Source organism: Camellia sinensis, chromosome 6, assembly GCF_055761805.1.
Source record: "Camellia sinensis isolate YWXY chromosome 6, ASM5576180v1, whole genome shotgun sequence".
In the NCBI taxonomy this organism is placed as follows: Eukaryota; Viridiplantae; Streptophyta; class Magnoliopsida; order Ericales; family Theaceae; genus Camellia; species Camellia sinensis.
The window spans coordinates 76,772,994-76,917,172 of NC_138966.1; the positions used below are offsets into that span (position 1 = coordinate 76,772,994).

The 144,179-nt window shown below is 35.2% G+C and overlaps 4 protein-coding genes and 1 long non-coding RNA gene across 14 annotated transcripts; all 5 read right to left on the reverse strand.

Annotated features, from left to right (window-relative positions):
• Window positions 1-37,936: 37,936 nt before the first annotated feature.
• Window positions 37,937-41,196, reverse strand: LOC114310128 (protein MEI2-like 3). Its single transcript, XM_082874007.1, has 5 exons — window positions 41,138-41,196; window positions 39,722-39,813; window positions 39,479-39,571; window positions 38,586-38,637; window positions 37,937-38,180 (listed from the first exon to the last, which is right to left on the reverse strand). The coding sequence occupies exons 2-5, from the start codon at window positions 39,807-39,809 to the stop codon at window positions 38,165-38,167; spliced, it is 249 nt and encodes an 82-aa protein (XP_082730133.1). The 5' UTR covers window positions 39,810-39,813; window positions 41,138-41,196; the 3' UTR covers window positions 37,937-38,164.
• A 21-nt stretch (window positions 41,197-41,217) lies between these two features.
• LOC114286104 (uncharacterized) lies at window positions 41,218-45,080 on the reverse strand. Of its 7 annotated transcripts, none has more exons than XR_014332475.1 (6): window positions 44,835-45,080; window positions 44,469-44,728; window positions 43,121-43,243; window positions 42,105-42,135; window positions 41,565-41,675; window positions 41,218-41,409 (listed from the first exon to the last, which is right to left on the reverse strand). XR_014332475.1 is itself a non-coding variant. In XM_082874008.1 (5 exons), the coding sequence occupies exons 2-5, from the start codon at window positions 44,676-44,678 to the stop codon at window positions 41,620-41,622; spliced, it is 420 nt and encodes a 139-aa protein (XP_082730134.1). In that variant the 5' UTR covers window positions 44,679-44,728; window positions 44,835-45,080; the 3' UTR covers window positions 41,218-41,619. The 7 variants fall into 7 exon arrangements, 3 of the variants coding, with proteins under 3 accessions (XP_082730134.1, XP_082730135.1, XP_082730136.1); XR_014332476.1 differs by having other exon boundaries at window positions 42,068-42,135; window positions 44,835-45,079; XR_014332478.1 differs by having other exon boundaries at window positions 41,218-41,675; window positions 42,068-42,135; window positions 44,469-44,754.
• Window positions 45,081-48,980: 3,900 nt separating this feature from the next.
• Window positions 48,981-93,655, reverse strand: LOC114263366 (serine carboxypeptidase-like 17). Of its 2 annotated transcripts, none has more exons than XM_082874027.1 (14): window positions 93,385-93,655; window positions 93,121-93,266; window positions 76,256-76,332; window positions 75,562-75,684; window positions 75,293-75,395; window positions 73,832-73,869; window positions 72,304-72,402; window positions 70,891-70,977; window positions 70,638-70,790; window positions 69,769-69,840; window positions 67,964-68,079; window positions 50,913-51,026; window positions 50,781-50,826; window positions 48,981-49,307 (listed from the first exon to the last, which is right to left on the reverse strand). In XM_082874027.1, the coding sequence occupies exons 1-14, from the start codon at window positions 93,516-93,518 to the stop codon at window positions 49,224-49,226; spliced, it is 1,392 nt and encodes a 463-aa protein (XP_082730153.1). In that variant the 5' UTR covers window positions 93,519-93,655; the 3' UTR covers window positions 48,981-49,223. The 2 variants fall into 2 exon arrangements, with proteins under 2 accessions (XP_082730153.1, XP_082730152.1); XM_082874026.1 differs by having other exon boundaries at window positions 50,913-51,029.
• Window positions 93,656-96,798: 3,143 nt separating this feature from the next.
• Window positions 96,799-99,723, reverse strand: LOC145792709 (uncharacterized). Of its 2 annotated transcripts, XR_014332483.1 has the most exons (3): window positions 99,585-99,723; window positions 97,362-97,458; window positions 96,799-97,156 (listed from the first exon to the last, which is right to left on the reverse strand). It is a non-coding gene; the product is annotated as an uncharacterized LOC145792709 (long non-coding RNA). The 2 variants fall into 2 exon arrangements; XR_014332482.1 differs by lacking the exon at window positions 99,585-99,723 and having other exon boundaries at window positions 97,362-97,496.
• A 1,217-nt stretch (window positions 99,724-100,940) lies between these two features.
• Window positions 100,941-103,149, reverse strand: LOC145792708 (uncharacterized). 2 transcript variants are annotated; one of them, XM_082874028.1, is made up of 4 exons: window positions 102,923-103,149; window positions 102,756-102,818; window positions 101,892-101,977; window positions 100,941-101,270 (listed from the first exon to the last, which is right to left on the reverse strand). In XM_082874028.1, exons 1-4 carry the CDS (start codon window positions 103,125-103,127, stop codon window positions 101,076-101,078), a joined length of 549 nt encoding a protein of 182 aa, XP_082730154.1. In that variant the 5' UTR covers window positions 103,128-103,149; the 3' UTR covers window positions 100,941-101,075. The 2 variants fall into 2 exon arrangements, 1 of the variants encoding a protein (XP_082730154.1); XR_014332481.1 differs by having other exon boundaries at window positions 101,144-101,270; window positions 101,892-101,966; window positions 102,923-103,063.
• Window positions 103,150-144,179: the final 41,030 nt, after the last annotated feature.

Sequence of the window (144,179 nt, forward strand, 5' to 3'; positions counted from 1 at the left end):
CAAACCCACAAGTTCTCACTCACAAGGGTTGAAATTTGGAGTCAATAATATCAGCAAGGAGAGCTCCAATATTGGTTTAGGAAGTGTTTGGGTAAGGTGTGTGTGTGTTCCACGATAGAAATAAAGAGAGAATTTCAAGTTTTGGGGCTTTTGGAATTTTTTGTAACCTAAAAACATGAGGGAAGGTCAAGTATATATAGAAACACAGCCCTCTCAGGTTGGAAATATCTGTATAGGAATAGCTGGAGCTTGTGGGGGATAACTGGTAAAAAATATCCGCGTTTTACACAAGTGGCTGGCAGGTCACTATTAGTGGGTGGGCGGCTGACCGAAAAAATCTGCTTCCAGGTCCGACTTCAAACGGGCATATCTATCTTATTTGGATTTGGGTTTAGGTCATTCTTGAGTCTAAATTGAACCACCGGAAGTATAATTTCCAATGGTGGTAGCCTCACATCTAAATTCTAATTGTGCAAAGAGATATGCCTATTTTAGTGAAGGCTGCTCATTTTTATCTTAACCGGATTGATGCCTAACTTTAAACGATCATATCTCCCTCATCTGGACTCGGCTTTAGGAGATTCTTGAATGTAAATTGAATCCCTGGAAGTCCACTTTCCCATGGTGTGGCCTCACAACTAAATTCTAAGTGTACGAAAAGATATGCCTATTTTAGTGAAGGCTGCTCAGTTCTCTCTTAACGGTTTCATGCTCAACCATTTCCCCAACTAGTTTCCTTCCATCCCCTCATATTTCCTTCAACTCCAAATCTCTAAATAAGATGATTTAAAATATTTTTCATACAGTTCACCTCTCTTCCATTTATTTTCACTTTGTCCTTACTCAGTTTATCGAAAAGTGCGATATTTTAAATGAAATGCGAGCCTCAAAACATTGTAGAAACATTTAAAAAAATGTTTTGAAAAAGAGGGTTTTAAGGTCTAAAATAGTTTTGGTCTAAAATGGGGTGCAAGGTTGGGATTTAGAAGCTCTTCTTGCTGAAGAAATCAAACGTTTGTACAGCATAACTTTTCATCATCGAGTGATCAACCTGAGGCGCTCAAGTCTTAAGGGCAGTCAAAAATGGGATGTCTATAGTTGCCCCTCTTTGACAGAGCTCAAAGTCGTGAAATGACGTGAGTGAATGTCAAAGCCTGAAGACGACCCATTTTGATAAGGCTGTAAGACTTGGACAAATAAACAAAATGCAGATGCAATTGGTTGAACCCGAGAGTTGCCTATGTATCCCGCTGCAAGGAATCAAACCAGCGTAGTTTAGGGACAGGATGCAAATGATACACAGTGCAATGCAATAATATAATCAAACCACAAGCAGTGCTTACCGCACAGATATCATAAAGGGATGGAGATAGAAAATCAAACTGCGTTTTATATAGAAAAGAAGTGTGCACAGTCAAACGACACCTAACACAGGCTAAATGCCTACATTCTCAATACTGGCCTCAGCGCAGCATGGATGCTTACACACAATAGAACCATGTTTCAATGTGAAAGGGGTGCGGGCACATGCAAAACTATGTTTTTCGTAGAAAGAGTACAAGTAATTGGGTAGTATGATATAAGTGAGGAATGATATGCTAGGGAAAGATAATAATCTTAAATGCTGAATGCAACGAGACAAAGTATAATGTAATGAATGCAATGGATGAAGTGAAAAAAGGCACAGGCCGAACCACATTTTACCTAGAAAAGGCATGGACACAAAACAGACCATGTCTAACGCAGAAAAGGTATTGACACCCTCAATACTGGCCTCAGCGCAGTATAGGTACTTACACATGACAGAACCATGTTTCAACGAAGGAAAGGTACATGTCAAACTAAGCTTAACATGGAATGGATGTAGGTGATAAAATGGTATGATGTAATGAATGTAATGGGTAATGCAGTAGATGCATGCAATAGATGCTATATACAATGTAATAGAAGTACTAGATGAGATGTAATAGATAATAACTCTGATGTAGCAACTTGGAACCGATGCCTTAGAAAGTACCTTACAGGAGCAATCGATGATGACTCACCTTATGCTGCTGGGGATCTTCCACTTCTTCTCGATTTTATTTTCTTCCTTTATCTTGCGCGTCCAAACCACAGATACTACTTTTCTCCCTAGCTATGTTTGCAACTTTCCCTATTCTCTAATAGGGTGACAGACTAGGTTGGTTTAGTATCTAGAATTAAGACGCATACAAGCTACCTCAACCTATGGGGCTGCCATACAAATTTCAAGCCAAGGATACACCCTAAGGTATTTAAACTAGACTTTAGTCTCAAAAATCCCAAACCTTTGCGTTCTAGGCCACGGCCATTCGAACTCTAGTTTCCACCATCTCAGTTGGTCTCCTAGGAACTCACTATAAACACAAGCAGGTAGCTATACTAGACCGCTTGAAGCCGTTCGGGCATGACAAACACCAAAGGAGTTGCACCTTTAGAGGATTTAAGGTCTCCTAAACCCAGTGAGTGCACAAGACAGTGTGGGTGAGGTGAATGCACAAAACAGTGCAATGCATGTAGAATGCACAAAACAGTGCGATACAAGTTGCAGAAGACAGTGCGATATGGGTGTACAAGACAGTGCGATACAAGGTGAATGCACAATACAGTGCGATGCGGTTGCACAAAATAGTGCGATGCATGGTGGATGCACAAAACAATACTATATGGGTGCACTAGACAGTGCGATGTAAGTGCACAAGATAGTGCGATACAAGGTGCACATGATAGTGAGATAAATAATGTAGTAGATGAATAAGCTAACATACTCCAACCACGTTGGAATTGTGAAAGAAAGAAGAACAAATCACAAACATGCTGAAATTGTGTGAGGAAGGGAACACTTTAACCTCGTTGAAATCGTGAGAAGAGGAAAAATAAATCCCAAACACATTGAAATCATGTGAGGAAAGGAGCACTCTAACCACGCTGACATTGCGAGAAAATAAAAAATAAATCACAAACATGCTAAAATCATGTGAGGAAACGAACACTTTAACCATGCTGAAATCGTGAGAAAAGGGAGAATAAATTCTAAACACGCTGAAATCCTGTAAGGAAAGGAACACTCAAACCACGCTGAAATCGTGAGAAGAGGTCCTAAGAAAACCACTCAGGGTCGCGTTCCACGCGCCCTGAGATGAATTCCAAACACGCTGAAATCGTGTGAAGAAAGGAACACTCAAACCACACTAAAATCATGAGAAGAGGTCCAGAGAAAACCACTCAAGGTCGTGTTCCACGTGTCCTGAAATAAATTCCAAACACGCTGAAATCGTATGAGGAAAAGAATACTCAAACCACGCTGAAATCGTGAGAAGAGGTCCCGAGAAAATCGCTCTGAGTCGCGTTGCACGCGTCCTGAGATACTCTAATCACACTGAAATCGTGAGAAGAGAAAAACTGCTCAGGGTCATGCTTCGCACACCCTGAGATAATAATAAAAAAAAAAACCCACACAGGAACATGTTTGACGCATCCTGAGAAAAATCCCGAGGGACAATGATCCTAAACATTGCTCAACGTAAAAGGATAAATGATATGAGATAACACAAGATGCAAAAAAATGCAATAAGTGCGATGATATGATACATGTTACAAGCAATGTAGTGCATGATGTTTAGAGAATGCAATAAACAAACGAAGTGGTGCTTTAGAAAGCACCGCATGGGGTGAGTGGCGATGAACCGCTCTACTCTGACAGGGATCTCCCTCTTGTGTTCTTCGAACTCTTACCTTCAACTCACAGTTCAAAAGTCCTCAGATACTGACAAGGGGTAACATCTTGTAGACGTCCCCGAACGTCCCGGGAGGGAATCCCATTTTGTTCATATGGGCTCACTACAGTTCAGGACTCAATGTCACGGTCCTGTATCTAATCTCGTAGAGTGCAATGCAAGACCGATGAATCATCAAAGAGTCCAAATCCGACAAATTGTTTTGAAAAATCGATTTTGTAGAAAGATGTGCCAAACATGGACTGCTTTGCCAGATACAGAGTCGCCACCTAAATATTTATTTTGGGAGAATTTAGGAAACCCTGACTCGTTTCCTAAGGCCACGTGTCCATCATCATCAAAAGTTGCCTCGGCTCGGGAACTTGGGTATGATTGGGGAAGGTCAGCTATGAGCACCCCCGCTCGCCCGATCAAAGATCGACCTCTACTAACCATGATATCGATTTTTGAAAACATTATGTGCTCTTATTCCGATTTATCAGCCTAGAATTACTACGTGATGCGCACAGCAAAACAAGTATAGACTGGATTGCCTAAGTTGGAACAAAGCATCGTATATCCGTTTGTTTCGAAAAATGGATTCAAGTTTGCTACTCGCAAGTAGGCTAAAACACGGGTTTCGACGAATTATTCCAACTCAAGCAACCCAACCTTCACCCACAGGCATTCAGGCAGTTATATCACATAAGCATATAGCCTCATGGTAAGCATGCTATCATGGCAATCACTCACACGCATGCAAGGATGCTAAAGCATAAACACTTACCGAGTACTCCGAGCCAAAACAAAAACTAGTTAGTAATCAATGCATGATCCTAGTTCATGTTAAGATGGCTAATGCAACACATGCAAAATGCAACTAAGATAGGCTCGGCTATTCTAAGATGGCATGTGAGATGCTACAACTAACAAGTATTCAACTTGGAATTGAAATACAATGTAGTTAGTATGATGCGCCGAGCCCGGTGCATGCAAGACATATGAATGATGTAAACATGCATAGCATAAGGATGCTAATTGAAATATGCCCTAAATCTAACGATCATAAGCGGTTAAATAAAATGGAGAAAGAAATGGGGGTTGGAAGACATGCATCACACATACGCACACTTATTACAACATTGCCCTCTCTCGGAGAGTCCAAAAGAATAATACAAATTAACTAACTAACAAGCTAATTAATTATTTACAACACTTAACTAATTAAATGAAGTAATTAAGCTAAGAAAGTAGTAAAGAGGCCTCGGGAAGAGGGATGAATGCATGCATGTTCGATTTCGCTCGGAAATCCATCGCCATACTCATGCTGCCTCTGTTTACACTGCTCTGCACTTCTGAAGATTGCACAAGTCCTAAGGCTGCTTCTGGACCACCTTCTGAGCACTGTGGAAGGTCACCGGCCATGGAAAAGTGGTCATCGACCAGTTGTATAGCTCTCGGCTAGAAATGAATAACCGGTCGGCACTGAATATGGTCGGTCAGCTAACTCTTCCTGCAGAATCTTGTTTTGCAACAGCAGAGGGCAAACAGAGCATGGCAATGCATTTTCAAATCAATGTGTGCATGACCACCCTCCTTATCATGTTATGAACTCAAGGGAGGATAGTCCTCGACCCTCGAGCCACCAATCACGCATTTCCATGCATGATGGCCAAAGAGTCAAGTGTGCAACTCAATATGGAATGAAATGCACAAAACACATAAAGGGCCCCATCCTCTATCGTGATTGATCAAGAGACAAGAGATGCACACACAATGCAATGCAACCTAGGCAAGCAAGCAAGCATGCAAATAACTCAAGTGTGCAACAAATCTAATGCAACATGAGCATGTTAACATGCAATATGCAATAGGCATACAACCTAAACATGTGGATATGTATAGCATGCAACAACATGGTGAGATGGACTTACACTAACATGGGTAACTCTCAAGCATGCCAAAATCAGTGGCCAAATGAGATGAGAACAAGGCCCAAGATTCATGCAAACATGCACAATCCAAGGGCTCCAAGCCTAAGGTACAAAATGCAACTCTCCAAGAGCAATGCAAGGATGAAACATGGCATACAATCACATATTTTCCAGCTCTGAAATGACATGCAAGATGGTCCCGAATCATGCAAACACCTCACACAATGCATGCTAGATGGCCCAAATACCGAAACTAATGAAGTGGATTACACTATAGGCATGCAAAGCAATACTCAAATGGCCAAACCAGCCCTAAGCAGTCCCTATGTAGGCCAAAACAGTAGCAAATATGGACTAAAATGATAGCTCACAAAGCATGGAAATGAAGCTCATGCAATGGTCCAAAAATGAGGTATTCATGCATAACTCTCAAACACATTTAAGGCATGATAAACATGAGAATATGGCACACATATAAGCTTTGAAATATCATATTCAATGATGCCAAAACACTAAAATGCCTCAAGCAATGCATGCAAGGGACCTCAAAACTCAAAGGTAAGCAAGGCTATTACACTACAACCATGCATGGCAAGCACCAATCGACCAAGAGGCCTAAAAATAGAACTAAAGCAGCCCAAAATATGAACAAAACATGTTTGAAGCATGGCCAAAATGTGCTAGAATGAAGGGCCAAAACAACATGCAATGTAAGCTAGTATGCATGGTTTACACTACAAGCATATGGAGCATATGAGGGACCACCAAACTAGCCAAAAACAGATTCATAACATGTCAAAATATGACCAAATACCCACTGAAATGTATCCAATACATGCAAGAATGAGGTGCTACTTTGAAAGGCTATAAAGAGGGTTGTTCTACACATGCAAGAGGCAAGCCTTAAATGACAAAAACAGCTCTGGAAAGAGTTCAAGCAGGCCCTAGAACTCACTGAAAAATACCTGAACCAAACTCAAGAAGTGTGCAAATAAGGGCTCCTTTGTAAGGCCAAAGATACTAGTAAACAAGGCAACAAGGGAGAGGGTCACCCCTCTCCTTCTTAGGACCTCAAAACACCATCCTCACCAGGGATTTCAGTGGTGAGAAGGCCAATACAAGGTGGTCCTGAAGCTCAACAAAGAAGGCTCAAAGAGAGGCCAAACAAGGCCTAAGAGGGGGTGGACGACCCCCAACACCAAAATGACCTTAAACAAACTTCAAAAGCATGCAAATACAAATTTTTTTTAAGTTTATAGCTAAGCTTAAATCAGTGATCAAGATAGGCTAAAAGTGTGTACAAAAACGGGGAATAAAAGAGGGAAAAGGAGTTACCCTTGAAGACCACTTCCAAGAACACCAAACTAGCAGCCTCTTTGGATCAAAACTAGCTCAAAAACCCTTCAAACAACTCCTTAGCACCTTGGTAACCAAAGAGTAGTGTACTCCTAGGTGTTCTAGTGCAAAAACAAGAACAAAAACTCACTTTGGAACACTCTAACCCACACAAATGTAGAGAGAGGGGGAGATATAGAGAGAGAGTGATATATATATCTTATATATCAGATTTTTCCAACCCTTGAAATGGAAGGAGAGACCCTCTTTTATAGAGGAACAAAGGTCCAAGCTTCTCTTAGAAGCTAAAGCAAAAAGGGTCAAGCTTCTTGAGGAAGCTAGAGCAAAGGGGTCAAGCTTCCTCAAGAAGCTAAGAAAGGTTTAAGCTTCTCTTGGAAGCTTGGAGCAAAAGGGTCAAGCTTCTTGGAGAAGCTAAAAAAGGTTTAAGCTTCCTTAAGAAGCTAAAACAAAGGTTCAAAAGGGTCAAGGTCCCTCAAGAAAAGGTCTCGGCCAAGAAAAGTGGCCGATTGATCGAAACAATGGCCGGCTGACGAAAAACATTACCGACCGGCCAACACTTTTGGCCGGTAGCAAGAAAACAGGGCCGGTGGCCTCAGGCCATGGCCGGTGAGGTGTGGGGATGGCCAAAAAGCTATTTCCCACCCTCAGAAGCAAAACAACAAGTGTTTGGTGCAAAACCAAACACAAAACAAACAAGTCGAGAGGTCTTGAGGTAAGGCGCATAGCCAAAACCTCCGAGAACTCAAGACGAACACAAACATGGGTGATCATCGAGTGTTCAAACGATGACATCCAAGTCTTGAGGACGGTCAAAAATGGGGTGTCTACACATCTACATGTAGAAGCCATGGATGGTCCTTTGATCGCCATTCAGACTTGAAACAGGCTTGAATTTGGGGTCGAGGTACACTCATACTCCAGAGAAATGGCGAGGCCTGAAAAGGTTCACCTGGAACTCAATCTCAGAATTTGCTGAAGTTGAAACACACTATGATGCTCCAACTTTTCCCTCTTTTCTTTTGCTTTGCAGTCCGGAACCTATGTAGCTTCAGATAGGTCCATGTTCTATTGCTCTCTCTTTTGACCTGGGTTGGACCCTGCAGTTTTATGAAAGAATGAATCCTGTTTTGCCCACCATGTTTGGAATGGCATAATACTCTGAGCACAAAATGATTTATTTTCTTGAAATTAGAATCAAGAATGAATTCTTAACCGGGTATTAAGCCTTCGACTGACCACAATACACCACTACTCAACAAAGGAAAAACAACCTAAACACATCTATTTACACTCAAAATGACTCAAAACAAGAATACAGATAAACAAAAACAATAAAAACAACACTTGGATGTTTGCCACTAGTGGGAGACCTCTCAATTCACGAAGAGCCCACTGCTGCTCCAAGTATTATTTCCCATCCTTTCTCATTTGTGATTCTCAGATAACTTTGGCACTCAATCTCTATGTTCTCTTAAAAGACCTTTCCTTACTTTTTCTTTCAACGTACATCTCTCTATTCTTTAATCTCTTTTATTTTTTATCCTTTCCTAGGGTGGTTGATGGATAAGCTGGAAGTTGTGGACCTTATTAGAAGGGTTTAATATCTTGTTCCATTTTTAATTCGTGCTTCACACTTAGCTTGATACCTCACTGTTTGGAGGATGAGAGAGCTTTTGGCCCTTGCTACTAGCCTTAGCTGTGCCCTTTCTAGCGAGTCCGCTGACAACGGGAAAAAGACAGAAAACCTGACTCGACTGTGCCCCTAGTTCATCATTTTGACTTTTTTTTTTTAGCTTCTGCTAAAACAATTTTGACCAACATGAGAGTTAGATTAGCATGCTTGTTTGACTTTTTGCTTTGAAATCACGTAAGTTAGGCTATGAGTACTGAAAATTTTCCTTTTTTGGGTCCAAGAAATGGTCTAGTTTTGGAAAAATGGAATAATTTTTAAGAAAATTAGTCAACTTCACTAAAAATCTTCAAAACTATTTTTACAAATGGCCATTACCCGACCAATGAGAAATTAACTCTTGAGATGCACAACCTTAGATTTGAACTTGATTTGTCTTGCAGCTGAATCTTCTAACGGAATAGGACAACCGATTTTGAACGAAGATTAGCACGAAGATGAGCCAATTTGCACATAGATAGGATAGCCAATTTTGAATAAGGATAAGCCAATCAACATGGATGAGACAAACATGATGAAAATGGTTGGGGCCAAACTTTAGGATGAAGTTGCCTACATATCCCAAAGATGGGAATCAGGCCTTACGTAGTTCCTAGGTAAGGTGAACTCGAGTATTAACACTCTCTTTCTGCGCTCTAACTTTTACTAAAGCCGCCCTTCCGGGTTTTCAACCTTGCAAGCTCTATTTTTTTTTTCCTTTTTTTTTTCTTTTCTTTTCTTTTCTTTGTTTTCATTCTTTGCAATTTTGTTCTTTTTCTTTGTCATGCTCTAACTTTTGTTTGGGTTCCCCTTTTGGGTTTTCGGCCCACCGAGCCTCTCAAGGATAGAAAAGTTTAACTTGTTCATGTTAATCCGTCGTAGGATCTCTAAGCCATCTGAATCCAGGAGAATGGTTGTTGTTTGTTGATGAGGTAGGCTTGATGATGTAAGGGCCCATCCAATTAGGTCTGAATTTGCCCCCTAGTGTCATGGATAGAAACTTGATTGTCCTTCAGCAAAAATTTTCTTCTCTCAGATTCTGGGATTTGGCTTTCTTGTCGATCTCTATTGGTTTGAGAAATGACCCACTTTTGAATCTTCGAGCATATCTGACCTTTTTGCCCCTAGTTCAAGGGATGTTTCTTATCCAGCCATGCAAGCTTCCTTTGATCACATCCGACCTTGTTGCCCCTAGTTCAAGGTTGCTTCCAATTTGGCCATGTAAGCCTTATATTTTGGTTGATCGTTGAACATTCTAAAAGGTTCAAGGTTTGAAAGCAAATGGGTCGAGTCTCGAGGCTGAGAGTGATCCTATGTTGTACAATCTCAAGATCAATTCCAAGCATGTCTTCATAGGACCACGCAAAACATGTTTTGAAATATTTTAATAAAGCGACTAGTCACTCGTGCTCTTCTGAAGACAATGTAGAACTAATCTGGATTAAGCCAGGACCCTCCTCAGTACTCACATTAATAGATATTATTTCATTCATTATGGGCTTAGTATGCCTCTTTTCCTCTCAGTTGATCAAATTTTTGCAAATCTTGAGGAATTCAACCCTCTTTGTTTTCACCATAGTTTTCGAAATAGTTTTGAAAAACTTTGGTCAATGCAATGATTTAAAGGCACAGAGAAGTAGGTGAAAAGTCCTACCATTTCATTCAAATCTTCTGGCTCAACTGGCTCAATGATAGAGACAGACGCAAAAGAAAGAGTACAAAAAGCAAACAAAACAAAACAAAACAGTGATGTGATGTCCGAGTTAACACGCCCGAAATCACCTGACTCTAACACAACAAGACAGACTTAACACAACAAAGCTGACTCAATACCCAAGTTTGAAAGTAAAATAAACAACATTTTCAAAGTGCTAAAAAGTGCATGCCATCTACCACATTTGAAATAAAATAAGCGCCATCAGCAGGTGGTTCATCCTCGATCACATAGTCACATTATCCTCCAAGTTTATCGACCCAGTGCCAATACACTTTGTAGGACCTGGTGGAGTGATGATCTTTTTGTCAATTAGATCTTGAACTTCATGGTGAAAACAAAAACAATCATCAATGTCATGGCCGGTTTGTTAATGGAAGGTGCAATACTTTGTAGCATTATACTTGGTTGGAAGGGAATCAGGGAGAGGGCGAGGGTCGAGGTTCGAGGGGTTTGAGTGGGCCTTGTCCTATGAGGATTTGGAGAGCTTTGGATAAGGTCATGAAAAGGAGATTGCAGATGCGGTTACCAATCCTAACAGGATTGACGGAGGGCTTGGCAGGTGTGTAGACACCCCATTTTTGACCGTCCTCAAGACTTGGGCGTCACCGTTTGAACAATCGGTGATCATCCTTGTTTGTGTTCGTCTTGAGTTCCCGGAGGTCTCGGCTACGCGCCTTGCCTCAGGATCTTTCGATTCGACTGTTTTGTGTTTGGTTTTGCACCAAACACTTGTGTTTTGCCTTTGAGAGGCAGGGAGTGGCTTGATGACCATCCCCACACATCACCGGCCATGTCTTGAGGCCACCTGCTGTGTTTTGTTGCCATCGGCCAAATGTTTGGTCGGTCGGCACTCTGTTTGGTCGGCCGGCCACTGATTTTGGTCAATCGGCCACTTTTTCTGGCCGAGCCCTTTTCTTGAGAGGGTTTGAACCTTTTGAACCCCTATTTTAGCTTCTTGAGGAAGCTTGAACCTTTTGAACCCTTGGTTCTAGCTTCTTGAGGAAGCTTCAACCTTTTGAACCTTTGTTCTAGCTTCTCCAAGAAGCTTGAACCCTTTGCTCCAAGCTTCTCCACCCTTCTAAGCTTCCAAGAGAAGCTTGCACCTTTTGCACCTTTTCTTCAAGCTTCTAAGAGAAGCTTGACCCCTTTGCCTAGCTTTTCCAAGAAGCTTGGCCCTTTTGCTCCAAGCTTCTAAGGGAAGCTTGACCCCCTTGACCCTTTTGCTTAGCTTCCCTTAGAAGCTTCAAGCCTTCATCTTCTCTATAAATAGAGGGCCTCTCCTCCCATTTCAAGGGTTAGAAAATCTGATATATATCATATACATATCATTATCTCTCTATATCTCCCTCTCTCTCTACATTTGTGTGGGTTAGAGGGTGCAAAAGGGTCTAGTTCTTGGCCATTTGAACTACACCTCCTAGCAAAACACCTCCATCATCAACCTAAGGAGCTTGGAGGCCATTTCCAGAGGCTAAGGGACCGTTTTTTTGGACCAAGAGGCTGCTGTCCCCTTTTGGCTACAAAGGTAACTCCTTTTCCCTCTTTATTCTCCGTTTTTGCACACACTTTTAGCCTATCTTTCTTGCTGATTTGAGCTTTGTGTATAACATAATTTTTTTTTTTTGTGTGTGTTTAAGTTACTTCATTGAGGTCACTTTTGTGTTTGAGGTTGTTTACTCCCTCTTAGGCCTCGTTTGGCCCCATTTTTGTGTGTTTTTGGTGAGCTCCGACACCACCTTGTTTGGGCCTCCTCACCACTGAAATCTTGAGGGATTTCAGTGGTGTGGATGGTGGTTTAAGGTCCTAAGAAGGAGAGGGCCACCCCCCTCTCCTTGTTGTCTTCAAAAAGTGCCATTTTAGCCTCATGTGTGAGCACCATTTTTAAGTTCATGTTGGCCATGTCTTAAGTGCTATTTGTGCTTATTTTGTCATGATATAGCACTATTTTTACTTGGTTTAGACACACCATGCTTAGCTTGTATACATGTCTTGTAATGCCATGATTTGCCTTAACATGTGTCTAGCATTTAGACTACCATGCTCATGTGTTTTGGCCTAGCTTTGTGAAGCTTTTATGCTTGTTTTAGTATGCTAAGGGACTATTTTTGGTCATTTGAGTCATCCATGCTTTGTTTTGTATAGCTACCATGCAAACTCTCTTGTATGCCTTGAGCATTGACCCCTCTAGCATGCCATCCTTGCATCATTTTAGTGGTTTGGAACCACTTGTCATGTTATTTCAGTCCTTGTGGCATGCCTATATGCTTGCATTTGATATCCCTTTAATGTGTTAAAAGGTTGTTGTCTTATGCTCCTTGTTTGGGCCCTTGTGCATGCTTCCATACTTAAGCCATTTAGATGCCATTTAGGTGGGTTTTGAGACTCATTTTAGCATGTCACATCTCTATTTTCAGTCACTTAATTCTTGCCATGTGTGGTTGCACTAAGTGTAGTTCAATGCTTCTTTGGTGAGCCTTAGGCTTTAGATCATTTGTTGTATGCTATGCTTGTCTTGTTTGCTTGTTTTGGCACCATCATTAACATGATTTTCAGAGCTTACTTTGCATGCCATATGCCCATGTTTTTCCTCTTTTAAGTGTGCTTAAAAGTTGTCTCTATGTGCCTAAGTGTTGGACCTTGCATGCATGCCTATTTGTATGTGTTTTGACTTCCATTCTTGAGCATGTTGGCCACTGTTTTGGACCTAATAGAGGGCTGTCCAAATTAGTTTAAGACCATCCCTTTGGCATGTTCTTGCATGCTATACATGTTTGTATTTTTAGGTACTTAGCCTATTAACATGTTGCATGTTTAAGTGTCATTGCATTTGGCATGCTTCTTGTGTTAAGTCGCTTTGCATATTTACATGTGTTATGCCTTTCATGTTGTTGCATGTGTGTCATTAACATTGATGTTATATGCCTTGCATGCTTACTTGTTTAGTTCATGTGCCTATTGCACATGGTTTTGTTGTTTGCATGATCATGTTGCACACTTAGCTCACATGCCTAGGTTGCATTACATTGGCATGCATGCTTTGCCTCTTGAATTGAGTATGATAGAGGTTGAGTTCATTGTGTGTTTGTGTGCATTATATTTGACATTAAAATGCACAACTTGGTTTCTTGGGCCATCACGCATTGAAATGCGCGATTGGTGGTCCGAGAATCGAGTACCATACCCCTTTGAGTCATAAACATGATAAGGGATGTGTTGGTGCACACATTTGCTTGAAATGCATTGCCATGCCTTGTTTTTCCCTCTGCTGCTATCAAAACAGGTTCTGCAGAAAGAATTGGCCGGTCAACTACATACAGTGCCGACCGACCATGTGTTGCTGGCCGAGAGTCACACTAGTGGCCGATGACCACATCCCCTTAGCCGATGATCATTTACCTTGGCCGGTGGCACTCCACAGTGTGCAGGGAGCATACCTTGGGACTTGTGTAGTCTTCAGAGGTGCCAAATAGTGAAAACAGAGGCAACATGTGTCATGGCAATGGATTTTCGAGCGAAGCCAATCCGAGCATGCATTCATCCCTCTTCCCGAGGTTGTTTTACTGGTTTAGTAGCTTAGTTAATTTGTTTAATTAATTAAGGGTTTGTAATATTTAATTAGCTAGAGTAGTTAATTACTTATTCGGTTTGTATTATTCTTTTGGTCCCTCCGAGCGAGGGCGAATTTGTAATAAGTGTGGGTGCGTGTGTGCATGTTTTCCAACCCCCACTTCTTTATCCCTTTTACTTACCTGCTTTTGGTGGTTAGTATTAGGTCATATTTAAATTAGCATACCTTATGCTATGCATGCGTGCATCCATACATTTGTCTGGCATGCACCGGGCTCGGCGCATCATACTAACTGCATTGTATTTCAATTCCAAGTTGAATACGTGTTAGTTGTAGCATCATCATATGCCATCCATAGATTAGCCGAGCCTATTGTAGCTGCATCTTGCATGTGTTGCATTAGCCATCTTAACATGAACTAGGATCATGCATATGATTACTAACTAGTTTCCGTTTTGGCTTGGAGTACTCGGTAAGCATTTATGTTTTAGCATCCTTACATGCGTGTGAGTGTTGCCATGACATCATGCTTACCATGAGGCTACTTGCTTATGTGATATAACTGCTTGAATGCCTGTGGGTGGAGGTTGAATTATCTAAATTGAAATAATGCATTAAAACTGTGAGTTTTAAGCCCACTAGATAGTGGCAAAACCATCTTTTCTAAAGCCCACTTAAGGGTGGCAAAACCTGCATTTTAGCCTACTTGCGAGTGACAAACCATTTTCAAAACAAACATGCAATGTTTTGTTCCAATTTAGGCGATTTGGTCTATATTTGTTTGCTGTGCGCATAACATAGTAATTCTAGGCTAATAACCAGAATAAGAACACATAACGTTTTCAAAATTGGATATCATGGTTAGTAGAGGCCGATCTTCGGAACGGACGAGCGGGGGTGCTCATAGCTGACCTTCCCCAATCGTACCCAAGTTCCCGAGCCGAGGCAACTTTGGTGACGACGGACACGTGGCCTTTGGCATCGAGTCAGGGTTTCCTAAATTTCCCAAAATAAAATATTTAGGTGGCGACTCTGTATCTGGCAAAGCAGCCCATGTTTGGCACTTCTTTTCTAAAAATCTGTTTTTCTCAAAACGATTTGCCGGATTTGGACTCTTTGGCTCAGACTAAGAACCGTGAAAATTTGAGAGTCCTGAACTATAGTGAACCCAATATGAACAGAATGGGACTCATCCTCTCCGGGTGTTCGGGGACGTCTACAAGGTGTTGACTGGGTTTGGAGACCCCTTACGAGTGTAGGATTGGAGCTGAAATGGGTATTTCTAGTACAGAAACCCTTTTCCTAGATTGCCCCTTGATTCAGAATGCTCCGAACCTGAGCGACAAAAGTGTCATCCACAGTTTTTGTAACAACTGCAAGCACTTGCTGCTTGTTCATCCCTTTGACCTTCAAAGCCTCAATAGCCCACTGAAGATGTTCATAGGGATCAATGCTTGCCCCGACCTTGTTCTTGCCACTTGCTTCAGCTTTGCCAAGGGATTTGGTGACTATATCGGAGCAAGGCCCATTTGTTGTTGTCATGTGATCACCCAGACCCAAGATAGCTTTAGGTTAGCCGTTTTCAATTACAGCTTGCCCCAAGATTAGGAAGCCTTTTGGTGTGAAATTTCTGGCATGTGATGTGGATGATGAGGGAACCAAAATCCCAAAGGCTAAATCTGCCACTGTTCTCTACAAATCTTCAATCATGCTCATCAGCTGAGAAGTAGTGCGTTCATAGGTTTGAAATGATTAGGGTTCAAGTGCATCCATCATACACAAGTCGGTGCTTTATGGAATGAACACCTCAGGCTTGGATAAATGGGCTAGGGTGATGTATTTGCTAGGGTTGTAGGTGGATGGCAGTGTATGGATTAGGTTGAGGTGTGGAGGTAATGGGTTAGTGTTATTCTGAGGTCTTTTTAGTAGAGCTATGATCCCTTCGTCAATAAGATCCTGAATCTTATGACGGAGGTGGATGTAGTGGTTTGTATCATGACCGCGCTGTTGATGATAGGCACAATATTTAGCAGGGTCATATCTTGGTGGAAGAGGATTTGGAAGGGGTCGGGGTTCTAGGAGCTCTAAATGTCCTTTTTCTAGTAGCGTTTTCAAGGCTTGAGAGAGACTCATGTAAAGAGGATGAAAATTTCGGGCTTGGGGCCGAGTTGAAGTGGTAGGTTTTTGGCTATTGATAGGAATGGTGACAATGTTTACTTTTGAGCATTTCGTAGCTGTGCTACCACTAGTAGTAGCATTGGAACTACGAACAATATTTTTCTTCAAAGGCACATTATCTTCCACAATGATCACTTTTCTGATGGCATCCTCAATTTGAACACCCATTTCATGAAGCTCTGTAAAGGTAAATAGAGGTAGAACAATCATCTTCTGCATCAACTTGCCATGCAGATTCTGAATAACCATTCTTATTTGATCCTTCTCCGAAGGTCTCGTGGTCATCATCGAGGCTTTGGCCCTCCATCTAGTTACAAAGTTAGGGAAACCCTCCTTCAGCTCTTGACAGGTTGCCTCGAGATCACGAGTTGTGACCTCAATCTGTGTATTGTAAGAGTACTGAGCAATGAAGCCTTCGGCTATCTCCTCCCAATTCTGTTTGACGAAATCTTCCAACTTAGCATACCAAATGGTCGCTATACCTAACATGTTGCGACCAAATAGAGATAGCTTCTGTGGTCTAGTTAAGCCCATCGGTCGTAAGATATCATAAATTAATTGCATGTGGACCATCAGATCCCCGAAGCCGTCAAAACGATCAATGTACGACATCTTAAACCGGTCCAGCAATGTAACTGCAAAATTAGTGTATTCATCCTCTATCTCCGGGATGGAGTTAACTCCTTGTGCTCTCTTGAACAACTTCTCTAATTTGTTGACTTTAAACACAGTTGGATTGACCTCGAATTCAAATGGTGCCTCGGTCTGATAAACCAGTGCTTTGGAAGCTTGTGCTGGGATTGGCTCTGTTGGATTGCCCTAGTTTTCTTGGACATTAGCAGCATTAGCAGTGGCACCGGGCACAGGGATAGCTGCGGTGGATACATGTGATGCAGAGGCCATTGCTGGCTGCGGTTACTGTTGCTGTAGCCTAGTTATAACCTCGGCCTGACGGGCCGTAACCTTGGCTTGACGGACTGTGTCATGTTGTAGTGTCTCGACAATCAATTGCATATGATGTATTAGTTCATCCATATTGGTCGGGGGATACTGTGCCATTGGAATAGGTGACTGGTTTTGTGCTGGACTAGAAGTAGATGACTGTTCCTGAACCGGACTAAATACATGTGAGCTGAGGGGTGACTGCTATAGGAATTGGACTGGTGAATTTTGTCTAATCCTCATTCACCTTGTAACTGGTGGTAGTGAGGCAAACACTAGTTGCCCCTGACAAAGTCTATCGACACGAGTCTAGAGTACTTAGGGGATATCAGAGCCCTCTAAAGCTATGGTTCCAAGACTACCTTGCAAAAGAGAAAACAGATAGCACCTCAGCCCCATTTCACTCGAACAGATATGATCACAGCTGAATAACTGTACTCCCTGTTGAATTCTACTCCACAAACTAATTCCAACTATACCACTGATATGAAGCACCCCTGTACAGTTTCACTATAAAGCATATACCAAGTAAAGAGAGAGCCAAAACAACCCTATGAGGGGGGAGGGTTACCCTATCCTAGTTTTTGTCATGAACTAGGATTCACTATTTAAAACAAGCAATTTCACACAATCCTGCACAGGGGTGAGCATCATGTCCTAGCTTGGAACAATCACTAGGGCTTTACTATATGTAACTAGGCCGAATGGTCAAAGTGGGTACCTCAGCAAGACTACCTAATATACCTTTCATACCTAACATTAAGAAGTGAAAGGAGGATCTAACGGTACAACAGTAGTCTAGATTCAAGGGTTGTGTTCCCATCATGGCAGAGCCCATGACCGGTCTGCCTTTTGGCAAGCATTTAGGCAAGCCTCCGGCAAACTGTCCAGGAATAGCAGATAGCAAACGCAGTGACTTAAGCCCACCAATGCAAATCCAATGCAAGCATATATATGTAGATAAAAATTCACATCATAAATTTCAAGTCAAGTTCTCTAAATCTCCAGCAGAGTCACCAAAAACTATAGCTCGATTATTCGTGCTCCTTTCGGATACGACTAGCCTTACAGTTCGGACTTCTTGTGGTTCTGAATCTGATTCCACAAGTGCAATGTGAAATAGATAAACACAAATGAGTCTAAATTCGGCAATTCTTTTAGAAAATCAATTTTGACTCAAAATGCCAAAAATGGACCGCTTTGCTAGATACAGAGTCGCCACCTAAATGTTTTTGGAAAATTTAGGAAACCTGTGACTCTTGCCAAAGGCCACGTGTTCGTCGTCACCAAGATTGTCTCGACTCGAGAACTTAGGTACGAGAGGGGAAGGTCATGAATTGAGCACCCCACTCGCTCGATCAAAGATCGGCCTCTACTAATCATGATGTGATTCTTATTTATATTATATGCTCTTGTTCCAATTATTAGGCTAATTTTACTATGTGTCGCACGGGAGTATAGACTAATTTGCATAAATTGGAACACTTTGATTTCGTGTTTGTTTTTGAAAATTATTTTGAATATGTACCACTTGAAAAAGTGATCTCATATGCACATTTGATCAAATTATTCCAATTTAAGCAATTAGCCTTCATCCACAGGCATTCAAGAGTTATATCAATTAAGCACTTACCCTCATGGTAATCATACTCGACATGGCAACAATGACACTTATGTGATATGCTAAAGCAATAAAGCTTACCCCAATTCCGGAGGCGAGCCAAAAAAGTGAAAATAGTTAGAAAAATGCATGATCCTAACTAATGCAATATGCCTAATGCAACACATGCAAGATGCAATTAATAGGCTCGGCTACTAGTATAACATGTGAATCAATTTGATAGCATGCAGTTTAAACACGTATTCAATGAAGTAATAAACAATAATGCTTGTTAGAATGGTGAACCGAGCCTCAATGCATGTAAGACAAGTGAATGCAAACATGAAAAATGCTAAAAGAAACATGATGTGCTACACTATCCATCATAAGCAGATAAATAAAAGGGAGAAAGACGTGAGGTTGGAAGACATACATACTTACTATAATTTACCCTCATGCGGGAGGGTTCGAATAAATGGACTAGCTAATTAATTACCTAATCAACTAACTATTACAATACCCACTTAGTAATTAACTAATTTACTAATTATTACAACACTACAAATTAACTAACTATTCTAGCTAATTAATTAAATACAACACATAACTAGCTATTCTAGCTAATTATTACAATACCAAAATTAGGGAATCAAAACTAACTAATTAATTACAAATCCACCATTCAGCGGGTCCCAAGGATCAATGAAAGGACTTATGTATGCAAGTGGATTTTCCACCCGATAATACTCTCCGTTTTACTACCGGAATGCCTCTGTTGCACAGTTAGAAAATTGCACCATTTTTTTTCACCTCAGCCTTTGCTCTGCTCTGCTCGAAAAGGGATACTGCCTGGCTGAAAAAAGTGGTCAGCAACCCAGAAGTATTGGTCTGTCGGCCACTAATGTTGGCTCTTTCCTGCTGTAACAGAGAACAAACAGAGCACAAACAGAGCATTCTCAAGGGATTTTTGTCCATTCTACCCCTCCTTATCATCAAATAGCTTAAAGGAGTGGTAGGCTTGATTCGCAAGCCATCAATCGGTGCAATTTATTGCACGACAACTTATGAACCAAGGGATACAATTTCAATAAATGCACAACAAAAGACTCTCAAAACCTCTTCCTTTATCATGGATTGATCAAGAGAAATGGTTGACATTGATTCTTGAACCATTTTCATCACTAGCAAATATGAGATGACTCAAGACTCAATGGGTTCAATTAACGTCCTATTAAACCCAAACCATTTTGTTATCTTGTTCCATTTTTAAACCATTGATTACCCCTTTTTAAATTACCTTCTATTCATTAGTCAATTAAGTCCAATAATGAGCTTTAAGTCCACTAAAGGAGAGAAATGTCAAACAAAGGGTTAAACCATTAAGCACAACGACCTCAATCTCAAGCTTAAACAATCCATCGGTTGAAACAACTCTCAAAGAGAATGAAAAATCAAGAAATGGGGGAGGTTCCAGAGATGCTTAGAGGTGAACACAAGTATAGAAAGTAAGAAATAAATGCTATTAATTCAAATAGGTTGGTGGCTACGGCCTAAACCACCAAACCTATGAGGACCATTACACTACAAACATGCTATACAAAGAATAAATGAAACTAACACATAAAAGCAGTCCTAAATTAAGCTAAAGCAGTGCTGGAATTGAGGTAAAAATAGCTAAATGAGTAAGCCAAAATAATGGAGAATTTAAGCTAGTAAACAAGCCAAAGGAGGGGTGGCTAACCCCTCTATTTTGGCGATTTCAAAACCAAATTTTTAGCCTCTGGAAAACTCTGAAAACCAGTGGTAAAAAGCTCAAAAAAAAATTGAGAAAAGAATGGGAAACACAAGGGCAAAAGCTTACAGAACAAGGTTCAAAGAAGGGTGGTTAACCCCTCCACCTTTGATAGTTTTAAACCACAAGTTTCAGCCCATAAAAACAGTGCAAAAAAAGTTCAAAATCAGCAAGAAAAGATAGAAAATAAGTAGTGTAAAGATGCTCAAAATTATACCTCTTGAAGCAAGGCAACTCTTTTGTTAACAAACCCACAAGTTCTCACTCTCAAGGCTTAAATTTGCAGTCAATAATATCAGTAAGGAGAGCTCCCATATTGGTTTAGGAAGTGTTTGGGTAAGGTGTGTGTGTTGCAAGATAGAGATAGAGAGAGAATTTCAAGTTTTGGAGCTTTTGGAATTTTTTGTAACCTAAAAACATGAGGGAAGGTCAAGTATATATATAGAAGCATAGCCCTCTCAGGTCAAAAATATATGTATATGAATAGTTGGAGCTTGTGGGGGAAAGCTGGCAAAAAAATCTGCGTTTTACACAAGTGGTTGGCAGGCCACTAATAGTGGGCGGTCGGCCGAAAAAATCTGTTTCCATGCCCAACTTTAAACGGGCATATATCTCTCTTATCTAGACTCGGGTTTAGGTCATTCTTGAGTCTAAATTGAGCACCAGAAGTTTAATTTCCAATGGTGGTGGCCTCACATCTAAATTTTAAGTGTGCAAATAGATATGCCTATTTTAGTGAAGGCTACTCATTTCTATCTTAACTGGATTGATGCCTAACTTCAAACGACCATATCTCTCTCATCCGAACTCGGCTTTAGGAGATTCTTGAGTCTAAATTGAAGCCCCTGAAGTCCACTTTCCCATGGTGGTGGCTTCACAACTAAAGTCTAATTGTACAAAAAGATATGTCTATTTTAGTGAAGGCTGCTCAGCTATCTCTTAACAGTTTCATGCTTAACCATTTCCCCAACTAGTTTTCTTCCATCCCCTCCTATTTTTGTCAACTCCAAACCTCTAAATAAGATGTTTAAAAATATTTTTCAAAGAGTTCACCTCTCTTCCATTTATTTCCATTTTGTCCTTACTCGGTTTACCGAAAAGTGCGATATTTTAAATAAAATGTGAGCCTCGGAACATCGTAGAACAACATAACTTTTCATCATTGAGTAATCAACCTGAGGCGCCCAAGTCTTAAGGGCGATCAAAAATGGTTGTCTACACTAATGTATCATCAAGCAATTGAAAGATACAAAAAATCCTTACTACAAGTTCACTCTCAAAAATAAAACTCTCTTACAAAATAAACTCTCTCAAAAGTATATTTCTCTAAAATATAAACTCTCTATGGATTTTGCACTATTAAGCTCTAGAGATGTTTTAGAGAGATAGAAAATGCTCTAGGAGAGATACAAAATGATCTTGGAGATGTGCCTCAACAAATGAGCCAAGGGTCCTTTAAAAAGACCCAAGGCAAGGCAAGTTCGCAAGCGCAAATCTGTTCATCGCAGGCGCGGTCAGCCTTGGTCATAAGTGTGAGCACCCTTCACGGGTTGCAAAGCAAAGATACTGGGAGCATGAACTTTTGAACCTTCCCAATTGCGTGCGCTATTAAAACGATCACGGGCACCAAGGTTAAGGTCGTGGGCATGACCACGCATGCTAAGCAGCCTTTGCTAACATTTTTCACCATACTTTTGAGGCTTGTTTTTCCTCCATGATTTAAGGCACGTTTTCATTAGATAACCAGCCTTCATGTGCCCATACTTGCCCATGATTTTGACAATCCATACATGCTTTTACACATGCAAGCCCACAAAACTTTTGACTAAATTAAGCAAAACATCAGCACATTATCACCTTTAGCTTCTTCAATTGCCCATTCACTTTACTTTGTCTACCATGTGCCATGAACAAAATCAAAGCATGTTGTTGCTTTGATTTGCTTTGATTCACCGAGAAATCAAAAAAAAAAAATTATTTTTCAAATCAAATTATAAGACCAAGAAGATAATGAAAGATCATCAAATAAACAAAGTAACGAAATAATGAAAAACAAAAATACTTTGAATCAATAATCAAGATATTAAGTTTTGTCAAGAGAGGTATTGCCAAAACACAAACCATTAAATCCCTTAGGATAAAAATCTTAACAATTTCCCTATTTTCTTCTTCTTTCTTCCTCTTTCTTTCTTCTATTTTTTTGCCTAACATTCACTCTCTCTTTGTCTTTCTGTTTCTCCCTCTCATTTCTTTTTCCACCATTAATTTACATCTTAAAACTTCAATTTGAAGCACTTAGAGTGAGAAATAGAAAATTTATCGAAGATGAATGTTGTAGATTGTGTTGAGGGCTACGCAACTATAGTCTCCGATTTTCATTTTGACAAGTTTGGAATTTTTGGATTTCTTCTTTTCTTGCTTTGAGGTATGGATTTTCTTACTTATATTATGGTAACATATTATTTGTATTGTAGATGTATGGTATTATCTCTATAAGTATATATATACTAGTGTGTGCCCATGCTTGAAGGCACGGTGCAATTAATAATGAGATTAAAATTTAAATCAAAATTGGAGAGGGATGTATTCAGTGTTTTTTTTGTGTGTGTGAGTGTGTGTGTGTGTGTGTGTGTGTGTGTGTGTGTCATTTTCAAAGAGTAGGGAGTGAATTCACAAGAAGGAAAAAAATTCCTAAATGAAGACATGAAACTCAAATGAAACATCAATTTATTAGTAACCCAAATAAACTCCAAATTCAGAAAATTTATTAACTGATAGAAAAAGTTGTTTATAGAAACAGAGCATTAAGACAAAAGCTTTACCAGCACTTCAACTAAACCCTCAATTTTGCCAACAGCCCCACCCAAAAACTTCATAATAAAACAATCCAATTCCAACCCCTAAATAGAACATTTCACAGCACCAACACTTCAAACATTTCCAAAAAATAATAATAAAAAAAATCATGAATTTGAACAAAGAAAATCATACACATACAAATAAAATATACCTGAAAGAAGTCAGTGAACTTCATATCAAACTCAACAATTGAACATCAACATGCAAACATTTTTCTAAACATAGCTATTGCAGAAAATGTAAACATGCGAACTTCATACTCAATTACTCAATTACTCTTTTTTTTTTTACTCAGTTAGTCAATTACTCTTCAAACTCTTCTTCTTTTATTTTATTTTATTTTTTGCAGAAAATGTGAACATAGCTATTCCAGAAAAGAGAGCCAAAAAGAAATAAAGATAGAGAGAAAGGGAGAGAAATAGAAATCAAATTACCTAGTGGCCGTGTTGATTGAACCGTGGTGGCCACTTCCAGCGGTACAATGATGATGTGGTTATGGCTGGAACACACAAGTAGGCTTTAGAAAAGGAGAAAGGGAAATAGAGATAGAGAGTAAGGGAGAGAAAGAGAAATCAAATTACCTGGTTAACAGGGGTTAACAGTATGGATTCCAAAATATTAAAACAAAGAACTGAAGAAAAGAATCATCCTAGCTAACCCAAAAAAAAAAAAAAAATAATAACATGACACAGCCAACCAATGACACACCGGTAGAAACAATGTAACCCAATGTTTCTAATGTGGATCAATGACTTGCAACAAAATCACTCATTTAAATTCGCTTCAAAAAACCAATAGCTATGAAAAATCACATGACAATGCAGAATTGAATATAACTATTATGGTCAATTGAATTATGTCATTGAATGGCAAAGTGAGAATAGACATATGCATGCATTACTAAAGTAAACAAATGAATAGAAAAGTAAATAATAGTATAGATAGACCAATTGAGAATGCCGATAAATTATACAAACCTCCAAATAGAATTAAACTCAAAGGAAAATCAATAGCTATGAAAAATCATTTCTATGAACATATGAAGAAGCAAACCAAGTTGAAGGTAGTAAATAGCAATTAAGCATAATCACTGTTTCCACCTTCTATACTGAGTGACAATTTTTGAACATGAAAAAAATTGAAGGGTTATATTCCAAACCAATATCAAGGACTCATCTAGACATTCTGTCAGACAACTAAACTACAAAACCGAAAATTACTCCTTCAAGATGGAGAATTGGACAACAGAATTCAAACAACAAACAACGAGTTCGAAGAGCAGAGAAAGGGAAAAACACAATAGTGATCAAGAGCAGTGAGTTCGAAGTCTTACCTTGCGATAAATTTTATAATTTTGATGCTCATGTCTCCAAATTTCTTGAAATTTCAAACCAATATCAAGGACTCATCTAGATATACTGTCAGACACCTAAACTACAGAACCAAAAGTTACTCGTTTAAGCTGGAGAATTGGACAACAAAATTCAAACAACAAACGGCGAGTTCAAAGAGCCAAAAAAAAAAAAGAAGGAAAAACACAACAGCGATCAAGAGTAGCGAGTTCAAAATCTTACCTTTTGATAAATTTTATAATTTTGATGTTCATGTCTCCTAATTTTCTAAAATTCCAAACCAATATCAAGGACTTATCTAGACATTCTGTCAGACACCTAAACTACATAACCAAAAATTACTCCTTCAAGCTGGAGAATTGGACAACAAAATTTAAACAACAAACATAATTCAAACAACAAACAGCGAGTTCGAAGAGCGGAGAAAAGGAAAAACACAACAGTGATCAAGAGCAGCAAGTTCGAAGTCTTACCTTGTGAGTGCGAGTTCGAAGGGAGCCGAAGGAGGAACAACGTCGTGTTCAACCTAAAAATGCTAACCCAACCTAACCAAAAACAAAAAACAAACACAACCATGAGCAAAAAACAAAAATAGCCATCAATCGAGTTCAAAGGAGCGACCGAAAAAAATATTAAAATTATCGAAGAGAGCCGAACGAGGAGCAATGTCGTATTCAACCTAAAAATGCTAACCCAACACAGCCAAAAACAAAAATAGACATAACCATGAGCACAAAAAAAATAAAATAAATAGCCATCAGCCGAGTTTGAATGAAGGGAGAGAAACAACATAATCAACGATAGCGACTCGAAATTACCTTGCAAGTTTAAAAGGAGCAACGTTGGTACAATAGCGACCGAATACAAATCTTACCCCTTGCGAGTTGTAAATTGAAATCCAAAGGGTTGTAAGGGATATACGGGAAGGAGGAGGAGTGTGGGTGAGAAGAACAGAAAGTGGGTTTTGTTGGGTAGCTTTTTTTTGGTTCTGTTCAAGAAGAACAGAGAGTGAGAGAGAGAGATAGAGATGGAAGGTGGACGGGGCAAACATGGATAGGTCGACTCTATGAGAGAAATGTTTGGAGAGATAAAAAGAGATTTTTTGGTTCTGTTCAAGAAGAACAGAGAGTAAGAGAGAGATAGAGAGGGAAGGTGGTAGGGGGAGACGTGGGTAGAGGGCAGACGTGGGGGGGAAAGAGAGAGAGAGAGAGAGAGATGAGCACTTGGGCGGGAATGAAAGCATCATCTGAACCATTGATGTTTATTAGAATTGATCTGAGCCTTTGAAATCAAATCTACCTCTAATACAATTTACATATTTCGAAAACCCTTCTGTCTTATTATATAGATATATAATTTGCATATCTTGTTTGAAATGCTAGGGTTTGTTCAAATTTTAGAAATTATTTGAAATATACTTTGTAAATTGAATTTTATCAAATAATATGTTGATTATATGGATAAAAATAGGAAAAGCCCCAAATTTTTGAAAGCCCTAATTTATGAAATCTTGTTTAGTTGAAATTTTAAAGTACACTTACCATGTGTTGAAGTTGGAAAGTATTATTTCTCTTGTATCATTTCAAAAGGGAAATTTCATAAAAATTATAAGACTTTGAGAATTTTACTATGCATGTGGAAACTTATGATTTTATTAACAACTTGGAATAATTTGGAAAATAGTAAAGATTTATAATTGTGGTAATTGGTGGAGGATTACGTTGTTGTGGCAATTATAATTTGGAGAAATCAAAATTTACCTTTGGAGTATGAGAAATTGAATTGTTTTTGGAACTTAGGCCTCGGTTGGAAACTACATGTTTTAGCCAAAAAGTAAAAAAATTAATAAAAATTGTCACATCACTCTCTCTACTTTTCTGCACATCTTTTTGTAATAAGCCAAAAAGTTACTAAAATAACTTGTTCTCAAACAATGCCTTAATGTTGGTGATTGGTTTAGGTGAGTGAATTCAGCTAGTATATTTTGGTTAATTAAGCTAGTGAGAGTGTCCTCGATAAAAGACCAGAAACCCACTTGAGAGAAAATACCACATTCCTGCCGGTTAATACCCGATAAAGTGACGGTGTTATTTGGTGGTCCCTATCTTTTTAGATCATTGGCATATACTAACCATGTGATTACCACATTTGTAACATGGTATGATTTTGGAATTGAGAAATGTACTCTATGCATAAAATATTGACTTGGATTTTGGAAATTTTAAACTAACCCTTTATATCTTAAATTTGAAAATGTGATGATTTAATTAGAACATGGGCAATGATGAAATTTTCGAATCTATATTTATGTATCACACTCGCATCATGGTCATAGGAATATTTCATAGGTTTAAGAATTTCTCTACTAGATTTTGGTTCATCCCATTGTGGAAACAATTTTTCAAGTGTTGATGTTGGACTATGATTTTGAGTAGGCATGGATATGGCTGTGGGCAAAGGCTCTTGGTTGATAGGTTTTTGAGCCTTACTTGTTTGGCTGTGTGCCTTATTTGTAAAAGGGTTAAACCCTATTTAATTGATTCTAGCCCAAGGGGCATTTAAATATTTTGACTTATAATTGTTATATCTCATGTCATGCTTATAAAATCATATAATTGTCGAAGAATTAGTTTGCATGAGATAGATGTAATATTATTGAATGTTGCATTTCAAAGAGCGGATTTATAGGTTTTCTAATCTTTAATTATTTTGTTGTTCCATGATTAAACAATTACTCGCACGAGACTTCTAGCCATTTTCTTTATACTTCTTCACCTATTATTATGGTTTTGCTTTCATCCTCTTTGGGTTTTCGGATCTTGTAAATTCGGGGTGTGACATTGAATAAACCAAATATCACTGAATTTGGATTTTAAGAATACAATCATATATTTTCCATAAAATCAATCTTTGAAATCATATGGTTATAAACACAACCCAAATCAAGCAATATTCATGAAAAACATCCAAAATACTCGATTGATCACCCAAAAACACCTAACTTGCATTATTTAAAAGCAATGCACCGAACAATGAAAGAAGAGAAACTTACCCGAATTCTGCCACAAAGCAACAAGATGCAAATAGGAATAAAATAATGTACATATGATCAAAAAGAATTCAACTAAAATCCTAACCATATGGCCTATTATTTGCAACTATACATTCAACTAAAACATGCAAAATAAAGCGAAAACATGCAAATAAGCTAACCTACATGATGCTGCATGATTATAGCACCGTAACCATTACCAAACACTGAAAACATGCTTAAAAGGTATTAAAATTAACCAAAATTAGAGGACTTACTTGCAGGTTTGAATATCAAACCGAAGAGCAACAAAAAAAAAGGCGAGAAATCTTGCTTAAAAGCTTTCCTTAAGCTTTGGTTATGCTTTGGATGTTCCTTATTCAAACCCTAGGTCTACTTTAGGTTGTAGAGCTGCAATTAGGGTTTAGTATTTTAGGAATTGAGGCTAAGGTTTTGAGTTTCACTCTTCTAGCTCACTAAAAATTTCTTCTTTTTTTTTTTTTTTCACTCTAACTCTTAGTATCATCAAAGGAGAGAATGGAGTATATTTATGTGCATGGCGTGACTTGGGGGCTAAGAAAGGTCACCCTAGATGAAAAGGGAGAATGGAGAAAAGAGAGAGAAGTGAAGGCTGAGGAGAGAGAGAAAAGCTAAATAAATTGTTCGTCGAACTAGTGATCGATCGCCCTTGAAAAGCAATCCATTGCTCTCCATATGCGATCGATCTATCATCGGTTGCTACATTCTACTTTTTACACTAGATAAAATTCAAGTATGGAGATCAATAGGAGTGTAAAACTGGCCCACAGCCCGTAGGTGGCCTAAAGCCCACCTACGGCCCGGGGTGGGCCCGACCAGATTAGACCCAGTTAGGCCCAAGCTCGAGCCTAGCCTGAGGCCCTAGGCCTGGGCCTGGGCCATCATTTGGAAGCCCGGTCCTCCTAGGCCAGCTCATCGGTCCACGCAAGGCCTACTCAAGGCCCGGTCCGAGGCCCAGCTCTACCTGCCCAAGGCCTAGTGTCGTTTTTGGTACGAAAAAATAAAATTTTGGTGAAAAAAATAGAAAAAAATTTTAAAACAATGTTCAAGCCTTGCCCAAGCTTAGGCCTAGGCCCACCGGCCCAGCTCGAGGCCTGAATACCCCCTAGGCTTGGGCGTGGGCCTAATTTTTCTAACCCATGGGTCGACCCGGCCTGGTCCAAATTTTGGCAGGAGCCCGCGAGGCTCGACATGGGCCAGCCCAAGCCTGGGCCCGGGTGGGTCGGGTCAGGCCAAATGTACACCTCCTAGCGATCAATCACTCCCTATATGGCAATTGATCGCTCTGCCCAACAATCAACAATCTTTTCTGCACCAATCTGCACGAGCAGATAAGCTCGCCGCACGTGTTGTCATACCATCCCAAGTGTAACGCCCCCAAGTTGCTAACATCTTATAACTCTGATTAACACCTCAGTAATCCTCAATCCTCATTAATTATGAATCCTTAACAATTTAATAATCATATATGCATATTCAAGATCCTTATTTTTTAGATGTAAAGGTTCCATGACTTTTTTTTTTTTTATATTCTAAAAAAAACAATTTAGAGAATTGACCCATTTTTCAAATTATTTGGGAAACTAACACACTTTTTCAAATCACATTTTAAATATGCAATTTCAACTTGAAATCACATGTTCAAAATGCAATTTCAAGCCAACATAGATTACGACGCGCAGATGTAGCAAGTTGAAATCGCAGTTTGAAAATGTAATTTCAAGTTAACATGGCTTCTGTTGCATTGATGTGGCAAGTTGAAATTCCATTTTCAACATACAATTTCAACATAAACTCACATTTTGAAAATGTGATTTTAAGTTGTGCAATTACAAAACTCATTCTAAAAATGACATTTGAAATTGAAATTCAACAATTGACAAATTGAAAGTCCTTTCATTTCAACATTTTTTAACATACACAACCAAACTATTCATATTATTTTAATACATATAAATTTTTATTCAAGTCAAATCATCACTCCTTCTACGTTTCTTTTTTCTTTTTTCTTTTCCTTCCTATATGTTGAAGTGAATTTTGAGAAAAGATAAGGACTCCCTTAACATAATATAGTGAACGCTATAATTTTAATACAATTACATTGAGTGGTATCATACTTAATTTTCATCAATGATTTTTTTAGTTATATGGATGAAAAAAATAATATTGTCATACTTTTAAACAAAATTGTCTATTTTACGTTATTTATTTTGTGCTTACATAATATTTGTATTAGTTTTGATCCATTTAATTTTACTAAAAAGGAGATTAGCATAATTATATGAAAAATGTGAGACTTAATGTATTTATTTTTGAATTTCACATCGTTGGTGACAATTATGTCAATTGACAACTCTCTAAATCAGCTATCTATATAAAACTACAACTATGTCAATTGTAATGTTTATCATTTACTTCATTTTACTCATAAACATATAAGCGTTATAACAGATTTTTGCATTAAGAAATATGATACAATATACAACTTAACATAAGATTGATAACATTACATTGGAATCACTGTAGCAAGTCATAGGGGTAGCTAACAATTGAAATCACATGTTGAAAATGCAATTTCAAGTGAAGTTCCATTTTAAACCTGCGATTCCAATAAAATCATATTTACAATTGACAATTTCAATTTGCCAGGATAGTAGTCCATGTCATCATAAAATTACATTTTGAACATGCGATTTCAAGTTGAAATTGCATGTTGAAAATGCGATTTCAAAAAGTGGATTAGTTCTCCAAACAGTTTGAAAAGTGGGTCAATTCCCTAAATTATTATTTTTTTAAAATATTCAAAAAAAAAATCTTAAGGTTCCACGTGCCTTTATACTTTCAAAGCTTCTAAGACAATCATTTACAACATGTAACGAGTATTCAACGGAAATTAAAATACAAAATATTGCCCTTATGGGCTACACGTTCCGAGACATAAACCCGGTTACAGACAAATGATTTTCTAACCCATACAAAAATAGCCCTTGGCTTATCAAAATAAAACAACAATAGATAAGAGTTTCATGCTCCCAAAACAATTCTTCAGACCTCTACTTTAGCAAGATCACAACATCTTTTCCTGCAACAAATCCACTAGAGGTGAGCACAAAACCCAGTAGAGAATTCATAACAAAGTATATACATTTTATACAGTCTTATGAGATGGATGCACATGCCATGTCATGCTCAAAATAGTTTTTCTCTTTTGAAAATCTTATGCATAATGCTTATTCAAAAGTAGAGTCAATCCAATGATTCCCATATGTCAACAAGGGGTGGTAAATACGACTCGGGCAAATTTCCAAGGCTAATGTCTGGAAGTAGGCTTATCAGGCACTACCAAATCCTATCTTACCAGCTTCTAACAAGAGGGCTTAGGCATCCGCACACACATGTTTCTGGTCTTACTCCAAAGACACTTGTGCCAACTTAATTTTCAAACTACACCCCCTAACAGGATTTCCCACCATATGTACCTCAAAACGGTTCATTAGCAATATTTGTTCCACAACATTACCATTTCAAAAATGATCCTAACAATGCCAGTTCAAAAGAAAAACAATGAACATGAAATGAAATGCCAATGCAATAAATGTCTATATTAATGCCTTAGACTTTCTCAAATTTTCTTAATATTCTCTTATTTCATCCACACAATCTTCCATTGTGATCAAGTTCCACATCTCTACTCAATATATATATATATATATATACACACAATATATATTCCAAGAGGTAGATAAAAACACATTATCAAATATATTTCATTTCTCTTTAAATCAAAGAAATCTCAACATGAAAATCATCATTTCCAACCTTCATCTATTCAAGATAAGTATAACAACTTATTATTTACTATTTTGTCAATATCAATTTCTCTTTAACAAGGGATTTTAACAATACAGATAAATATAATAATTTTCTCATCATTTTTCCAAAATGGATCTCAATAATTCATGATTTCACAAAATCCCAACTTTTTCCCAAATTTCCAAATCTAGGTTTTCACAAAAGAAAAAAAAAATAGGGTTTCTCTTTTTGAAAGATTTTATGCAATTAAGAACCCCAACTATCACACAACTCATATTTTACATCGATACCACTTTTTCCTCAACCTTCTCAGGCCTAGGGTTTTCATAAAATTAGGATTTCCTCATTTAAAAAAAAATTTAAAAAAAATAATTGCTCATGAACTTCCAAAACACTCTTATAGTTCAAAGATTTTAAGAAAGATTTGAGAAAACTCTTCTTTAAGCAAAACACAACCCCATAAAAATCAAACCCTAACTCAACACACTCCAAACAACATCAAAATAACCATAGGCTTACAAAAAAGTATATATAACTCTAAGAAAAATCCTATAGTGATTCTGGTTTTAACCCAACCCTTGTTGTATTTCAGGCTCGAGTTTCATGATTCTATAATGTTGTTGTCGTCTCTTTTTCCTTATTCCTCATTGAAATTGAGTTTTGGAGTGTCATGGTTGTGTTTGGAATAGGTTGGTTGCTAGTTGGTTCAAATTGTTGTTGTCCAGATTTTGGCCTCTTCGCTCGAGCAAGGCTTCTTGCACTCGAGAAAGCTTTGTGAGCTCTCAGTACTTTTGTAGGCCTGCAAATATACTGGGAGGGTAGTGTTCTTCACTCGAGCAAGGACTCTTGTGCTCGAGCGACGGTCTTCTGTCTGTAAAACTTCTGGGAGTGTGTATTATGCGCTCGAGTGAAGTTTTTTGCACTTGAACGAGGTGACTTATTTGTGTCTCGGCACTCAAGCGACAACTCTTGCGCTCGAGCCAGCTGTGCTTCTATCAGTTTGCAAAAACACCTTTTTACATCACTTTTTGATATATCTTTTCTCAAAAACCCTAGACTGACCCTCTCTCTCTCTACAACACCACTTCTCTCTACAAATACACCTAGATTATGGATCTTTCTACCCTACTCTCTTTGATAAAAAGATAGAGCATTGCTAGAGCTCCATTTTGATCCAAATAAAGCTAGGTTTCGGCATTCTTGAAGTTTCTCCTTTGCTTCCTTGGTCTTCTAAGTTTGAGGTAGGGATCTTCTACACTTTTCTATGAGTTTTAACTCAAATATTTGTTGATATGTAAGAAACATTGGGATTTGAAGTGATTTTTGAAATAACCAAGGGTTTGGATTAAAATCAAAAGAGGGGTTTTGAATGTATATATTGGAAATGGATATGGGAGTAGATATGAGCTTTTGTTGTGTTAAAATGGTTGATTTTTGTGTTTGGGATGAGATTGGGAAAAAGGGGATTTTTGCCCTAAATTACCTTGAATAAGTATTTTGTATAAATAATGAAATTGGTATTGAGAATATGAAATTGGATGAATGTTTATGTAAATGGTGGAATTAGACGTGTATTATCTCGTACTTATGGAAAATTTGGATAATTTATCTATTGTAAAGATTGTATATATGTTTAGAAATATCTTTTGGGGGCTATCGGTGGATGATAGCCATGATTGTTGTAGCAATTGCATGAGGATTAGGTGAATTGAAACTAATATCTTGATTATTATCATTGAATATGATTATGATGTTTATACATTGCATATGTATGATATTTGGGAGGAGAAAATGGATGTACTCGATGTTTGGGAGGAGAAAGGGGATGGACTCCATAAATTAAGTTGGCCTGTGTATCTAGGGTGAAAGTCCCGAAAATCGCGCGTACACATGGGTGACGATTCCCGCGGACGAAATTTTCATAAAATGGCAAGTGGATGTATTGTATGATAATTATGTTGGTTGGAGACTTGTGAGGTGTATCCTCTGTTTGATCAATTAAATGAAGTAGGTATATCTAATGAACCAGGATAGAATGAATTGAGACGTAAGTTTGGTATAACATGGTTCAGAATAAGAGTTGTAAAATATTTTGTCATTGGACCTTGAACATGTGCATATTTCTTATATCTTTGTTAAGATTTATATATTATACTAGATTGTCTCAACTGGGCTTTGGCTCACCCTACTTGGGAAATCATTTTCAAGTGTTGATAGCATACCTCCGCTAAGGACCTAGCTTGGGAGGATTGTGGAGCTGAGAGCTCACTTTTGTTTATTTTGTATTTACTTTTGTACAAGCCTAGGGCTTTATTTGTATTGAGCTTCTGATTTGTTTTGTTGTAACCAAACATTGTCTTGGAAAGTTGTAAGCCCGTAGGGCATTTATTTCGTTGATCATCTAGTTTGGTGTCACATGCTATAGATTCAGGGTAGAGCGTATAAATGTGTAATGCATATGCCCCTTTTGTAAATTGACTCTGATTAATGAAAGCTTAATACTTTGTTTATGTCACGTTCTATTTGTCTTTACTGTTGGATTATTGTATTATTTTCGGGGCGTTACAAATCCCTACCTCAAGATTCGGAGAATGGAATGAGAAAAACCCCCAAAAGCAATGGTGTCAAAACCCGATCTCCACCGCACAAAAATTTAGCCCTTGGTGAGCTATCCAACTTTGATGAGGAACGTGGGTCAAAATTCCAATATATTTGGAGAAATCAAGGATTTACGGTGGTGGATGGGTGTTTGTAGAGAGAATTGAGAGGAAAATATGTTTTTGGAGAGAGAGAGAGAGAAAGAGAGACATAAGAGGAAATAAGATACACTCAACCCAAGGAGAAGAAAAATAAATAAAATTCAAACTCAACCTTTCCCACACGTGTACACCTTTCGTCGCATGTGCGGAGCGTGCCCTGCTGCACGTGCGACCTCCTACACATGTGGCTCTAGCCCCCGTACATGCAGTTTTGCTCCAGCAGCAAATTTTGCAAGATCAAGAAGGTGCTACCAACCGCGACTTCGATTATGCCACCGAAATAAGAAACCCAACTCCGGAAACAAAAATTGAGACACAATTTTGAGGAAGACTTTAAAAGTGATGAACTAAATGGCCGACGAGGCCTCGAAATAGTTTTCTAATATCCCACACAAGAAAATAAACATGATTAGAGGAGAATAAAACAATCCACGTACTCGGACATTATACCAAGCCTGATTTCTATAGAAAGGCTTCTACATTTATACTTTTGATCCTTATGCCCTATACTAGAATATTAAAGACGTTATACGCTAAATAGGAATTTACACTAATTTGATCACAATCGTCAAAACGCAACCTGTCATACCAGGGGTCTGAAATTGTATGGACGCATCCATACATGTGGGTTAAAATATTCGATGTCAACTCAAGGTTGTGGCACGTCCTCAACACCTAAAATTTATCAACAACGTAGGGTGAACATATAGTCTAGTAAAGAATTCTTTATGCCTACTAACATGTATCCACACAAGAATATGATCATGATGCTATATATAGATATAGGATGCTCAAATTCGTTTAATAAGAATGTTTACTTTCCAAATATCAAAAATTCTCAAAGTGTTTAGTCAGAAACCTCAAATCTCAATTCATTACATTGCATTTCAGTGAATCCTCTGAAGGGACATATATATGTCAGCGGCCATCACTAAGTACCATCTACACACCCATAGGACAAATAGGCACCTAATCCACGTTGGTTTTCAGTCTATCATCGTGGATTCTCTTGCCAACTTAATCTCATGCCTCTATACATTATTTGGATTCACCATAACCATTCAATTTAAAATAATGATTTTCAAACCCCAATGCAATACATGCAATTCTCATTTCCATCTAAGTGTGTTCAACAACACCTCTGTTCATCAACGGATTTTCATCTCATGAATTCAAGAATTCAATATACATCACATAAGTTTCAATTCATCCTATGATGATGATTTTTACAACGATGCCATTCTCTACTAATGGCTAACAATCAATCTTTACGATATCCAATAATTCCACAATTTAAAGGTATTCAACTTCAATTTCAAGTAAAGACAACATTTCCAATATTTGAACAATTTCACAAATTAAGGTTTCAAGAAAATTAAGAATTTTTTTCAATTAAAGCATCCTCATGCTATTCAACATTTGAAAAATAGGTTTTTATAGGAAGAATGTAGAGAAATACCCAATAAATTCCAAACCCTAATTCTATACAATGCATATTTCCAAAATATCTACCAAAGCAAAGAGTAAATGAGAAGACAAAGCAAAGAAAGTTGTAGAAGTAGATCCAATCAGACTAGCGGTCGATCACCATGAAAGAGAGATTGATCATTCTCAAATTTCAAAAGTTGCAATTGTTCTTTTGTCCATCACTAGTCTCTGCTTAAGGAGTGATTGTTTGAGCGATCGATCACTCGTCGATCGCAATCTACTACTGAACAAGCTTGAAAATGACCAGTCGAAACAATCGCTAGGCAGTCAATCGCATATCAATCGCTAGCTCTCGAAAATCAATCAAAACAAATGTAAGTATGGCGATCGATCGCTCCAATTGTAATCGATCGCTTTGCCCAAAAAAATTGGTTTCAAATCTCCTATTCAATGCCCTTTTTTTTTTTTCTTGTTATGCAGGGCATCCTGGGTCAGCTTTCATGTACCAGACCAAGTCTCCTATTCAATGCCACTAACACTAATATCAACTTTTCAACTCTCAAACATGATTTATTGTATCAATAACATCAAGCATGTATGATAACGATACATATGAGTGAATCAACATACAAGAATAAAGGGGTTGTGACACATCAAACAAATATGTGTAATTGGTTTTGAGGCAGGTCCCAAAGTGTTCCAAATATGAAGGAAGATACGTGGATAAATAGGTGGATAGATAAATGACACTTAGACCGATAAGTGACATGAACAAATAGACAAATAGGTAGGGGTAATATGGTCTTTTCAAATTATTTAATTGTTTTTTCCTTACAAAAATACTAGATCTTGGATCTATTGTCCCAAAAAAATTTAAATTAGACTTTGCGGGAAAAAAAAAAAAAAATCAACTTTTGCTAGAGAAAACCAAAAAATACCAAAATTTTCGTCATCAGCTAAAAAAATTAAATGTCACATCAATTTTTTTTTTATTCACGGAAAATAACTTTTTTAGTAACTTTTCAAACACATTTAAGTTCTTTTACTTCTAAAAAACCTAAAAATGTATGGGAAAAAAAAACAACTTAAACAGAGAAAAGTGGATATGGTAATTTGGAGAAAATGAATAGGGCTGAGGGGTCATGCTATGATAGCAAGTTATGACATTTGTGGAATTGATTGTCACAAATATCATAATTAGATCTCTTTATTCATAATTTAAACATATAAAAAATGAGTTATAACAAAAAAATCACATAAAATATAATTAAAGGCCTTTTCAATCTGAACTAAAATAATGCCATAATCATTATGTCAATGAGTCATAATTAACTCAATAACACAATAAATTATAATCAAATATCACAAAAGTAGTAACTAAGACATATACTACATATCCAAAAAGGAATATGTATCATAGAATTTTCCTAACTTTTAATTTTTAATCATGATAGCAATTAGCAGCAACACGAGGGTCACGTGGAAATTATAATATCACCTACACCATAAAGAGACAGAATCAAGGGGGCCATGAGGGAAAAAGTATAAAGATAATTCTTTACAAGAAACTCTCTTCTTTGAATTATTATCTATGTCGTTACATTTTACTTCTAATTTAAGAAATGTTTTATATTGCTGGCTTTTTGTCCATATTTTGTTTTACAGCCTATAATGAATATTAATGGTTGATTATCATAACGAATTAATTAATATAATTACACTGCTGGAAATGAGGGTTTTAGCGGCGTTTAGAAAACGCCGCTATAGGTCCAAAAAACGCCATAAAATCCTTTCGTGACGTTTAGCACCAAACGCCGAAGATGCGGCCGTCGCTATAACTTTGTGGCGCTTCAAAAACGTCGCTGTATGACTATAGGCGGCGTTTTTCTAAAAACGCCGCTAAAAGTTCTACTAAGAGTTCCGTGACGTCATCATGCTATTTAGCGACGTTTTTAAAACGCCGTCGTATCTCTTTTTTAAAAATCCTTTAGCTACGTTTTTAGAAACGCCGTAACAGCCTTTTTTATTTTTATTTTTAAATTGTGCTAATTTTATATGATTGAACCAAAAAATACTTATAAATAAAACTAAAAAATAGCACTAGTATGAAATAATAATTCCCATTCAAAATGCAACATTAATTCACTTTTCCATTCAATTTAATATCTAATCACCATAAAGCACAAAATAACATATCCAAAAATCATGTTTTAGCAAAGACATTAGTAGAGAAAAGTGTTGAGCTATAATGATGGATCCAACTATACAAGAGATGGCAAATTACTACCAAGAAAATTATCCCCAACTCAAAAATATATTCCTGCTTATAACATAAATTTCAAGCTTGGATGAGTTAAATTCAAATTGATGAGAGAGTTCATTGTTAATCTTCACTGGTCTACACGCCTGCATCAGAACATATACTGAAATCAGATTTACCAAAACAAAACAATAACAAGGTTATCTTATTTAAATGCTTCAATCCTTTATTAAATAGCCAATGCTGTAAAATAACTAGCATGTCCCTGCCATTGAGTATATTCAAGGGCTAGATCCCCATCAGCCACAATTTAATTTATTTGTCCCTCAATAAAAGTGGCATGTGCATGATTGAGTGTCTAGTCCACTATTTGTACTGAGACTTCAAAAGAAAGGGCATGAAATAAGAAGTTGAGTTTGAAACTCAAGAAAACCAGTACGATATTCTAAATTTACATAAATAATAAATTCATCTTTTGGTCATTTAAACTTCACTAATCTAATTTCATTTAATAGAGAACATGAGAAAGAAAAAAATAAGTTTGCCCTTACCAGCACCCCACCCAGTCTTGATGCCAATGGTTTCTTGATAATTCCCAATGAACTGCAAGAAATGCACTTAAGTGAGCAAAATACCATATATAGCTCAATATAATTACAGCTATGTTGTTGAGAAATTAAACCATATATTGCTTATAATGTAGGACTTTGGCAAGCTAAGAGACCAAGACACATAAGCAGCTGATAATGCAAAGACAATCAATGAAGTATGTAATATGAAAAATCTTTCATTATTGGCAGAATCTTACATTAATGTCTCATATCCATCACATGCCTCACCAACTCATCTACTTTATGCCATTTGATTGGTGAGCAGCAAGAATTCTTCCATGGACCAGTATAATAGTTAGTCCTAATGGGGAGGCTCTGGACCACTTTGCAATCTGCATATTGAAGCATCAAAGTGATCACAGAGCTTGTGCAATCTGCACTCAGAAATAGAGTGATCACAGGCTCTGGACCAGTACTTCACATCTCTCTTTTCTACATGTTATCTATTCTTTTATTTGTTGAATTGACTCACTATTAAACATTAAGCAAACATCATGTCTTAATAGATCTAAAACCTAAACTCTAAACCAAACAGAGTCAGCAGTACTATAAACCTAACCGCATAGGATAACAACTCACGTCCAATACCATGATCCTTCTCCGCCTATGTTTCTCTCTATATCGCTCTCTCTCCCAACTGTGAACTTCCCCTGCTCTCTCTCTCTCTCTCTCTCTCTCACACAAATGTAGTATATACATGTGCTATCAAATACCACCTATAATGACATATACCACCTTTATTGGGCCTAGCTTCTCTCTGATTCTTAATTGGCTTAGAAAGGTACTGTTGGGTATATTGGATCAATTTTTGGACTATGTTTGATAATTATTACCAATTGTAGGGCTCATAGAACTGAAACCAGGGGAATGGCTAAGAGTTTGCAGAGGATTATGCTCTATAGGGCTGCCAAACTGAGGCCAGCTACCTGCCAGGAATGTGGGTAGCAACTCAGTTTTTAAGTCAAAAAGCAGATAAATAAACTAGAAAAAGGATCAAGAAATTATAACTCAAACGAGAAGACACTAACACTCTCACAAACTGAAAAATAAGGGAAATTAATCCCAGAAGGCATTACCTGGAGGGGAGTTGGTTATTGATGAACTCAATTGATGCCTGAAACTTCGAGATTCATCTTGTTCAAGGTCTTGGTTCAGATGCAACATAAGGCTAAAGGTAAAATATGTAACAAGGCAACATTTGTATCAGTTAAACTATTTGACAGACAGACAGAGATCCACTTAACAGATTCTACAAATCAAACACAAAAATGGCTCAAGTTTGACAATAAATAACAAAAAGTAAAACAAAACATGATGTTTGGCAGGGAACAACACAGATACACATAATTAATACTTCTATGACTATAGGGGATTTCTAAAAGGCATATGTATATAGAGAGCCAATGGTAGAGTAATTAAAAACCGGGAAAGCATGGAAGATGGGGCATTAAATTTTGTTATTCTGTCATTAAATGGATCTCATCAACTGAGCACGATGCAAACATATAACAGTAGCAAATAACTTCGCCACTAATATCATGTTATCTGGAGCTTTGGGAGAAATATTAAATCATAAAAGAAGATGAAACATCTCCTAATACAAGCATTAGAATTTGTTAGTCAAAGTAAGAAAGTTATTATCATAGACAACTCAACAACAATTTCCAGCCCTGTACTGAATGAGCTGAAATACTTTTTACTCTAACCAAACATTATCCTTTGAGTCAGCCCCTCATTATCTAGAACCCTGCAACCCTCCCACTTTATCGTTGGTCTTTTCTAACATAATCAACCCATCTAATCAGGCACATAAGAATGGAGAAGGGAAGGGGAAGGAGAAGGGAAAAAGAGAGACATAGAGCTCAATCACTGTTTTATAGTGCAAGTACACATCCGAAGTATATAAGCCAAAAGGGTGGCAGACATGGGTGGGTTTTGACCTGATGGTGTTGGGAACCTCATTAACCAAATTCTGCACTAGGATTGGCCTACATATTTCATACTGGTAATACAAGAAGTTTGCACTGCCTACTCTTTTAGCCTCGAAATTCGCTTGGTCACTGTTTAACCTGTACTTGGGCATATAATGTTTTTAAGCCAAACATGATCTTGCTTTGGGGTGTAACCTGGACAAATTGAACCCGAGCAACCCGAAAACTGGGCAACATTTTTTTGATTTCGAAATAATACTACTTACATCAGGGTAAAGAGCCGGTCCTTCAAAGTGGCTATCAATATATTTTAGCAAATCAAGACTCTCTCCTCGAATTTCATTATTGTGCTCCAGTGATGGCACCTACTAATTTTGAAAAGGAAAAAAGAAAAGAACCTGCAAATATCATAATCCATGAAACAAGAGGGCTCTCAACAGATTTTGTGATTTTTTCCTCTTTTGATAGATATAAATTTCTACAATTTTAAGAAGAGAGTGAGGAACACAGAAATTACCAAACAGTATTTTCCGAACAATTAATTATGGTTGAGAATGTAACCTTATTTGGTGGGTAGACTTTTTCCTTGTACCAATCTGGCCTATTTTGAAGATCAATAAGAACTATTATTTGGTGAGTATGAATCCAGCCAACAACCTTAAAAAACAATTTAGTTTTCTTTATCCATGCTATCTCTAAGTTCTAGTATTAAAAAATTAAAAATTTTAAAAATAAATTAAAAAAATAGGAGGAATAAACATGATGGTACTAGGATTCTAGGGCATTTAACATTAAATAAACCAATGCTAACTCATTTGTTGCTTAGAGTCAACCTGTGAAATACAAGCAAAAAACACAATTAAACACCTGTTTTAACAAGATTTTAGCTTCCAAAAAGTAAATTTTATTTCTTCTCTCCCACACACCTGGAGAGGGGTTTTGGGGAAGGAAGAAAGATAAGGAAAGAAAAGGACAGTAGAATAATTACCTAGATAGATAGAATAGACACTAGAATAATTGATTAGTGTGTGTACACCTAGCATTCATATTGCTTTTCTATTTTGTGCACGAGACTTCAAGCAGTTATATTGTCCAGCCCCTGAAACCACCCAAACATAAAGTTTAATAAAAATAAATTTATCATATAGTATTGATTAGTGTGTGTTTATCAAGTGTATGCAAATTTAAAATATGGTCTTACAAAGTCTATGTTAACTGCGCATGCTTGTAAAAAATTATATCTTAATACTTAGATTATCAGCATTGAAAAAACTATTGTACGGGGAACAATTTCATATTTCACTACTTGATAAAGAACTGGCCAACCTCATTACACATTGTTTTGATTGTGGGTTAAAAGGAACAGAAAAGAAACGTTGTCCAACTGAAAATAAATAACATCCAGATCCCAATTGCCCCCCCCCCCAAAAAAAAAAAACAAAATAGCAGCAGCAGCAGAAAATATCTAGCACTTCCAGTACATCAACTCACCACAATTCTTAATCCAAATTAGTAATTTCCAGCTCACCTTGAGCACTTCCAGGAGCTTTAATAGGTATCTGTATATCACAAGGAAATCAATCATGCATGTTTTGTAAGTTTGTTACTTAAAATTTAGAAAATGTGCACATTTGGTGGCTCTTGTGAGGATACACCATTCTGGGATAATATAAGCTTCATGAGTGTAATATTTCCCTTGAAAAATAACTAAACATGAAGCTAAGACCTTTTTTTCTCTATTTTTTTAAATTATGTTTTTTCTTCAGCCCAAAATAGATCATTTCCAATGTCATTTCTCTATTTTTAATGATAAATAAGGGTTGTCATAGAAGACATCAACGGCAATACTTTTTCCTTTTACAGATACCCCAATATCATATGACATATCAAGCATCGTACTTTTCCCATACTTTGTGCCAAGCCATTTCCTCCTTTTTTCTTTTTATTTATAGAACCCTTTTCCCTTCATATTTATTTTCCTTCTCTTTCATTTTTCTTTTTGTAAGTCAAACAAAACCCTTTCCCCAATTCCTTATACTTATTTACAAAATGAATAGCAAAGTGCGGCCAGATGAGAAAAGGTTGGGATGGCTTTCAGACCAACCTCTGTCAGTCTAGATTCTAGAGTTTGGATTTTCAGGTCAGGGTATTTTCAGAAGTAGGGTGTGGATGGTAGATTGTGTAAACTGATTGTTGGAGCCATTCAGGAAGTATGGTAGGCTCTGAGATGGAGTTGAACCACCAGAGGTCTGGAAATGAAGAAATGAAGCCTAAGGGTTTGAGGGAGGTGGTTGCTTGCTTGCCTGCTTTGAAACAAAGGAGGTGAACTACTATATATAGATAGAGGGGCTAGGCCATAAAGACTAGCTCAACACATGCCCAAATGGGTACAAGAGACAGGTAGTAGCCTCTGCCCAGCAAATGGGTACAACATTAGTAAAGTGAATCGAAGAGGAAGATAAATCTGGACAGAACAAAGAAAAAGAGGAAGAAAAGAAAAAAATCTGGACAGAACAAAAAATGAATGTTGTTCCATGCAATCACCTCATTGTCCATGCGTTTGAAGCTTCTCTCCATCACGATCTTCCACTCCTCCGTACTCGAATCCTTATTCTCTATCTCTTCCTTTACAAGTTCATGTAACCGATCTCTACACTTCATCACCACCTACAAAGAAATCAAACACCGATTAACACTTGTTAATGAAAAACAAAATAAAAACGACTTGCTTGAAACCTTGTTAATCAGCAGATTTAACAAAATGCGAGAGAGATCAGATCAGATTGAGTTCAGATTTTGATCAGATTAGATTGACTTCCTTTTTTATTAACGGAAAAATAGAATGTGACAAGTGCACATGATTGTTACACCATTATTTTCCATCAACATATTAACGGTGAAGTCACATTGTAAATTGATCAAAAATACAAGGATAGACTATTATAATTGAAAAGTCCAGAGATAAAGTGAACTCAAGTATAAATAGCACTGCTACAAAAAGTTACTTATAAATATAGCAAAAATTATGAGTCCAGAAATTTGTCTGTCTCTGATTTTGCATCAACATTTTCTTCTTCTTCCAAGTGCTTCAAAAATTCAAATTGAAGAGACTTCACATGTTCACCACAACAACCATCAATGAGCTTATCAACTTCCATTTCATTTGAACTTTGACACATGCTATTTAAAGAATAACTTGAAATAGAGTCTAACATTTCATAATTCACATACATACGGCTCATAATTTCTCTTATTCTCTACACTAAATCATTTACCTTGTTAGTAGGCTAAATCATTTAACATGAAGCAGAATCTATCACTCTTGGACCAATAATTCAAAATTTGTTCAATTGCACAAGCTTCATGAAAAGAGGATTTTGAAATCACATACAAAACCATGGTAATATAAAGACACGTCAATATTAAAAAAAGAAAAAATATATATATATGCATATATAGGTTTGATTCTCAAGTTGATTAGGTTTAAATCAGGTCTAAATTAAGAAACAACTCAATCCTATCAATTTGACAAATTGAAGATCCGGAACCAAACCAATGGACTAAAAAAACCAAATCAAGCTAACCCAAAGAGACCGGTTTAATTCGATTCTTCGATTCTTCAGTTCTCAGGCTATTTTGAATACCCCTAATAGAAACTAAACAATCAACCCTTTAAAATGTCAATAGAGAAGGCCCAAGCAAAACCAACAAGAAACAACATAGCCAATATCTAACAACAATCCTAACCACAAGTCTAATAACATGACCGAATATGCTGCAGGTTATATAGAAAATCATTGACAGAATACAAAACTCCCTTGAGGTTAAGCTTCACCCTGTTGGCAATTTTTATTTATTTATTTTTGAGCAGCAAAATTGCCATGGGGATTACTTTCCAAATTTGTTTTTCTATCTTTCTGAAAGAAACCCCATCCCACCAATGCAACAACTCTATCACCGGACCCGGCGTGACCCATTGGATTCCCCACCAATTAAAATATTCGACCAAACACACCAACTCAACGGGTAGAGCAACAGAACATGGTCCATTTTTCCTCAACCCAATTGTTACAGAACACACAAAAGGTACTAATACTTCCATTAAGGATGCCAATTCGCTTCAAAATCTGAACCCAAGTATAAATAGCACTGCTGCAAAATCAGAGACAGACAAATTTCTGGACTCATAATCGAGAAAATGAGCACTCGGTCTTTGCTATATTTATAAATCATAAAAATGAAAGAATCATGGACATACCACAGCTTTTTAATTCCAAAATGAATTTCTTCACAAAAGACTCCAATAAAAGCCTCCCCAAGGATCTGAAAATATTTGGTAGATGACCTAGAGAAATAATCTTTATGTCAATGATCTGTAGTAGCAGCAAAAGCTCCTTCTTCCGGTCACTTTCACACAAGGCCAGCAAATCCTGATTAAACTTGTTTGTAATTTCAATAACCAAATCGAGAGAGACGGGAAGGAAGAGCATGAGAGAGAGAGACAGAAATCAATACAGTTTTGCTCCAGCAGCAAATTTTGCAAGATCAAGAAGGTGCTACCAACCGCGACTTCGATTATGCCACCGAAATAAGAAACCCAACTCCGGAAACAAAAATTGAGACACAATTTTGAGGAAGACTTTAAAAGTGATGAACTAAATGGCCGACGAGGCCTCGAAATAGTTTTCTAATATCCCACACAAGAAAATAAACATGATTAGAGGAGAATAAAACAATCCACGTACTCGGACATTATACCAAGCCTGATTTCTATAGAAAGGCTTCTACATTTATACTTTTGATCCTTATGCCCTATACTAGAATATTAAAGACGTTATACGCTAAATAGGAATTTACACTAATTTGATCACAATCGTCAAAACGCAACCTGTCATACCAGGGGTCTGAAATTGTATGGACGCATCCATACATGTGGGTTAAAATATTCGATGTCAACTCAAGGTTGTGGCACGTCCTCAACACCTAAAATTTATCAACAACGTAGGGTGAACATATAGTCTAGTAAAGAATTCTTTATGCCTACTAACATGTATCCACACAAGAATATGATCATGATGCTATATATATATATAGGATGCTCAAATTCGTTTAATAAGAATGTTTACTTTCCAAATATCAAAAATTCTCAAAGTGTTTAGTCAGAAACCTCAAATCTCAATTCATTACATTGCATTTCAGTGAATCCTCTGAAGGGACATATATATGTCAGCGGCCATCACTAAGTACCATCTACACACCCATAGGACAAATAGGCACCTAATCCACGTTGGTTTTCAGTCTATCATCGTGGATTCTCTTGCCAACTTAATCTCATGCCTCTATACATTATTTGGATTCACCATAACCATTCAATTTAAAATAATGATTTTCAAACCCCAATGCAATACATGCAATTCTCATTTCCATCTAAGTGTGTTCAACAACACCTCTGTTCATCAACGGATTTTCATCTCATGAATTCAAGAATTCAATATACATCACATAAGTTTCAATTCATCCTATGATGATGATTTTTACAACGATGCCATTCTCTACTAATGGCTAACAATCAATCTTTACGATATCCAATAATTCCACAATTTAAAGGTATTCAACTTCAATTTCAAGTAAAGACAACATTTCCAATATTTGAACAATTTCACAAATTAAGGTTTCAAGAAAATTAAGAATTTTTTTCAATTAAAGCATCCTCATGCTATTCAACATTTGAAAAATAGGTTTTTATAGGAAGAATGTAGAGAAATACCCAATAAATTCCAAACCCTAATTCTATACAATGCATATTTCCAAAATATCTACCAAAGCAAAGAGTAAATGAGAAGACAAAGCAAAGAAAGTTGTAGAAGTAGATCCAATCAGACTAGCGGTCGATCACCATGAAAGAGAGATTGATCATTCTCAAATTTCAAAAGTTGCAATTGTTCTTTTGTCCATCACTAGTCTCTGCTTAAGGAGTGATTGTTTGAGCGATCGATCACTCGTCGATCGCAATCTACTACTGAACAAGCTTGAAAATGACCAGTCGAAACAATCGCTAGGCAGTCAATCGCATATCAATTGCTAGCTCTCGAAAATCAATCAAAACAAATGTAAGTATGGCGATCGATCGCTCCAATTGTAATCGATCGCTTTGCCCAAAAAAATTGGTTTCAAATCTCCTATTCAATGCCCTTTTTTTTTTTTCTTGTTATGCAGGGCATCCTGGGTCAGCTTTCATGTACCAGACCAAGTCTCCTATTCAATGCCACTAACACTAATATCAACTTTTCAACTCTCAAACATGATTTATTGTATCAATAACATCAAGCATGTATGATAACGATACATATGAGTGAATCAACATACAAGAATAAAGGGGTTGTGACACATCAAACAAATATGTGTAATTGGTTTTGAGGCAGGTCCCAAAGTGTTCCAAATATGAAGGAAGATACGTGGATAAATAGGTGGATAGATAAATGACACTTAGACCGATAAGTGACATGAACAAATAGACAAATAGGTAGGGGTAATATGGTCTTTTCAAATTATTTAATTGTTTTTTCCTTACAAAAATACTAGATCTTGGATCTATTGTCCCAAAAAAATTTAAATTAGACTTTGCGGGAAAAAAAAAAAAAATCAACTTTTGCTAGAGAAAACCAAAAAATACCAAAATTTTCGTCATCAGCTAAAAAAATTAAATGTCACATCAATTTTTTTTTTATTCACGGAAAATAACTTTTTTAGTAACTTTTCAAACACATTTAAGTTCTTTTACTTCTAAAAAACCTAAAAATGTATGGGAAAAAAAAACAACTTAAACAGAGAAAAGTGGATATGGTAATTTGGAGAAAATGAATAGGGCTGAGGGGTCATGCTATGATAGCAAGTTATGACATTTGTGGAATTGATTGTCACAAATATCATAATTAGATCTCTTTATTCATAATTTAAACATATAAAAAATGAGTTATAACAAAAAAATCACATAAAATATAATTAAAGGCCTTTTCAATCTGAACTAAAATAATGCCATAATCATTATGTCAATGAGTCATAATTAACTCAATAACACAATAAATTATAATCAAATATCACAAAAGTAGTAACTAAGACATATACTACATATCCAAAAAGGAATATGTATCATAGAATTTTCCTAACTTTTAATTTTTAATCATGATAGCAATTAGCAGCAACACGAGGGTCACGTGGAAATTATAATATCACCTACACCATAAAGAGACAGAATCAAGGGGGCCATGAGGGAAAAAGTATAAAGATAATTCTTTACAAGAAACTCTCTTCTTTGAATTATTATCTATGTCGTTACATTTTACTTCTAATTTAAGAAATGTTTTATATTGCTGGCTTTTTGTCCATATTTTGTTTTACAGCCTATAATGAATATTAATGGTTGATTATCATAACGAAAATATGAAGAAAAAAAAAAAAAAGAAGACAATTTATAGGGCATGTTTGGTAATATTTATAACAATTGTATGATTATATATATAGAATTTTTGAAAACTTTGATCAAAAACTCCTTTAATTTCTGTTCTTATTTTTAAAGAGTTGTAAATAGTTGACAACCACAAAAAGTTAATTTCACTTGTTTACTTATTTATTCTATTTTTTCCCTATTTTTCTCCCACCTTTTTCAACCACTCCCATTGCACATCACTACCACCGACCACCATGGCCAATATTCTCCTTCCCCAACCACCTCCCTTGGCCGCAAGCCACACCTTCTACCGTTGCGATAACCACATTTGCGAACTGATCACTATCTGACCGTCAACAACCACTTTTCGCCACAACTTTCCGCTGTAGACAGCCACCTCTTATTACCGCCAACCACTCCAGCCACCACCAACTACCTCTCATTGATAGCAAACCACCTTCAGTTACCACCTCTCACGTCCAGCAACAATCTCCGACCATCATCTCCAATCGTCAACAATTACCTCTTTCACTTGTTTTCAAAATAAATTTTAAAATACTTGTTTACCAAGCATGATTTATGAAATCAAGAATATATTAGTGATATGACACCAATTATATTATTGAAGTGAAATATGTTTTAATGTATGAAATTTCATCATTGTATGACACATTGGCAGTAAAAAAAAAGAATTTGTATGCCATTTTTCTTCCAAAAGACTGAAATTCTCCATGGTGTCAACTTCCTAAACTCTAAAAATTTAATATTTTATTTGGTTAATTGGTGAAAAGTCCACACTTATGAGGACATATAATATTTGGTCTAAGGTTTAATCTCTTTCGTTGATAAGGACATGCGTTGAAAGTCGTCGTTGCCATAAAATTAGCCAAAAAAGTCATTGGGGACTGAGGATGGCAGCTGGTGGCAATGAGGTGAATAAATAAATGGCATTAAAAGTAGACATCTAACCTGAGTACCTTATTTTATTTCTAGATCCACTGGGGTCTTTTTTTCAAGTAAGCTAGTGATTGCTTTGTCATAGAAAAATAACAAACATTACATCCTTAAAAAATCGTGTTCATATAAAAATAGTTGTACCCATAGACAAGACCATGTCTCATATTAGAGTTTTGGCAGCATCAAAGTGACCATACTTTTGGGTTTTGCCACACCTATTTGGGTAGATAAAAGATTGATATATCATAGAGGTTGATTAGAAATCCATCTTTCAAACATAGTATAACATTCAATAGGCTTTTGCTCCGAAGCTGTATGTCCTCCTCCCTATTAACACACAAAAAAGAGAGGTTAATTTCACTTTCTTCTATCGTTCTAACTATTGTCATTTTTATTTTTTAATTTTAATTTAAAATTATTAATTTTAACTATTTATCTAATTTTATCTATTTAGTCTATAAAGTGTTTTATTTATTTATTTTTATTTCAGTTCATATGGTCCACAAGATAAAATGTCCAAATTAATAGTGGTGGAAATCTAACCTGATACCCCCATACAAAAGGTAGTTTTATAATCTGCAAAATCTAAATCTAAATCATATAATTAACCACTTGTTTTACATGTACCCTATTATAAATTGGTATAATTTTATCACAAAATTTCGTAATATCAATTACAAAATACATAATCTCACTACAAATTGGAGTAACAAAAAATATCATAACCATACCACAAACTTTTGTTACATGAATCGTAAAATTTTACACATTTTGTTACGCTAATTTATGACGAGATTACGTATTTTATATTTGATGTCACGAATTTTCATAATAAAATTACATCAATTTGTGGTAGGGTGCATATGATATGCACCTTAAAAGTACACACCATAGGCTTTCCCATAACCCAATACCCATATTCTGCCTCACCCCTTATTTCAAAATAGTAAGCAAGAAAAATGAGTGTTGCTTTGTATGGTTTAAATTGTTTAAATTTTGAAATTATATTTTTACCTATCAAGTTTTTTTGGGTGAATAACCTATCAAGTTAACCTTAGCAGTTACTAATTTATTTTTCATTTGGCTATGGTTTAAAAGCCAACTAATTGGTTAAAAAAATTATTTTTCTAAAAAGCCATATCGCACCTGACTAATTCATGTTTTGCCAAAAAAATGAACTTTTAACTACTCAAAAGTCGGTAGAAAAATCATTAAAATTAAGAATGTGCTAAATAAATTAGCTTTTTTGGCATTAAGTTTTTGTAGATTTACTTTTAGTCAAAAAAAACTTTCTTTTTTTTCAATAAACAATCATCTCCAATTAGATAACATTTCCTCACATTAGAAACTCTAAGAAGTAATTAGACGAAATTGATAGAAATAGAATAAAAAATGATAGTTTAAGAGATAAAAATAAAAATGACCTAATAAAAAATACAAAGAAGGTAAACAAACAAACAAACAAACAAAAAAAGAGCATACTTCACGTTCGGTACTATTTTCATTTTTTTCTTCTAAAATTAAAAAGAAAAAAAAATTGATGCAGAAAACTTTTTGGCTAATTGTTTTTTTTTTTCTTGAAAATATTTTTGAGAACATCTTTTTTTTTTATAGAAATACTTCTAAATTATTTTCTCAATTTTTAAGAACTGTGTTTTACACAAAAATGAAAGGGATAAATTTTTTCAATTTTGTTATTACTTTTATTTTCAAAAACATGAACAACAAAAATAAAAAATTTCAAAACGATACCAAACACATTTGAAAAATATGGAAAACAAGTGAAGAGAAATTTCATACCTTGACGGTGGCAAAGGTCATCCAATTTGAGTAAGTCCTTGTATAACTACACATTGGCAATGAAAAATAAACAAATAAATAAAATAACCTTTTAAATAAGCTTTAAAAATGAATATCAAAAGTTGAACCTACCCGGCAACTTGGCCTTGGACCCACCATGAACGCCACTCATCAACAATGGAATAATTGAGAGCCCTAATCCATGCTTGAGTTCCCAAGAATGGAACCATCATGTCATGATCACCACTGCTTCAACCATCATTACACAACCAACTTTCTTAATTATTGTTAGGGGAAATTACAATTTTAATTTATTGATTTGAATTTCATTTTTATTTTTTTTTATTTTAAATTAAATAATCTAGACTCGACACTTTAATTTTAGTTTTAATTTAGTTATTTCATTCCAATTGAAAGGTAAAATTAATAACTTCGAGACATTTACAAAAATTTAGACAGAAGAATTAAATTTAAACATGACTTAAAATGTATTGGCTAAATTGTTCAAATTTAAACAATAGGGATCAAAGTAAAAACTTGAATCAAATTATATAATTGAAAAGTATTATTTACATGTTTTTGGAACCAAATTATCTCTAGTTGAACAAAATATTGGTTATGTCCAGTTACCTTAGGTCCTTCAATGATCCAAATAATTCATTAGGTAGGTCTCTCTATATATAGATTATTCATGAGAAAAATTAAGTTGATCTAATCATTATTATATAATTTCATCATATTTACCTTCAGAAAAATAACCACAGGTACTGATTTCAAGCAAGTGGTATGTTCTTTTAATGATAAATCTTTGTTGTTCAAATATTATTTTTTTAAGATAAATATAATAAAATTTTATAGTTACAATTTATTAGATCAATCTTCTTTATTGTTGGTAGATGATCAACACACAAAGACTTCCCAAAAATAACTAATTTAAATCATAAAAAATATATATATATGTTGTAACGCTCATAGCCAAGTAGACAGAAAATTAGAAAGTTGAGATGCTACTGCACAGCAGCGGCTATTATGTAGCGAAATGAGCCTATTTCGGGTTCATTTTAAACCCTAGATTAAGATATTGAGACTTCCCTTCTTGTAGATCTGAGAATAAGAAGAGTGGGAAAGGCAGGAGAATCAGGGAATGAGTGGAAAAGTCAAGAGGAGAGTGGGTGTAGAGAGATAGAGTGAGGTGAGGGATGCATATAAGATTGGAATATTGGACATCCACTACATAATTTATTCATTTGTTGTTATTATTACCTTATCATAAAATTCCAATTTTATTTCCATTTTTAACCTTCCAAACCTAACCCTAATTCTATACCACCCACTGCTACCATCTCTGGCTACGACCTCCAACCCCTTCCCACCCTTCCTCACTTCTCCTTTCCACCTTTAGTCTCTTTCCATCCATACCACCCCTAGCTCCATTTCCACCTCTCCCAACCCTTTCCTTCCTTACCTTTCCCCGCCCCTTCCTAACTCCTCTTTATCTTCTTCTTCCTCTCCTAATGATCCTGTGTGAGTGATTTTCTGATCACACTGCCCGACTCAGTATTCAGCTGGAGAACACTTGGCAGAATAGATGACACCTGGCTAACCTGTAACAGAAAGAGAAGATTCCGGCGGTGGTTCGTCCATCCGGGGGCACTCCGACGATCAAGTCAGTATATCTCTCAAAGATAATCAATAATACTTAACTCACTAGACAGAATATAAATTGCGTACCTTAGACCCACGGGGGTGTCTCTCTTTTATAGTTACCTCAATCCTCATCCTAATAGAAGCCTGACTTCTATGGATTCATGTTCAGTACTTACTTTGGACTCTTCAAAAGATAAAGATCAACTTTCTAAGAGCTTTATCCTTATCTGGGCTAAAGTCTTCCATCATTCTAGGACTCTTGTCCCTTATCCACTTATCTCGGATTCCGATATCTTCAGAGATAACCTCGGCCTAGCCGAGATCACCTCGGCGTCACGACCAGGACACGTGGCACCCCGGCTGACACGTCGGCGTCACCTTGGCCACATGTTGGTACTCAAAAAATATATCCCCACAACTGCCCCCTAGGTTCTATTTCCTCGATATTCTGAGGTGATGGAACCTATATCACTCCGTTTTTCTAGTACGTCGGTTTTCAGTATCTCAGTCGAGATCATTATTTTGGCCGATATGTCTTTGTTTGAAGAAAAAGAACTTCAAGAACCCTTCTACGCGTATGAGCTGTCATACACCATAATTCAACTGTTTTAGCCACGCGTTTCTTTCTTACTGGTTCGTACTTGTGACGCGTCTGTAAGCCGTTTCTCTCTCACGTGCGCCGTCTGACGCATACGTTCTTCTAGACATATTGATTACTTTTTGCCGCCGTTTTCATTTTTAACAAAAACATCTCTTCGATTTTTCCCTTTCACTTTATTCTCGTTTCTGAAAAACTTCATCTCTCTCTAGCTTTTCTCATTTCTTCCATTGTTCTAGACCTCAAGCTCTGCAACAGCCCTCATTCTTCCTCCTGGTGAAGCTTTTGTCGTCTTGTTACTTCTGTAACCATCGTCTGACTTCGGCGATCCTTACACCGGCTTTATTTTTTCTGATAAGCAACTGTTCCTTCTTATTTCAGTTCTTGATTGTTTTTCTGGAACTTGTTGTTGTTACTGCGTTATTCGAATGTTCAATTTGTGAATCTGAGTGCGTTTATTCCATGATTTGGTCCTTGCCCATATCTTTGAACACACACACTGTTTCACCACTTCCCTGTATTGTTGTCACTGATCTTGGCCCTATACTTTTTGTATTCTTTATGCTCTTGACAGACCATCTCTGTTCTTGATTCTGAAACTCTGTTCTTGCTTTCTATTTTTTGTGTCTTTTCCAAATTTGTGCCTTTGATCTTCATCTCCATAATTTTAGGTTTGGGGTTTGTTTGTAGAACCCATAATTTAGGACAAAATTGAAACATCCCTTATAATTTTTCTGCACCAGCTCAAACCTAGGTTTTTGCCGAGGTCACAATAACCCTTTTCTTGATACATTTTCTTTCTGAAATCCAATACCTTTAGTTATCCTGATATCATGGGTATGTGGAAACATCGAGTAGACACCCCTTCTAAGCTAGAATTTTTTAGGCAAGAGTTTGAAATCCCAACCGATGTCAATCTGAGGTTGGCTGGGGATAATGACTCCATCATGCCTGCTGATCACTCCATGCCCTTCCCTGTAGTTGCTTTTATTGAGTGTGGACTTCGGTTTCCACTTGACCCTTTTTTCCATTAAATCCTTCACTTCTATAAGTTGAACTCAATGCAACTCGCCATCAATTCTTACTGAGTTATCACTGGCACCATAGCCTTAGTTAAACAAAAGAATACCATGATTACACTTGCCGATTTCCAGTACTGTTATACCATGTGTCGCCTTAGAAAAGAAACAGACTACGTCTACTACCTAAAGCCGAGATCCACTGAATATAAAATCGTAGCTGACCTCCCAGACTCCAACAAGGGAGCTGGAGACGATTACTTCTGTAATAACCCGACCCTCATATCTGTTTTTGGTATTTTTTCGGTCCTTTATTCTGTGCATTTACTTGATTTCTGTGCAATTGCATGTGAAATGAGGTTTAATTAAATAAAACTTATGAAAAGTGATTCATATCTGTTCACTAAGGAAATATCTGTCACAATTAAGAAGTTAGAATCAGAAATTGGAAGCCTTAGGAATTTAATTTTCTGAAATTGATTATATATCTGTGATCAGCATAATTTTTAAGTAATATTAAGCATGTTTACGAAATTTCAATTTCGGAATGATTAAACGAATGAATTTTGTCCTATATGCTTTTATATATGACTATATCAATTTAAGCCCTCTTGAGCTTGAACAAAAACGTGGAGATATTTCCTAGGAGAGAAAATAGTAGGTGTGGAGAAGAAGAATTGGGGGAGAATAAATTCAACAAGAAGCTTGACAAAATTGAGGAAAATTGTGGAATTTAGTTCAAGGTAAGCTCAATCCAACCTATTTAACCTTCACATGGGCTTAAGGAAGGGTTTATTTCTTGTTTTGACAACTTAGGGTTTGTAATTGTGTATTATGTATGATTCATGTTTGATTAAAGAGGGTATACTCCTCCTTTGGTTGTTTTGAAATGTAATCTAAGTGTTGGATGAAATTATACTTCAATCTTTGGTTTTTATGCCAACTCCATGGAATATATATATATATATATATACAATGTGTTATGTTTTAGAATATAATTGGAACTTTGGAAAGAATTGGATTGTAATTGGTTGTGATTATGAATTCAAAGTAAGTAAGGACCAAAGTAGATTGGTGATTGATTTTTGTGTGATTTAGAGCCTTATTCTTGTGTTAAATTCATCTAATTTGAACCTTTTTATGTGTTTGCAAAGATGGGTTTTGTATGAATTTCGGACTGTCAAACAGGGCCCAGGCCACACGTGCGGAGGCCATGGCCGCACATGCGGAGAGGAAAAAAAAAGAAGTTTTCATTCTGTTTTTGGGCACTCGAGCGGCCAGGTTCTTCCGCTCGAGCGGAATTGGGGCGCACGAGCGGCCAAAGTGGGCGCACGAGCGGCCACCCCTGTTTCAGCTTATGCTAAGTAACTTTGAATAGGCATATCTTTTGCATCCGGACTCCGTTTTGAGTGATTCTTGAGCCTAAAATCAAGCCCCAGAAGTCTAGTTTCCAATGGTGGTGGTCTCACCCCCAAATTATAAGTACATAAATAGTTATGCTCAAATTAGTGATGACTGTGCACTTTCTGTTTTTTGAGTTTGTACCGTTTCTTCGCCTGAACCTTTCTCCTATCGATTCCTCCTATTTTATGATAACCTATGGAGGACTAATGAGTCTAGAACCGCCATAGCTATTGAGTAAGGAATAAAAAGAGATTGGTTTTATTCTCATAATCTGCTATGTGCATTATATTTGTAGGTCAAGATGAGGACATCGTTCCACCGCTATCAGAGACCTACCACTGTGAGTAATAGTACAGGAATCACACATTTGATTACCATTAATAATTATTTTGTTTAACGTTCTGTTCTTCACAAGTAGTTATGTTAATCATATGTTGGGAATCAGTGGAAACATTGAAAGATTTTGGTGTGCATTGGTATGACTGAACCTCCTCTGTATTTTGGTTATGACTAATGTTTGTTGGTAATGTACCTTCCTAAGAATTACCTATGATTCCGTATCAAAAATTCATACAAAGTATTAAAACGGTGAAGTCAATTAATAGAAAGGAATCGAGTATCAACGACATTGTTATGTGACTCATGTTGTGATATGAATTGTTCTGACCTATGGATGTACTGGTACTTTTACCTTCAGATTATTGTTAATGTTAAGGTTTTGCTAATTACGAGACAAGTATGTTGACTTCCAAAGAACCATGAGGAAACCTAAGTGCATCATTGCACTAAACGTTTTGTTTGCTATGGATAATGAATATTAGCATGATGTCATCTACTAATTAGTAGTATTGAAACATGATAAGCACATGGGATGTATATGCATTATGGAACTGTGGTATCCACATATTTCTGGAAGCGTTCACTCTGTAAAATATATTTACCTTTTTGCGAATAATTATTAGCAACGTTCTGTTAAACTGATATTATCAATGTTAATTCATGTGAATAAAGGGAAGAATGTGTGTATGTTCTATATGATTCTGAAGTTAATATGTTCTGATATATTCTGGTATGGAACAAAGTGCTGTACGGAGCTAAGTGTTACACTTTGGTGGGAGCCACCTCTAGAATCTGTACGAGCCACCTCTTGAGTCCATACATATGTAAACTAGGCTTAAAGCCGATGTGAAAGTTATGAGGCCTATGGCCGTTCTGTGAAAGTTATGAGGCCTATGGCCATTCTGTCTGATCTGTTAGTATGAAGCAAAGTGTTGTACGAAGCTAAGTGCTACACTTTGGTGGGAGCCACCTCTAGAATCCGTACGAGCCACCTCTTGAGTTCATACATACATGAAAAGGGCTATATGCCATTCTGGGCTTAATGTCGTTCTGTTTAAGGGCCAATTTGTGAAATTATGAATATTTGTGACATTGTGACCCTATGAGGCCGAGGGCCAATTTGTGAAGTTAGGAATCTATTAGGCCGAGGGCCAATGTGTGAATGTGTGAACCATTGGGCCGAAAGGCTGTTCTGTATATTTCTGAGCCGAAAGGTTGTTCTGTATATTTCTGGGCCGAAAGGCTGTTCTGTATATTTCTAGGCCGAAAGGTTGTTCTGTATATATTTCTGGGCTGAAAGGCTGTTATGTTATTTCTGGGCCTATGGCCGTTTTGTATCTGAAGACCTATGGTTGTTCTGTACATATTGGGCTTAAAACCACTCTGTTAAGAAAATTGGATCCATGGCTGTTTTGGAATAATTACAGAATGAAATCAATCATATGCCTCTGCTGTTTTATGCTTTATTATTCAAGTTAAACCTTACATTATTTATGTACTATTATTCACTGAGTTTCACTCATTCTGTATTTTGTCTGTTTCTGTAGGTAATCAACCGAGAGGCCAATCCTAACCCTTAAGATTCGTCTCCCTCTTGTCAACCTCGGTGTGTCCTGGCACTAACTGAAGCCCGTGCATTTTGTAAAGTGTTGTTAGGTTTTTTTGGGGCTTATGTTTTGATTATCTTTCGTTAATATGTTTTGTCATACACCCAATTATGGGCTGAGTCGATGTATGTGTGTGTATGTTTCCTGTATATTATTTATTTGATATGTTGTTGTGATCCTGGTATAATAGTAATAGCTCAATGGAATAGAATTTTTGGTTACCAGGTGCTTCCGTTCAGGCCCCATATGTACGTACATCAGATTTAATGTCTGTTTCCGATTAGGTCATGCCCAAACTTTTAGGGGCGGGTTTGGGGCGTGACAACTTCATCGTCTCGGGCAATTGGGAATTTCAGCCAAACGATGACCTCCATCTTTATCCCTTAAGCCGAACAGTTCTTGGGGAAGGAGCTGGTAAGGGCCTCCCTTTATAAGTTTTCTTATTTTCCTGTACAAAGTTTTCAATATTCTTGTTCTAATGTCTGTGTTGTTCTGTCTTTGCAGTTCTTCCTCAGCCTCCAAAGAACTTTCGCCAATCTTTCTTCCCCAACAAAGATTTGAAGAAGCTACTGAACTTGCCAATTCACAAACGAAAGGCGCCTCTGCTCTTCAACTTTATTCCAACATACAGGTCTGTTTTGCCCGACGTCCCTAGGAGGAAGAAAAAAAGCCTTTCTCCACCATCTGCTACAACTCCACAGACTGCGTCCACATCTCGGACAGATCAAGGGTCAACTTCTGATCCAGCTGATCAACCATCAACCTCAGCTCCATACCTAATTCCAATATCACAACGCCGCCGCCGACGCCGAATAGTTTCTACTGCCGAGATGGGTCGCCCAAAACCAATTGCAAAAGATCTTCTGGCCAGCATTCCGTCGTCTGTTGACGATCAACCAGCACAAACCCAACCTCCACCGAAGCCGAAAATAGTAAAGAAGGCTCAACCAAAGGCTAAGGTAACTCAGGTTGAGTCTGAAGATACCTTGCCTATCTCAAAGTTGGCTGAGAGTGAGAAACCTCAACCCTCTGCTGGGAAGAGGCGCTCGGAAGCCCAACCATCAGAATCCCCAAAATCCAAAAAGCCGAGGTCATCTTCTACAACGACCTCGGGGTCTAAGAAGCCTGCTGCCCCCTGGGCCCCCGAAATTACTTTGGAGGATAAGCCTGTCATGGCAAATGATAATGCCGAGGATATTAATGTTGGCGTTGCGCTTAGTACTGCTCTGCTGCTACCAGGCGATCTGGAGCGAAACGCCGAGTTGAGCGAATACAAAAACTATGTGTTGATGCTTCAACGCTCTGTTCAAGTAAATGTCTTTCGTTCGGCACTTTTCTTCTTTCTTTTTTATACTTAGAAATTTTTGCAATAACTTTTACCTTGTGTTTTCTTCAGGCCATCCAGCATGCCCACTCTTTTTCTGTTCAGTCTTTCGAAAATCGGCAGAAGCTGGTTGATATGAAGAGGGAGTTCTTTTCTCTTCAAAAAACCAACAAAGGCTTACAGTCAAAAATGAAGAAGCTGAAAGACCAAGCTGAGGCCGCCATCAAAGCCCAAACTAATGCCGAAGAAAAGGCTGAATCTGCCGAGGCCAATAGGAAGGTTTCTGAATCCCAGAGAAAAGAAGCCGAGGAAAAGATGGCCCAAGCCGAGAAAGAACTTCAAGAAGCCTTGGCCACCAAAGAGGCTGAAATTAAAGACGCCGATGAAAAGGCCTACGCCCAGGGCATGGCCGATGTCACTGAGGCTTATGAAAAATAGGTGAAGGAGGCATGCAACAAGGGTTTCACCCTTGGTTGGATGTCCATTCTAAAAAAGCTCAATGTTCCTGAGGATTCTCCCTTGAGAAAAACCGATGCCATTCCTCTTCCATTCCCTCCATCTCCACCACCAAGTCAAGACGTCGACGAATCTGAGTCTGAGGATGGTGATGAGGATGAGGATGAGGCCTTGGTGAGAAAATCCAAGGATGTTGATGGGGCCAAGTCCCCTCTTTAGAAGGAGCAAGTCCTAGACTTGACTCAAGATGAGGAAGGCGATGAGGTTCCCAAAGACGCTGCTCATGAGAAGGTATCAGCCGACATCCCCTTCACCGACAAGAGTCTTGAAGAAACTTTGCAAGAAATCGATGCTGAGCTAATGGCGGAGAAGGCGGCCGAGGTTGCTTCTCAGCAATCATCTAAGGTCCCAACTCAGCTCACTGTCGATGCTGAAGAACCTTAGTTTTCGTGTCTTTTCTTTTGTACTTTGTTTTTCTTTGTTTTTTTTTTTTGAAACAATATAAGCCCTCCATGTGGCCGATGTTCCTCCCTCTTGTTGAATGCTAATACAACTTTCCTTTACTGATTGCTTATACTTTTGTCTTTTCTTGACTGCTCTGGCGTGATTCTATACTTAGAATATTCTGTATGTCGTTCACATACTTTTCTTTCTTTGTACAATCTTTTCGGGATGACACACCTCGGAGAGACAAGCTTCTTGGTTTTTAACTTGTAAACTTTTAACAAGTGTTGAACATCATACTAGTTTAACTCAACTTGTAAATTGTCCACAAATTTCAACAAGTGTTAATGATTTCGGTTTAACTTAACTTGTAAATTGTCCACAAATTTTAACAAGTGTTAAACAATGATTTTGGTTTAACTTAACTTGTAAATTATCCACAAATTTCAACAAGTGTTAAACAATGATTTCGGTTTAACTTAACTTGTAAATTGTCCACAAATTTCAATAAGTGTTAAGCAATGATTTCGGCTTAACTTCAACTTGTAAATTGTCCACAAATTTCAACAAGTGTTAAGCAATGATTTCGGTTTAACTTAACTTGTAAATTGTCCACAAATTTCAACAAGTGTTAAACATATTCTTCTTCTCTCTGCCCCCTAACATGAACATGAGTTCTACTTGGGTTCTCATTATAGATGTATTCTAGAGACAATGTCAAGTATCTTGAAAAGAGAACTGCATCTTTATTTATTTACTTCGGTAAATGGCAAAGGAACAAAGAGATTCTAATGATAGAAAATTTTCAAATTACAAGTGCTCCAAGGTCTTGGCAACCCTTTGCCCTCATTATCTTCAAGTCGATATGCCCCATTACCCAGTACCGAGATGATTCTGTAGGGTCCTTCCCAGTTTGGGCCAAACTTGCCCTCTCTGGGATCCTTCTTATTACCGACGACTTTCCTCAGGACTAGGTCGCCGACTTGAAACTCTCTTGGATTGACCTTCTTGTTATAAGCTTTTGCAAGTTGCTGCTGGTATGTTGCAAGCTGGATTGTAGCTTTTTCTCTTTTTTCTTCTAAAAGATCCAGATCTCGGGCTAAGGGTACATTATTAGTCCTATTTTCTACTCCCTAGGTTCTGATTCCTGGGATGCCGATCTCCAGTGGAATGACTGCTTCTGTGCCATAAGCCATGGCAAAGGGGGATTCTCCTGTTGATCTTCTCAGCATAGTCCGATATGCCCAGAGTACGTTGGGCAATTCGTCTACCCACTTGCCTTTTGTTGTCTGCAGCCTCTTCTTTATTCCATCCAAAATTACTTTGTTGGATACTTATGCTTGTCCATTGCTTTGTGGGAAGCTTGGGGTTAAAAAGTAGTCTTGATCTTGAATTTTGCACAAAAGTTCTTGATTAACTTGCTGTCAAATTGAGTTCCATTGTCGGCAATTATTGCTCTCGGAATCCCAAATCTGGTAATGATATTTCTCCATATGAAGTTCTTGACATCCATATCTCGGATTTTGGCAAGAGGTTCTGCTTCTATCCATTTTGTGAAGTAATCTGTTGCTACCAGCAAGTACTTTCTTTGTCCAGTTGCTTGGGGTAATTACCCAACAAGATCCATGCCCCATTGGGCAAATGGCCAAGGACTAGATACAGGGTTCAGGTCAACAGCTGGCTGGTGTATCAAAGGTGCAAACCTTTGGCATTGTTCACACTTTTTCACGTAAGCTTCTGCATCTTTTTGCATGTAAAGCCACCAATACCCCTAGGTAATGGCCCTATGAGCTAATGATCTGCCCCCAGCGTGGTTTCCACAAATTCCTTCATGGATTTCATATAAAAAATCTTCAACCTGCAAAGGGTGTACGCACCTTAAAAGAGATCCAGTGAAGGATCTTCTGTAGAGGTATCCCTCTGCCGTTAGACTGAATCTTGCGGACTTCAGTCTAATCTTGTGTGCCTCCTTGCGGTTGTCTGGCAGCTTTCCTTCTTTTAGGAATGCAACAATTGCTTCCATCCAGCTTGGTCCCATGTCTACGCATATTACTTCATGTTCTACGGTTACTGGTTCAATGCTCGGGCCCGACAGGTAGTCAATCATTATTGTCCTTGCTTTTCCAGGTTGTACTGCACTAGCTAAGTTGGCCAACGCATCGGTGTGGCTGTTATCATCTCGGCTTACCTGAAGTAATCGGCAGTTCTGAAACAAGGCTGACAGTCTGATGACTTCCTTTGCATAGGCCGACATTCGTTCATCTCGGGCTGCAAACTCGCCTGTTGTCTGGTTAACTATTAGTTGTGAATCACAAAAAACTATTACCTCATCTGCTTGCACGGTTACTGCCAACTTCAGTCCTGCAATGAGTGCTTCATACTCTGCTTCATTGTTTGAGGCCTTGAACCCCAAACGAATTGACTGTTCTAGTACTTGCCCATCTAGGGATATTAATACTACTCCTGCCCCCGCTCCTTGTCGGTTTGAACTCCCATCAATGAACAGTCGAAAAGAGTCGCCGATGTAAATGCTGCAGGGTCTGAGTTTTTCTTCTCTCCTTTGTTCCTTTGCCTTTGGCTGTGCTTCTCCTTGTTTAGTTAGATATCACTCATCCTGGCTCAACAGAGCCTAATGTTCGATGGATTCTGGTGTGAACTCGGCCACGAAGTCGGCCAGAACCTGGCCTTTGATTGCTGTTCTTGGCCTGTATTTTAGGTCATACTGGCCTAGGGTGACTGCCCACCTGGCTATTCTTCCTGTCAGGGGTGCTTTGTTAACACCACAATTTTGTGGGCCTGGAAGTAATGGTTCAATTTCTTTGAAGCCATTACTAAAGCTAGTGCCAATTTTTCTAAGGGTAGATACCTTGTTTTTACATCGGCTAGGGTTTTGCTTACATAGTAAACAGCCCTTTGCTCCCCTTTCTCTTCTCGGATTAGTACTGCACTTATCACATGTTCTGAAACGGTTAAGTACAGAAACAGCTCCTCCCCAGGTTCTGGATTTGAAAGAACTGGAGCTGTGGTCAAGTACTTCTTCAGGTCGGCCAAAGCGGCTTCACATTCTTCTGTCCACAGGAAATCTGTGGCTTTCTTCACCAAGTTGAAGAAAGGTCTGCACTTGTCTGAGCTTCTGCTGATGAATCTATTCAGGGCTGCAGCCCTTCCAGTTAGTATCTGCACCTGTTTTGCCGACGTCGGGCTCTTCAACTCTAGAATGGCCTTGATCTGATCTGGGCTGGCCTTGATGCCCTTCCTGGTCACAAGGTATCCTAAAAATTTACCAGATCCAACTCCAAATACACACTTTGATGCATTGAGTTAAAGCCGATATGTTTTAAGGATTTCAAAGACTACTTTTAGATCGGCGAGATGACCCTCAGGCTCCTTGGTTTTGACGACCATGTCGTCGATGTAGACTTCTACTGTTCGGCCGATCAAGTGTTTGAACATTTTTGTTACCAGCATTTGGTAAGTTGCTCTTGCGTTTTTCAACCCGAAAGGCATTACTCTGTAACAGTACAAGCCTTTTGGGGTGATGAATGCGGTTTTTTCTTCGTCTGGGGGGTACATGGCGATCTGGTGGTACCCCCTGTAGGCGTCTAGAAAACTCATTCTTCCATGCCCTGAAGTGGCATCTACTAGCTGGTCAATCTTGGGCAGGGGAAAGCTGTCTTTGGGACAGGCTTTGTTGAGGCTGGTAAAGTCTACGCAGACCCTCCATTTACCGTTCTTCTTCTTCACTACTACTGTGTTGGATAGCCATGTTAGGTAGTGAACTTCTCGAATGGTCCTGGCCTCTAGAAGTCTGTCTACTTCTTCTTCTACTGCTTCGACGTGCGTCAACGTCGGTCTTCTAGCTCGTTGAATTACAGGTTTTGCCGACCTATCGATATTCAGTTTGTGGCAAGTGACCTCAGGGTCAATGCCAGGCATTTCGTAAGGTGTCCAAGCAAACACCTCAACATTGGCTCTCAGAAAAGCTTCCAATTCTTTTTCCTTTTCTTCGGCTAAGCCCAAGCCAAGAAGAAATAAGCATTCTTCATCCCCATCCTGGACGAGGATTTTCTTCAGTGCCTCTTCGCTCTTCTCGGCTGGCTCCTTGCCGACGTCTTCTAGGACTTCCACGTCCTCATCTTCAATTTCTGCCTTTTCTGGCTCTCGTATGTTGCAGGTTGATTTCATTGCTGCCATGGAGTAATTTTTCGCCTGCAGCTGATCGCCTCTGACTTCCTCTATCCCATGCTCTGTTGGGAATCGCAATAGTTGATGCAACGTTGAGGGAACTGCCCCCATTACATGCAACCATGGTCTTCCCAAGATGATGTTGTAAGGGGAAGGTGTGTCGATGATGGTGAATTCTGTCTTGATCTTCCTGGTGCCTGCCTGCACCTCCAAGCTTACTATTCACAGTGGCCATGTCAGAGTTCCATTGAACCCAACCATTGGACCACTAGATTGTTCCATATCGTCTGGGTAAAGGCTGAGCTCTTTGTAACATCGGACGTACATGATGTCACAAGAGCTGCCTTGGTCAATCAAGATGCATTTCACTTGGCACTCCCCAACCTGGAGGGATACTACCAAGGCATCATTGTGCGAGTGCTGGACCATCTCTAGGTCGGCTTCAGTAAAGGTTATCATTGGTCCCTGGCACTCTTCTACCCGATGTCTTTTCTCTCCGACTTGGTAGACATGTTGTAGGTGTTTCACTTTCTGGGTTTCCCCACTAATTTCGTTCTTGTTGACCTTCGAATGGATCACATTGACTACCCGAGGTCCTCCTGCCTGAGGTTGTGGTGCTGGGGGAGGCGGAGCCGCGGCCGCCTGAGGCAATCTTGCCTATTCTTCCCTTGTTCTGGTCTCATCGATAAGGTCTCTCAGATGTCCTCGTCTCACCAGGTCTTCCAAATATGTTTTCAGGGCTCTATAACCCTGAGTCGTATGCCCATCTTCATTGTGGTAGGCACAATGCCTGCCAATGTTTCTTCCCATAAACTCCCCTGGAGTCCTCTCTGGCGTTCTGAAATAAGGCTGGTTCCGAATTTGATCCAGGACTTTGGGAATTAGGATTCAGAACACAGTTGTTACTGCTTGTGTGGCCCTCAATTCTGCCTCTTGCCTGCTCGTTCTATTGTTACCTCGGCCTCGCTTCGGCAAGCCGTTTCCTTTCTCTTGTCTTACTTCCCTGGTTCCCAACGTGTCTTCTTCGGCTCTGGCGTACTTCTCGATTCTCGCCATGAGCTCCTCCAGACTTTTTGGCAGTGTTTTTGTCAAAGACTTTCGTAGTGGATAGTTGTCTTTCAAGTCGTTCTTGAAAGATACGACTGCCACCTCTTGATTACATTCAGGTATTCGATTGAACGCCTCATGATATCTTTTTACGTAGGCCCTAAGGCCTTCATCCTTGCTGTTCTTCATCAATGCGTCCACCCTTAATGGCTGCAGCTTGTTTGTCACAAACCTGGCCACAAACATCTCGACCAGGCTTTCCCAAGTCTTCATGCTTCCTTTTGGTAGTTTGTGGAACCAATCTGATGCAATCTCCCCAAAGGATGAGGGAAACACTTTGCAGAGCAACGGCTCGTTCCCACTGTATAATGCCATTGAATTCAAATATAGTCCAACGTGGAAGTTGGGGTCTGACTTACCGTCGTATATTTGAAACCTCGGCATACTGAAACTCTTCGGCGCCTCAAATTTTCTAATTCCACCAAGAATGGTGTCCTCGGCTTATCTGGGGAGGTTACCTCTGCATCGGCATTCTATTGCTTCCTCTTGAGGTAATCTCTTAAATCTTCTTTGCTCCGCCCAGGAGCTCGGCTATCTTTTGACTTTAGTCTTTTCGGTATACTACTCTCGGCCGTGTGGGGAGTCCTTTTCGACCCTTCTCCATGAGTTGTGTCGAAGCACAGTGCCTGCCCTTGAACATGCCGATGTCCTCTTGGGTCTGCTTCCTTTGTACGGTGCGTCATTCGTGATTCTTCTCTTCTTGACTCTCTTCGTCCGCCTTTCCTAGAAGGTCGGTGAGAGTATCTTTCGCTCCCGTTGTGCTGAGGGGCTACGGGGATTATTTTGTACCCTTTCTTCTGGGCATTGGCCGCTGGGGTCGGCATGTCCTGCAACGGGTACGGTGGCTGCATGACGTTATTTTGCATCATGAAATTGATGACCGACTGCAGGTCTGCCAATTTGTTCTCCATCTCTTTTACCTCTTCATCCCTCCGTAGGCACCTATCCTTCCAAACCTGGAGGTCGTCCTCGTTGTAGTACCTACTTTGATCAGGTTTCTTTGGTACGTCATCAGTCTGGCCGACGTTTTTCGCTCCGTGATTCTGGTCACGAGTTTCTGCATTGTATTCGTCTCCTGTGATATCAAGGTCAATAGGTCTCCCACTCCCAACAGGAGTGTCGTCTCCAATCTTTTCCTTCTGTCCGTTACTGGCCATCTATTCTACTTTCTTTCCCACAGACGGCGCCAAATTGTGTGAGTGATTTTCTGATCACACTGTCCGACTCAGTATTCAGTTGGAGAACACTTGGCAGAATAGATGACACCTGGCTAACCTGTAATAGAAAGAGAAGATTCCGGTGGTGGTTCGTCCACCCAGGGGCACTTCGACGATCAAGTCAGTATATCCCTCAAAGATAATCAATAGTACTTAACTCACTAGACAGAATATAGATTGCGTACCTTAGACCCACAGAGGTGCCTCTCTTTTATAGTTACCTCAATCCTTATCCTAATAGAAGCCTGACTTCTATGGATTCCTGTTCAGTACTTACTTTGGACTCTTCAAGAGATAAAGATCAACTTTCTAAGAGCTTTATCCTTATCTGGGCTAAAGTCTTCCATCATTGTAGGACTCTTGTCCCTTATCCACTTATCTCAGATTCTGATATCTTCGGAGATAACCTCGGCCTAGCCGAGATCACCTCGGCGTCACGACCAGGACACGTGGCACCCCGGCTGACACGTCGGTGTCACCTTGGCTACGTGTTGGTACTCAGAAAATATATCCCCACAGATCCTTATCCCCTTTTTCACTTCTCCACAACCCCCTTTGATAGAGAAAGAGGAATCGTGCATGCATCACACAGAGAGAGAGAGAGAGAGAGACTTATAGAAATGAGAGGGAAAGAAAAGGAGATTGGGTGGTGCTGAGAGATGATGAATATGAACAAGAGAGTGTTGAATGGGAGGAGTAGAAAGAAAGTGTGGATGGAGATGATAATGGGAAGGGGGACAAGAATGCAAGAATGGTGTTGAGAACTGCTGGGTTGGATGGAGATGGGTTAATAGGTGGCGGGCATATAGAGAATGGACTGTAGAAATTGACGGTAGAGGCTAAGGATTTGGGTTTCAAATTATAAGAATGATAGTAGAATTGAGATTTAAGGTTGGTGTTCAAAGTAGGACTAGTAGGGATGGTGAGGGCGGGTTGAGAAGTGGCAAAAATGTGGGAGAAGAACTGCTAAAAGTGAAAGTAGGTGCTAGGATTAGGATTTCAAATGTTAAAGATGATGCTAGAGTGTGGTTTGTTGAAAAGAGGTGTGCAGCAGCTTGGGTGTTGAAAAAGAAAATTTTAATTTGTGAAAAAAAGGAATGCGGGAGCAGCTTGGGTGTTCTGGTGCTGATTTTTGGTTTTGGGTTGTGTGGGTTGAATTTGTGGGGATTCATGTATTTTATTTTCTAATTAAGTTCTTCTTAACTTTTTTGTTTAAAAAAAAAAAAATTCGTGAGGCTAAAGGGTTGGTTGTATGGATGCAAGTAGCAGTAGTAGGGGTAATTTGTACTTTCCGAATCTCTCTCGATACATGTCATCTTCCTGTATCTTTAATTTCATGCTGTTAATGAAATTTTTCTTTGCTGATCAAAAAAAAAAGAGATGATGCTAGAATTAGGATTAAGGCCTCGTTTGGGAACAGGCTAATTTAGTAATTTTGTGGCTATTTGGCTAAAATATGAGCTAAAAAGAATTAGTATGTTTTAGATGAATTTTTGACTTTTTACGAAAAGATGTGTAAAAAGTAGAGAAAAGAGAACATTTGACTTTTTTGTATGGGTTGTTGGTTTTTTGGTTAATTTAGTAAATTTTTGACTTTTTGACTAAAAATGAGGGTTTCTAAACGAGGCCTAAGGTCAATGTTCAAAGTGAAAGAGAAAATTTTTAAATTTTGAGGTAAGGGTTCAAAGAAGATAAGGGTCCAACAAAGATTGGTGAATGCTATTAGCAACACTCTTTTTAAATGAGTATAATGAGGCAAAATAGTGTGTAAATGGAAGCACTCATATTTTTTGGACTTAAAAGCTTGGTTTAATGCAAGAAACATAGTGATCTCACCTGTATATAAGGGACCTGTAGCCTTTAGTGCTGAGATTTACATGATATTGGAAACTGTCCCAAATTGTGCGAGTGTAGGATAATTTGTTGCATCTCATCCATCCTTTTATGCTTCCCTATTTTAAGAAGTACAATTCATTTTCTTATTATTTTTCTTATAAATAGTTTTAAGGATAAATTATACAAATAGTTCCTGTAATTCACACAATGTGTCAATTTGGTCTCTATTATTTCAATTTGTTTGATTTTGCTCATTAATTTAACGGATTGTATCAATTTAGTCCAATAAATAACAGTTGTTAAGTTTGGTGGTTGGAAAGTCAAACTATGTATCAATTTGGTCCATGTAGTTTACACAATGTGTCAATCTGGTCCCTGTCAAAATCGAGCAAATTAAAACAGTAGGGACCAAATTGACACATTGTGTAGACTTTCCGTCCATCAAACTTAACAACTGTTATTTATTGGACTAAAATGATACAACATATTAAGTTAAGGGGCAAAATTGAGCAAATTAAAACAACATGGACTAAATTAACATATCGTATAAACTACAGAGATCATTTGTATAATTTTACCCTAGTTTTAAATATAGACGTATGTATGTTTCCTTCCTCTTCCCTGTTATCAGTACATCTCAACAAATCGGTGAACAAAAAAAAAAAATGCAAATTACACTTTGCCTATATCATTTTAACCCCTTAGCTAAAAATTGTAACAGTTAATCCTGCTCATTTATTAAATTTTTTTTTCAATTTGGATCTTAATGACGAAAGTCCACTTTCATCTATTGAGATAAATTACACTTTACTCTCTTAAACTATCACAAACTATCACTTTACCTCCCTCAACCAAAAAAAATACTACACTTTGTTTGGTTTTTCAACTCAACAACAGTTTTTGAGTTATTTTGTTTTCAGTAAAACTTTTTCGTATTTTAATAAAAAAAAAAATTTCTTAAATTTTTATATGCGTTTAATTTAAATACACCTAAAAAGTAAAATATTTGTGAAGAAAAATCTTTAAAAAAAAAGTTCACAAAAGATGAAAAACTAAAAGATAAAAAGATTATAAAAAAAAAAAAAATTAAAACGGGTATACTTTTGTATTTCTTTTATCTTTAGTGAACATTTTGTTAGATTTATTCATAAATATTTTATTTTTTAAATACATCTAAATTAGAGGTACATAAAAATATTATCATCTATTTAAGAAACATGTCCTTAAAAGAATATTTACATGATACAAATTTATAATTCAAGGTGGAAAAATGTAGCATTTTTTAGTTGAGGGGTAAAATGAAGTGATACTGGGTGACAGTTTAAGAAGGTAAACTGCAAATTATCCAATAGCTAAACAGGCATTTTTGTCAAAAATGTCCAAATTGACAAAAATTAATAGATGAGGGAGTTAAACTGTTACAATTTTTAATTTAAAGAATAAAACGATATTGGACAATATTTGAGGGGGCTAAAATGTGATTTACCCAATAAAAAATGCATGTGTATTGGCCAATTCAAAATATGTATCAGTTATGACCGATATCATTGGTTCACAATGATATGACAAGTAGGCTACTACAAAACACTTTATGTTTTATTTTTGCAGCTAATGATATTTTAAAAAGGGAAAAATTATAATAAACTCCCTTCAACTATGGCTTGTTTTTGAGTTACCACATCTCTGAATTTCTATTATGTTTCGCTCGATCCACTCAATACTGTTACATTGTAACTAATAAGAATTCTTCTTTCAATATAGCTATATTTAAAAAATTTATTTTAAAGAAATAATTTCAAATGTACCTTTCGGATATGGAGTGCTTCTCGAACTCTATCATTATTATTCCAAATATAGGACAGTTTGTACGCATTGATCTACAATCAAGGATGTCAATCAAATAGTCATAAGATAATCTCCTTATCAAACCATACATTGGGATAAAATCAGTGCAATTTCAAATGCTATATTAGAGCATCAACAATGTTGAATGTCATTGTCAAATTTTAGCTATGCCATAATACAAAAATGTAAAAGTTTGGCAACCTTGCTCCAAACATGTGGCATGGTGAAAGGTTTCCGTTGAGGTTTGCCCTTCTGCTCTTCACCTACTTTATGGAATACTTGTCAAGGATAGCAATGCTAAAATTTAGCTACTTCAATGATAGCTTCATTAAAGCACCCGACTGCTATAATATAGGTATGGTAACTCAACTCCCCATTGGAGTTACTCTTACAATTGGCAGATCCAACATTAATATTTTAAGCTTCAAAAAGATTTTGATAGACTGAACTTTAGCGCACTAGACCATGCCCTGGACAAAAGCCATTTTTGCAGTTCTTCAATTTGGCCGGATTAATTACATGGGAATCCCTCACTAATTAAGTCATTCTCCTTTATTGTAAAATGTGTAAAATTGATAACTCATCTTCTAATATTTAAAAAGTCATAACACACAAAATATAATATTTCAGTCAATTCAGTCGGTATTGATATAAAATTTTGAATCCAGAATAGACCATAGCTTATGAAACCTTATTAAAAATCAAAATTTAATCCATTTGTTTTTCTTAACGCCATAGCATATTACCCCTAATTTTTCGTTTTTTTAAACAATACACCATGCTAAGTCTAAATTGGGAGCAAATTATTGGAAAAGTTAGGAGGGCTTACACGACTAGAATCACAAGGCGATGATTGACGAACAACAAGCTCTATGTTTTTCTCATCGACATATCTTCTTTCACTAAACAATTCCTGTGGTTTTGGAGAAGCAAAACCACATGATGGTTCCAAAATTTGAGATTTTAGAACTCCATCAATACACTACAAAAACAAACAAAGAAGTTTTATCAACTTAGTATCCAAGAAAAGGCACACAATAAGGTAATGGAAAGGTTTGTAGAATAGAATATAATATATTGACCTGAGAGTAAGCCTGATGATCCTGCAAACACCGTGTATTGTTGGGATCTATATTCGAATACTCTCCTTGACAGCTTCTTTGCAATGACTAGAAAAATAGAATTCACATATGGTCTCCGTCCTAAGAAGTACGGACATATATACAGACATGGAGACTCGATATAGTGATTTCAAAAAGAATAAATTACACTAATCTCCCTTGAGTTTTAGAGAAAATAGAACAAGTCTTACAATTTTGACATAATTATATAGACCTCCCTTTTAGTAATGTTAAAGAGATCAAAACTAATGCAGATGGTATAAAAACATAATGATAGGTAAAATATATATTTCAATATGAAAAAGATGATAATATCATTTTTTTTTTCATTCATACAACTAATCTGATGAAAAGAGGGCCAAGCGTTATATGAATTACAATCTTAAGGGAATTCAATGTAATTATGTCAAATTTGTAACCTTAAATGATTGGCCTAGTGGTCAATCTTGGGGCTTGGGGTTTGGGGGTATGCTCCATCCAAAGTTTTAGGTTCAAAACCTCTTAGGTACAAACAATTTATTGGAGGAGTCAATTTATTGGAGGAGTCAATCTATACGAAGCTTTACCTTGACTTTAATTGGGACCACCACAGATGGACGGTGGGATTGGTCTTATGAATTAGACAGTCATTTGGGCCAAATACCAAGTTATTAGAAATTATGCCAAATTTATAGGATTTATTGTATTTTTTTTATATTTTTTTTTCCTAATCTCAAGGGAGATTAGTGTATTTTAACTTGTCAAAAAAATGACTCAAACACAAGAGGAACACGACAATAAAAAAATATTATATATATTTTTAATTGCTATAAAATTAATATCATCCACAAATAATTAAAATTAACAAAAATTAATGCCAATTTGATATTTAAAAATAAATCTCACTCTTATGTTATCTCTTATCATTTATGTCTTCTTTTATAGATGGACAATTAATTATTTAAATCTAAGTAAAAAGTAATAACCATTCAAAATCTAACCTCCATCAAATGCATTAACAAAAAAGAAAAATGGATTTAATTGGTGTATCCCCAACATGTTTGCTCGAAAACAAATTAATTAAACAACAGGACACCTATTGGCATGTCCCATATTTATCTCATTGTCTGACACCGCTACGGCATATATTTCACAGTGTTGGTATTTCATGATCTCTTTCATTACCTTTTCCATTAGGCACTCAATCTGTTTAGTCTGTTCTCTTTATCTATGAAACAACGTCACATGTGAGGAGTATTAGTTTGATCAACATTTTATTTAAAAATATGTGGGACAATTGTGATTTGTGATAATTGCTGATGAAATAACATTAAATGAAGATATTTGAGTAGATTCTAAAAGAGAGATTGAATTTATTTCGAAGTATTAAAGCACCTCGTAGAGTTCGTCTGAAATAAGTCCCATTCCATGAGCAAATGGAATTGCATAATTGCTGTCATCAGGAGTTGTAACTGGGTTGCCAAGTAGGTATCCCTAAACCATTTCAGAATGAGAAAAATTATTCATAATTTATGCAAATAAATAAATAAATAAATAACAAGAATTATGTGTCAATATCATTTTTGTAAACAAATTTATCTTCATAAATGTATCATTATATATGAAAATTATATGTATATATACATGTATTTTTTTTAATTACACTAGTAATCCTTATGTCAATCCTTGTATCATTTTGGCACTTACACTTTCAATTGGTTCAATTTTGATATTCAATTTTAGATTTTGTATGAATTTGATTCAATTTACAATGCCATTATGATTTTTTACGAAAATTATCACTGAATTGGTCGATGTTTACTCTTTGAATTGATCAAATTTACAATCATAAAAGCAAGAGACATTCCACACGTGTACACATTTTTCATAAAATAATGCAAATAGTAGGGCTGTTCAAAAATCCGTTCAAACCGGTAATCCGGACCGAACCAGACCGAATCATACGGTTTGGTTCAGTTCCATTAAGAATTGGTTCGGTTTCGGATTAAGAAATATGAGAACCGTAAAAACGGTTCGGTTAATGGATTTTATGAAAAAACTGTGGTTCGAACCGAACCGAACCGAATTTTAAAAGATATATATATATATATATAAAATATAATATCAAGTTTTATCTTTATTAATTGGTTTTTTATAATTTTAATGATATTAGGATGGTATAGATATGTAATATTAAGTAATGCCTTAATATTATTAGTTTTTATCAAGAGTTAAATGTAATTAGTTTGAGTAATTATTTTGTTACTATTAACAATTTATTCTTGTAAATAGAAATTTTTGGAACCGTAAACCAACCCGAAACCGAACCGTTTTTTCGGTTTGGTTCTGGTCCGGTTTTACAGTGTAACGGTCTGGTCTGGTTTTCAAAATCACAGAACCGTTAGGATCGGTTCGGTTCTTGGATTTTCTCAGAACCGAACCAATCCGAACCGTGTACACTCTTAGCAAATAGTTAGGGTTGGTTTGGGGTGTCCTAAAAAAGTATATTTTTTTATTTTTTTACGAAAAGATGTGCAGAAAAGTAGAGAGGTGATGTGATGAAAAAAAGATAAAAAGATAAAAAGATAGATTATATAGGTTATGCCAAACCAAGCCTTAAAATCAGTTAAACCAAATTGAGGTAAAATTCAGAATCAAAATCAAACCAATTAAAATTATAAAACCAAATAGAAACTACTAACATAATTTGCCCCACTCCTTTAGAATCACAACAAAACACTTTGTAACTTTGTGAAGCATTAAAATTTAATTCTCATGCTTCTATCAACCCAAACGATACTATCCAGCTCACCCAAAAAAAAAAAAAAAAAAAAAAAAAAAAAAAAAAAATCCAAAAGATACAATCTAAAAGTGGCCTAGTTATTGTAACAGAAAAAAGATACAAAGAGAAAGAGGTACAAACCTTGAGATTGATGAGTGGTTTAATGCCTGCTTCTTTTCCTGCATTGCAACACAGTACACTTGATCAATCCCTTCTTCAAATAAAAATGATTGAGACCCCTAAATTGTGAGCTCTAAAAGAGCTCTAACTTATGGGTTTCACTGTGTGATTTGATGTTTTGACTTTTGTTTTTATTTTTATTTTTATTTTTAGGGTTGCCACGTCACTAATGCTCTTATTAGAGCTATATTATTAGAGCTCTTAATCACCATTGTTCTTCAAATTATTGCCGAGTCTTTTTTTTTTTTTCATTTTTTTTTCCTTTTTCAGAAATTACAAAAAAATAAACGAATAAAAAATTTCCAAAGTTTGACCTCAATAATAAATTAAACCAAAACTTTTTAATTATTTAAATCCTAAATTTTTTAAATAGTATTAATTTGTTACAAAGTTTAATTTTTACCAGTTTTAACATAAATTTATATTATATGGAATCACGTACGTACGAGTGTCGAATCAGGGCCAGTCCTATGTTTTTTGGGGGCCAAGGCTGACGGTATATATGACCTACGGTTTACCCCTTAATCGATGGACTTTCAGAACCAAGAGTCAGATTGTATCTATGGGAGAAGAGAACACACGGTGGAACCTGTTAAGTGGTAAAAAGATTTCTTATTTGCAAGTTTTATCCAATATATTTTATAATTTAAATTTGAACCCCGAAATTTGTTTTGGCCTTTAGTCATCTGTGTTGTGAAGTAAAAGAATATTGGATTGGGCCTTCAGTTTTGGACTATTAATATTACATTGACTAAAACTATTTTGAGGTCCTTAAATTTTAATAAAATTAAGGGGCTCAAAGCGGCAGCCTTGCTTGCCTTGGACCAGAGCAAGCCTGTGTCTAGTGCAGATATTTGTCTAAAGTGTCTACTTTATCTAATCCTACGTCTAAGGAGATATAAAGACACTACTAAAGGTTTGTTTGGAGTGTCCTAAATAAGTGTACTTTTTGTTTTTTTAGACTAAAAAGTTGAGGTTGAAAATATGAATGTTTGGGTTAACTTTTTGACTTTTTATGGAAAAAATGTAATAAAAAATTGTAAAAATTGGTTTGTAGGGGAAAATTAAAATTGGTAGTTGTGCAGCCGTAATTGTTGACTTTTGGTGAATAGTAATAACTTTTTAACTTTTTGAGTAACTTTTTGACTTTTTAACTTTTTTGAGACTTCCCAAACTTGGCCTAAATATTCATACTTTTCAATGTACTTTTTTGTATTTTTTAAAGTGAAATAACGTTTAAAGATATCATACATCATTTCATATATAATATGAGAATTTTATTTGTATAATTAACTTGAATTACTTAGATACGCTTTTTAGTTTTCTGACTACACATATCAGTGTATACGTTAGCGGCAAATTGTAGAGTTATACCAATAGAATTTTCGGAAATTTTCTCTTACCCATCGTTTACTTTCTTACCATTTGATATTAGTTGAACTATAATTGGAATAGTAATGCCTGTGTATGACTCTCCACCCACATAAACTGGATTTGAGAGGAAGTTTGGATGATCAATCAACCACTGCAAAAAGTTTTCAAAACAATAAGATTGTGTATATGTATAGTTTTCTTAAATTTTGAAATTATGTACAACTGGTTTATGCAATGGACTGTTCTTCATTTACTCTCCAAAAGCCACTCTAAAGCATTGTTTCATGTTGCTTTTATTGGATAGTTTAAAAAGTTACCTTCTTGAGAAATTCATAGGCTTGGTCACATGATTGCAAATCAGAAGATTGAGAAGCAAGTGATGTCATTCCGTAGGAGAATCCAGTACCAACAGGTAAGTCTATAAAGATTATGCTCGCCACCTGATATTTATCATTGCACCATGATCAAATTAATGTTATTGTATGTGCTCATGCACATAATCATTGGATGAAACACTTCTCTCCCATCAATTGGACTTTTAGTCCAAATTTTTTGTGAGAGGACAAGTGGATCTCATTGTGGGATTCATTTTTCCTCTCACAAATTCATCTCCCATCTATCTCATTTGGAAATGAAATAGACTGGACATTGTTGTTGAGTCCGATCAGGAGTCATTCTTTAAGTGAGCCCTTGTGTGTAGATCATTTATAAAAAATAAAATAAAATTTATCATAAAATCACAATTACGTTATATCTTCATATTTATCTTTAAAAAAAAATTATCAAATATTCTTTTAAAAATAGGCTATCTATTTTTTTGAAGATAAATATGTCGAAATATGTTATTATTACTACTAAATCATTTTTTTTTTTTTTTGGTTAGACAAACTATGGTTGATGTTAGGGTAACATATAATATTTTAATGCATTAGATTGTATATATAGTTGCTCTTTACAGCGTATAAAACTAGTATGGCAATAATAGCCTCACGCTTCGTGTCTTCTATCTACCTTCGTCCATGAATTTGGATTCAGGACTAAAGTAGGCAAACTCCCTTCTTTCTGGTTGGCCTCGAAATTTAGTGGACCTGCAAATTAGTTAAGCCATTATATATTCTCAATAAATCACCAATTCAAATCAATTGGGCACCTTTTTTTGTTTTTTGTTCTTTTTTTAATCTTTTTGATTTCCTTCAATTTTGTTTCCTTTTTTGTTTTTTGCACTATTCACTGAACACAAGTCCCTTAGGTTTTATAATGAAATAGGTAGAAAGTGAAAGAACAAAAAAAAAAAAAAAAAAAAAGTGGAAAAATTTAATTTCTATGAGTTTGTTTAATTTGAAAGTGGTGAAAAGTATAAGAAAACTAATTTTCTTGTACAATTATAACTAATATTTTATTTCTTGCAAAAGACACAAGAAAAATTGAATGTGTGAGTTATTTATAACTAAACTTTTAAATTTTTCTATCTTTTTCTTACAAATTTTTCATCTTAATCAAATGCTTACAATAAAATATATTTTCTTTCACTTCATTTTCTTTTACTTTCACTTTCTATCAAATATAAGGATCAATTATTTTTTTACATGTATACATGGCTAGTGACGAACCTAAAAATTGTACAAAAAGAGCTAAAGTAAAATCATTTAGAATTTGTAAGGATTGAAGTAAAATTATATGCATGTTAGTGGGGCCAAAATTTTTATATATATACTAGTTTAAAAAATAAAAAATAAAAAAATCCGTGTTATTACAATATGTTTGATTTTATATTTTGATAATTTTTAAAAATTAGAATATTGTTCTATGAAATTGAATAGAATAAATTATTAGATATATGATAGAATTATATGGTATGATATATATCATTTTTTGATTTGTTATACACCTAATGATGTAGACTCCAATTCTATTATTATATCATTTTGGATGAATTTATAAGTCTTTAACATTTCTTCTGAATTTATATATATAAAAAAAAAATAGTGCGCAACTTTTCTCACCAGATAAATATAAAACAAATACCAAGATAATTCCCCCATCTAAAAAAACTACTAAGATAATTTATTGAACTAATAAATAAGCAAAAGAAAATACATATATATATATATATATATACAAATGACCAATTTTATTAATAAGTAAATCATTAAGTAAATTAACAACTTTCAATGATATGAAAAATATTTTTTAGTTAACCATTTTGTTAATAAATAAAGTATTAAGTCAATTAACAGTTTTTAATGATATAAGAAATATTTTTTAATAAATAATTTGATAATTTATTATTGCAGAGGAGAATATTTTTTTATTTTAAATTTATTATTGTGTTAAATTAAAATTTATAACAAACGGTAATTGTAACTTCTAATATTATAGGACCAATTCATATTTTAAACAAACCTTATGGGTGTATTTGTAATTTTGTAAAAAATAAAATATATATATGTTTTATAATTGATCAAGAATGTTTTGCGTAATTACGAAAAAAAACATTCACTTAATATATAGGCCACTATTAGTAAATTATTTAAAATAAAAAGGCAAAATTAGGAGGAAAAAAGAAAAAAAGAAAAAAAAAAGATGAATCGACAATAGGTAAGCACTTATTTTATATATATATATATATATATTAGTTTAAAAAGGCTGTACAAGGCACGGGCTATTATTACAGCATATTTAAGTTTTGTATTTTGATAATATTTTAAAAATTCAAATATTGTTCTATGAAATTAAATATAATAAATCATTAGATAATCAAACCAAAACCAAACCTTAAGTCCCATCAAATGAGGTCGTCTACATGGATCCTTCTTCTTCATGCAACTTTATCAAAAGTTATTTCGTTAGTCAAATTAAGTAAATCTATATCTCTATTCACAACACTAACCGATGTTAATCTAGACCTACCCGATCCCCTAACACTTCCATCTATCGTCATTGCATCGCATCTCTTCACTACTGCTTATGTTGGTCCCCGTTGAATATGATCAAACCATCTCAATTGATTTTCCGTCAACTTATTTTCTATCGGTGCTACTCCTACCCATTCTCAAATACACTCATTCATAATTCTGTCTTGTCTAATTTTGCCATACATCTACCTTAATATCCTCATCTCAGCAACACTCATCTTATTTACATGTTGTTTTTTAGTTGCTTAACACTCCATCCCATACAACATCACTGGTCTAATAACCATTCTATAGAACTTATTGATTAAGGCCGAATTGTGCAACACTGAGACCGTTAATTAGGATCTTTCTAACTTTACTTGCTTGACAAGCTATACATTTTATGCATGTTTAATGTCAATTAGGTTTGTACACAGTGGGAGCATAAAATGAGTAGAAAATTGCTTCCCACACATGCAGAGACCCATTCCCACACGTGCGGCCTATATCTCGCAGCCAAACAGAGCCTCGGCTTCTCGTACATGCGTAGGGTTTTTCCCGCACGTGCGGCACCCCTTCTCGCATATGCAGTGACCACTCTCACACGGGCGGCCGTACCTCTAAAATTGTGCCGCTGTTTTAAACCTGTTTGGAAGACAGCAGAGGTATAAAAATACAAAAAATAGGCTGGAATAAGATTCTGAAAAATTCAAAGGAAAATGTGAGGCTAGGGTTCGGAAAAAAGGTGATTCTCAATCTTCAAAACCAATTCCCATGGAGGGTTTTTCTTCCCCCACTTCTTCCCACTCCTTCATGAGTGGCCAGGCTCCCATTTCTAGGGTTTTGATGAAACCCTAGCTATGTAATTAGGTTTTCTCTTTGCTTTTTTATTATATAAAGATTTGAACAAATTGTATAGTGTTTAAGAAGTTTCAAAGATATATTTTTCATTATTACTTTAAGTATTCTGCTTTCTGTGATTATTGAATGTTTTTCATACAATAGTTTTCTATTATTTCATATTCAAGGTATGAGACGAACCATACTACGAGGGACGAGTCATGTCTCTACCCTAGTTTAGAGCGAACGATATGTACTACTTGAGATGGTTCGTGTCCGTACATTGAATGTGATGATTTTCTTGATAAATGCTTCGAGCTTGTAATTGCGAAGTATTATTATGTTCAAACCGTAACATAATTGAGTCTCAAATTGAAGTTTTATTTATGTAACTAGTGGTGAATTTATTACCTTAGGTTTTTCCACAATCAGTAATTTCAATTTCAATTTTAATCGCTTGTTTAATTTAATTATTATTATGTTATGAACAACCATCTTTTTCATCAAAATTAATTTAGGAATTTATCATTTAAATTAGTTTAATTTCACAATTGTCATTGTGGATCGATACTTGGACTTACCATTATTCTAAGGAATTTGGTACAATTTAGTGTTTAATTTTGGTGTGTGAAATGACCCATCACTTACCTTTTAGTCTAATGAGTATTCATTTATCGCATAGTATCTCAGACTCACTTCTCCACTTAAGCCATCCTACCTTAATCCTATGGGTCACATTCGCATCAATCTCCCCCGCCATTGTGATAATCGACCATAAATAACGAAAATTTTCACTTTTAGAAAGTTCTTGGTTCTCAAAAAATCTAACAGAGATAGCCGACAAAGTATGGTGCACACAAGGTGTAAGTGCATGGAAGTGCAAAAGATTTGAAATTTTTAGTAAAGTCAAATTCTAATTAAAGGAATCATTGTTTTTCTATCAACTCGAATCTGCAATCTTTTATCTCATTACACTTTAAAGTGTGGTTACAAGATCATTGGGCCAAACCCAAGGTCTAAAAGAGATTTGTGATAAAATCTAACAAAAATGTTATAGGTCCAAAAGTTTTATTAAAATTTCTATAAAACTTCTCACATGATATGGTCAACATGGGTGTGGGTATGTGTGTTTGGTAGGGGTGTAAATTTAGCTCAATCCGGGCTCGGGCAGACCCATGTTGGGCCACGTGGGCTCTTGCCACAATTCAGGCGGGACCTGGCTGGCCCACGGGTTAGAAAATTAGTCACAGGCCTAGACCCAAGGACATTTGAGCCTTGGGCAATCCGGGCCTTTGGCCATGCTAACGTGCCTAGGCCTAGGAGGGCCTAAACATTTTTATTTTTTTCAATTTTTTCCACCAAAAGTTTATTCTTTTTCACTAAAAATGACACTGGATCTCGGGTGGGCTGGGTCTCAGGTCAGATTTTGAGTGATCCTTAAGCGGACCGATGGATTGGGCTACGGGCCATGCCAAAATGATAGCCCAAGCCCAGGCCTAGGGTCCCGAACTAGGCTCGGGTTTGAGCCTAACCGGGCCGGGCCCATACCCAATCGCGGGTAGGCTTCGAGCCGTCCATAGTCCGCGGGCTATTTTTGCACCTCTAGTGCTTGGTAATTTTGTGATTCAAGGCCTTGTTTGGGAAGTGACTAATATAATCAAATAGTCACTACAAGTTATTACATAACTTTCCTTATTTTTTGTGTATTTTTCGTAAAAAATTAAAAAATCAATTAAAATATTCAATTTCCAAACTCTAAGAATTGTTTTAGATATAACTTATAAGTTGATTTTTTATTTATTACAAAAAGATATAAAAAAAATAAAAAGATAATATAATAAAAATAAACAAATAAATTAATAAATAACTTATTTAGAGTATTGCCAAATCTTAATGAGAAGAGTCAATGTATGGCTAAGATTTGACTAGGATTTCTCCAATTAAGACGAGCCAATTTACGGCCATAGTTGGACCAACAAACCAATTTACAGTCATGGTCAAACCATCGACCTAGTTTATGGTCATGGTCCCACCAACGAGAAAATAGTAGGGAAAATAATCAATAAATTTTATTTTGTTATTAAGATTATTATTGAGTTGCATGAATTCGAATATGGACAATTAAACTCTATTTGTTATAAAATATTTTTTAAAAATTTATTGCTTCATAATGATGTCTTTTATCTTAATTTTACCCTTCTTATTTAATATAAACAAAAATTTGTAAATAATTTTAACTTAATTAAAATTAAAAAATATAAGTAACAATTTGATCAAAAAACTTTTGTATAAATGCGTCGTTTTTTATTATTTCCAATTATAAATTTTATATAGTATAAACAATTTAAAAAGTTTAAATTATGTTAATCTTCTAAAGAGTTTTGAAAAATAATACTATGGCAAATTTATATATTTCTCAATGCATGAGATAGGTTTTTTTTATTTTTTTGGTCATGTAAGGTATTCTGGGCCAGTTTGCGTGCACCAGACTAAGTCTTTACAGCCCGAACAAACTTTCGAAACTTGAGACCTGGGAGGGAGCAAACCTCCAGGCTCTAGTCGTCACCTACTAGGCCAACACCCTCTGGTTAATGCATGAGATAGTTGATGAATCATATACTTATATTTTTGTTTATGAAAATTCATTTAATTCAACAATTAAAAATATTATTATCATAAAATTTTAAATAAATTAAAATTATTTATGAATTTTTTGGTTCATATTTTAATGAAAGATAAAATTAAAATAAAATATACTATTATGAAACCTTGGCCTAATAACCTTGAGATTATAAGTTCAAGTCTTGAGGCAACCACTATATGCACTATGCCAATGATTGGTATGCATCTAATCTTTCCTCTCCCAAATACAAGTTAATGTGTACTAATTGGTCGTTGCTTTTTATTATGAATAATTGAGTTTTTTTTATAAGAATTTATAAAATAAAAAAGAAAATATAGCAAGTTTGTCAATTGAAATTTGATATAATAAATAAAATAAAATTTATGATCATCTTTTCATTGTGCTTTATAATATTTTAATAAATATCATAATTTTTACAATTAAAAAAAATATAATTTTGCTTAAATTAAAAATACTTATGAAATTATTGTTCATATTAAATGAGGGACAAAATTGGGATAGCATATATCATTATAGAAGAATGAACTTGTTAGGAATTTTTTATGAAAAATAGGACATAATTGTCCGTATTAAAAATTAATAAAATTCAATAATAATCTTAACAGTAAAATAGAACTTATTATTTATTTTCTCTTTTTTTGGGGGTTTCTTTGGTTTGATTTTCAAACATTAGTATTTTCTAACTTCTTAATTTTTTTGTTTTTCTTTTATTTTTTAAATATACCTAATTTTTAGATGTATCTAAAAGCGTGTATATATTAAGTCCTATTTTACTTTTAGAATTATTATTGAATTCTATTAAATTTTAATATGAGCAATTAATTCCTATTTTTTATTATGAGAAAGGAAAAAAAAAAAAAAAGTCAACAAGTGGAGGGAGATTTAAAGAAAAAAAAAAAAACATTCGAACAATCATGACTGCTTTTGTTGATCAATAATCGTGTTGAACTGCCAGAATGACCTTATGCTATTGGACAAGCAACATTGGAATGGAATTACATTCATATAGCATGTACATACTGTTGAATTGGCTACAGATTCTGGAGGTCACCCCATGTGAAAAGGGTGATCCTCATGTCAACAATGGAAGGCCACCAACCTCATGTCAAAAGTCAAAGAATGAGGGCTCTCCCACCTACTCCTTTGTGTATAAATAGAGACGGGAGGGAGAGGATATAGATATCAGATGTGGAGCTGAGAGGTGTGAGTTGAGAGCAAAGAGAGAGAGAATTACAGAGAGTGTTGTAATTCACCATTTTGTTCAATAGAGTGAATCCGCTGCCCGTGGACGTAGGCGACTTGCCGAACCACGTTAAAACTTGTGTGTTATTGCTTGTTTGAGTTCCCTGGTGTGCCCCCGATCCTCAACAATTGGTATCAGAGCTCGGGTTGCGAAAAATCGAATTTTTCCCGAAAGTGCCCAGATTTTGAAGTGCTCAAAATCCACTTTTGACCATACCAGGAGGAAGAACTCCCCGAGAGGAGTCCAAAACAGCAAAAACAGAGCCCAGAAACCTTCACACGCGCCCTCACGCGCTCTCTGAACAAAGCGCGTCAGCCCCAGTCGCACCACGCGCCACCACGCGCCGTTCAGGCAACCGGCGCGTGATCCCAGTCTCATCCACGCGCCACACGCGCGTCTCCAGGGAGAAGACGAGCCACGTGGCGCCACGTCAGTGCCGCGTCATCGCCACGTCATCCGCCACGTCATCGCCACGCGTCCGACAGTCAGGCCACGTGTCAGCCACGTGTCAGCCACGTGTCAGCCACGTGTCAGCCCAGTCAGCCTGAGCCGCTGACCAGCCGCGTTGACCAGCCGTCAAGCCGTTGACCGCGCCGCCGATCCTCCGTTGACCGCGCCGCCTGCGCCGTTGACCGAGCCGTTGACCAGCCGTTGACGGGAGAAATTATCCGGTGCATCTCAGCGCACCAGATTCCGCAGATCTGACCCGTCCAAAGTATTTTTGCCAGATCGGAGCCATTCGGAGTCCGTTTTTGACGATCCAATAGTGCTTCCCAACTATTTGGAGTATTCCGGACACATCTGTACGGTCAGTTTTTTGAATTGAAGTTTCTAAAAAATGGCAGAATCTAGAGCATCCGAGTCCGTAAGTAATCCAGCCAGTACAAGCACTTCTAGGCATTGGACCCCGGTGTCCCATGCCAAGTTCGAGGTAGAGAAGTTCGATGGAAGCAGCAACTTCGGCATGTGGAGATGCGAAGTTAAGGATATGCTTGTCCAAATGAACCTGCACTTCACTCTGGGAGACAAACCAGATGACATGGACGAGATAGAATGGGAGAGGGTGAATCTCCTGGCCTGTAGTTCCATCCGAATTTGCCTTGCAAAAGAGGAGAAGTATGCCTTTACAGAATATGATATTGCGAAGAAGCTTTGGAAGGCGCTGGAAGATAAGTTCATGACAAAGAGCATTGAGAACCGGCTCTACTTGAGGAAGAGGTTGTTTCGTTTCGACTACGTTAAAGGTATTTCGATGAACGAACACCTAAATAACTTCAACAAAATTATTACGGATTTGAAGAATTTGGATGATCATGTTGGTGATGAAGATAAAGCACTGTTATTGTTAAATTCCTTGCCTGACTCGTATGATCATCTCACTACTACTTTACTGTACGGTAAAGAGAAGATCAAGTATATTGATGTTGCAAACGCCTTGGTGAACAATGAGTTCAGAAGGAAAGATAAGTCTGCAAACAGGGACTCAACATCCGAGGCATTAACAGTCAGAGGCAGAACAAATAACAGAAGAAATACAGGGCGAGGAAAGTCTCGCTCAAAATCCAGGGGGAAACCTTCAGACAAAAGACGTCTTGCAAAAGACGAGTGTGCAGCTTGTCGCCAGAAGGGGCATTGGGCAAAAGATTGTCCAAATAAAGACAAGACAGAAGAGAAGGTGAATATTGCACGAGATGGAGATAATGATGAAGGAGGAGCCTTCACAGTTTCATCATATGGCCAGTCGGATGAATGGATAATAGATTCCGGATGTTCATTCCATATGTGTCCTAACAAGCAGTGGTTCTCGAGCTTACGAGAGTTCGATGGAGGAGTTGTGCTGATGGGCAACGACCAAGCTTGCCAGACAAAGGGGATTGGAACAATTAAACTGAAGAGCCATGATGGAACAATCAGAATTCTTGAAGATGTACGGTATGTACCAGATCTAACCAAGAATCTCATCTCAGTGGGAGTTTTAGACTCCAAAGGTTACAGAATAACCATGGAAGGTGGAGTCCTTAAAGTTGTTCGAGGAGCATTGGTTGTAATGAAGGGTACTCGACAGGGAAATTTATATTTCCTAGATGGCTCTACAGTCACAGGGAGAGTGGCTGTCTCCACCAGTTCCAGCTCAGAAGATGATGCATCAGACACTTCCAAACTTTGGCACATGCGCCTAGGGCATGTCGGTGAGAAGGCTTTACAAGGATTGGTAAAGCAAGGCCTGTTGAAAGGCGCCAAGACGGGGAAGCTTGAGTTCTGCGAGCATTGTGTATTGGGCAAGCAAACAAGAATCAAGTTTGGTACTGCAATTCACCGTACCAAAGGGATTCTAGACTACGTCCACACTGATGTATGGGGTCCTTCCAAGACTGCTTCGTTGGGAGGTAAACACTACTTTGTGTCGTTCATTGATGATTTCTCTAGAAGAGTTTGGATTTATACAATGAAACACAAAGATGAAGTCTTAGACATCTTTCTTACGTGGAAGAAGATGATTGAGACCCAGACAGGCAGACGGATCAAGAAGCTCAGATCTGACAATGGTGGAGAATATACATCAGATCCCTTCTTTGAGGTTTGCCAGAATGCAGGGATAGTGAGACATTTCACGGTTCCTGGAACACCGCAGCAGAATGGAGTTGCAGAACGCATGAACCGCACTTTGGTGGAGAAAGTCCGGTGTATGCTGTCACAGTCTGGATTGAGCAAGGCATTTTGGGGCGAGGCATTGAACTATGCTCGTCATCTTGTCAACAGACTACCTACTGCAGTATTAGATGGGAAGACTCCCATGGAGGTATGGTCAGGAGTCCCAGTTACTGATTATGATCAGTTACGTATCTTTGGATGTCCAGCATATTTTCATGTTACAGAATCTAAGTTGGATCCAAGAGCCAAGAAAGCCATCTTATTGGGCTTCGGTGACGGTGTCAAGGGATACAGACTGTGGTGCCCTGAATCAAAGAAAGTTCTCATCAGAAGAGACGTTACCTTTGATGAGTCTGCAATGCTGAAGCAATCAGATCCTCAACAGAATGAGGAAGCATTGAAGAAGTCAGTGCAGGTGGAGTTTGAGACTCCAACAAAGACTAGTCAGCCAATCAACCATCCTGAAGAAGTCTCAGAGGATAGCTCTGAAGAGAGTTCAGATGAAAATGAAGATCCAGAGGCTCCGCATCAATCAGAACCCATTGCAATCAGGAAAGGGAAAAGGGTGACTAAGAAACCCAGTTGGATGACCGATATGGTAGCCTATGCACTTCCAATCATTGAAGACAATATTCCTTGCACTTTCAAAGAAGCCGTGCATAATGTAGAAAGTGTCAAATGGAAGGAGGCTATGGATGAAGAGATCGGGTCACTTCACAAGAACCAGACTTGGGAGTTGGTGCAACTTCCAAAAGGCAAGAAAGCAATTGGGTGTAAGTGGGTTTACACCAAGAAGGAAGGCATTCCAGGCAGAGACAACATTAGATTCAAAGCTAGATTGGTAGCTAAAGGCTATGCTCAGAAGGAAGGAATAGACTACAATGAGGTATTCTCACCTGTTGTGAAGCACACGTCTATTCGCATCTTGTTAGCTTTGGTTGCACAGTTTGATCTCGAGCTCGCCCAACTCGACGTCAAAACTGCCTTCTTACATGGAGATCTTGAAGAGGAGATATACATGTCCCAGCCAGATGGTTTCAAAATTGCTGGAAAAGAGAATTGGGCCTGTAAGCTGAACAAATCGTTGTACGGATTGAAGCAATCCCCGAGACAGTGGTACAAGCGATTTGATCGGTTCATGATAAAGACAGAATACACAAGAAGTCAATTTGATCATTGTGTATATTTCCGTAAGCTTCCCGACGGTTCCTTCATCTATTTGCTCTTATATGTAGATGATATGCTGATTGCATCTACGAGCAAGGTGGAGATTGACAAACTCAAGGCACAGTTAGCAAGGGAGTTTGAAATGAAGGATTTGGGAGAAGCAAAGAAAGTTCTTGGCATGGAGATCAAGAGAGACAGGAAGAAGGGCACGGTTTGTCTGACACAAACCCAGTATCTGAAAAAGGTGTTAGACAGATTTGGCATCAATGGGAAAACCAAAGCTGTAAGTACACCATTGGCCCCTCATTTCAAGCTTAGTGCCTCGTTGTCTCCACGCACAGAAGAAGAACGGAAGCATATGGCACAGGTTCCATATGCAAATGCAGTTGGTGCATTAATGTATGCTATGGTTTGTACACGGCCTGACATCTCGCATGCTGTGAGTATGGTAAGCAGGTATATGCATGATCCAGGAAAAGATCACTGGCAGGCAGTGAAATGGATCCTAAGGTACATACATGGCACGGTCAATCTGGGATTGAAGTTCGAGAGAGATAACCGACTCGGGCAGAATTTGGAAGGATATGTGGACTCAGATTATGCTGGTGACTTAGACAAACGCCGGTCAACAACAGGGTATTTATTTACGCTTGCTAAAGGGCCGGTAAGTTGGAGGTCAACGCTTCAGTCAACGGTGGCTTTGTCTACTACAGAGGCAGAGTACATGGCAGTAACGGAAGCCTTTAAGGAAGCTATTTGGCTACATGGGTTGATTAAAGACTTGGGAATTGTTCAGAAGCACGTTGAGGTGTTTTGTGACAGTCAGAGTGCCATTTGTTTGGCAAAGAACCAGGTTCATCATGCCCGCACCAAGCACATTGATGTCCGTTTCCATTTCATCCGAGAAATTGTGAATGAAGGGGATATTCTGCTTCAAAAGATTGGTACTGCAGATAATCCGGCCGATATGCTCACAAAGGTAGTTTCTGGGATCAAGTTCCAACATTGTTTGGACTTGGTCAACATCTCTCGGAACTGAGCACCTTCGGGTGCATGGCAGTGTTGATCGATCACTATGTTGGATAAGAGAATCCTCGCCAAGGTGGAGATTTGTTGAATTGGCTACAGATTCTGGAGGTCACCCCATGTGAAAAGGGTGATCCTCATGTCAACAATGGAAGGCCACCAACCTCATGTCAAAAGTCAAAGAATGAGGGCTCTCCCACCTACTCCTTTGTGTATAAATAGAGACGGGAGGGAGAGGATATAGATATCAGATGTGGAGCTGAGAGGTGTGAGTTGAGAGCAAAGAGAGAGAGAATTACAGAGAGTGTTGTAATTCACCATTTTGTTCAATATAGTGAATCCGCTGCCCGTGGACGTAGGCGACTTGCCGAACCACGTTAAAACTTGTGTGTTATTGCTTGTTTGAGTTCCCTGGTGTGCCCCCGATCCTCAACACATACATATTTCTCGTTTTTCATCGGACTGAGTCCATCGGTCTATCAAGTTGATTTTTGGATCATATTTTGATAATGTAAATAGTTCATATTTTAAAATGAATAATGCTTGGGACCCCCTTTTGGGGGTCACCCCCTCACCCCCCTTTGCCACGTGACAGGGGGTGATTGGTGGAGCAGGAAAAAAAAGAAAAAGAAAAAGAAAAGATAACCAATGAGAGAGAGAGGGGGTCAAAGGGGATGGGGAAAAAGGGGGATGAATCATTACTCATTTAAAATTTATTGAGTATATTATTCTTACAAAAGAATAAGTCGATCGTATAACAAAAAATACGTGTTCAGATCAATTTTATATGAATTGTTTATTTTTATTTTTATTTTATACAAAATTAATCCGAATATGTAATTTTTATTACCCGATTGATTTAATTATTTTATAATAATGATATTTCAACGAAACCTAAAATATAAACCATCTATATTATTGAAACCAAAAAATGAACTCACTGGACCAAATAGCATCTATCTAGTTTGACGAAGGCCTGGAGTGTGGTATACCTACAATTTGCATTTAATTCACAGCTCATTCGTGAAACCCCAAATTTACGGATAACTAATAACTAGCTGACATATCAACTACAACAATGTTAAGTATCATGAAAATTTTTTAATGATAATAATTATGAAAACTTTGTAATTCTTGAATTACACTTAGAATAAAGCACCACACATTAATCAAGGTAATCTAAAGATCATAAATTTTTATGATCATTTTCATGAAAATTTTTTCATGATCCCTAACTTTTTCCTATCCACTAAGGCATTATTTGGCATTCTAACAAAAGTATATATATATTTTTTTATTTTTATTTTTTTATATTTTCTGAGTCATATTATCTCTTTATTTTTTTATATATTTTTTCCGTAAAAAATAAAAATTATACTTATTTAGATCCCAAACACCTCTGGTTTGGGGTGTCCTAAAAAAGTGCATTTTTTGTCTTTTTGGATTAAAAAAGACAAAAAAAAATATGGAGGTTTAGGTTAATTTTTTGACTTTTTATGAAAAAATATGTATTAAAAAATTATATAAAAAAAGTGTGTAAGAGATGATAAGAGAGGAGTGGGCCCCAGCCATACAACCGGCTGTACAACCGGCAGACTCAATTGGAGTTGAAAATTATTGGCTAATTTTTGTACAAAGCATTGGACGGTTTTGTTTGGCCCGTGGGGTTCATCACGGGTCCCATTTTAATAATCTGAACCGTTCAATGTGTGTAACTCGTCGAACACTATCTACCAATAAAAAATCACATTAATCGGATATCGATAGCTATCTGATCAGATCTATTTATTTTTCAATCATTAATTATAACACCATCCATTTGTTGTACATAACTGATTTGATCATATAGTTATCGATATCCGATCAATGTGATTTTTTGCAGACATGTAGCACTCGACGATTTCTACACATTGAACGGTTCAGATTATCAAAACGGGACCCGTGATGACCCCCATAGGACGAACAACGGTGTGTGTAAAAACCACACCCAATCATTTCTTTTTCCTCCACTGCCACACACATCAATTCGGTGAATAGTGATTTTGAAGAAAATTGATTTTTTTTTTTTTTTGTGAATAGTGATATCTTTTTAGATTTTGAAGTAACTTTTTGACTTTTTAACTTGTTTAGGATAAGCCAAACCAATTACATCTTAATTTTTTAACTCACCTACTTGAGAGATGAAAAATTACATACATCATATACCTCGTCACACCTTCATCTCCTTTCTCCCCTCACGCCTATCCGCCTCTGTCTACCACCACCAACAACCAATGTTAGTACCTTCTATCCACAACTGCCACACTCTACTTCCTTCTTACAATCCCTACTTACAGCTTCCACTTACTTTTTTTTGGATAAATTACACTTGCCTCCCCTAAAGTTTCTGACAATTACAAAAATTTCTCCTGTAGTTTCAATAATGACATTAATCTCCCTTACTTTTGAAACTATTATTAAGATTCTCTCACTATTAGGCTATTTAACATAATTTACTGATGTCATGCAGATGTCATATAAAAAATGACGAAATTACCCATTAATTGTTTCATTTATTCAAATGAGATATTTCACTCACATTTCCTGATATTTTACATATGTATTATTAAAAATTCATACATATTTTATCATTATTTAATAAAATTCTTAAATTTCATGCAATATTAAATAAAATCTTTAACTTGTCAAGACATTATTAAATCATTTAATACCAAAAAAAAAAATTATTGATAAAATACTTAAAAATATAATCTCTCTAAAATTAATGTTAGATAATATCCTAAAAATTTAATATAAATCTTATTTCACATCACATAAATAACCTAAAATTCTTTATTTAAAGTAATGCATTTATTATTTATTTAAAGTAATACATAAATAACCTACAATTTGTATTACTTATTTATTCATAGGTAAAACAAATTATTATTTTATATTTTCTCAATCATATATTATTCTCAAATTTTTATTTTTATTTTTGAGTCATTAAACTTATAGTCGATTTGTATTTAAAAAAATACAGGTTAATATTTCTTACATGATTAAAAAAAATTAAAAATAAAAATAGAAGTAAAAAAAAATTAATTGCCTCACAATTAATTAAAATTAGTTAATAGGGATTGAAATATCAAAATATCATTTGAGAATAAATTGATAATAAACAGTTCAAACAATTTGTCATTTCTTATAGCTAAAATTAAAATAAATCTTTACTTACATAGAGAAATTATTTGAGAACAATAAAATACTCAATTAATTTGGTATGTATGATACTTAAAATCTATTTATCCATCTTTATTTATCTCATTTAAACTATTTTTATTAAATCAAATCTTAAAATTAATTTCTCACCTTCATTAATGGTTGAATTTTTATTTTATTTTATTTTTATAAAAATTCAAAAACTTGTTGTGGAAAAAAATAGATTCAAGAAATTATATTTATATTTTTAAAAAATTATGAAAAATAAATAATAATTTCATATATATTTAATAGGACAAATTAAATTACATTTATATTTTCTTCTTTAGAGGGTATTTTATTTCATTGCGTGTTTAAATTAATATTAGAGTCTGATTTCTTAGTTTTGTCAATAAAGTTATATGAGTACTAGATATACAGAAGAAGTAAAATTAAATAATTCAAATAATAACACTTCGCTATAAATAATAATAGAACAAAATAAATGTGAGAAATTAAAAAATAAAGTAAAAACCTAACCATGAATGAATGTGAGAAATTAACTTTAAGATTTAATTTAATATAAAAATAGTTTAAATGAGAAAAATAAAGATGGAGAAATATATTTTAAGTATTATACAACAAATTAATTAAGTACTTTAGTATTCTCAAATAATTTCTCCATTCATGTAAAGATTAATTTTAATTTTAGGTGTAAAAAAATGATTTTTTTTTGAATTGTTTATTATTTTCAAATGATTTCTTAATCTTTCATTCCCTATTAACTAATTTTAATTTATTATGAGGTGATTAGATTTTTGTTTACTTATTTATATATATATATATATATATTAATTTTTTAATCATGTAAGAATAACTTGCATTTTTTTAAATATGCATCGACTAGAAACTTCATGACTCAAAGATAAAAATTAAAATTTGTTAATAATATCTTAACAATTTAGGGATAAATAATTTTCTTACATATGAATAAATAAGTAGGACAAATTAGTGGAAAAAAATTAACCAATTGTTTCAACTAAAAAAAAATAAATAAATAAATAAATTTAAATAATAAATGTATTAATTAAAATTAATAAATTTTTAATTGTTTATAAGTCTTTTAAGTATTGTATTAATTATTAGGGTCTTATATTAAACTATTATTGCGTTAATGTAAAATATGCTTTGATCTTTAATAATATATATACAAAACATCAGGGGAGGTGAATGAAATTTTTTATTTTAATGGCTTATTGGTTGATTAAGTAATTTTCATCTATTCTCGCTCAATTCAAAGGGGCAATATGGTCATTTTGGATAATCAAGTGACAACATTTATGCTAAATTAACGGATTAGGAGAATTTTGATATTGCTAGCAAAAGTAAAGATGTTTTTATAATTATTGAAATCACAAGAGAGATCATTGTATTTGTCAGAAACTTCAGGGAAGATAAGTGTAATTTACTCTACTTTTTTTTTATATAATCCAATAAACAAAGCACGTAAGAGCATCTCAACACTTACTCAAACTTTTCATCAAATTTGAATAAAAATTTGAGTAAAAGTTTGATCTGATATGTTGCATTTCAATCGTTTCATCAAATCTTGCCGGTCATCCGGCCTAGAGAAAATTTTCAACAAAACTTCCCCAAGCCAGTCATCCACCTAGTCGTTCACTAGCGATCGCTTGTGAAATTATGTGAAAGATTAAATGCTTCCTTGATTTGATTAAAAATTTGGTCTCGCCTTTCTTTGATTTGTGTTTAATGTCATGGTTGGAGCCAAAAAAAAAAAATTATTAAATTTAAATATAATAAAACATTTGAGGAAACGTTAGAGATGTGTGAAGGAAAGTTGTTATCTAATTTTTGAGGTCATATGATATGGCTGTCAATCTAAATAATGATATGCAGAGTATTGTTGGGTGGGTGGGTGCCATAATAATACAGATGTTTTGCGGTTCATCCATCCGTAAACAAGTAAATCCCAAATCGATCATCACTGTTGTTTTGGAAAGGGGAAATACAATAGGTGAAAGTTGGGAAAAAAAATTATGTGACACTTCTACCCTTACAGCCTTTGATTTGCACCCATCCCACCACGGATACACTTACACCGTCATGTGTTTGTAATTTTTTTCCTCAATTCCTATCTATACGTAATTCCCCAATACAATACAAGGATTTGAGGAAAGAGAAAAAGTGAAGTTGGAAATGAAAGATTTACCTATTTCATAAACGAAACCAGAGAAAGCAGAGCAGCCTGGGCCTCCTGTCAACCAAAGAACCAGAGGGTCCTCTTTGGGGTTGGATTCAGACTTAACAAAGTAGTAAAAAAGCTGTACATCCTCTAATTTATCCACACCCACATACCTGACACATACATGTATACACAATACATAACATTAATCCACTATATATTCATGCACAAAGAAAGACAGAAAAAGAATACTATATGAATGAAATATACTGAGTTGACCCACCCACCCACCCGGTTTCGAGTTCAAAGGGAAGGGGTCCTTCAAATCCTGGGAGAGATTCAACCACAGAGTGACCGAGTACGAGCTTAGATGAACTAGCAATTATCAAAAGACAAAGCAAGAAAATCAAAAGCAAGTGTGCCATTTTTGAAGCCAAGTTTGTGTTTAATTGGAACCAATCAATAACAGCGACACAGCGAGTGGGGTAAAAGGAAAAAGGGTCACCAATCCAAAAGGAAGGGAGTAGTTGTTTTGTACACTTCTCTTTATCATCTTTGGACTTTCTTTATTAATTTCTTGACTAAGTCATGACAAATAAATTAATGTAACCTCAGCAATAATGACAAATAATTATATTTTAACCATTAAAAAACAATGATAAATAATCGTACACGTTAGATTTAGAAATTTGTTTAATTTTAACATAAACTATTTATATGACCTTGTTTTTCACTGTGTTTTATAATATATATTTTTTCATTTGGTGCAAGAGCTTTTATTTTAATGTAATCCAATTGTTACCTGCCATATAATTATTGATTAAAAAAAAAAAAAAGAATACATGACATTGAGATGCTGCTGCCAAACACAAGAACAATCTTTAGAGTTATGGGGAAAAAAAAAGAAAAAAGAGTAATGCTATGTATACAAACTCGCCATAAAATTACGTAAATTTTTAGAAAATTATATAAGATTACTTGTATAAGTTCGTAAAAATTTACGTAATTTTGAGATATGAATGCATATGGTGTGCATTGCATACCAGTGAATTTTTCTATGAAATAGAATCAAATAGTTTTTATTATTTTTAGCAAATAATGAATAAATTTTAAAAGGTTACCAAAATAAATAAATAAATAAAGGTTAATAATCGGAGGAAAATGTCAAAAAAAATAAATAATTCAAATTCAAATTCAAATTATTTACACATTCCAAAATTTGTATCACATTATTTCCATGAGTTTTGTTTCAAATTTTAAAATTTTATTATTATGTCACATTGGTTTGTTTGTTCGTAAGAATAGTACCGAAAAGGATGTTATCAACTTTTTTTTAGTTAAAATAGTCAATAAAGATGGACAAAAGTTAAAATAGTCAATAAAATAAAATATCACATCATACACATTAATCAATCACTTTTTCTCACAACCATTTATTCAATTACAAAAAAATTTACAAATCATCCCAAACAAACCTTTTTTTCTTCTCATAAAAGAAGTATAGTAAAAAAGTCAACTAAAATAGCCAACATCCCAAACGAAGGCTTAGTTAATTGGGATTTCTTGTAAGGACTAGGAGTGTCTCTAATTGGACTGGGCTGTCTCTAGTTGGACTAGACAACTGGACGATCCAGTCCAGTTCATTGTGGGCCCATTTTGGATTCGTCTTGATAATCCAAACTGTTCAATGCGTAAGGCTCGTCGAGTATTTTGTCTCTGTAAAAAATCATGTTAATCAGATATCAATAGCTACTTAATCAGATCACATTTGTGTAAACAATTTATTTTTAAAATCATAATTACCGTTGACACAAATTTTATTTGACCAAATGACTATCGATATCTGATCAACTTGATTTTTTGTAAAAATGAAGTAATCGAAGAGTTCTACATATTGAACGGTTCGAATTATCGATCTGTGACTCATGATGGGTCCATAGAAGACTAACAACACGCTCAAATCCAATTCCAGACTGGAGGGACAAAAGCCTAACCACAAAGGGGTGACTTCTGGGGCTAAACCCTAAGAAGTCGAGGCCTCAGAGATCACCTTTAGGTGGTGCTACAAAGCAGGGCCACTTAACCATATAGCGGTAAGTCGCGGATTCGCACATAAGCGAGGATTCAAACCTACATTCCTGACACTAAGTGCAGTTTACCCTAGCTTGGAAGGTTTGTCCTATCAACTGTATGTGCTATCATCCAAATGGCTAACTCGGGAAAGAATGGAACTTGGGATCTCAAGACTGGAGGGAAGTCACTACCTTGCTGGAAAAAGTTCATCACCATAGAACTTTATGGAAAAATGACACTAAGGAGTTATTTGGGAACTTGGGGGTAAAATAGCCTCAAATACCAAAAAGGTCAAATAGCCTAAAATAATAGACTAAGGCCTCAAATAGTAGCCTAAGCCACTGTCATGTGGTTGACAGTCTGCCACCACAGGTGGTAAATGACAATTTTGCCCCTGTAGACTAATTTTGGAAAAACGTGAATGTCTTAGGTTAAGAGCAAATTTGTCATTTTAGCCTCAAATATCATTTCAAACACATTTTTCACTACCACAATCAAACCAAAAAAATCAACCCAATTTTTCAAATACAAAAACTAAAATTGCCTATTAAAATAGTCAAATAGTTAAAATGCCAAAAAAATAGCCACTTTCCAAACAAAGCCTAATTTTGATTGTATAAAGGACAAGCAAGCACTTATCATGCATCGTGTATAATATATTTTCAAAAAGGCAGTGCTAGGGGCCTCAAATTGTCGAGGCTCAACAATTCCTCTCTCTTCCTTTTCTTTTCTTTTTTTTGGGCTATATTGTTTTTTTTTTTTTTTGGGAATGGTGGACATCCCGCACCAACTCAGCCTAGGTTGGACTAGTTAGGTGATAAAATTAACTGATTAGTTAGGCTGCTGGTTAAAATTTATTAATTCCATATAATTTTGTATGAGTCCCTACTATATTTTTATTCCTAATTGATCAGTCAATTTTATCATTCATTCAGTCCAACCCAACTCACTCACCTTATCAAACCACACAAACTGAGTGGGTGCGGGATGTCTAGTTTTTTAGCACACCCTTCACTACAAGAAATAACACCTTTACTGACCAAAAAATTGGTCGCTAAAAGCCCATTTTTAGTCGGCAAAAGCTATCCGTGACTAATTTTTTTAGTTGCTACTTTGGTCGCCAATTAAGGGTCGACAAAAGAAATTCGCAACCAAAATTTTTGTTGGTCGGGAAAAGTTGGATTTGCCGACTAAATTTTTGGTCGCTAAATATATCATTACTGCGACTAATCCATTTTGTCGCTAAAACACTTTTGTCGCGAAAAGTGATATTTTCCCGATCAAATATCTTAGTCGCCAATTGTCACATTCCACGACCAAACAGATTAGTTAGCAAAAGTCGAGGAATCGCCGACTAACAATTTAGTCGCCAAAAGATAATGAATTACCGACCAATGATTTTAGTCGCAAAAGTGTAGAATTTGCTGACCAATTTTTTAGTCGCCAAATCTCTTCTTTCTTTTTTTTTTTCTTTTGTTTTTGAGAACAATCAATTTTTGTTTATAAACATTCAATCCAATATCAAATAAAATTCATTCAACCCAACCACAATTAAGGAACAATAACATTTAAAAAAAAAAAAAAAAGGCTTAGGAACAATAATTAACAAATTTCCTTTCTTGTAACTTCACTAAATCATCAAACAATAATTGAATTCCATTTAAAATAAAGATGAAAATATATAACCGTAGTGCAGTACGAGGCATATTCAAGTCAATAACTATTTAGTACCTACAAACTCTTTCAGAAATGTTCCACAAACACGAACGTCCAAGCCAACATCAAACAAAGGCTTAAATGGAAGCAAATTCAACTTATCCACAAGGTAGAGCTAAAAGCCTAAAACGTTGTAGACATAGCTCAGCTTACATTAAGCAATGTCTTGCCAAAAGTTGTTTCCTCTGCTACAATTATGTCCCTGATATGCACTTCATGGTGTCTTAGCTCTGGAAATATGTCACCCATCACTTGCACCACTACCTTTACAAGCCTGATTTCCACACAATTATTAAGCAACCTCTTGAAGAGATGATATATATATCAATTAGGAACAACATACGTAATCTTAAAAATACAGCAATTAGGGATAATAAATGTAAAGTTAAACATGGCACCATATAAAGTAGAACTACAATACATTGCAGCAATTAGGAACAATAATTAACAAACATTGCAGGCTAGTTTTTCATTCCTACCCATTGAAGAATCCAGGTTGAGCTTTTAGGACTTCAGTTCCATATCGTACAGCTCGACGAAGAATATGCCTTAGGACATATTCACGCCCCTCATTGCCTGCACAGCTAGGGAGAATATCATTAGTTCCATTCACACTTACTTACCTAGGTCCTTGAATTTCGGTAATACTTCATTGTACTTCAATGTAGAAAAGGACAATTTATAAACGATATAAAATTGGTATCATTTTTCAAAGTGAACAAATATTACAGGACATTAAAAAAAAAAAAAAAACCAGATACATGGGTTATAATAGGCAGATCTGCCCATCTTCTTTTGTGTATATGTAAACACTAGAGAATCCATTTTTTTATTCCATTTTAACTCCCTCTTGCTTATAAACACATAAATCTTTCTTTTACCTCTTAGAACCCAAATCCTAGAAACTTTCCATAACTAAAACCCATAACAATACTTATTGTAGGCAGCATTAACCCAAGTTTCCTAAAGTCATCCTGCATCAATAGGCCTCTAATCAAGTGCACCTCACATATAATGGAAGCAAAATGAACCCTAGTGACAGAATTTACTGATCTACTGAACAAGATTACAAAAAACTTAACTAAAGGCAAATTGGTTCCAAACCAATCACCAACCTACAATGTAAATTAAGCATACATAATTAGGATAAAACATTAAATTTTTTATGTGCTAGGATAGAACAACAAAATCCCTCAATATATCTATATTTCTATATATTTGTAGTATTTGGATTCCTGTTAACAATTCTATGAATTATTTTTGATTAAAAGAATCAAGATACCAATCCCAACCATGTTAGGAACCCATAAGAAATGAGATTAAAATTTTCTGAAAACATCAATTGACTCTTCAAGAATGTCCACATCATCTTCACAGCAGAGTATGAGTTTACATGAATCTGTATAACAGTCCATGATCCATTTTATCAAGTGCTGAATGTTCTTGGAAACTTTGTCAACATCATAAAGAACCATCACTGTAAGCAACCAAACTAAATCTTGTAAGCTTCATATGATCTGGGTGTCACTGTTTTGGAGGAAACTATGTTTGCTAATAGGAGAGGACCTATGTTTGCAAATTATATCCCAAAGAAGATAGAATTATAATTACAAATTCATATTTCGCATCCCCATTGAATGAGTGGACACCTAGTGCAACCCATAATTAGGATACATAATTAGGATGAATGATTCAAGTTATTTCACTCACATTGCCCACTAGATAAATTATTCAATGCATGTTTTCACCTAAATCTATATGTAACACATGTATCATTCGCAAGAAACCCTCTAGAGGGATCATAAAGTTCACTTAGAGGCATAAAAGATGTGAAGCCCCAATCACTCTCCCTTGCATTGAACTGGTGCTGTGTGTTTACAAAATCCAAACAAGATTGTTAAAATTAAATCCATGTCAGAAGATTTACTTAAAATGTCATCAGAATGTGCACAAAGAAATTGAGAAGAAACAAATTCTCTATTAGGCAAAGGTAAGAAATGAAATAGATACTGATAAAATTCCTTGAGCACGAGAGAGGGAGGGTTAGGTTTGCTATTGATTCAACCCATCATCATCTAACAATTGTATTTTGGTAAGCTTTGAAGACTAGAGCAACCCAATCAGTCTATAGATTGATGAATAATGATAATCAAATTAACTGGATAATTTCAACCTGATGGCCCTGACCCCACAAGATGCAGGGGAGTTAAGACTCAATGACTAGCATTTTTTTGAGGGAGATATTATATGTTTTAGAGCAGGGGAGTTAAGACTCAAATTAATTTTTTTAAATCTATTACAGGTGAGGCGGTATTAAAATAAAATAAATTTATCTATGTCATATGGAGAATTACTAACAAACAAATCATATACCACATCAAAATTTATATCTATGTCAAATCTTAGAGCCAATGAAGTATTAGTCTCTTTGACATATCCTCAAACAGCTTCTGTGCACAAGTTTTGTATACCCAACAAGACCATGGTCTATCAAACACAAAGTAATCATTGAACATATATATATATACCTGCAAACAGCAATAAACAACCAAAAGTAATAACCACAAACACCAAAAACAACCTCACCCAAGAAAAAGCTAACCAAACCTGATACAGACCAAATAGTGAAATAAACAGACCAAACTAGTTGACAGCTCAAAACAGCAATAAACAGACCAAAAACTACCCCAAAGATCACCAACCTCAAACCAACCACAGTAACTGCACTTCAAGATTAGCCCAAAAAACCAGCATCAGAAGCACCAGTAGCCCTACTCAATCCAAAATTACCACTGAGCAACAGCCCCACAACACCAAACATCATGGAGTTGTGACAATCTTTATTGGTATGGTGTCTCTAAGATAATACATAATGCACCAACTTTTCCTTTAGGCAGCAGCCTTATCAAACAACCTTAGAAATACACAGCAAATTAAACAACCAACACCCAGCAGCCTTTTATCCTTAGAAGTCTTCTTCCTTGTATACCAGAACACACTGGAGCATCTCACAGCAGAAACAGCAGGCTTATCCACAACAGCAGTCTTGTGCTTTGTATACCAGACCACAATAAAAGACAACACTTTAGCAGCAATGGCTCAGATCATTTTGTATACCAGATAATCACAGGAACATATCACAAATCATACAACAAAGGGATAGATCAATAAAGAGTGGTAGAGAATTATTGTGGCTTTGACAAGTTCAATGCATCTATTTTCAGTACGATATCTTATACATGAATTAAACACCATAAGAATTAAATGAACATGAGAAGCAATCGAACTTGATTAATTAAAAGCCTAGCACGCGATGCATTCGGATCAGTTGCGGGATCTTTTTTTGCATCTCTCCACATAATATCAAGAACTCTGCTTCACACCAAGAATATCAATAGTATTTACAGAGGAGATTTTCACAATTGTGATTCAAGAGGATGTCACAAGCCAAGGCATCTTTATAAAAATTAATATTACTAGAAAGGACTGGTAACTTATTAAAAACCGCAACACTTGTGTGGGGCCATCTGCACAAACTTCATATCCCACATTCACCAACTGCAAGCCAATTGATTCACCAAAACTACTTTTTCTGGTCTCTTGGGTTTTTATCTGAAGGCAAATAATTTATAAGAGGTTTGAGAAATTCTATGACTATGTTATTCTACTTTCATGAGTAATCAATTTCTATGACTATGTTATTCTACTTTCATGCATGGCTATGATTGATTATTGTAGCTACAATGCATTGCAGGGAAATATATCACAATAAGTTAGTTCATCAATGAGTTGCAAGTGGACACCAGCAGTATGAATCACCAGCCATAACTCTAATATACTTTTAAGTTATTTCGAATTTCAAAGGGCTAGAATATTGAACATGCATGATGAAAGGGGAATCCTAACCTAACAACACAAAAGACCAGGTAAAACTTACCAGGAGATGGAGCAAGAACACCAAATTATAGCTGGTTTGGTCTTGGTCAAAAGAGAGCAACTATTGCATTCCTGATGATCAAGAAACCACAATGAAGGTGGTTTGGGTTTGAAGTCCCTGAACTACTTATGAATGATTCTGTTTTGATAGATAATATGGGAATTTTGGCATTTAATATAATTTAGAGTTATGGCCAGTTATATACATGATGACGAATTTTTTGTCTCAAAATTCTTATTTATTGTCTTTAATACATTCACTCAATTGCATAATGTAATGAGCATTTCAGAATATGATCAGACTTAGCAGCTCGGATATCAAAACCTTCAACTGTACCATCTTCAAGACTGATCACAAATGAATGCTCAGTGTGTGGATCCCATGCTACAGTTTCAACATCTGCTGAAACTGACCACTTAAATCTTGTATGAGAAGGTATCCTTCCATCCTTCTGCAATCACATAAACATAAATTTAATCAAAATAATGCTGAGGAAAGGCAACTTAGCAAAGTGAATGCACGAGCGCACACAAAAAAAAAAAGGTAAAAAAAAGGAGCAAAATGCAGGAAAACAATCACTGTGTTTGGTTTGAGTTTTCTAGATTAAGTTTTTTGAAAATTGACTTTTTTGGTTTTTGTGTTTTTGTGTTTTTAGTTAATATTTTTTAAATTTTAAACATTTTTTTTTTACTTTTTTAGATGCACCTGACTTAGATGTATCAAAAAAGTAAAAAATTTGTGAAAAAATATTTTAAAAAATTAATAAATACATAAAAATACAAAAAATGTACTGAATTCTTGTATTTTTTTTTTGTATTTTTGGTATTTAGTGAATTTTTAAAAGATTTTTTTTATAATTTTTTTTTACTTTTTTGGTGTATTTATGTTAGGTGTGTCTAAAAAGTAAAAAAATTGCTTAAAATATTAAAAAAATTCAGTAAAAACAAAAAAAACACGGAAAATAAGAAAGTAGAATTTTCTGAAAAGTGTTTTGGAAAACTGGAAACCAAGCAAGGTGAATAATTTTGAAGTTTATAATTAATAAACAGACCCAATAAAACATTTTCATTACCATGACTACTGTATGATCAAAGGTTCCACTAAGTAGAACTTGTGGCACATGATGATTCAATGCGACAGCTTGAACCTGAAAATCAACTATAGCAAGGTCATAAAAATTATAAACAAATGAAGTTTTGCCACAGTAAAATAGATGACTTGAATCCTGAAAAAAAGAACCGTTAGCTATAATTTGTGGATACAGATACAAGTGCCGAAACAGATACAAGGTGTCAGACTGTGAACACCTTCGAATTCCAAAACATATTTGTCTACATTCTCAACAGAAAGAATAAGGTAAAGCATTAAAAACTTAATCTTATTAAGAATGAAGGATGACATAACTTTTCTTTCAGTCACTCTTCAATTGCAAATATTCTTCCCCATCCTAAGCTCCTTACAAATCCATCGCCATTCACATTCTTCGCCATTATGCACAACTGTCAACCCCCAAAAATACCCTCATCTCTAGCACTAGCACTGACTGCGGATTTTACTTAGTCAATCACTGGCTCAGGACCCACCACCAGAGACTTCAGATGTTCTTTTTTATTTTATGTTATTCACATTGGCATTTATAAAGCATGGAGTTTGATTCAAACCCTCTTTTTATGGACCCAACTATGAATCAACAAATAATTGATAGACTGAAGAGGGATTTTGCGTAAAGTATTAATTTCGAACAAGAAATTAATATTTTAATTATATATATTGAATTGACTAACCAAAGCCATGCACTATGATTTGAGGCCATCCCTTCAAACATTCACTCATTAGTGTTTTGAAAATTAGGGAAAACAAAAAAATTGGTTTTGAAAATTAGGGAAAACAAAGGAAAATAGAGAAATTGAGTGACAGAGAAAGAGAGGACCCATACTTGATCTCGGGGTTGTTTGAAGATAGGCGAACTGGTAGTAGCAGAAAAATGGTGATGGTGGTGCTGTTAGGTGCGAAAATAGAGAGCAACCATGTCAGTAATACAAAGATTGAGAGAGAGAGAGAGAGAGAGAGAGAGAGAGAGAGAGATGGAGATAACATACATACCTAACAATGGAGGCCCAAGTACTTCTCGAAGCGCCACTGATGCTTGGTCGAAGAAGCCACACACGCGACTGCGATGATGGAGGAGGAGCGACTTTGGTGACTGCAATGGAGCAGGAGAATCGACGATGAGGTGCGTGTGAGGAGTGGTTCGCGGTATATACTGTATAAAAGAGTTTGAAAATTTCACTCGGCTGTTATAGGGCATTTTTTCCCTACCAAACTGTTTGGTCGACACTGTGCTTCACTTAATTTAAATTACATTCAAAACAGTATCGTTTTGTTATGTGCAACCAAATTACTTTGGTCGGTAATTTTTTTTTTAAATTTTCTTGCTTTTTTTTGCTCTTCCATATTCAACCTTTGCCAAGCAAATTTCAATTTTGGTCCCAAGAAATTTTATTTTGGCAACGTTATATAGTACTCTAATAGATTTTATAATAATTTGTGCTATAAATTATTTGTTTTTATTTTCTAAAATTACGAATCAACTGAATCATAATTTTTTGTGCTAAAATTACAAACTTACATCAACATCCCGCACCGAGCTATTATACATTATTATAGAATTTTGCTTTGTTTTTATTAATAATGTTTTGTAATAATTCTTATGCTTAAATTTAGCCTATAAAATTAAAATTATCTTAATGTTGATCATGTTTTTTTTTAAAATAAAAAATTGTAATTAATAAGTGCCTCATCTCTAAATAAGTTTTTCATTCAGCAACTAAATAAGTTTGGTAGCCAAACCTAACTATACCGCGACAAAAAAATATTTTAGTCGCTGAAAATAAATATTTGGTGACCAAAACTTTTTGGTTGCTAAAGGTAAAAACAAATTTTTTTTTTCAGTCGGCAACTAAATAAGTTTGGTAGCCAAAACTAACTATACGGCGACGAAAAATTGTTTTAGTCGCTAAAAATAAATATTTGGCGACCAAAACTTTTGGTCGCCAAAGATAAAAACAAATTTTTTCTTTTTCATTCGGCGACTAAATAAGTTTGGTAGCCAAAACTAACTATACGGTGATGAAAAATTGTTTTACTTGTTGAAAATAAACATTTGGCAACCAAAACTCTTTGGTCGTCACAGATAAAAACAATTTTTTTTCTTTTCATTCGGCGACTAAGGCCAAGTTTGGGGTATGTAAAAAAAGCCAAAAAGCAAAAAAGTTACTCAAAAAGTGAAAAAGTTAACACTATTCACCAAAAGTCAACAATTACGGCTGCATAACTCTCAATCCTAATTTTCCTCTACAAACCAATTTTTACAATTTTTTATTACACATTTTTTCATGAAAAGTCAAAAAGTTAACCCAAGCATCCATATTTTTTTCATTAACTTTTTAGTCCAAAAAGACAAAAATTACACTTATTTAGGACACCCCAAACAACCCCTAAGTAAGTTTGGTAGCCAAAACTAACTATACGACGACGAAAAATTGTTTTAGTCGCTGAAAATAAATATTTGGCAACCAAAACTTTTGGTCGCCAAAGATAAAAACAAATTTTTTCTTTTTCATTCGGCGACTAAATAAGTTTGGTAGCCAAAACTAACTATACGCCGACGAAAACTTGTTTTAGTCGCTGAAAATAAATATTTGGCGACCAAAACTTTTTGGTCGCCACATCTAAAAACAATTTTTTTCTTTTCATTCGGCGACTAAATAAGTTTGGTAGCCAAAACTAGCTATACGGCGACGAAAAATTGTTTTAGCCGCTGAAAATAAATATTTGGCGACCAAAACTTTTGGTCACCAAAGATAAAAACAATTTTTTTTCTTTTTCATTCAGCGACTAAATAAGTTTGGTACCGAAAACTAACTATATGGTGACTAAAATATTTGTTTAGTCACCAACTGTGGCAACTTTAGCGACTAAATTTTTTTTAGTCGCCAATTGTGGCATTTTTAGCGACTAATTTTTTTTAGTCACCAATAATCAATATAGCCCGACTAAAAAAATTAGTAGCTAAATATTGAACTTTTGCCGACTAACATAATTTTGGTCGCCAATTCAACAACTTTTGGCGACCAAAATTTTTTTAGTCAGCAAAAGTTGTCGCCAATAGTGTGTTTTCTTGTAGTGATAGTTTGTAAGCAATAACAATTTATATCATAACACGAAAATATATATATATATATATATAAAGGGTAAATTACAAATACACCCTCTGAGGTTTGTTTAAAATACGAGTTGCCCTCTGTGATTTGGAAAATTACAAATACCTCATTGTCAGAATTTTTTATTTAACAGAATTAATTAAAAAAGTAAAATTTCTAACTGTTCACCTATATAATAATAAAATTATCTGAATTATTAATTAAAATAAAATTTTAGCATCATTAAAAACTGTTAATTAACTTGATAATTTATTAATAAAATGACCTATTTGTTATGAAATTATAAATTTTAAGGGGTATAATGTAATTTCTAAAACCATGGAGAATAATTTGTAATTTAAATAAATCTCAAAGGGTGTGCTTGTAATTTATCCTAAAAAAATTAGTGTATTTGTATTATTACCATCCTAAATCATGGCGGCTTATAATTTTCCTACAAGTTTATCCTTGGTACTTTTGCCGACCTCATAATTTCTCTAATGACATCGCCCAGTTAACAGTCATGGCCGTAAATCTACGTTTCCAGCGCACTTAATTTAAGGAAAATGGATTTGAATTTGTAAAATTATTTATATATTTTGGAACTTAGTATCTATGCTATTATATAAAATAAAGACTATATTTGATGCCCTAAAATCTTTAATTTTAATTTTTTTTAAAAAAAAAATTACACTTTGAATAGTACAGCACACATATTGTGATAGTAATTTTTTTAATTATTTATTTTTATATTTTTATTTAAATTATATACTCATTATATGTGTCACCCAATAATATATAGATTGGGGGTGGGGGATATTCATTCATCATTTTTGGTCCCATTTTGTCTTCAATTATGTCTCTCATTGTCCTTTCAATGCCCTCCATTTTGGTCATTTTTTTAACAACCAACTATTTAAAACTTGTCTTTTTTTAGAATGAAAATTGCTATGAAGAATTATTAAAGTTTTCTTGGACAGGATGTTGTGGTGTTGTTAATTTGATTTTTATTGATAAAATAGTTAATTATTTTTACAAAATTACTATAAATTATAGAATTTCTTTTAATCAATGAAATTCTACTCTTAAATAAATAACTCGACAACAAAATCTTAAAACCTAGCTGTAAAAGATTTATTTGCTGCGGATTATTGCCCATTACCCATTATGAGATTTCTCTTATTAGTTCAAAAAAAAAAAAATGAAAAGAAAGATAGAGGGCATGTGACCACTTCTTAGTAAAACGAAAATTGTATTTTAGAAAAATAAAGATTAAGGTTATGCTTGTTTAGGGATTGAGGAGTTTGTTGGATTGTTAATCTGTGAGATAACTCGATCTTAGGTTAGGAAAATTACAGTTACTCTATTGGCTCAAATTTTAAACCTCTGAATTTCTTGTAATCTCAAAAGGTAGTCACATGAATCACTGATCAACTATCTTATACAGATAATAAATTAATTTAGACAACAACATAACACCGTACTTGATTTTAGCGACATATTACGAAAAAGGTCAATAAATGTCACTTTTTTTTTACGATTTTTTTATCTATACAAACACTTGTGAGATTTAATGGTATACATGTTAATAATTAACCCATCGATTGATTTGATTTTGCAAGGGGTTGTTTGGAGTAAACTAAATAAGTCAATTTTATTTTTTTGATTTTTTTTTTCTATATTGATTTTTTTTTCAAAATTAAGTCAATTTTTTTTTTCCTGATCTGTCTTTTGTAGATGAATTTATAAAGTCAAAAAATTAGTTTACTATTTTTTATTTATCTTTTCCATTTTTAGATTTTTTATAATTTTTTTTCATTTTCGATTCGTTTTGTCAAGCTAAATCTAGAACTTTAAAAATTTTTGAATTTAAAAAAAAAAAATCAGTAAAGACGAAAAAAAAATTCACCAAATAAGCAAACTCCAAACACCCACAAATTTTTTAATCCATTATCTATAAGGAAAATGTAATTGTTTTATTTTTGTATATTTTATTTGGGACAATAACAAAAAAAAATAAAAAATCCAGAATGTAAGTCGTGCAAGAAAATAAATTTTGATTTTTTAATTTTGTCAATTTAAATTCTAATCTTTTGATTTGTTTTCAATTTAAACCATTAAACTATTTCCATTATGTAAAATTGAAGGAAAAAAAAAATTTAGTCATTAAACTCAATGTAAAAATATATAAAATGTCTAAAACACATTTTTTTCATAAGTTTAACTATTAAAATATTTGTTTTTTCATTAATTTTACTTAATAAAAATAGATAAATGATTTAAATTGAAAACAAATTCAAATATAAAGTTTAGACGGATCGATCGTAAGTAGGTTCACACTCGGGTCGGGTCGAATGGTCCAAATAGGATATAATCCAGAGGGATAAACCAACAAGTTTCGGCCTCCAATAATCTCTAGTACTATCCTGTGATCGCAAGTTTTTCTTTCATTCCTTTTATTTTCTCAGCAACCAAACACTTCAAATGGTAAAATCAACCTTCATTCAGGACTTTCAAGATATGTTTGCTTTTATTTTCTCTTTGTTTTTGGAAATGAGCCGAGTGCTGTTTTGTTGTTGAGAAAATGTAGAAAAAAGGTATAAGTCTTGGTTTTTATGTCAGCAAATCTTAATTTTGCTTGTTTCCCAATTCAACCTTTAATTATTGCGGCTCACATTGATGTTCAAAGTAAATTACTAATTATTGTGTTGAATAAAGTTTGTGTGTGTGGTTATGATGATGGTGTGTTCAGATGTTTTCAATTTATGCTTGAATTTTCCTTTATTGTTAAAGTATATATTCTTCGGTTGTTCTAGCTTCCACCACTGTAAAGAGAAATTGCTTATCAGCTTTATGTTCCATGACATTTAGCATCACAATCACATAGCTATGGGAGATTTGGAATATAACCCAACAAAGTCCGGATTTTTATACCATTTTTAGTGTAGAATGTTACATAATGTGGGTTTTAAACTATGATCTTAAAAGCATTACCTGGAACGATCCCATTACATTGGGGTGTGCTAGGATGGGGGTAGACTAGGTTTAGCTCTTACCTTTATATGATTTGCAAAGAGTGGCTTCCTTTGGAATTAGACTTGCAATCTCATATGCTTGGTAAATTGACATGTTCTTTTCAATTTTATTATTTAATTTTGACCATCTACTGGTTAAAATAATTATTAGCCATGTCATGCTAATACTACTAAATGCTTATACTACCTAGTTAATCCTTGATTATAGCTTTAAATTGAAATGGATTGGAGTGCAGCTCAAAAACTCATACACCACTAGAAGATTCTCAGAGGAGATAACGTAAGAAAAAGAGAGGAGTATTTTCCTCTTTGTACCTGTATGGCTCTATTCTCCACCTTGTTCTCATCTTAAATGAATGTTTCCTTCTTTTAATTTGCAGGTGATGGTAACCAGGGGTAAAGATATAGGTGGGACTGGAATTGTTAAGCATGTCATTTTCGCTCTCACAATCATTTGATTGTCGAGGGGGAAAATCTGGTGAGTGGCACCTTCCTAAGCTATTTGGTTATATTTAACTTATGTCTTGTAGACATATGGATGAGGTTAATATACACAAAATAAAATTTTAAATTTCATTATATTCAAATAACATCTTGGACAAACTTCTTACCCAACCAAATGCATATTGAAAAGTTACTTCTCTCTTTATTTTCCTTTCATTTATTTTACTTTCTAGTACTTTCACTTTCCATAATTGTTTTGCATTTCTAAGGCAGTAACCTATCAACATGGGTTTTTGCGTTGATTTTGCAGCCGTTGTGTATGTTGTGATTTCTTGACTGCATATTGCCAGGGCTCACGTGTATAGTTCAAACAGTTCTCTCAGTTATGAGAGCATTCAAAACATTCTCTATGTTTATCATATTTAGTTTAGTAGGAAAATGAAAAGGCCAAAATTTCTGTTAGACATGTCTGAAACTTAAGAGAATATTTTGGAAGATGAGTAATGGACGGAATTTAATTTCGATACTGTCTTTGAATAGCTTCCACTCAATTGGCAACCTTTAGTATGGTCCTTAACTTCTTGAAGGCCCCTGGTAGTTGCTTATTTAAAAATCATTCTTAAATTACAGTTTCTTGTTAGAGTACAAATAATTGCTAGACTTTTTTTTGAGAATATAATTGTTTGACACTTGAATTTAAAAGTAGCCCTTGATGTCATTTGTTCAAATCAAATTTTCATTGAAGGTCTAATGTGATGTGGGGGCTTGTTTTTGTTTGTTTTTTCAGTTGGCCCCAAGGATACTCCGATGGATCTAGCGTTGGAAAAGACACATGACACCAAAACTGGGAAGGGCATGCTTGATCTTACAAATCTTCTCTTCAATTTTATTGGAGACATTTAACATGGTGTAAAAATGTTGCAGATGAGTGCCTGTCGAGTGTTATTTTTGGTACTTGTTATGAGAAATTCCCGGGTGTTATTTTTGGTACATGTTATGAGAAATTCTCACGTAGTTTGTGTTATTGCATAATTCTTAAACACATTTATGTTATTTGAGTTTTAGTAATGAAAAAAGGGATTGGTCTCTCTCTCCTTTTCTCTCTCTCTCTCTCTCAAACCATTTACATGTACTGATGAAGATTGCATACATGAAAAAGCTTGACTACAAACAAAGATCAATTTTGTTTTTATGATTCGAATTTTCTAATTCAACTTAAAACAGAAGGGATTGGGAATAGTTGTATTCATTTTTTCATTAATGTTTAATAATTTTTTTTAAATTTACAATTGAACAGTAATTTCCCCTTGTTTTTTTTTTCCTTGGACTCACCATCCATAAAAAATTATCACATGAGTTAGAAATATCATAGTGTTCACAACAACTAATGAAAATGCAAAATAGGTGACAGAGAGTCACTACTTCAAATACACTATGTTTGGATTTATGGATTTTGAGATAGGGATTTAAAAAAGAAAAAAGAAATAGAGAAAAAATTTAGCTTATGTTTCATTTGCATCTCCCTCATATTTTTCATTTTCTTTTCAAAATCCTTACTCAAAACAATCATCCAAACACAGCCGTAGAGATTATTTTGTGAATGACATTTGTTATACATGAATTGAAGGGGGTTAGGAATTCAAAATTGTAAAATAGAGTTGGCATTAATATTGTCTCTGTTATACAAAAAATGTTGCCTATTTAGGGAAAGAGGTTCTCAGATGTGTTAATACAAAAAATTGCTATCTTTCAAGCCTTTATCACCCATATCTTCTTCTTCGCCCTCTCAATTTGCTTGTACCTTTGTTGGAGTTTCCTCTTTGTGGCTTCCATCTTCAGTTCATAAGCTTCTGCATCATTGAAGCACGTAGACTTGTATTCTTTCACTTTCGCTTTGGCCGGTTCACTGATTTTGCTGATCTCGGTGCTTTGCCTCGGACACTTTGCAATCGCCCGAGGGACAGAACAATGCTCATCTTTCTTGTTCTCAGACTCGAAGCTTCTCTTTCTCTTCGGTGATTGTAATAATGCACTGATTTTGCTGATCTCAGTGCTTTGCCTCGGACACTTCGCAATCGCCTGAGGGACAGAACATTGCTCCTCTTTCTTCCTCTCAGACTCGGTGCTTCTCTTTCTCTTCGGTGATTTGGCCGCTTCACTGATTTTGCTGATCTCGGTGCTTTGCCTAGGACGCTTTGCAATCGCCTGAGGGACAGAACATTGCTCCTCTTTCTTGTTCTCAGACTCGGTGCTTCTCTTTCTCTTCGGTGATTGTAATAATGCGCTCTGAACGAGAGACAATTGCTTTCCTTTGCCGTGTGTGGGGATTGGGAGATCATGATCATGACGGTGATGATCATCATGATGATCGATCTCAGAATCAGAAAAATAATCTCCTAGCTCTTCTTCTGTATCCAAAGCAGAGTCTTTCACCAGCTCTGATACAATCCCATTCAACCAATCAACATCTCCATCATTCAAATCCATATCCAAAGAATCATCATCATCATCAACAGCATCATGGGTACCGCAGTAACCTCCTCTGATGGGCTGCCTCACATAGAGTTTCTCAGCGATTCTATCTCTTCGCTCAAAAAAATCATTGGGTCGATACCACGCTGCGACGTTGATGGCTGAATCAATCACGGTGAATATATCATCAACGGCTTCCAACTTCTTCTTCCAGGCCTCCATTGCTGCCATACTCATTCCCATCGATTGATTTACCCAAAAATAAAAAACCCTTCCAAGAACAGATGATTTACCCAAAAATAAAAAACCCTTTCGAGAACAGAGCAGTGAGTTCCTTTCCTGGTAAGTATGTAGATTGTTTCAATCCTCTCTCTCTCTCTCTATCTATATATATATATATATTATAAAAAGTAGAGTTTATATGGATTTATATTTCTTTTATTGCCTATAGAGTTTTAGACAAACTCAACTCTATATATATATATTATTAAAAGTAGAGTTTATATGGATTTATATTTCTTTTATTACCTATAGAGTTTTAGACAAATTCAAATTTTATGTAAATTTTACTAAGGGTAAATTACATTGACACCTTTGAGATTTATGTTTATTATAGTTTTCTTCTTACTTTTTGAAAATTGCATCTCTTCTATGAGGTTTAAAGTTTCATTATAGATTTCTCCCTCCAGCAATTTAATTTTTTAAATACCAATTTTGCCTTTACTTGGTAAATTACATTGACACTCCTCACATTTTAGAAATTATAATCCCCTCCCCAAGGTTTAAAATAGCATTACCAATTACCCCATCGGTTAGTATTATTTGGAAAAAAAAAAGTTAATTGGAAAATAAAATTAATTGAAAAAAAAATAATTAAAAAAAATTTTATTACTCAAAATTTTAAATTTTTGTTTAAAAACTAATGTAAACTCATTTTTTGAATTTACGTTGTTTCCTCAAATTTACAAACTGAAACAACCATTTATAAACAAAAAAATTATCAAACAAGTTTTTATGACAGTTTTTAAAATTTTTATAAATATAAATTGAAAACTGAAAACGAAATGGTTACCAAACAGGTTTCAGATGGTAAAAATGTCATAAAATTAACAAATAATTAAATAAGTTACCAACGTAAGAAATGACTTATCAAAAGATTTTTAGGCTATGTATGGTTTGATTTTTAGAATTTTTTAAAAAATATTAAAAATTAATTTGGTTAAGAAATAAAAAATAATTATCATTATAATTTTTATCTTTTAGTGTAATAAGCAGAAACTTCAGGGGGTGTCAATGTAATTTTTATCTTACGTTGGAGTGCAACACAGTGTAATTTTGATAATTTTTTTGGTTTATAAATGGTTGTCTCAGTTTGTAAATTTGAGGAAACAATGTAAATTCAAACAATGAGTTTATGTTGGTTTTTAAACAAAAATTTAAAAATTTGACTGACAAATTTTTTTTTCAATTAATTTTTTTTTTTAAAATTTGAAAAAACAACGTAAATTCAAAAAATGAGTTTACGTTGGTTTTTAAAAAGAAATTTAAAAATTTGATTAACAAAATTTTTTTTCAATGAATTTTTTTTTTCAAATAATACTAACGGAGGGGGGAATTGATAATGCTACTTTAAACCTTGGGAGAGAGGATTGTAATTTTTAAAATGTGAGGGGTGTCAATGTAATTTACCAAGTGAGGAAAAAATTGGTATTTAAAAAAATTAAATTGCTAGAGAGAGCAATCTGTAATGAAACTTTAAACCTTGGGGAGGGGATGTAATTTTCAAAAGGTAATGGGGGAACAGTAATAAACATAAACTTCAAGGGGTGTTAATGTAATTTACCCTTTTACTAACTAGTATTTTCATAGATTTATATTTCTTTTATTACATATAGAGTTTTATACAAATTTAAACTTCATGTAAATTTTACTAATAAATTTTATACAAACTTAAGTTTCATACAAACTTAAACATCATGCAAATTTTAGCAGCTGTAACAACGTGAGAGTGGGTTGAGAGAGGAGAAAAGAGAAAAGAGGTAGCTACAAAAAATTTTTTTGGTGTGCTCTCTAGCTTTCTACCTCCTTTTGTTTTTTTTTTTATCCTTATTCTATTATTATTTAATTCATTGATGGAGAGATTGTAGGTATATATATATTATACATATATATACATTCTATTAAAAAATCGGAGGAGCTAAATTCATGTATAAAGAATGAGAGTAATTCTTAGTTTAAAAATTTTGTACAAAACCCCAAATTGTAAAAATTTTGAAACCATATTAAACGAATGAATTTTAAGCTAAGATTTTTATAGTAATGTAATTACATATTGAATTTCATACCATAATTTTCTTGTAATTTTTAGGAGTCAAATCCGTATAAACTGATGCATTCAAATCTGTCCAGAAAACTATTACAAAACAGTAACTTCAGAAGTGTCGTTCTCTTTGGATATAAATCTAAAAATTATCAAATCAGCGTCATTAGAACCGGTTACGAGTATAATTTCTTAAATTTTTGGCCTAACATTGATTTCCCTTGTATACTAAGAGAACTGTTAATTTCTTTAAAGTGCTGCAGAAAACAATCCATTTGGATATAATTAATTGTAAATAATTATTTTGATAAGAAAATCAAGTAAAACCAATTGTGTTTGAAATTTAGGATATATTAGTTGACATTTGGAGGGTTTTGGAATTTTTTGAATGGCGTAGAGTGAGTTTTTAATTTTCAAAGTTAGCAAATAGATTAAGAAAACTTGTTTAAAACTCTGTTTTATCTTAAAGTTACTTTTAATTAAATTTTGATCTGAACCCATGTCTTGGGTAATTTTAGACCTTCAAGAACATGAACTTGGGTATTATTTAAGAGTAATGGTGAGTGAGGTTGAGCTGTGTTAGTGCGCTTTAGTGCGGGGTACTTAGTTTGTTATTCTTTTTAGTATTTTTGCATTTGTAGTGACGTGTAGTTTTCATATTTGGTTCAGGGCACTAGTTGGACTTTTATACTCTATTTGAGGATTACATTATTCCGTTTTCAGGTGAGTAATTGTATGCTACACATTTTTATAAATGTTCCCTTACCCTAAACTGTTGAAAAATTTAATTGTTGTTTCAAGACTAAACTGTTTTTATAAATTATTATAGTATCAATGGAATTAAATTATTTCTGAAACATGTGTAAACTTGGCATACTATAAACTATTTGTTATGGTCTCCTGTTTATAATGGCGAACTACCTTGTTTTGCGAAACTAAATTGTATTGATTATTGGGGCCATCTGTATATAAAAGCTCAAGAAAATTATTCCACTGTGTGTGGTGACTCTGGCCACTAGGGAACAGATCCCGATTGGGCTGTCATGACTCTAGTGCGCAATGATTGTAAGGAAAAGACCTAGGCTAGGCTAGGTGACCTTCAATCGGATCGTCTTAGAGAAAATGCCTGGGTTGCCACCCCAATAATGACTCTTGATTTGATATTGGATCCAACGGGTTTATTGCCTTGAGTACTTTGTGGCATGTTACTTGTTATTCTTGGTACCCAGAAAATTATGATGATCATGTTATAATCTGTTTTAAGTAGAGAATGTCATTTGTAATGTTCTTGAGAGACATAAGTATTATAACTGTTGAACTGTGGAACTTTCTTTTTTTTTTTGAAATAGATTGCCTTTATCAAAACTGTATGCCAATCTAGTTTTTGTGATATATATCTTATTTTAGAATTGAACCTTGTTTTTCAAAACTGTATTTACTATCCATACTTCTACTCACTGAGCTAACAGTTGACTTAGTTGTTTATCATTTCCATGTGATAGAAGGACTTAGAGTGGACTCATGGTGTAACGGGGACTCAATTGCATGGACCTCTAGGACATTCATTATTTTGTTTTAGCTTGTTATGTCAGTTTTGTGCATACATTTTGTTTGGGTTTTATTTAGAATTATTTTATTTTATGGGTGGTTTGTGTTCCATTTAGTATATATTTTTGGAAGTTGGATATGATTGGTTTTACCATTTATACTCGTGACATGTCACTAGATTGGGTTCTGATTTATTTATTTCTAGACTATCGTTAAATTTCTTCTTTGTGATTTTGAGTTCGTGTTTAGGCTCACGTGTGCCTTGGGTTAAGTCTTTGTAGGCCACAGCCGGTCATGCCTAGATTTGGGGTGTGACCGACTTTATTTGACAAATATTTCTTTTCTATATATTTTTCATAGTAAATTGATATATTCCACAAACCCATTACCAAATTTTGTGTTTAATGTTTTTCTTCTTAATTCTTTCAAGGGTGTTTGGATTTTTTTTTAACGCTAAATTGCCTTCTTTTTTTATTATTTTTCCGTGCATTATTTTATATCTAATACCAATTATATATTATTCTATATTATGATTTTGTCGTTTAAATTTTATAGTGATTCCATATATTAAATTATGCTTCATTTCCTATATTATTTTATATGGAGAGCTGCTATTAGTACCTGCCAAAATACTTTGGATCCCCCATTTCTTTGAGCCCCACCCTAAATCCTAAATTTCAATAAAACCTCTTTGAGCACCCCACTTAATACCAAATTTATCCCTATTCATAATATTATCACACCCAAGGCACACCACTTAATTTTATACACCCTTTCTCATTCTCTTTTTGATGACCGTCCATCTCCTATTGAAAAGAACGCCGACGATCATTGCATCAGTAAACACCATTGCCTTGGTGAAGTGCATTGCATCGGTGATCCATCATTGAAATTCTTGTCAAATCTCAACAAAAGGAATAATCGACTTGATGGTGTCCAAAGAATGCCGTTGAAAAACTCATTAGAAATTCCTGTCCACATTGCCTCTCTTCTTTCTCTCAGGTAAATACCGACGTCTTATCTTAGCAACAGCATTGTCATTCTTCTTCCTATCACATTTTTGTTTTTTGGTTTATTTCAGCGTAAAAGGGAATTTTAGAGGGAAAAACCCTCATGAAAAACACAATCTGGTGTTGAAGATACAAAAATTGAACCATTCGGCACACCAATGCCGAAAATAAAGGTCATGTTCGGTTCAACAGTACCGACTATCTGTATTACTGTTTCGAACCCATATATTGAACTAAATGTTTGCGTTCAGCACTATGGTATAGAACATAATCTTAATAGTTGGTAAACTAGTATCGAACAGCTCTAACAAAACAATAACAGTTGAAACGACTGAGAATGTTAATGCAAGACATATAAACTTAACAATGGAATGCCAGCTTCATCAAAATTGTTATCATCATCCTCCATTGCTCTACAAGGTGAAATAACTAATGGAGAGTAATACGTTAGACTTGAAAAGAGTTTTCTGGTTCAAGGTTTCTGGTTTATGAGGGTTTATGATGGTGATAAAGATGATATGTTGAGGGTTTAAGATGGTTATGAAAAGTAACAGGTTTAGGATTAGAAAGGTGGAATACATATAGCTAGAGGTAGAACTAGATGGGGGGTTGGGAGTGAGTGTACAATATTGTATAGTGTTAGTTGTTATTTAGTAGGTGGGTGTTCCATTAAATGAAGTCTTTTAATGTAATTTTACTTTGGAGTATAATTGTAATAAAGAAAAATTAGAAATTGGGGGGTCAAAAGAATTTAGGCAGGTTCTAATAGCAACACTCTTTATATAATCACAACTCACAAGAGAAAAAACTTGCGCAACTATGATACTCTCGAGGAACCTATAATAACCCGACACTCGTACATGTTTTTTGATATATTTTTAGTCCCTTGTCCTGCGCATTTAAATGCTTATTGTGAACTTCCATGTTAAATTAAGTTAATTAAGTGAATCCAATGTTTATGAATGTATATCTGTTTAACAAGAAAAGTATCTGTTACATTTAGAATGTCTGAATCAGAAATTGGAAACCTTAAAGGCTTAATTATCTGAAATTGATTATATATATGTGATCAACATAATTTTTAAGTAATATTAAGGATGTTTACGAAATTTCAATTTTGGAATGATTAAACGATTGGATTTTGTCCTTATTCACATTTTATATAAGTGTCTATGCTTCTTGAACATTGACTTATACCCATTTTCAAGAAAAATCTCGTAAGAGAGAGAGATTAGGGAAGAAAAGGGCTTAAAAGAAAGTTCTTCAAGAAGAAGGTTAAGAAACCTTGTGAGGGTTATAGAATTTGAACTCAAGGTATGTTAAATTTACTCTACATAAGCTCTCTCTTGATCATGTATGAAATTCTCCTTTCCATTTGTGAGGAAGGGTTTGTTAGTTTCATATTTTTACAATTAGGGTTTGTAATGGAGAATTGGGTGTGATTCATGTTTGATTACAAAGTTATTCTCATCAATTGGTTGCTTTGAGATCTAATTTAAGTGTTGTGTGGGATTGACACTTCAATCTTTGGTTTCCATGCCAACCCATGAAATTATACCTATGTATTGTGTTATGAACTTAAGATTAATGATCTAAATTATATTAGGTTGTTATATGTATTGTGATTCCTATTCACATGATTTCTAAGCAAAATCTAGCAAGTTATGGATGTATTTTAAGCCTTGCTTTAAGTGAACAAGAGAGGGTTTTGGATGAATTTTTGGGTGAATTTCGGACTGTCAAACAGGGCCCAGGCCGCACGTGCGGAGAAGAGGGAAAAAAAAATAGGTTTTCATTCTGTTTTTGGGTGCTCGAGCGGCCTGGTTCTTCCGCTCGAGCGGAATTGGGCCGCACGAGCGGCCAAAGTGGGCGCACGAGCGGCCACCCCTGTTTCAGCATACACTAGGCAACTTTGAAGAAGCATATCTTTTGCATTCGGACTCTGTTTTGAGTGATTCTTAAGCCTAAAATCAAGCCCCAGAAGTCTAGTTTCCAATGGTGGTGGTCTCACTCCCAAATTTTAAATACAGAAATAGTTATGCCCAAATTAGTGACGACTATTCACTTTTTGTTTACCGATTTTACCGTTTCTTCGTCTGAACCTTTTTCCTATCGATTTCTCCTATCTTATGAGGCATGGATTATAACCTATGGAGGACTAATGAGTCTAGAACCACCATAGTTATTGAGTGAGGAATAAAAAGAGATTGGTTTTATTCTCATAATCTGTTATGTGCATTGTGTTTGTAGGTCAAGACGAGGACATCGTTCCACTGCTATCAGAGACCTACTACTGTGAGTAATAGTACGGTCGTTACTAACGTCTTATCCTTGTAAGTGATTACACTAACAGTTATGTCAGCTGGAAATCAATGTGAATGTTGAAAGATTTACATACGTCGGTATGACTTTGGAATCATTTTGTTTTGTCAATAACGAACATTAACTCTATGTTATCTATAAACGAACTATGTCATCTTTTAAGAATAAAGGGAACTTATGTTCATCTTAGAATGATGAAATTTGGGTGCTTTTAAGATCATTCTGGGTTGCCTCTAATGAATCAAGATTATTCTGTTATATGACACATGAACTTGAGATCGTTCAGATCCTATGACATAAATGCAAAGGTCTAATGTCATCATATAACCCACGTTAGAATGTGAAGTGTTCTATCCTCATGAAATGCAATGGAATGGCATGTATGCCCTCTGTTAATGGTATATTCGCTCTTGATCCTCATTAATTTTTATGTTCTGCTATTTACGAGACAACTATGCTGATAGTTAATATGCACATTCTGTTATCTGCAAGTTAGTGGCATTAATTCATAATGAACAAGTGAAATGTGGGTACATTATGAAACTACAGTATTTATGCACCTTTGGAATCACCCAATCTGTTAATGGTTGCTGTTAGCACTTTGTTAAATGTAACTTAATTATGCTAACTCATTTGAATGATAAAAAGAAACCGTGTGCCTCTATATGACTATAAGACTAGTCTATTCTGATGATATCTGTGGTTATTTCGTCATGATGTTCATTTCGTTTATATTATGACATGATGAGACTTATTGATTTCTGGTATGGAACAAAGTGTCGTACGGAACTAAGTGCTACACTTTGGTGGGAGCCACTTCTAAAATCCGTGCGAGCCACCTCTTGAGTCCATACATATATGAACTCGGCTTAAAGCCGTTCTGTTATTTCTGGGCTTATAGCCGTTCTGTTATTTCTGGGTCGATGGCCGTTCTGTTATTTCTGGGCCGATGGCCGTTCTGATATTTTTGGGCCTATGGCCGTTCTGTATCTGTTAGGCCTATTGCCATTCTGTATCTGTTAGGCCTATTGCCATTCTGTATCTGTTAGGCCTATGGCCGTTCTGTACATTACCGAGCTTAAAGCTACTCTGTTAAGCAAACTAAACCCATGGCTGTTCTGAAAATAATTACAGAAAGAAGTTAATCATATATCTCTACAGTTATATGCTCTATCATTCAAGTTAACCATTACATTATTTATATACTATTATTCACTGAGTTTTACTCACTCTGTATTTTGTCCGTTTCTGTAGGTAAGCATCCGGGAGGCCAGTCCTAACCCTTAAGGCTCGTCTCTCTCTTGTCAACCCCAGTGTGTCCAGGCACTTAGATGGAACCATACATTTTGCAAGGTTTTACTAGGTTTTTGGTTTATGCTTTAATTGTCTGTCTAAGGTCAAAGTGTATATAATCCTTTTACCTTTCAATATTCTTGTTATGCGCTCAATTTTGAGGGCTGGGTCTGTACATGTATATGTACATAGCCGAATTCTCAGATGCATGCCACTGTATGTTTATCTGCCTTATGTTCTGTTTGCGATCCTGGCATAGTAGTGATAGCTCAATGGATGTCATGTATGTTATTATATGATATTAAATGCTTCCGTTCATGCCCCATATGATATGTATATCAGATTTAGTGTCCGTTTCCGAATAAGTCATGCCCAAACTTTTAGGGGCGGGTTTGGGGCGTGACAGAACCTCTAAAGTTTGGATTTACTATTTGAGTTACTTTTTCAATTGTTGAACAGTAAGTTTTTTTTTTTTTTTAATCTTTTGGCATTATATTATAGATTAATAATCATTTCACACATTGAGATACATCTATCATTTGGATGTTTTTGTTATTTTTTTTCTTTTTAGGTTTAGATGTTATTATATGATTCTTTCTTGGTTAGTTGTTGTTAAATTTCTTTTATATAGTTGATATTTTAATTTAATTAAGATTGTTTATTTTACAATCTTATAATTTAATATATATATATATATATATCATATAAAATCATTATATGATAATCCAACTACAATATAATTATATTTCATTTTTTTTATAAATTTTATAAAATTTTTATTTCTACATATTTTTATTTTCCAAATTAATATAAAAGAAAATTACAAAGTAGAATTACTTCTAATGATATATTATTAATTCTTCTTCTAATTTAACTATTATTTTTAATATAGTTAATTATCCAAAAGTCTTATTTATAAATGTCATGGTAGCTCAGGTCCTATTTAAGATCTTTTGAACCAATAAGTCCTATTTAGCAAAACTGATAATATTATCAATTTTTTTTCAATTTTTAAAACTAAAAATATTATCAATTTTGCATAGTAATATTCTACATAATTGGTTCACTAACTGATGGAAAAAAGAAAAAAGAAAAAAAAAAAACATGAGATTAAACGTTTTTGCCCTTTTACTTATTGGTTTGATTCAACTATCCAATAAAACCGAGAACATTAAAAGTTTTTTCTATTTTAAAACTGAAAATATTGTAACGCCCCAAAATAATTACTATAACCCACTCATCATTAATCAGGGATCACAATAACAAAGTAGTTATCTTTCATTGATTTACAATTTAGCTTTACAAAATGGTGATATGGTAGACAGACAAGATGAAAGTTAGACAAATAAGAAATGCCCTAAAGGCTTACACCTTTCCAAGATGATGCAAGGTTACAACAAAAGTGGACTTAAGGCCAATACAATTAAAGTCCTTAGCTTGTACAAAATAAATACAGTAAATACACAAAAGAAGCTCTCGCTCCAAGTCCTCCCAAGCTATTGCCTTGGCAGAGGCATATCATCAGCACCTGAAATGTTTTTCCCACATAGAGTGAGCCAAACCTTAGTAGAAATAATCTAACACAATATATGAATCTTAATAAAGTTATAAGGTAAATACATATGCAATGCTCGTGCCAAAACATTTTGACATCCATTTCCAAAACTATGCAAGGCCATAATAATATCATAAATCACTTCTTTTTTGGAATAAAAGATAGGGTAGTGAATCACACTCTGAGAATTTCAAAATAATACAAACTTTCTTGGAAATTTTGTCCAAAGGAAACCGTAAACCGGGACCATGTAAACGTAGGCTATACAAACACTACTATTGCCATTTTATAGAAATTTTGTCCACAGGATCGGCACCCATGTACACGTGCGGTTTTTAGGACTTTCACCATGGACACTCAAGCAAACTTATTTCAACATTACAATACACGTTTCTCAGCGATTCTATCTCTTCGCTCAAAAAAATCATTGGGTCGATACCACACTGCGATGTTGATGGCTAAATCAATCACAATGAATATATCATCTACGGCTTCGAACTTCTTGTTCTAGGCCTCCATTGCTGCCATACTCATTTCCATCGATTGATTTACCCAAAAATAAAAAAAACCCTTTCGAGAACAAATCAGTGAGTTCCTTTCCTGGTAAGTACGTAGGTTGTTTCAATCCTCTCTCTCTCTCTCTCTCTCTATATATATATATATATATATATATATATATTATTAAAAGTAGTGTTTTTATGGATTTATATTTCTTTTATTACTTATAGAGTTTTATGCAAACTCAAATTTCATGTAAATTTTACTAAGGGTAAATTACATTGACACCCCCTGAGGTTTATGTTTATACAGTTTCCCCCATCACCTTTTGAAAATTACATCCCCTCCCTAAGGTTTAACATTTCATTACAGATTGCTCCCTCTAGCAATTTAATTTTTTTAAATACCAATTTTGCCCTCATTGGGTAAATTACATTGACACCCCTCACATTTTAGAAATTACAATCCCCTCCCCAAGGTTTAAAATAGCATTACCAATTGCCCCATCGGCTAGTATTATTTGGAAAGAAAAATTAATTGGAAAATAAAATTAATTGAAAAAAAATAATTAAAAAAAAATTTATTACTCAAAATTTTAAATTTCTATTTAAAAACCAATGTAAACTCATTTTTTGAATTTATGTTGTTTCCTCAAATTTACAAACCGAAACAACCATTTATAAACCAAAAAAATTATCAAACAAGTTTTTATGATAGTTTTTAAAATTTTTGTAAATATAAATTGAAAACTAAAAACGAAATGGTTACCAAACAGGCTTCAGATGGTAAAAATGTCGTAAACTTAACAAATAATTAAATAAGTTACCAATGTAAGAAATGACTTATCAAAAGATTTTTAGGCTATGTATGGTTTGATTTTTAGAATTTTTTTTAAAAAATTAAAAATTAATTTGGTTAAGAAATAAAAAATAAAAAATAATTATCATTTTTATATAATTTTTATTTTTCGAGTGTAATAAACATAAACTTCAGGGGGTGTCAGTGTAATTTTTGTCTTACGTTGGAGTGCAACACAGTGTAATTTTGATAATTTTTTTGGTTTATAAATGGTTGTCTCAGTTTGTAAATTTGAAGAAACAACGTAAATTCAAAAAATGAGTTTACGTTGTTTTTTAAACAGAAATTTAAAATTTTGACTGACAATTTTTTTCAATTAATTTTTTTTTTCAGATAATTTTTTTTTTAAATTTGAGGAAACAACGTAAATTCAAAAAATGAGTTTACATTGGTTTTTAAAAAGAAATTTAAAAATTTGATTAACAAATTTTTTTTTCAATTAATTTTTTTTTTCAAATAATACTAACCGAGGGGTCAATTGGTAAAGCTACTTTAAACCTTAGAGAGAGGATTGCAATTTCTAAAATGTGAGGGGTGTCAATGTAATTTACCAAGTGAGGGAAAAATTGGTATTTAAAAAAATTAAATTGTTGGAGGGATCAATTTGTAATGAAACTTTAAACCTCAGGGAGGGGGATGTAATTTCCAAAAGATGAGGGGAGAACTGCAATAAACATAAACCTCAGGGGGTGTCAATGTAATTTACCCTTTTACTAATTAATGTTTTCATAGATTTATATTTCCTTTATTACATATAGAGTTTTATACAAATTTAAACTTCATGTAAATTTTACTAATAAATTTTATACAAACTTAAACATCATGCAAATTTTAGCAGCTGCAACAACGTGAGAGCGGGTTGAGAGAGGAGAAAAGAGAAAAGAGGTAGCTACAAAGAAATTTTTTGATGTGTTCTCTAGCTTTCTTCCTCCTTTTGCTTTTGTTTTTTTTATCTTTACTCTACTATTATTTAATTCATTGATGGAAAGGTTGTAGATATATTATATATATACATATACTATTAAAAAATCAGAGGAGCTAAATTCATGTATCATGTATAAAGAATGAGAATAATTCTTAGTTCAAAAATTCTGTACAGAACTGCAAATTGTAAAAATTTTGATACCATATTAAACGATTGAATTTTAAGCTAATATTTTTATAGTAATGTAATTACATATTGAATTTCATACCAGAATTTTCTTATAATTTTTAGGAGTCAATCCATATAAACTGATGCATTCAAATCTGTCCAAAAAACTAATACAAAACAGTAAGTTCGGAAGTGTTGTTCTCTTTGGATATAAATCTAAAAACTATCAAATCAACGTCATTAGAACCGGTTACGAGTCTAATTTCTTAAATTTTTGGCCTGGCATTGATTTCCCTTGTATACTAAGAAAACCGTTAATTTCTTTAAAGCGCTGCAGAAACAATCCATTTGGATATAATTAATTGTAAATAATTATTTTGATAACAAAATCAAGTAAAACCAATTGGGTTTGAAATTTAGGATATATTAGTCGTTATCTGGAGGGTTTTGGAATTTTTCAAATGGCATAGAGTGGGTTTTTAATTTTCAAAGTTAGCAAATAGATTAGGAAAACTTGTTTAAAACTTTGTTTTATCTTAAAGTTACTTTTAATTAAGTTTCGATCTGAACCCATGTCTTGGGTAATTTTAGACCTTGAAGAACATGAACTTAGGTATTATTTAAGAGTAATAGTGAGTGAGGTTGAGCTGTGTTAGTGCGCTTTAGTGTGGGGTACTTAGTTTGTTATTCTTTTTAGTATTTTTGCATTTGTAGTGACGTGTAGTTTTTATACTTGGTTCAGGGCACTAGTTGGACTTTTATACTCTATTTGAGAATTACATTATTCCATTTTCAGGTGAGTAGTTGTATGCTATACATTTTTATAAATGTTCCCTTACCCTAAACTCTTGAAAAATTTAATTGTTGTTTCAGGACTAAACTGTTTTGATAAATTATTATAGTATTATGGAATTAAATTATTTCTGAAACATGTGTAAACTTGGCATACTATAAACTATTTGTTATGGTCTCATGTTTATAATGGTGAACTACCCTATTTTACGAAACTAAATTGTATTGATTATTGAGGCCATCTGTATATAAAAGTCCAGGAAAATTATTCCACTGTGTGTGGTGACTTTAGCCACTAGGGAATAGATCCTGGTTGGGCTGTCATGACTCTAGTGCTCAATGATTGCAAGGAAAAAACCTAGGCTAGGCTAGGTGACCTTCAATCGGATCGTCTTAGAGAAAATGCCTGGGTTGCCACCCCAATAATGACTCTTGATTCGATATTGGATCCAACGGGCTTATTGCCTTGAGAACTTTGTGGCATGTTACTTGTTATTCTTGGTACCTAGAAAATTATGATGATCATGTTGTAATCTATTTTAAGTAGAGAATGTCATTTGTAATGTTCTTGAGAGACATAAGTATTTTAATTGTTGAACTGTGGAACTTTCTTTTTTTTTGAAATAGATTGTCTTTATCAAAACTGTATGCCAATCTAGTTTCTGTGATATATATCTTATTTTAGAATTGAACCTTGTTTTTCAAAACTGTGTTTACTATCCATACTTCTACTCATTGAGCTATCATTTGACTTAATTGTTTATCATTTCCATGTGATAGAAGGACTTAGAGTGGACTCATGGCATAACGGGGACTCAATTGCATGGACCTCTAGGACATTCATTATTTATTTAGAATTATTTTATTTTGTGGGCGGTTTGTGTTCCATTTAGAATATATTTTTGGAAGTTGGTTATGACTGGTTTTACCATTTATACTCGTGACATGTCATTGGATTGGGTTTTGATTTATTTATTTTTAGACTAGCGTTACGTTTATTCTTTGTGATTTTGAGTTCGTGTTTAGGCTTACGTGTGCCTTGGGCTAAGTCCCCGTGGGCCACGGCCGGTCATGCCTAGATTTGGGGTGTGACCGATTTTATTTGACAAATATTTCTTTTCTATATATATTTCATAGTAAATTGATATAATCCACAAACACAATACCAAATTTTACGTTTTATGTTTTTCTTCTTAATTCTTTCAAGGGTGTTTGGGTTTTTTTTTTTTAACGCTAAATTGCCTTCTTTTTTTATTATTTTTTCGTGCATTATTTTATATCTAATACCAATTCAATATTATTCTATATTATGATTTTGTCGTTTAAATTTTATAGTGATTCTATATATTAAATTATGCTTCATTTCCTACATTATTTTATATAGAGAGTTGCTATTAGTACTTGCCAAAATACTTTGGATCCCCCATTTCTTTGAGCCCCACCCTAAATCCTAAATCCTAAATTTCGATAAAATTTCTTTGAACACCCCATTTAATACAAAATTTATCCCTATTCATAATATTATCACACCCAAGGCACACCACTTAATTTTGTACACCCTCTCTCATTCTCTTTTTGGTGACCGTCCATCTCCTATTGAAAAGAACGCCGACAATCATTGCATCAGTAAACACCATTGCCTTGGTGAAGTACATTGGATCGGTGATCCATCATTGAAATTCTTGTCAAATCTGAATGAAAGGAATAATCGATTTGACGGTGTCCAAAGAATTCCGTTGAAAAACTCGCTAGGAATTCCTGTCTACATTGCCTTTCTTCCTCCTCTCAGGTAAATACCGACTTCCCACCTTATCAACAGCATTGCCTCTCTTCTTCCTATCACATTTTTGTTTTTTGGTTTATTTCGGTGTAAAAGGGAATTTTAGAGGAAAAAACCCTCACGGAAAACACAATATGGTGTTGAAGATACAAAAATTGAACTGTTTGGCACACCAATGCCAAAAATAAAGGTCATGTTCGGTTCAACAATACCGACTATCTATATTACTGTTTCGAACCCATATATTAAACTAAATGTTTGCGTTCAGTACTATGGTACCGAACATAATCTTAATAGTTGGTAAACTAGTACCGAACAGCTCTAACAAAACAATAATAGTTGAAACGACTGAGAATGTTAATGCAAGACATATAAACTTAACAATGGAATGCCAACTTCATCAAAATTGTTATCATCGTCCTCCATTGCTCTACAAGGTGAAATAACTAATGAAGAGTAATACGTTGGACTTGAAAAGAGCTTTCTGGTTCAAGGTTTCTGGTTTATGAGGGTTTATGACGGTGATGAAGATGATACATTCAGGGTTTAAGATGGTTATGAAAAGTAACAAGTTTAGGGTTAGAAATGTGGAATACATATAGCTAGAGGTAGAAGTCGAGGTGGCGGTGGCGGTGGCGGTGGAGGTGGGTGTACAATATTGTATAGTGTTAGTTCTTATTTAGTAGGTGGGTGTTCCATTAAATGAAGTCTTTTAATGTAATTTTACTTCGGAGTATAATTGTAATAAAGAAAAATTAGAAATTGGGGGGTCAAAAGAATTTAGGTAGGTTCTAATAGCAACACTCGTTATATAATCAAAACTCACAAGAGAAAAAACTTGCACAACTATGATACTCTCGAGGAATCTCTAAAGTTTGGATTTACTATTTGAGTTACTTTTTAATTGTTGAACAGTAAGTTTTTTTTTTTAATTTTTTTTAATCTTTTGATATTATAGTATAGATGAATAATCATTTCACGCACTGAGATATATCGATCAATTGGATGTTTTTGTTAATTTTTTTCTTTTTAGGTTTAGATGTTGTTATATGATTCTTTCTTGGTTAGTCGTTGTTAAATTTCTTTTATATAGTTGATATTTTAATTTAATTAAGATTGTTTATTTTACAATCTTATAATTTAATATATATATATATATATCAAATAAAATCATTATATGATAATCCAACTACAACATAATTATATTTCATTTTTTTAATATGTTTTATAAAATTTCTATTTCTACATATTTTTATTTTCCAAATTAATATAAAAGAAAATAAAAAAGTTATAATTACTTTTAATTTTGTGTTATTAATTCTTCTTTTAATTTAACTATTATTTTTAATATAGATAATTATCCAAAAGTCTTAATTATAAATGTCATGGTAGCTCAGGTCCTATTTAAGATTTTTTGAACCAATAAGTCTTATTTAGTAAAATTGATAATATTATCAGTTTTTTTTCAATTTTTAAAACTAAAAATATTATCAATTTTGCATAGTAATATTCTACATAAACTTTTCACTAACTGATGAAAAAAAAAAATATTTTTGCCCTTTTATTTATTAGTTTGATTCAACTATCCAATAAAATCGAGAATATTAAAAGTTTTTTCTATTTTAAAATTGAAAATATTGTAACACCCCAAAATAATTACTATAACCCACACTCATCATCAATCAGGGATCACAATTACAAAGTAGTTATCTTTCATTGATTTACAATTTAGCTTTACAAAAGGGTGATATGGTAGATAGACAAGATGAGAGTTAGACAAATAAGAAATACCCTAAAGGCTTACACCTTTCCAAGATGATGCATGGTTACAACAAAAGTGGACTTAAGTCCAATATAATTAAAGTCTTTAGCTTGTACAAAATAAATACAGTAAATACACAAAAGAAGCTCTCACTCCAAGTCCTCCCAAGCTATTGCCTTGGCAGAGGCATATCATCAGCACCTGAAATGTTTTTACCACGTAGAGTGAGCCAAACCTCAGTAGAAATAATCTAACACAGTATATAAATCTTAATAAAGTTATAAGGTAAATACATATGCAATGCTCGTGCCAAAACATTTTGATATCTATTTCCAAAACTAGGCAATGTCATAATCTATATAATAAGGGAGAAGGGTTTTTGAATTTGTGTGAAAATGTATCAGAGATACATTTCAATTTAACGGCTGAGATGAGTTGTTTTTAACCATGAAGGGCTGAGATGCTTTGTGATTTTTTCAACGTCCGGTCCAAAACAATCCTCTGTCTCCTGCACCCAAACATTATTTGCACACACACACACACACACACACACACACACACACACACACACACACTCTCTCTCTCTCTCTCTCTCTCTCTCTCTCTCTCCAACCTCTCAGGTCTCAAGAGTTCTCTCTCTCTTCCTCTCCCTCCTCTTCACTGCCGCTCCGCTTCCACCGTTGCGCCGCCTCCGATCGCCACCGACAGCCACTCTTCATCTCCTTTTCCTCCCAGATCTCAGATCGTCTTCCACCGTCACCATGTCTTTCCAAAGCAAACGCAGAGAAATGGTGAAACTGATAGGGTTCTCTCTCAGATAGGGTTCTCTCTCAGATATGGTTCTCTCTCCTTCGCATTACAACATGCAAACATTAGATCTCTTTCTCTTTCTCTCTCATTCTCTGTGTGTATGTATATTGATGTTACGGAGGACTCTAATTCGCTCGGTGCAGGTCAGGAACTACTTCGCTGGTGGCGGCAATTGATTCTGATTGATTCGGGGGCGAATCAGGTCCTGCTTTACATCAACTGAATCAGAGACCGCCGTGAACTTGGTTCGCGGAGACTCGGTAATGAGGACGTTTCAACTGGATTCGTTCATTTCTAGGTTTGATTTTCATTCTACGGAGTTATTCATTTTTCCTTTAATTCTGAATTGAGTTTACATGATCAGATAGTGTTTTATGGGTCTGGATCTGGGTTTTTCTTGATTTCATGGTAATTGACTAGAAAATGAGAATTTCATTGTCTTAATTGAGTTATTCATTTCATTGTCTTAAAAAATCAATTTTTTTTTAAAAAGTAAACGACCTATACCAAAAAATAAAAAGAAAAAAATTTCTCTCTATTTTGTACAATTTTTCATAAAAAATTAAAAAGTTATTCAAAATATATTAATTTTTTTACCTTATATTTTAATAAAAAAATTAAAAATTATTAAAATAACTTATTCCAAACGAGGTCTAATATCCTTTAAAAGTTTATTTATTTATTTATCTATTTGTGCATTTATTTTTTGTAGATGCGTTTTTGAATTGACTCGTTAGGTAATACTTAATTGGCTTAGTTATGTGATTGCCAAGGAACCCAGTTGTTACAACTGTGTAATATTCTTTTTCTTTCTCCCATATATTTTTATTCTAGGATTGCCAAAAGGTTTACAAAACAATAAGTTGAAATTTGTGCTTAGCTCTGTACTTATTCCATAGTTGATCCTTTAGCTATTGGTTGACATTGTGTCATGCATTTTATATCTGTTTGAAAATTGAGTACGTTCTGATTTCTGAAATGGGTTTGATGGGTTTTGATTTCTGGAATTTGAAATGGATTTGATGGGTTTAATTCATAGAAACCAAACCAAACCAACACAGCCTAACAAATAATTAAAAAAAAAAACAAAGAAAGAAAGAAAGAAAGAAAAGGAATTCGAGGCATTCAAGTCTCAACCATTCGAGGCCCCAAACATTTCCCTTCTCGAAAATATCTTATTTTTGTTTTACAAATTTTAAAATTTTATTACTTTTGAAAAAGATATCTACTTTTATAAAATTAATATTTTTAGATATTTTTTTTTTGGTTGAAAGTTATAAAAACAAAAACAAAAATAAAAATATACTACTAAATTAACATTAACAATAAAATTTTACTATACATGTTTAGCATTTAAATAAGGATAAATTATACAAGTAGTCCCTGTAGTTTATACGATATGTCAATTTGGTTCCTATTGTTTCAATTTGTTCGATTTTGCCCCTTAATTTAACGGATTGTGTCATTTTTGTCCAATAAATAACGGTTGTGTTGTTAAATTTGGTGAACGAAAAGTCAAACTATGTGTAAATTTGGTCCTTGTAGTTTACATAATGTGCCAATTTGGTCCCTGTCAAAATCGAGCAAATTAAAACAATAAGGACCAAATTGACACTTTATGTAGACTTTTCGTCCACCAAACTTAATAACCGTTATTTATTGGACTAAAATAACACAATCCGTTAAATTAAGGAGCAAAATCTAACAAATTGAAATAACATGGATCAAATTGATATATCGTATAAATTACAGAGACCATCTACATAATTTATCTTTTAAATAAAAAAAATTCACCACCACTAGTACTAACCAGCAGACTCGACTATGATTACATAGTATCACTACTAGTAAAATTATTTAAGGAGAAATTTATCAAATAATAAAATGCTAATGTCAATCTTATGGGGTTGGTTTGTTAGTTAAGATTTGGAATCCAAGAATGTACTCATTTTAAGGTCTTAAGTTTGAAATTTTTGAAGTATAAATAATTTTTTGAATACCGAGTTATAAAAAAATAAATTATGTTAGCAAAGTTTAGTGATGGATTTTTTGGTTAATTGGAAAGTTTGTAAAATCAAGTTTTAATTTGTCACAAATTTTTAAAACTCCAGCTCCACTACCCCACCCAACATACCATCACCATCAACTTTACCACTGTGTAGGAAGCACAGATACCTTTTCAGAGACCACGTACACGTTGGATACGTTGAGAATTATTTTTTCAAAAAATAAAATAAAATATTTAATTTTTTTAATTAAAATAGTATATTTAAAGTTGATAAATTTGATAAAATTAAATATTTGACATAAAATGTAAATTAAATAATTAAAAATATAACATATAATAAACATATAAAATTATATATTTTGCGCGTGTTCCTAACATATCATGTCTTGCATTTTTTTAAAAATTTACATGTCTGCATATTCGTATCATGTCCGTGTCCGTGTTGTTAAGTTTGACACACTAGGTTGAGACCCAAAAAATTAGAAAAATGATTGAGACACCTGATTTATCACCTCTAAAAATCACATTTAATGATGTGTCTGATAGTGTCAAATTTTAATTTGTCAAACATTTCATCATATAAAATCTAACATTAATGTCACGTTATTAAAAATGATTTAAGAATGGAAAATTAAGAGAATGTAATATTGTTATAAAAATTATACAATAAACTCTGGTATTTATGTTATGGATAAAGGCACTCATACAAATTCTCTCACAATATAACAAGTACACAAGCAACTATAAGATCACACATTTGACACAATTTCTTATACAATCAATAACACCCACGTGTAGGGGTGTAAATATGGCCCAACCCACCCGGATTTGGCCTCAAGTCAGCCCATGACGGGCGATGCGAGCTCTTGCTTTTTTCGGGTCAGGCCAGGCTACGGGCTGAAATGTTGGGCCCAGGCCCACTCATATATATTATGTACATAGATTATTTATGAGGAATAAAAAAACAAAAGAAAAATTGTACTAGAGTATTTTAGTTAAGATTAATGGGATGTTTGGTTATGTTTCATGTGTGGTGGTATTTAAATTTAATTGTGTATGACTCATGTTTTTTGGTTATGAACTTATGACTAAAAAAAGTATGAAATTATGTAATTTTCTTATTTTGAAATGAATAATTATATATATATCAAAATAAAAATTTCACTATTACAATCATTAAATTAAATAGATAACATTTATTGAATGAATAATTTTATTTCAAAATGAAATAAAAGATGACAAAAATTTACATCATTAAATAAAATAGATGTAGATTATTGATAATAGTAGAGCAATTGCATCATTATAGGTCTAGTACATCCCAACTCGGTTGACACCTACTAGCCTACCAATCATTTGCATTATACTCCACCTCAATAATCTAATACAAAAAAAATAATGAAATGAAATAATGAAAAATAATTTGTTGATCAATCATTGGAGGAGGTGAACAATTCACTCGCGTTGCCCGAGGATATGTCATCCAAATCGCTTTGAATTATCTCATTTTTATTATAATTTTGTTTTCTTGTAAGCGCATGCATATGATCTCTAGATATAATGGTGCCTCAACCATTTTGGGCGAAAGCCTGCTACGGTAATCGCTCAGCACCCGTCCACTGCACTAAAAGCTATTTTCGAAACAACTATAGAAATATGAACGGTTAGTATATCAGAGGCCATCTGTGAAAGTACAAGCTACATAGTTTCATTTTGTTTCCACGAATCTAAAATGTAAATTTTTTTGAAATCATCCACTGTTAGGCTTTCTAAATCGCATTGTAGTTCAGAACCACTTACGCTTGTATGTTGAGATATTCTTCTACTTTTTATTGTTGAAAAAACACTCAATCTTCCTTCTTGAGATGAGGCTGCTGGTGTAGTGTGTATAGGTGCATTTGCAGATGCAACTGCCCTGTATTCTTTAAATAATGTTTTGCATATTTGCATAATAGGGGCAAATTATTTTTGATCAGCAAAAATATGTTTTAAAAATTCTTGTAAATCAATTTCTTTACACCTAGGATCAATTATTATGGTTAAACCTAAAAGATGAGGCAATGGATCAAAGTATTTATCAAAGTTTTCTTTCATTGCATTAATAATTGTTACAAATATTCATTACCCATATATTTTACGAAATATTTTATTATTTCTGCTAATATATGTAAAACAAATAGTAAAGTATGAATATATATATATATATATATATATATATATATATATATATATAAGAAAATAATTTTGTTGTAGTATCAAAATTTTTTAGAAAATCTTTGTATAAGACTACTTGGCACCTATTTAGTTCTGTGGGAGTCAGTACTCTTCCTATTGATGTTGTTGCAAAAAATAAATCTATTGTTTTTCTTTGTTTACAAGCTCTTTTTAACATATTATACGTTGAATTCCACCTGTTTCTATATCTAAAATTAATTTTTTAAATGGCATACCTTCTCGTTGACAAATTTTTCTGAATTTCGAAATACGATTACCAGAAGACATAATCGTAACAACCACATTTTTTTTATTACCAGTACAGAAGTCTCGTATACATGCATGGCTTCTTTAACAATGAAGTTTAAAATATGGGTACAACAATGAACACGAAATAAATCACCACTAACAAGTAATTATAAAGTTGATTTCAAATGGGGTACAGTCTGATTGTAATATGTTATATTATCTAAACTAATTGTAAACATTTTATTTTGCAATGTCCACTCATATAATACATTTCTTATTTCTACATCAAGCGAATGACTAGTATATAGAATTTCAACTAATTATATGAAATAATACTTTTAGTTAATTTCTAATCATTATCAATAAAATGTGCAGTGATACATTGATATTGTAAACCATTATTTGACCACAAATCAAATGTTAAACAAATACTTTCATTCAAATTTTTTTAAGATGTCAAATAATTTAATTTTAATATCATCAAATTTCTTTAAAATCCTGTTTGTAGTAGTATTTCTAGAAAAAATTTGAATTTGCTGTGCAAAACTTTCGTGAGTCATTTGTACAAAATCAGGGCATTCACTAGTAGTAAAAGATTGTTCTTTTTTTTTACTAATATAATCAATTACAAAATTTTGTGCACATATAGGATCATATGAAAATGTTTGCAAATGATCAGTTGATGAAACCCCTAATTGCATTTGATTTCTAATACCAAGTTGTGGACTTTGTAAATATTTGTTAGCATGCCTTTTTAGATGACTAGTATCCCTTATAGATGCAGTACTAAGTAAATGTGCCCAATATTTATATTTTGCTTTAAATGTAATTGTACCATCAAGATTATTTACTAGTATTTTTTTCGAAATGATTCCAAACACTACTAGTCGTGCCCCTAGATGATGATCTTGCTGTTGTAAAAGGAATGTTAGCTACATTAGAAGGAGAATCAACAGATTCAAATTGTGTAATAAATGCATCAATATCGATATAAACATTAGGAATATTTAGTGTGTTTGGCTTCAGTTTTCTGAATTCAATTTACTGAAAATTGAGTTTTTTTTTTATTTAGTTTTTGTGTTTTTTTTATATTATATTTTTAGTGAATATTTTTAAAATTTCAAGTAATTTTTTTTACTTTGTTAGATGCACCTTACTTAGATTATAGCGATTCTGGTTTTGGACCCGACCTATTTGATATTCTGGACTCGAGTTTCATGGTTATGTATTGTTATTCTTGTCTTGTTCCTCTTTTCCCTCCTTGAGTTGCATTGGTTGTGTTTAAAATAGGTCGGTAGCTTGGTTTTCAAACTTTTGTTGCCCAAAATTTTACTCCTTCATTCGAGCGTTACTTCTTGCGCTCGAGCGGGCTTTGTGGAGTCTCAGTACATTTGCAGGCTTGCAAAACTATTGGAAGAGTGTATTCTATGCTCGAGCGGTGTTTCCTACGCTCGAGCGGCCCTTTTTGCGCTTAAGCAATGGTCTTCTGTCTGTAAAACTACTAAGAGTGTGTATTCTATGCTCGAGCGTCACTTCCTGCGCACGAACGGTAACATCTTTTTTCATTGTGTCTTGGCACTCGAGCGGTAATCATTTTTGTATCTGGACGCTCGAGCGAACTGTGCGTATATCAGTTCGTAAAAGTCACTTTTTACATCATTTTTTCATCTCTTTCTCTCTCTAAACTTTTCAAAATCTTAAATCCAGAGCCTCTCTCTCTAAAGCCTACTTTCTCTCTCTAAAAATACTTGGATCTATCCATCTCTCCACCCTACTCCCTTTGTTAAAAAGGAAAGCTCACCTAGAGCTTCATTTTCATCCGATCAAAGTTGAGTTTCGGCGTTATTGAAGTTCCTTCACTCTCTCAATCGTCTTTTAGCTTTGAGGTAGGGATTCCCTACACCTTTTATGATTTTTAACTTAGCTATTTATTTATTTTTATAAACAATATTGTGATTTGGAGGATTTTGAACAAACCTAGTATTTTGGTTTAAAATTCAAAAGATGGATTTTTAAAAGGTTGTATTGGAACTAGTTAGGGGAGTGTGAATGAGGTTGAGTTATGAAAAAATTGTTGATTTTCGTACTTGGAATGGACTTTGTAGAAAAAAGGATTTTTTTTGCCCTAAATGCCTCAATATTTGTTTTGTATAAATAAATGAAATTAATGTTGGGAATGTGAAATAGGATGGATATTGATATGGATTATGGAGTTGGATATGTATTATCGCTCACATCTTAAATTTTGGAAAGTTTATATGTATTGGAGATTTTATATCTGTTTAGAAATATTTGTTTTGAGCTATCGATGGAGGATAGCTATGATTGTTGTAGAAATTCCATGAGGATTAGGTAAATTGAAACAAATTTCTCATCCATGTGCATTGAATATTGTTGCTTATTTAATACATTGCAAATGTATATGAGTTTGATAAAAATGGGTGAATGATAGAAAGAGGTGTGTATCACCAAATTAAGTTGGCCTGTGTGTCCAGGGTGAAAGTCCTGAAAAATGCACGTATACATGGGTGCCGGTTCTCACGGATGACATATCTGTAAAATGGCAATAGTAGCGCTTGTATAGGCTATGTTTACATGGGTGTCGTTTGACGATTTCACGCAGACAAAATATCCGTGAAAGGTGGTATCAGTTAAGAATCCCCCTTGTTTTCTATTGTAAAGAATACAAATTGAGAATCGTGATATAAATTGAGGATGACATGATTTTGAGAAATAAATGTAAATCGTTTTGTCATGAGCATTGCATATGCATTTCACCCTTATATCTTTGTTAAGATTCATATATTGTGTTAGATTATCTGTACTAGGCTTTGGCTCACCCTATGTGGGAAAAATATTTGACGTGCTGATGATATGCCTCTACCAAGGAACTAGCTTGGGAGGATCTGGAGCAAGAGCATCTTTTGTTGTATTTGTTTTGTATAGCCAAGGGCTTTAAATGCATTGGACTTAAAATCCACTTTTGTTGTAACCAAGCCTTGTCTTGGAAACACGTAAGCTCCCAGGGCATTTTTATCTATTTATCTTCCTTTCTCTCTTTTAACTTGCAACATATGTTATAGATTCAAGGCTAGGCTTTATGAATGTATGATGCATATGTTTCTCTTTTGTATGCCATATAGGATTTAATGGAGGATACCTCTATTATTGTTGTTGTCATATATTGGATATTGTTGATGGATTATTGTAATTATTTCGAGGCGTAACAACTTGGTATCAGAGTATACCGAGTCTGAATACTTTGGGTACGTGGGAAGTGGTTATCATAACAATGGGTTTATCTTGCATGTCAGAGATATTTGTGTGTATGGTATGCTTATGTGATAACATGCTTATGTGGTTATATGGGTATGGGATTAAGTTTCTAGGATATTGATTGGGTCTACGGGTTTTTAGAAATCCTATTAGAAGAGCACTGCTATTTCTACTTGGAACTCTAGCAACGCCCCGGGACGGTCGTTATCCGGAAATGAAATTCGTATGTGTTTATGTGACTATGTGCTCATGTGGAGTGAATTACTATTGTCCACCGCATTAGGACACAAGCGAGTTAGCTTTGGCACATTGTAAATGTGCTAATCTCTTTGTTACCTTCATTAGGATGTCAGGACATGGATGTGCTGGTGGTAGGCCTAGAAGGCATGAGGTGCTTTTACTGGATGATATTTCGGCTCAAGAGGAAGGAGTTGGTTAGGCCAATGTGGCCAAACCAGTTGGTCATCAGGCCATAGGGGCCTTAGCCTGCGAAATGGCCAGAGCATTGTGGGAATCTATGGACATTCTTAAGGCTAAGAAATAAGTCCAGGCCGAAGTAGTTGAGGCAGGGCCGTCATTTTTAAAGAGGGAGTTTTTCCGGTCTAACTTGGATGAGTTTTTGGGTAATCCCAAGGAGCCACTAAAGGTGAACGAATGGCTAGAGAAAATAGTGAAGACATTTGAGATGCTTGGCATTGAGGATAACGACTAAGAGTGACCTTGGCATCCTTCTAGTTGAAGAGAGATGCGGGTCAGTAGTGGAAGTATGCGTATGGGCACATTAGAGTGACTTAGGAGGCTTTTGTCAGCACCTTCCAAGACAAGTTCTTGCCTTCCACTGTTAAGGAGAAGTTGAGGGACCAGTTCTCTAAGCTCAAGCAGTTGAGCACACCAGTGGTAGAGTTTGAGGCTGCATTTACTAGCTTGTCGAGGTTTGCACCAGAACTCGTGGCGACTGAGGAGCACTGTTGTTTAAAGTTCGAGAAGAGGTTGAGGACTGGGCTCATGTTCAAGGTGACCAGTTTAATGACTAGGGATTATGGACGACTTGTGGAGGCGGCAGCTCATCTTGAGACCATGATACAGATGGAGGTGCAGCGGATGAGGGGCTTTAAGAGGGGTCAGGATGTTCAGAGGGACAATAAGAGGTAGAGGGGTTCTACCCTACAGTAGTCCCAGGGAGTGCAATCGAGGTCCACTTTTCCTGTGCCGAGTTTGGGTTCTAGGAGAGGTGGTCAGGGAGATGTCACTTGTTTCAAGTGTGGTTAGTTGGGCCACAAGTCTCCAGCTTGCCCGCAGAGAGGAGGAGGGCGACGGTCTGGTTCATTTTCGGCTCGCTCTCAGAGCTAAAGTCAGGGAAGAGGGCAGCCACTCACTTGTTATCAGTGTGGGCAGGTAGGGCACTTGAAGAAGTTTTGTCATCAGTTTGGTGGCATGCCTGGTGCGTCTAGTTTGAGGCAAAATTAGAGCCACTAACCTGCACAGTCGGTTCAGGCCGCGAGGGCCAATCAGGGAGCCTCTTCAGCTTAGTCAGTGCTTCAGGCTTATGCTCCGAGGGGTGAGCAGGTTGAGCAGAGAGCTACAGGACGTGTGTATGCTATTATTGCGCCAGACCTAGTACTAGCGCCTTCGGTAGTGAGAGGTGCCTTCGGTAGTGAGAGTTACCTTCTTGTTATGTAATTACTTTGCTAATATGTTGATTGATATGAGTGCATCCTATTCATTTATCTCATCTACATTTGTATCATCTTTGGGGTTAGAGTTGGCTTGGTTAGCTTCTCTTCTCAGTGTAGAGTCACCTATTGGTAGAGAGATTGTTTTGGAGCAAGGGTGTCAGGGTTGTTATATAGAGGTTGCCGGTTGCCGACTTCTTTTTTACTTTTGTATTGATTGAGATGTCAAGTTTTGATGCTATATTAGGTATGGACTGGTTGTCTTTGTATTAGGCTATTATAGATTGTTATCGTCAGAGGGTTACAGTATATACCTTAGTGGTGATTGTTTTTATTTTATGGGAGACAAAACTGATAGAGCTTTATTCCCAGTATATGATCCGCGTGGGTGGAGTGAGCTTAGTTTCCTTCTTGCAAATTTCTTAGGTAATGACTGCGATGAAGTCCTAGTTGAGCTGCCAAGGGTAGTTTGTGAATATCCAGACGTGTTTCAAGAGGATCTTACTAGTTTACACATCACCGAGAGATCGAGTTCTCTATTGACTTAGTGTCTAGCATGGCACCGATTTCTATGGCTTCACATAGATTTGCACCCGCCGAGTTGAGTGAGTTGAAGATTTAACTCCAAGAGCTGCTAGATAAAGGTTATCCGCCCTAGTACTTCACCTTGGGGAGCACCAACTCTCTTTGCTAAAAAAAAGATGGTGTGTTGTGACTTTGTATAGATTACCAGAAGTTGAACCGGGTAACCATTAAGAACAAATACCTAATGCCTCATATAGATGATTTGTTTGACCAGTTGAAGGGGGCTTGTTGTTTTTCCAAGATAGACTTGAGATCAGGTTATCACCAGCTGAGGGTAAGGGAGGAAGATAACCAGAAAATGACATTTCGTATGCGGTATGACCATTATGAGTTCCTAGTGATGCTTTTTGGTCTAACCAATGCACCAGTCGTGTTTATGGATTTGATGAACTGAATCTTCCGTAAATTCTTAGACCGCTTTGTAGTCGTCTTTGTGGACGACATTTTGATCTACTCACCTTCTGAGGAGGAGCACGAAGAATATTTGTGAGTAGTACTTGAGTTATTTAGAGCCCACAAACTGTATGCTAAGTTTGGGAAGTGTGGATTTTGGTTGAGAGAAGTAAAGTTCTTAGGCCATGTGGTATCTAGGAAAGGGGTGGCTATAGATTTATCTAAGATAGAGGCAGTGCAAGATTGGGGACAACCTAAGAATGTTTTTGTGATTTGTAGTTTCTTGGGGTTGGCAGGGAATTACCGTCGGTTTGTAAAAGATTTCTCCAAATTAGCTTCACCGTTAACTAGACTGACGAGAAAGGAAATTAAGTTCGTGTGAAATGAGACTTGTGAGAAGTCTTTTCAAGAGCTTAAGGTTAGACTTACCACTACTCTAGTATTGATTATTCTGGAGAGGGGTTCGGGCTATTCGGTGTATTGTGATGCCTCACGGGAAGGTTTGGGTTATGTATTGATGTAAGAGGGGAATGTAGTAGCTTATAGCTTGCGGCAGTTGAAAACACATGAGAGGAACTACCCTACTCATGACCTAGAGTTAGCGGCAGTGATCTTTGCCTTGAAGATTTAGAGGCATTATTTGTATGGTGAGAAGTTTGAGATATTTTCTGATCACAAGAGTATGAAGTATCTGTTTACACAGAAAGACTTGACTTTCGTGTAGAGGAGATAGATGGAGTTTAAAGAAGATTACGACTTTGAGTTACATTATCATCTGAGAAAGGCCAATGTTGTGGCTGATGCATTGAGTAGGAAATCCATTGGTAGTGTGGCTAGTATTGCCATCTGGGAATGAGAGATGTTGGCTGCTATTGGTGTTTGACTTGCATCTTGGCGAGTCTGTAGCCTTGTTTTCGGTAGTTGCACAACCTACACTTGCAAACCGAGTGATAGAAGCGCAGAAGAGTGATCTTGAGGCAGAAACCCTCCGGGAGAAGATCTCTAATAGGAAGATAGAGAAAGGCTTGAATGTGTATCCTGATTCGAGTGTTAGATATCGTGACCGTCTTTTCGTGTCGGAGTCTTCTCGAGAGGAAGTACTCCGAGAGTTTCACCATTCACACCTTGTGGTGCATCTGGGAGGCACAAAGATGTATCACGACCTTCATCGCCAGTTTTGGTGGAGGGGAATGAAGAAGGATATGGTCGTGTTTATATCAAGGTGCCTTACTTGTCAACAAGTGAAGGCCGAGCATCAGAAGCAAACGGGTTTTGTTGCAACCCTTGCCTATAGCTGAGTAGAAGTGGGAGCATGTTACGATGGATTTTGTTGTGGGCCTTCCGAGGACTCAATGGGGTAGTGATGCGATTTGGGTGGTAGTTGATCGGTTGACCAAGTCGACACACTTTATACTTATGCACGTGAGTGACTTGGTAGATTATCTTGCCAACCTTTATATTAGGGACATAGTGAGATTGCATAGAGTTTCTGTAACGATCGTTTTGGATAGAGATCCACATTTCATGCCATGAGATTGACTTTTAGTACAGTGTATCATCCTTAGACTGACGAACAGTCTGAGCGCACTATTCAGATCCTTGAGAATATGCTTCGGGGTTGTGTTCTTGACTTTAAGAGGTCGTGGGAGAGGCACTTGCCCTTAGAGGAGTTTGTCTACAACAATAGCTTTCAGTCAAGTATTGGCATGGCGCCGTTTGAGGCCGTGTATGGCCGACCATGTAGATCCCCTGTGTGTTGGGCCGAGGTGGGTGATACACCAATGTTGGACCCAAAGTCAGGCCGGGAAACGACGAAGAAAATTGCACTTATTCGTAAGAGGTTGGTTATGGCTTAGAGTCGGTAGAAAAATTATTTCGACCATAGGAGGAGACCTTTGTCTTTTGAGGTGGGAGATCATGTCTTCTTGAAGATATCACCTAGGTAGGGTTTGATGAGATTTGGAAAGAGTGGGAAGTTGTCCCCTAGATTTATTGGGCCCTTTGAGATCCTTGAGAGGATTGGAGAAGTAGCCTATCACTTGGCCTTGCCGTTATAGCTTTCCGGGGTTTATGATGTGTTTCATATTTGTATGCTTCGGAAATACGAGCCGGATCCATTACACGTGTTGGATTGGACCGACATGAGGATGCCTCGTATGAGGAGAGACCAATGAAAGTCTTGGATACTCGAGACCAGGTCTTGCGAGGCAAGACAATTCCCTTAGTTAAAGTGTTATAGAGACATCGCGGAGTTGAGGAAACAACTTGGGAACATAAGTTAGAGGTCCGTGAGAAGTATCTAGACTTATTTGTTGATGTTTGAGTATGTATTAGGATTATGTTATGTTATTGAAATATGAAAACATTGTATATGTTTTGAAAATGTGGAAACATTCTATGTGTTGTATATGTTTTGGAAAATGTGAATTGTACTTTCAATGTTAGAACTTGTGTATTGAGTTAATGAGAATGGGTGACCGGAGAATGGATCATGGTAATGGAACTGATTAATTATGATTATTGTAATCGGTTTAAGCGTAGTTTCAAAACTTGATTTGAAATTTCGGGGATGAAATTCCTTAAAGGGGGAGATTATAGCGATTCTGGTTTTAGACCCGACCTATTTGATATTCCAGACTCGGGTTTCATGGTTCTGTATTGCTATTCTTGTCTTATTCCTCTTTTCTCTCCTTAAGTTTGGCTTTTGGTTGTATTGGTTGCATTTGAAATAGGTCGGTAGTTTGGTTTTCAAACTTTTGTTGCCTAGAATTTTACTCTTCCACTCGAGCATCACTTCTTGCGCTTGAGTGGGCTTTGTGGAGTCTCAGTACTTTTGCAGGCCTACAAAACTACTGGGAGAGTGTATTCTATGCTTGAGCGGTGTTTCCTGTACTTGAGCGGCCCTTCTTGCACTCGAGCAATGATTTTTTGTTTGTATAACTACTAAGAGTGTGAATTCTACGCTCGAGCGTCACTTCCTGCGCTCGAGTGGTGATGCCCTTTTTCATTGTGTCTTGGTGCTCAAGCGTCACTTCTTGCACTTGAGCGGTAATCATTTTTGTATCTGGACGCTCGAGCGTCACTTCTTGCACTCGAATGGACTGTGCGTATATTAGTTGAGTTTTAGCGTTGTTGAAGTTCCTTCACTCTCTTAATTGTCTTGTAGCTTTGAGGTCGGGATTCTCTACACCTTTTTATGATTTTTAACTTAGCTATTTGTGTTTTTATAAACAATATTGTGATTTGGAGGATTTTGAACAAACCTAGGGTTTTTGTTTAAAATTCAAAAGAGGGATTTTCAAATGGTTGTATTGGAAATGGTTGGGGGAGTGTAAAAGAGGTTGAGTTATAAGAAAAATGTTGATTTTGGTACTTGGAATGGACTTTGGAGAAAAAGGGATTTTTTCCCCTAAATGTCTCAATATTTATTTTGTATAAATAAGTGAAATTAATGTTAGAAATGTGAAATCGGATGGATATTGATATGGATTGTGAAGTTGGATATGTATTATCGCTCATATCTTGAATTTTGAATAGTTTATCTATATTGGAGATTTTATATTTGTTTATAAATATCTATTTTGAGCTATCGATGCAGGATAACTATGATTGTTGTAAAAATTTCATGAGGATTAGGTAAATTGAAACAAATTTCTCATCTATGTGCAGTGAACATTATTGCTCATTTAATACATTGCAAATGTATATGATTTTGATAAAAATGAGTGAATGTTAGAAAGAAGTGTGTGTCACCAAATTAAGTTGGCTTGTGTGTCCAGGGTGAAAGTCTCGAAAAATGCGCGTATACATGGGTGCCGCTTCTTGCTGACGAAATATCCGTAAAATGGCAATAGTAGTGCTTATATAGGCTACGTTTACATGGATGCCGTTTGACGGTTTCCCGCGTACGAAATATTCGTGAATGGTTGTATCAGTTAAGAATCCCCGTTGTTTTCTATTGTAAAGAATACGAATTGAGAATCGTGATATAAATTGAGCATGACATGATTTTGAGAAATAAATGTAAACCGTTTTGTTATGAGCATTGCATATGCATTTCCCCCTTATATCTTTGTTAAGATTCATATATTGTGTTAGATTATCTCTACTGGGCTTTGATTCATCCTATGTGGGAAAAACATTTCAGGTGTTGATAATATGCCTTTGCCAAGACACTAGCTTTCTTTTGTTGTGTTTGTTTTGTATAGCCAAGGGCTTTAAATGCATTGGAGTTAAAGTCCACTTTTGTTGTAACCAAGCCTCGTCATGGAAATATGTAAGCCCCAAGGGCATTTTTATCTATTTATCTTCCTTTCTCTCTTTTAACTTACAACATATACTATAGATTCAGGGCTAGGCTTTATGAATGTATGATGCATATGTTTCTCTTTTGTATATCATATTGGATTTAATGGAGGATACCCCTATTATTGTTGTTGTCATATATTGTATATTGTGGATGGATTATTGTAATTATTTCGGAGCGTAACATAGATGTATCTAAATAGTAAAATATATGTGAAAAAATATTTTAAAAATTTAATAAATACACAAATATACGAAAAATGTGCTGAATTTTCATATATATATATATATATATATATATTTATATATTTATATTTTTAGTAGTTAGTGAATTTTTTAAAGATTTTTTTTCATAAATATTATACTTTTTAAGCATATTTTTGTTAGGTGTGTCTAAAAATTAAAAAAATTACTTAAAATATTAAAACAATTCAATGAAGAAAAAAAAAATATACGAAAAACGAAAAAGTAAAATTTTCTAAAAAACGAATTCTGAAAATTAAAATCAAACAGGGTAGGATCCATCGTAATGTAAATAAAATAATATATAAGAACTAATAATTAATTTCAATAATGAGTAAACAATAACAACTAATATATGTTAAGAAATAATTAATGTAAAAAAGTGAGTAACTATTAAATTTAATTCAACTAATTAATGTTACCGCGAATGTGATATAAAAATTAGTTTATTTATTTATTTATTTATAAAAGTTTCATTTTGCAAAATTGCAATTATCACTTAGGGATAAGACTTCAAAATTAATTGAAAGAGTTGAGAGAGATTGAGAGTTTGAGAGAGAATTATTTATGAGAAATAAAATGAGAGTGAGAGTTATTTATAGCAGTTTGGGAGAAGGGGG

What these genes read in the sequence shown, in the direction of transcription:
- LOC114310128 (XM_082874007.1), bottom strand. Translation starts at nt 39,809, where the DNA reads ATGTTGCATCTGAACCAAGACCTTGAACAAGATGAATCTCGAAGTTTC. An exon ending in AATAACCAACTCCCCTCCAG is followed by an intron (nt 39,572 to 39,721) that starts GTAATGCCTTCT and finishes CATTCCTGGCAG; the next exon opens with GTAGCTGGCCTCAGTTTGGC. An exon ending in TTCTATGAGCCCTACAATTG is followed by an intron (nt 38,638 to 39,478) that starts GTAATAATTATC and finishes CATTTCTTGCAG; the next exon opens with TTCATTGGGAATTATCAAGA.
- LOC114286104 (XM_082874008.1), bottom strand. Translation starts at nt 44,678, where the DNA reads ATGGAAGTATTAGTACCTTTTGTGTGTTCTGTAACAATTGGGTTGAGG. An exon ending in TCAAACGCATGGACAATGAG is followed by an intron (nt 42,136 to 43,120) that starts GTGATTGCATGG and finishes TGTGATATACAG; the next exon opens with ATACCTATTAAAGCTCCTGG. An exon ending in AGCTCCTGGAAGTGCTCAAG is followed by an intron (nt 41,676 to 42,104) that starts GTGAGCTGGAAA and finishes GGGTGGTTTCAG; the next exon opens with GGGCTGGACAATATAACTGC.
- LOC114263366 (XM_082874026.1), bottom strand. Translation starts at nt 93,518, where the DNA reads ATGGCACACTTGCTTTTGATTTTCTTGCTTTGTCTTTTGATAATTGCT. An exon ending in ATCCAAATTCATGGACGAAG is followed by an intron (nt 75,685 to 76,255) that starts GTAGATAGAAGA and finishes GATAAATATCAG; the next exon opens with GTGGCGAGCATAATCTTTAT. An exon ending in TACAGGTCCCTTATATACAG is followed by an intron (nt 51,030 to 67,963) that starts GTGAGATCACTA and finishes TGATGGTTGAAG; the next exon opens with CAGTGGTGATCATGACATGA.
- LOC145792708 (XM_082874028.1), bottom strand. Translation starts at nt 103,127, where the DNA reads ATGCCCTATAACAGCCGAGTGAAATTTTCAAACTCTTTTATACAGTAT. An exon ending in TCAAACAACCCCGAGATCAA is followed by an intron (nt 101,978 to 102,755) that starts GTATGGGTCCTC and finishes ACCTTGCTATAG; the next exon opens with TTGATTTTCAGGTTCAAGCT. An exon ending in TTGATCATACAGTAGTCATG is followed by an intron (nt 101,271 to 101,891) that starts GTAATGAAAATG and finishes ATGTGATTGCAG; the next exon opens with AAGGATGGAAGGATACCTTC.